General features: G+C 41.1%; 4 protein-coding genes and 1 long non-coding RNA gene across 11 annotated transcripts; 3 read left to right on the top strand and 2 right to left on the bottom strand.

Moving 5' to 3' along the window:
- Positions 1–10,837: 10,837 nt before the first annotated feature.
- TMEM63A (transmembrane protein 63A) lies at positions 10,838–41,597 on the bottom strand. Of its 5 annotated transcripts, none has more exons than XM_030448018.1 (23): positions 41,469–41,597; positions 39,235–39,432; positions 37,794–37,873; positions 36,076–36,139; positions 34,651–34,688; positions 32,969–33,111; positions 30,384–30,435; positions 29,145–29,253; positions 28,690–28,760; positions 28,118–28,198; positions 27,418–27,541; positions 26,923–27,056; positions 24,539–24,676; positions 23,334–23,487; positions 22,455–22,561; positions 20,709–20,795; positions 19,704–19,766; positions 18,731–18,893; positions 17,632–17,737; positions 16,140–16,307; positions 12,986–13,101; positions 12,583–12,652; positions 10,838–12,007 (listed from the first exon to the last, which is right to left on the bottom strand). In XM_030448018.1, the coding sequence occupies exons 2-23, from the start codon at positions 39,418–39,420 to the stop codon at positions 11,862–11,864; spliced, it is 2,400 nt and encodes a 799-aa protein (XP_030303878.1). In that variant the 5' UTR covers positions 39,421–39,432; positions 41,469–41,597; the 3' UTR covers positions 10,838–11,861. The 5 variants fall into 5 exon arrangements, with proteins under 5 accessions (XP_030303878.1, XP_008499355.1, XP_030303877.1 ...); XM_008501133.2 differs by having other exon boundaries at positions 12,590–12,652; positions 41,469–41,595; XM_030448017.1 differs by lacking the exon at positions 41,469–41,597 and adding an exon at positions 40,902–40,971 and having other exon boundaries at positions 12,590–12,652.
- Positions 41,598–56,819: 15,222 nt separating this feature from the next.
- Positions 56,820–59,951, top strand: LEFTY1 (left-right determination factor 1). The gene is made up of 4 exons (XM_030448020.1): positions 56,820–57,084; positions 57,932–58,166; positions 59,010–59,249; positions 59,564–59,951. The coding sequence occupies exons 1-4, from the start codon at positions 56,820–56,822 to the stop codon at positions 59,901–59,903; spliced, it is 1,080 nt and encodes a 359-aa protein (XP_030303880.1). The 3' UTR covers positions 59,904–59,951.
- Positions 59,952–78,848: 18,897 nt separating this feature from the next.
- SDE2 (SDE2 telomere maintenance homolog) lies at positions 78,849–87,666 on the bottom strand. The gene is made up of 7 exons (XM_008501135.2): positions 87,504–87,666; positions 86,757–86,874; positions 84,644–84,755; positions 83,968–84,137; positions 83,154–83,265; positions 82,187–82,595; positions 78,849–79,506 (listed from the first exon to the last, which is right to left on the bottom strand). Exons 1-7 carry the CDS (start codon positions 87,648–87,650, stop codon positions 79,291–79,293), a joined length of 1,284 nt encoding a protein of 427 aa, XP_008499357.2. The 5' UTR covers positions 87,651–87,666; the 3' UTR covers positions 78,849–79,290.
- A 181-nt stretch (positions 87,667–87,847) lies between these two features.
- On the top strand, positions 87,848–99,811 carry LOC115598117. The gene is made up of 3 exons (XR_003987395.1): positions 87,848–87,928; positions 98,516–98,654; positions 99,718–99,811. It is a non-coding gene; the product is annotated as an uncharacterized LOC115598117 (long non-coding RNA).
- Positions 99,812–108,275: 8,464 nt separating this feature from the next.
- LOC103535124 (histone H3.3) lies at positions 108,276–114,388 on the top strand. 3 transcript variants are annotated; one of them, XM_030448198.1, is made up of 5 exons: positions 108,277–108,398; positions 109,613–109,695; positions 109,807–109,961; positions 111,394–111,547; positions 113,745–114,388. In XM_030448198.1, exons 3-5 carry the CDS (start codon positions 109,834–109,836, stop codon positions 113,871–113,873), a joined length of 411 nt encoding a protein of 136 aa, XP_030304058.1. In that variant the 5' UTR covers positions 108,277–108,398; positions 109,613–109,695; positions 109,807–109,833; the 3' UTR covers positions 113,874–114,388. The 3 variants fall into 3 exon arrangements, with proteins under 3 accessions (XP_030304057.1, XP_030304058.1, XP_030304059.1); XM_030448197.1 differs by lacking the exon at positions 109,613–109,695 and having other exon boundaries at positions 108,276–108,398; XM_030448199.1 differs by lacking the exons at positions 108,277–108,398; positions 109,613–109,695 and adding an exon at positions 108,647–108,733.
- The last annotated feature ends 7,508 nt before the right edge of the window (positions 114,389–121,896 follow it).

Genomic DNA, 121,896 nt, shown 5'->3' with positions numbered 1-121,896 from the left:
TATGCTGGCTAACGCTATATTGCTGGCTGCTTCAGATCTAGCTTTTTATCAAACTGGCTTTCATGGACTTGATTTAATATTGATTCTCTGGGAAAACCGCATGGAATCTGGGTTCACTTTCATCTAACTGAAGAAGGCAATGCCTGTATTTAAAGTACTGTTATGACTTGTGATGTTAACAACCACAGCTCACTGCTGAGGTATTTATTTATCTGTGAAATGATGCTCCTAGGAAGTCATGGAGAAGGATGGTGCCCACAGGAGCAGGAGGTGAGAGGAAAAAGAGGGAGGAGCTGCTGGATTTCTGATCTTTATTATAGAGCATGACAGGAAATGGGAGGGAATTGATCCTTCTCTTTGTGTTCTGCCCCTCTCCAAGTCTGAAAAGCTCTCCTTTAGTTCCTACTGTTCAACTGGTGACACTGTTGTAGATGGTGATCTTGTTTGTTAAGCAATATTTGGCCCTGATAAATCCATGTTGGCTTTTCCCAGTCACATGCTTCAGTTGACTTGTGACAGTCACCAGGAGGAGTCACTCCAGGACTTCCCCAGGGACTGAAGTGAGGCTAATGGGTCTGTAATTAACCAGGTCCTCCTTGGAACCCTTCTTTTACATGGGGGTGACATTAGCCTTCTACCAGTCTTTGAGGGATGTCTCCTGCTCTCCTGCACTTGTCAGATTATGTAGAGCAGCCCTGAAATGACATCAGCCCATCCATAGGTGGGTGGTGTCAGGGCCCATCGATTATATGGGTCAAGGTCCTGAAATAGTTGACACACCAACTCTTGCTTCACTGATGGTGGTCTGTGGGTCTGTGTCTCAATCACCCTGGATTTCTGTTCCCATGGGCTGGGGCCCAACAACACTGTTTAATACAGAAATGAAGCTGTTAAGGATTTCTGCCTTTTCAGTGTTGGTGATGAGTTCACCTCTTTTGCTTAATAGTGGGCCAATATTCTCCTTCTGTTTCTGCTTGTTGTTAACATATCTGAAGAAGCCTTTCTTGAAGTTTTTGACAGATCTGGACAATTTCAGTTTAAGCTGAGCTGAGCTTTTACTTCCCTCACGTCATGTCTGTATACTCTGGTAAGGCCCTTGAAATTTTCAACAGGTAATGTTCCACTTTTCCACCTCTGGTACATTTCCCTTTTGGTTCTGAACTCATGGTTCAGCCGAGGGGGTCTCTTGCTTTGCCTACCTCCCTTGCTTTTAAAGGGGATGGGTTGGTTCTGCATGTCTAGGAGAGTGTGCTTGAAAAACTCCCAGCACTCCCTGGCTCATTTATCCTCCATAGAAGCTTCCCTGGTGCCAGGCTTCTGGGACAGCAGCATCTGAGGAGTAGCTGAAACAGCTCAGACCAGAATGAGGTGTTTCATCAGAGTAATTACAGCCCAAGCTACCTCTACACTAAATTTTTATTCTCAACTAAAAGCATAGCCCTAGATAGGCTCAAGATATTGTGGCTTTCCACTGCTTCAGCACGGTATTGTATCAACCAATACATACCTCTTAATAAAGAATAAAATTCTGATTAAATAAAAAAGAAACTTGCATTAAAATTTTGAATAATACATATTTCCTTTAAGGTTTTTATTAACTGGGATTTTGCTTGGTGACAGCAAAGAAATATCAGTTCAGAACTTACCCGTTCTGTACTGCATCTATTACAAAAGGTCAGACTGAAAGCAAACTGCTCAAAGAAAATTGAATTTGAAGGGCTGCATGATTGTGCCAGCAACAGTCCCTAGTGTGTGCAGTTCTGCTCCAAACACTCATAAATGTATCCAGATGACTGATTTCAGTATGTTTTTGTTCTCCAGCCACTTCTGATATATACTTCTCTACTTCTGCAAGCACATGGAAATATAATCCCATATTAATATGATCACAATATTAATTGAAGTAGAAGATGTTAAGAAACAGTCACTCCAGGAGAGCCCTGCTTCACCCCACAGGGCTTTGGGCTCAGGAATACCAAATAGTTTGTCTCTCAGAAGGCAAGTCAACACTTCTGCTGGGCACATTTGAATTGTAGTGCTCAAAGCCACCTGATATGACATGAAAGCAAATCATTCAGTCAGACTGGTTGTGAACCAGCTTGGATCAGTTTTCTGCACAGAGACTTCTCACTTGCCTCTCCTCTGCTTTCTGTGCTTCTGTACCTGGATGCCACTAGAGGAAGGCATAGCTGCTCTCAGGTCTTCCTGTAAGATTTGCCTGTAAGGCTGGTGTAGACCTTCAAGCTATACTTGAATTCTTTAAGACAGCTGACTGCTTCCAAATCAGAAGCGAGCACTAATTTTACACTTATTTGTAAATGCTTTCATTAGTCAAAATCTGTGTTCTCATTTGCACGGCAGCATGTGTTTCAGCCCCATCTGTTTTGAATAGACAGGAAGAAAAGAATCATTCACATTGTCTAGACTCTCACAGAAGACCATCCCCAAACTTGTTTCAGGTGCAGTGTATTGAAAAAAGGTTACTTACTCAGAAGGAATCAGCTCACCTCTTCATCAACAGCATACAGACACTGCTATGTTCCCTTTTGCACAGGTCTTGATCTCTGGCTATGTATTGCTGCCTTACTTCTGTCCCTTGTCTGGCCTTAGATTTCAGAGCTGGAGCCCTTCCTCTCTCATTGTTAATGCACATGCAGATATCTGCTGTGGGGCTAGGAAACACTGCCATATACCAAGATAACTGAGTACTTCCCCAGGGGCTGCTCAATCACAATGCAGATAAAGCAAGTGGAAGGGATTTTGCTGTACAATACCTGCCAAACCCATGTTCAGATGCCAGTAGAAGGCCTGAAGCATTTTATTTCTCCCCCCTGGAGTAAATCTGCTTGAAGGGGCTCAGCCTTGGTGAAAGGAGGCAGGCAACATCAGGACTTTGCTTTGTGATCTGTTACAGGAATTCATCCAGGCTCCATCACCAACAGGAGCTGGACAAAAAAACAACCTATAGAACTTTTCTATTTTTAGATATGCCTCACAGCACTCAGCAATCTGAGACAATTATAATGAACAGAGGCAGTGAGCAGCATGTTCTTTGCCCTGCTCTACAAGCCAGGCTAAGTGCACTTCAGCCTACTTCACTAGCTATCAGAAGTGCCAGTTTTACTTAGTACAGAAGATAGGCACTGAGACACCAAATCCTGTACAAAAACAGGTTTGTTAAGCTACTGTCTGAAACAGGAAAAAATCTGGACCTAAGTGTTGACTGTAAAAGCTTAAAAATTAATTAAACACCTGGTATATAGTGAAAGTTGTTCTGACTTCTCTGGTCATACTTCTTAAGCCTTAAGTCCCCAGCTATCAGCAGCAGCTGTTGTTCATCACCTACTTACCTACATGGATAAGTACCTATGTGGATCATGTATCTACGTGCATACAGAGATACAGTGAAACACTACAGCAGTGGTAAAGAGTATAAAATTCCACTCTATGCCAGCTGTAAAGCCTGCCATCAATTCCTTTCCCCTTTTTCAAAATAACTTTTTTTTGCAAACCACAGCCCATCCCACTGCCTGTAGTGCATAGTTTAATACTGATGAAGTGTTTGTGGTCTAGTAAAGGCATTTGTATCTCTTGCATTTAGGAGCAACTCTCTTATGAGCCTGAGATGTACTTGCAAGTGAATCCAGGCTCATTTCTGACATGCTCTGGTACTGGCTAATGGGCAGTTACTTGGTACAGCACTAGAGTGAGCTGTGCAAAAGTCAGATACAGAAATAGTTAAAACATTTCTGTTTGCAAGTAACTACATACAAAATAATTTCAATAGTAACAAGCAGTAAGAAAAGACTCCCTGCTTTTTTTTTCTCATTATTTTAGCGAGCCAGATGAGTACCAGCCATTCAGACAGTAAGCTTCCTCTATGAAGGCCAAAATGTGCTGCTGTTGGGCTGGCTGTGCTGTTTCTTGGAAATAAGGCTCTTTGAAGTACAAGCTATGGCCTTCATAAGAACCCAGAATCTGGTGCCACTCTGATGCTCAAAAGACACTTTGTTTTGTTCCAGAGTAATTTCTTGATGCTTCCATTTCTGGACTGAAGTTGCCCCAAAGTCTTTGCTCAAAGAAGGCAGTGTCCTAAAAACCATACCTCCTTAAGTTGCTCCAAAACCTGCATTCATCCCACATACCAAAGCCAGTAATAGCTGACCTAAGCCCTGCTTTTTAATTAGCCAATTACAGCTCAAGAAGACATAAGAGGTTCAGAACCACAGAGATGCCACTGAAAATAAACAGAACTTACACTCTGTCCCCCAGCTGAAGTGCTTTGGAAAGTTTCTGGTATGGAAAAACACAAGAAAGGTCATAATCTCATATAGCTCCAGCTAAACTAACTCCCACTACAACCAAATTTTACTTGATTTTTAAATTACACGCCATGAAGTCCTGAAAAATCCAAGTGACTACATGCAGCCATTGGACATCTTGCACAAATAAACAAGACAAGAAAAAGGTGTTACTCAGATTATGAATGAAAAAAATATGAACAGAAATCACATTTTCATGTGAAAAAGGAATTTGATCCGTCACTTAGTGAAAAATAGAATGTATTAAATATAGCCTCATAGTTCAGTCTAGATCTCTAAGGTGCACTCTTCATCACCACTGAGTCAGCTAGAATTGCTTGGGAGCAGGGTGTGATCGATTTAAGACAGTCAATCAAATGAACATTCTGTTTTACAGCTGGTGGAATACATCATGTGCATTAAATGAAAATACATTTTTATCTGAAAGACGAATGGAAAGATCCTTCTGAACACTGTGAGAAGAGAGAAAAGGAATAAATCCATATCGATTTCATGGTAGCTTATTTTAAATCACTGAGAAACAATGCTGCTTGTTTTACTTCCTGTAATAACACTTTAAGGAACATAACTCACACTAAGACCATCTTGCATAGGATTAGTTTTCTGTCATGGAAGAAATATTCTGAGCAGTACCAGACAGCCATGATAGTGTTATGCAAATACTGCTAGAATTAGGCCCATTATGATTGTCAATTGTCTTCCTGAGAGCAGTATTTATGAACAGATCCATGCTGAGTAACAGCTCTATCCACTTGCTGTATGTAGTCCAATCATATGTTTGCAAGGGGCCTGGTTTCCCTCTTGCAAAGCCTCCTGTCACTGAGATTGAGTAAGGGGCTCTGGCTGTGGCCACAACCCATCTGTCTGCCCCTTATAGCAGCTGCAGCCTGCTTAGAGCCCTGGGAGAGCCAGGCCTTGGAGGCAGGTGAAGATAGAAACTGCACCCTCAGCTATTAATTCCTCCCAGCCTCTGCCTTGCTCCCCACTGGTATCCACACCCACATCCAATGCCAAACTAGCTTTTCCCTGCCCTGCTGATACTGCCTTCCTGGTAAATACCCCATCCTTCTTTCTTTACACGATCTGCCTACTGTTGCTTCATTCCTCATTGTTCACTGGTAAATGTATCCCACCTTGAAGTGTTCAGATTATGTACATCCCTGCAGCAGGGAAAAGCCCAGCCCAGCTGATGTTTTTCCCATTGTTTGTTTGTTTGACATCCCTTGCTCTGTGCAATTTCACGAGATTGGGTTGCAGCTCTGCTGAGCCTAAGTAGCCCCACTCCTGGCCTGTGGCCATCACTGCCTTGTAGGGTCTCACCTCTGCTCAGAGTGCAACTACTACTAACATTGCAGCTTCCCCAGATGGAGGAATTCTAAGAAGAGCTTTATTTTCCAGCAGTTCTTAAGCTCTTTTGCAACCAGGCCTCCATTGCTGGGGTGGTTCTGTATGTACGTTTGTACCTCTTTGAGTTCTAGAAATTCTTGTACAGCCTCAAGGAAACTAAGGTCTACCCCTGCATTTTTGTCTCAGTAGAATGTTTTTTTTTTCATCACCCCTAGTCCCTTGTGGCTGATGAATCTTTTTTCACTTATCAGAAGGAATTTTTAATGTTACAGAGAAACCTCAGACCACGAGGGATTAAGTAGTGCCTCACATGAGCAGAACTCACTGCAGAACACAGTAATCACAGTTCTCCTAACTTCACCAATATGCCTTTCCCCTTTTGAAGCTAAATAACAAAAATAATTGCTTAAATTATTCTGCTTAAAGTTGCATAATTTCTTTGTAAATTTTTGCCCTGCCTAGCAGATTTCCAATTTCTGGTTCTCAAAATTTAATTAATTTCTTCCTATTTACAGACATCAAATATAAAAGAATAAGAAAAGGCTACTCCATTCCTGTCATAAAAAAAAATTCAATGCCTACAACAAAATTATAGTGCTAAGCAATTCTTTACATCATTTCCATTTGCATTTTTTCTCTGTGGAAATTGCTGCTGGTTTTATTTCTCCATGTCTATAGATGTAGGAAAAAAATACCGATAATTTGTCTTAGGAAAAAATACTTCAGAATTCAAAATAAGTTTTGATATGGAACATCTTCACTTGACAAAAGCAACTTAGTGCTTCACATTATAGGAGAGTGATAAAGTGGTAAGGCTTATCAAACTTAAAAGCCAAGACTAAAGCACCAGTAGATGCATGAAAGATTTTCATACAGAAGGTGAGCTGTATACAAAAACAACTTCTTACATTCCCTCTGGCCTCATTCTTCCTCCTGTACTGCAGCCTTTTTTAATAAACGTCTGAGAAGCACATAGATACCTTTGAAAACCAGTTGTTAACATCCATCACAAACATTTACCCGTTTGCATCACTGCATAAAAATTGGAGGTTCACAAACACACAGCAGTAATGATATGAGATAGTAACAAATACTGACTCCTATTTAGGAGTACCTTATTAAATACCATTGATTACATTTCAAGAATTCTATTTTAAACATCACTTCTGCAAATATTGTCTTTGTTAATCATTAACCAGCACTTAATCAACCACTAAGTATAGGAACAGATGTGAAAATTGCCCACTCTTCTTATTGGTTTTTTACAGTCTCGCTCATTCCCACATGAGTATCATGGACAGATCTAGTAGAGCATTTGAGGATATCAGACCTTGCACCCACTGTCTCATGACTTCTCAGGAGAAGTTATATTATTCCAAGATCTAAACATAATCATCTTTTCACACTCTGAAAGATAAAAGTGTTTGAAGGTCCTGAAACGATTCTATCGTATCTCTATTGTATCGTATGTACCACATATCCATCACATCTTTGGGAAATTATAAGATGGGGTGAAGCTCTGGACTGCTGAGAACCACAAATTTTGTATCACTAGACATTTCCAGGCCAGAACTTAAGTGGAAAGAGATCTCCATCCAGAATTGAAGCTGGAAATACATTTAGCTCATTATTTAAATTCTTACTTGACACCACATAATATTGCAACTAGCCATAAAAGTTGGTCTCAAGATGGGACCTTCCATCCTTTAAAAAATGAGAAGATCAGATACACTTTACACCAGAACTCACTGAGAAAGGCAGGAAATAAGCTGGCAGAGAAGGGAACAAATCCAGGAATCCAGTCACCCAGTAATGTGGGTGGAAGAGATGTTTAAAGTAATGGAGGCAGATTTAGCAGGGAGAAGTAGCTCTGTATACACCACCACATTAATGGCGGCACAATCATTGTATCACCAATATCATTAGAAGCTAATTAGGGCACATAAAATAGAAAGACAGATGATCTTGATGCACATTCTCTCCAAGCAACAAATGCTTAGACTGCTGACTACGAACAAGTGAAGATAACCCAATGCAATATACATTGTGAGCAATGTGTTGGGAGTACAAAAAACTGGGGAAGTGGCACTTAATACAGCCTAAGATGTAAAACACTCAGCAACAGACAGGAGTTAACCCAAGACCTAAAAAATTAGAGGTAAGGATATTCCATTATAAAGACCTACTTTTTTTGTATCTCTGCTTTTGGTCATTTTCTTTCTGCTTTGGTCTGTTAGACAGCTGTCCTCAGGAAGAAAGAACAACTTCTGGATCTCTGAAATACCCCAAACAAGCATTTGCAGCTGTTACAAACAGGTGACGAGCAGAATCATTCGAGAAGTTTTCATATTAGACAGAGAAGGAATTTGCAAGGCCAGTTTAAGGAGGTAAAACACCTGTCCTCTTTGAAAGTTATGACCCTGGCCATCAATTGGAATTAAAAATGTGTCTTACTTTGTACTGTTGCAGTTTAGAGACATTAAAGTGTATCTTTGTACTCAAAGGACTTTCTATTCCATTAGTGAGAAAAGAGACTCTTCCTCTGCCTCTTACCTCACTTCTGCTTAGAGCCAATGCTAAAAAATGAACTATAGCTTTCAGTTGTGCTGCTAAGATCTGTGGGTAAGCAGAGCAGGATTTCTGTAAAGATACAGGAATAAATCTAGTGCTACATGGAAGCATTTTAAAACTTAGCCAGGACAAAGGTCTACTTTTAGCTGAGGATGTGGGAAAATCCCAATGGAAAGCAAGGCATGAATGTGTGCATCTAATGCAAATGAGAAATTGTAATCACTTGCGTGTGATTGAAAATGTGTTGTAATTGGGCTGGAGGCCAACCACATGGGGCATACACATAGAATAAGCTCTAACTGGCACACAGCTATGTACATCTAAGCAAGCCAAGGTTTTTTTGGAGTCTCATCATACCATAAAGCATATTCTTCACTACAGAAGAAAACCACCTATAATGAAGTCTTTGCAGAAGTGCACTAAAACATACAAATATCAAATGGGCTCTTTTCTTCAACTTTTCAGAGACGGTCCCCTCAGTTGTGTCAGAGAATTCCACCACAGACCACAATGAAAGGCTTACTCATGTTTGGGTGGTAGATTTGTCCAAGATTCATGTTTCACTGGAGTGCTGTTTGTGATGGCTGCTGCAATGCAAATAAGGATATTGCAAAGAGCAAGGTGGGGGTAGGAGCTGTTCCAATTGAGTAATGCAAGGCCAAGAACAGGCACTAGATCTCAGCACATATGACTTCTAGGAGCTACAGTAACTCCAGCTGGGCCATTCCCTTAGGCTTCCAGCCAAGAGGTTTATAAAAAGAACAGTAAAGAATGTGCAATGGCTTTAAGTATTCATTTCAAATACAGCACAGCTAATATCCACATTTGTTGAAGCTTCCATCCCCCAGCTTTTCTCTAAGGCTGAGCAAGGAATGCAAGGAGTTTCTCCTGCTCATGTAACTTTATCCTCTCAGAGATATCCACCAGCATGAAGGAATGAATTAGAGCCAGTGCAGTTTCCTAATTACTTTCAGCTCACAAAGAGAGACCCAAAAGATACTACAGGAAGGAAGTACAACACTGCAATACAGATAAACCAGCCTTTAATTTGTGTGCTGCATGGAGATCTTGTGATAATTTACTAATAGGTGATCCCAGCCTTTACACAAACTAGTGCATGTCCCAAGATCTTAGATATTTCTATGAGTTTAACTGCAACAGAGCACAGCAGCAAATAAGAATGGTTTCTACATGGTGAGATATGCAGGTGGTTTCCCCATCAGACACATGAACTGGTTCCTCAAATACTAGCAATGACTGTGAAGCAGGAAGTAACTTAAGATGACCTAGAAGGTTTTCCATTCTCTATCTGAAGCACTCTAGCATGACTGGGGGGAGGTTTATTGAAGTTCACAGTAGAGCTGGTCCTGAATCTGTGCCAGCCACAAGGACATTCATTACCAGTTCAGCAGCCTTCCAAGCACAAAAAGGAAATCCAATCACCACAAATTTATCCTTAATACGACACAAAGAACCTTGGAATGAATATTAGAAGTCACTTGCTTGAAAAATTAAGTTATACCATGGAGCATAAGAATCCCACAGTGCCAAAACTGTAAACAGGTCAAGTGTGGTAGCTGAATCATTTGATTCCTCTGTAAGTATACACACAATTATTCACTGCTTCTTCAGACACCTGTGTGAGATGGGATGCTGCAGCTACAAAAGGGTTAGAACAATCACAGACTAATTATTTTATTATCTAATTAATACAACAGGTTCTGTCTCCTCCTTTTGCCCCCACATCTGTATGAGAGATTCAGAGACACACAAAAAACATGAAGTCTGTTGGTTTTCATTTTTCTTTGTTTCAATCCCAGTCCTAAGTGACAGCTGGTATCCCCATCTCTAGTAACACCATGATCACCATAAAACCCACACAATGTTCAGTGTCCACAAACCCTCAAGTAATACCACCACTGCTGAAATCAAAACACACACATATACCGCTTCCCCCCTCCCCCAGCCCCGAACACACACAGCCTCATGACTGAACCAAAAGAATAAAGAAGCGTAACACAAATCCATGCTCCTACTAGACACAGCTTCTCACTTGCCTTTCAAGAACCAGGAACCATGTGTACCTTCAACTAATAAGACAGGCACATCAGGGTTATCATCATGGTCCTTTTGCAGCAGGGCAGATTTCTTGCTCAACATGAGTCCAGCAGTGCTGGTCTGCAAGGCTGGAGGCAGTCCTGCAAGGCACTGAACATCTGCATACAATAATTTATGGCAAAAATCCTACTCAAATTTCAAAATGTTGCTGCTTCACAGATATGCTAGGAAAGGTCAAGTTCAGGAACTAACAATTTAAAAATGAGCATGCAAACAGAGGATTTGGGATGGCCCAAAACCTTCTCCTACCTAAAGGTCACCAAGATACTTCCCCCAGAGAAATTTAGAAGTATTCAAATCTCTCATGGGACATATACTGTTATTTTCTGTCTTATGACAGTGCTCTTATGAAATGTTAATGACATTGATCATTCTGTGAAGCATCCAGCACAGCTAGCAAAAAACCTGTTACAATACAGAAAAAAAGGGAAAAATTTTTAAAAAGAGGGAAATCAATCAATCAATCAAGGCAGCCTGAATTTCCCTGAAGTCAGTGTTTTTATTGCTTCATGATTATTAGTTACACTTTGACACAATGGATTTTGGAATAAATTGGCACCTATTACATTATTAAAAAACTTAGTATCTTACAGCTCCTATAATTGGCACTATATAGAAAACCCTGAGATCTATCATTTTGACCCAAGATTAAGATTAAATGTTTACATATTTTATTGTTGACAGGTGAACTTTCATTGTGGAAGTCCCTAAAGAATAGTGAACAGAAACTAACCACCTAAATGCCTCAAAAAAATTAAAAAATAAACACAGTATCAAATAAATCACTCCCTTCTTTACACCAGTATTTTTGCTTTGGTACCTTTAGTACTCAAGTGCATAGTAACTCCCTCATCTCTTTTAAATTAAAAAAAAAAAAAAAAAAGTAACAGCCATGGTCAAGTCTACACTATGTCTACTTTGGGTGACAGAGAAGAGACTTCCACACACCCTCATGCACTTCCTCAACCCTCATGCAAAACAGCATTTTAACCAAAAGTGACACTGCCTTAGGATTTAACACATCCCAAGATATTTATAAATACGAAAGTTTTGTGGGTTTTTTTTGTTTTGTTTTTTTTTTAGTTGTTCTGTTTTTTTTAAAAAGGAAGCATTATTTTGAGTAAATAGGTGACAGCTGTAACAGATGCATTTCCCTTGGTGACCAGTTACCTTTATACAATGTATGTTATCTTCATAATTCAAGTGATGAGATGGCATAAATGAAGTCCCTGAGGATCAGCATCTCTGCGTTCAACATGTTTGTTCCACAATATGTGTGGAGAGTCTGGAAAATTATCAGTGCCAAGGCATCTCTCTTTTTAATCTCTAAGCACAGCTGCAGACCACACTATTAATTATTTCTGTACCTCTTGTGTAGACAGGGATATGTAAATAAAACAACAGCTAGCAGGTTGTGGTGGGGAATTTGTTCTCCTAAACCTGGACCAAGTGCTCCACCTTGCGTTCGTCCTTGGCATTCAAAGCAAACCTCTTTATGACTGCTCAGCAATTGCAGGTCGAGCAGAATAGTTGATGGCATCTTCTGCCTGTGAAGCAGTGTTGTCCATGGAGCCATAAGACTGCTGCTCCTTGCAAGCAAATACCGTCCTTTCTGTAGAAGGAGGATGCAAAACGTGGGGGACGTACATCTGAAATCACAAGCATTAAGGATTTTACTCATCTCTCAAAGTATTGGGATAATTCACCCAGGGTTGTTTTTCCCTTTGCCACTCTTCATCCATTTCCCATTCTTCCCTCTATCACCTAAGGCCTTCCACTCCCTAATAGAGGCTTCCTAGTGCAACACTCACCTGTACTTTGTACAACTGTGGCACAAAGAGCTCTATTTCTACCTCAGTCCTATATCTTTCTTTTTAATATGGCAGGTAAGACCTAATGCGTGTCACAACTTTTGAAGTCCCAAAGCAGTGGCAACTGGCAGCTGTCCAGATGTGCAGATCTGTCTGGTATAAGGCTCGGAACACAGGGTACAGAGCCGTTGAATGTAACATGTCTCAACTGCTCCCAAAATGTCAGCCAAGATACCTCTGGAACATCATCTGTGAACAGTCAAGGAGCCCATTTGCAGAACTCTCTAATTCCACATATACAAGAAGTCCCACAGTCCATTCAGACTAGTATGTCCTATACCAAGTTCTTTGGTAAGCATGGTGAGAAATTAAGTTTTTCTACGAAACATAAGATTATATTAGTAACTCTTAACTTCTTACAGAAGATGTTGGGATGGTTGGTACATCTGTGTCATTTCCTTTTTCACCTTGTGCATCTTCTATCTGTAACCAGTCACAGGTGGGGAAAGGAAGAAAGACAACATCAGATTGGTAAGTCAAAAAAAACAAACACTGTTACTTTCTCCTACAATCTTCTTGCACACTTCTTTCATACCGCTCTTCCCTCTCAAATGCAGTTCCTGCCAACACAGACAGACTGTTCACTATGCCAAACAGCCTACCTCTGCTACCAGCCCTCTTTAGCCATTTTACCATAATAAAGCTTCATGGACAGACACGGCCAGCAAGGCGGGACAAACAACCCATTAGAAAGAGCTGATGCTACATCAAGCACATTGGTTAAGTGCTGAAAGGTGTTAGGTATCCGTCACTTACCTTATAATTCAGTGGACTCAGGTACTTGAAACAGCCAAAACAGGTATAAGCCAAGCAAATAACAATTGTGATGTTGACAACCAGGAAGGTAAACATGGTTGTAGGTGCTTTAAAGCCTAGAAAAATATCCAGAAAATACCATATAAAAATACATAACAAGCTTCCTGTTGTGGTGGTGGTCTTGTTTGTTAGTTTTTGGTTTGTTCCCCTTAGAGGACTGGTCATGCCACTTCCAGCCATAAACAAGAGAACCTCAGTAAGCACAAAGCTTGTTGAGTGGTAAAAACTGCTGAGCAAGATGTTTTCTCAGCTTCCCTAAGTGCCAAGAAAGGCACTGTGATACTTGAATGACAAACAAGACTTTGAGCAATTCTTCTCATCCTCCTTCAGTCATCTGTTCTGGGCCCACTTCTAAAATACCTTCATTAATGATCTGTAAAATTTAATAGCTGCAGTACAATTTTTAAATATGATGATGCCACCAATCTAGATGACTTGCAAATGACCCAAAGGAAAAATAAAAATAATCAAAACAACCTTGAAAGATCAGATAACCCCACCCTCTTTCAAGGAACATTAAAAAAAAACAAACCCAAACAAACAAACAAAAATTGTAGAGATGAAACCGCATGTAGAAAATGGTGAATAACTACAATTTGGAGAGAAAAATGAAACGTAGATATGAGGAACTACAAGTCTGTAGACTGCAGAACACAATTGATTATTACAAAGCAGTCAAAAGTGTGATGCTATCACAAAACAGGAAAAAAAAAAAGGCAAGTCTGATACCTATACAAAATAAGTTGGTTTTACTCATACTACTCAGCTTTGAACTTGAGCAGCCTTGTCTGTGTAGGACACTCCAATAAAATACAGGCAGAACTGCGAACAATCCAAAGAAAAAGAACAAGAGAAGAAAGACAGTAAACATGAACTAGGCTTAAAAGTAAGCTCTTCCTCAAAGATGGAGAGATGGAGATAAATAAACAGGAAAGGACATGACAGCACCCTCTGGTATAGAAATGTTGTAATGATTACAGTAACTTATTCTTCAGGTCCACTGGAGAAATACTCTGAAGAAATACTCAAGAAATTAAACTCATTTTATAGCAAAGATGACTTGAAGAAGATATTAGGGGGGAAAACAAAATTAAAAGAAACCACATCCCTAAATGTTTTCAAGCTTCTTTAGTCATAACAGGCAATATCAAACCTCAGATAGTCTTGTAGTAAACCCAGCATATGCAGCTGCACAGAACACAAGTTCTTCTTTTCAGTAGGTTCTATAATCCCTGTACAGATCTGTCCATAAGGGGAAAGAAAAACCGCACACACACCCCACAGAGAAAAACCCACGACAAAGTATAACACACACAAAACAAATCAAACCTCCCACAAAGATATCACTGTTCAAAAAAGGAGGTGAAAAAGACTCCCTGTGGGTATTCTGGAATGTCCTTTAGAAGAGGTTGGTTTTATAAGCATAGGCTACATCAGTATTTACCAGATGGCGTGGCATGTCTAAAAGCCAGGGTATGGTGTGAACCACAAGGCAAACATTGTCATTGTGCTCTGCAACCAGGCCAAAATATCCATGCCAGGCAAACTATATAAATCTATATAAAAACTATATAAAAGTACCTAGGCAATCAAGCTTTACACACCATAAACTGATTTATTTTACAAATAAGGAATCAGAGCACTGCTCCTGCTCCATCTTTCTCTTTGGCATAAGAAGCAGCAATGAAATAAATGGCAATGAGATAAAAATCTCAAGTTCTTAGCTCTCAGATCACTTGCCTAGATTGCCCTGGCCACTGACAAATCACTGAACAACATCCTGTAAAAGGGAGCCTCTATACCAACCAAGCCAAAGACGGTGATCTGGCCTGTATTTTCCATTACTGTGTTCCATGACAAATGATGTCTTTACCATAGATGCAGAACCAGAAAACATTATTTTAAAGATTTCATTTTAACCACACCAGGAATTCCCTCATAGCAGTTAAAAGACATGCATCAGTAACTGCAGGTTTGGAGTCAATTTGCCTGAAGTATGCTATAGAAACTCTATTGTGATTTTAGAGGATATAGATTTGTTTGGTTTTCTGGTTGCAAAGACAGGTCTCAAAACAAGGGAAAAAATTTGCTCTCAACATAAGTAATGCAGGGACATCTGCTCAAATCCAAAGACAGCCTGAAGCCATGTTTCTGAGCACCACTTACACCCAGAGGCAGCTCTCTCTAATGTCAGGTGACCATCTGCCAACAGTATCTTTTATACAACTGGTGTCCTAGAAAAATTAGTAAGATACCAAGGGTCTCCTTCCCAAGAAGGGAAGCTCAACTCCTACCAGGATCACTGGCATCCTTGTTCCCTGTAAAGTGCTTCCTCCTATAGCATGGATAAGCCATAAGCTTTAGCCTACCTTTTCTGATGTCAAAGATGTTAGTACATCACAGCCAATACTACCAATGCCAAGTGTTTGCAAAATCTCTGATTTAAAAATAAATTACACACAAAACATAAATTTCTAAATTTCAGTATGGGGAAGATAGTCATCATCTCACTGCAGTATTTTATTTTGTAAAGTAAAAGTTTTTTTGAAGTAAAGTTTGGCAAGATGATTAAAAACACAGGTCTTCATAGCATTAGCCAACATTTTAAGTTTTTTTCTAAATGACAGTTGTACAATGGAGGCAGTAGACAATTCACCTAGAAAAATTAAGCTTCTTCACAGTCTACACAAATGCAGGCAGTAACTAGAGGTATAGCTGGAGACCATCTTCCTATAGGAAGAGCTATTCTGAATAGATTTTTTTTAATTTAATGACTTTTACCATCTGTCACTCTGCAGCCCAACTAGCCAATTCAAACTCTACATATTTAGGGAACACATGATCTCCCATAAAATGAAGAAATATAAAGCTCCACGCTAACAGTTTTAAATTAACATTATCAGCCGTAAGACCTTATGCAAAGTTGTGTAAGCTGCTAACATGTAATTCAGCGCCACAGGTAATCATCATGGCTTCCCATTTATGGAAGCTAAGAGAAAACCCCCCACAAAGCCTATGAAAGTGTATGTGTAATCTAGGTATATTGTAAAGAGAGATAAGGAGCAGCTTCTAGGTGGAAAAATGTAATACTTACCTAGCCGCAAAAATGAGTAAAAATAGAGCCAGAAAAGGCAAAGAATTGGAGCTGCAAGGGCCTGATTCACAGCTGCAATGTGCATCTTTTTCTCCAGCTTGGCAGGGAGATAGGCATAGTAAAGGTTATAGCGGTCAACCATGTGCTTCAGGAGTATGTATATTAAACCTGGAAGGAAAGAAGGGAAAGCCAAGGAGAGGTTGTTAAAGACTTGGCAAATCCCCTCCCATCTCCTCACACATCCCAATGGCTCTAGTCATGCTCCCAGAGAGAACCCAGAGATCCTTCCTAGTGCTGGCACGAGGCCAAGCTGGAAGGGAAAGCTTGGTAACTCCTCCACTGCCATACTGCTAATGAAGAAAAGTCTAGTGGTGGCTTACCACCTCCCTCTAAGCCTTCAGCAGATTCATGACTGACTCTCAAGTCAGCTACTGCTTCTCTCAAAAAAAGCCAGTGACAGCTGTGCATTGCAACAGCTCTGGTATGCAGTAGAACATTTAAATATTTACAACTGCACATAAAATGAAATATCAAGTACATTGTTACAAAAAAGAATTGGCCACATTCTCTGAAATAATAAGGTTATAGATTAAAATCAGCTCTGAATAATATCTAATTTAGCTAGTTATGTTGCATCTAGCTTTTTAAATTTTGGATTAGAAGAGGAAAATACTAACTATATAAAATTATTAGGTATTAACTTCTTATGCTCTGATAAACAGATTTCCAGAGTAAAAATATCTGTATCTACTCAAATGATTCTTTATACATAATTCTCATAACAGTCCAAAATCTCTATGGATTAAAAATGCAATAAAGTAAAACACAGATCGTGTCACAGTTACTGAAGATGGGCAACTGTCCATGAGTTTTAGACAGATTGCTGTCTTGCACACCCATCCAGAAGAAGAAAGCCAGATACACAGATAACTTAAGGCAGAAATACTAAGTTTTGTTCACAAGACAGAGACAAACCAACTGAATATGAGGAACATCCTTGGAAAAGGAGATCTGTGACAAACCTGGAGACCTCAGGGTGAGGACTGCAGCTCCATCTGTACCACATGGCAGCTGTGCTGCACCCACATGCTCTGAACAGAGTTAAGTGGTTTTCTGAGCCAGAAAAATCTACCAGAATATACAGCATTTCCTTTCCCATCTAAGGGCACCTGTTGTTTTCACCAAGACCATGTCCCAACAAAGCAGTCAGCACATCATTAGGTCACATCCCTGGGGTCAGGACCATGGAGCACACAGCTGCCTATTAATGGACATTAACTATACTTTCAACTTCAACTTGTACTTCAAGGCAGTACAAGAACTAAGTGATTCATCATCCTCTGCCTTGTTTTTCCACAAGAAGAGAAAGAAACTAGGACCCAAGTGCTACAGATTATCAGCATCTGAACTGGAATGCAGAACTGGGCCTTCCAAACCTCCCACATGTCCCCGTCTCACTCACACAGTGCCCACAACTCAGCAGAAAACTTACCGAACGGGACAATGATGGGACATGTAATGCTATAAGCCATGATGACAGTGAACACACACAACATCCAGGCATACATTGCTCCAAATTCATATTCAAATGCTTGTTGCTAGGATAAAAATACCACAAACACAAAACTCATGTAATCTATCAGTGTATCAAGAACTAAAAATAGATTCACTAAAGTAACAAATCACCTTTGCCTATTTTCTCCCTAAGAGAGATCATTTATTTCCCTAAATAGCATAAATAACATAATTAGAGAGATGAATTATGATGTGTTTTAAGCATCTGTACTTACAGAAAATATGCTGTTTCTTTCATAGTCTTAAAGTAATTTCTTAGGGAAGGTGTTTTCATCTACAGGAAGCAACTACTTAAAACCACAAGGCAGAAAATAATTGTGCTAAACTCAGAACCCTCAACTTACTGCAGCTTCCACTGAATTTGTACTATTCTTTGTGTTGGCTTTCCCAGTAGGGAAAGCTCAAGATATCAAAGGTGTGGTCAGTATTCCCACTTTTTCCTTCTGGGACAAGGAAATGAATGTAAATAATTTCAATTAAAGCACGGGTATTATGCAACCGTTAACAGAAGTGAATGTTTAGAAGAACCTTTTAAAAATGAAACACACCCAGCCTTGAGAAATAAAATAAAAAAAAAAAAAAAAAAAAGAAAGAAGAAAAAGAACAGGGGCAGCTATATATAGGCTGAAGTTCTCACTAAAACACCTGAATTTTCAAGCTGCAAGACAACACATCATCTAGATGCAAAAATCCATGGCTTAAAATGGATTTTGGAAAATCCTGAAGTTTAGATTGTAAGATAAAAACAGAATTATCTTATAAAACCAGAATCATAGATCTCTAACTTGGAGCTATGAAGAGAATAATGCCTGAAGTTCAGAACTTGGATTTTAATTTTTTACCATCTCTGACTTGAATAAACAGCTCCCCATTATCTTTGCAACAAATTAAGAGAATATGAACCTCTCATGGAAAAAGGGGAAAAAAAACCCTAAAAGGAGATGATAGTATAAAGGGTGGGGACCTCCCTCCTTTCCTGATATTGTAATGGGCTCATTAAGGATGGGCTCTAATACCTGTTTAATATTTTTCCTTTCTGCTGTGGACTTGGCCATTATCATGCGTATGGTGTAAAGGATGAGGCCAGGCAGGCGCAGCAGCTCCATCCCATTGCCAATGAACGCAGAAGCAATCACATAGTTCACAAAGAAAGCTCCCTGGTCAGGCAAGAAGACACATCTGCAAGGAAAGACATCAGACACTGACTGGAAAGCAAACAAGCAAATACAGCATATATATAGTGGATCCTATCACCTTTGGAAATTTCTTACCATCAGGATAAGCATTAGACACCGTAAGAAGATGCTAGAAGACTTCTGATCTTGCTGAAAAAGAGTAGTACTATGTGGCTATAAATGCCCTCACTGTACTATACTCAGTCTGATGGGTGGCTGATAGTAGGCAAGAGCATCATTTGATGTCTGCAACAGCAACCCGAGACAAGACAAGGCTGCAGCAGTATAATTGCCTCTTCTAACTTAGGAAGACTTCTAATCATAATCTTGTTACTGACTTTGGAACAGCATTTGGAGACCTAAATATGTCCTAATAATTGCATTTTATTCTTTCTCTCCAATCACAGTCACAAGAGCTTATAATCTGCAAATTAGCAATGCTGGTGTAGAAACATCCCAAGAGCCATTGGATTTCAGAAAGAAAGCTCCTGCAGCTATTTGGTCTCACTGTAATATTTGGGAAGAACCACTGTTCATGATATGCAACAATCCTCAGTCCATTTTGTGGTCCACTGTCACCTGCATGACATCATCTTGTCCTTTATTTTATTCTATAAAATTTGTAAGGTTTTGGAAAATAACAGTCTCTTTATTGAGAGCCATACACTAAGAACATATGGATTTCTCCACAGCAAAATCACTTGAATTCTTCTCAGCTTATTCAGAAGTTTGACATCATCCCACAGGGTACTATGCCCGAGCAAATTTTAACACTAACAAGGTTAGTCTACAGCATGAAGTTGTTGATACTTACTCCAGCCTGACTGCAGAATCAGAGGATTCTCTGTCAAACAGCCAACGGAAAAAAAAATCAAGGCTGAAAGAAAGATGGTTAATGTAATTAATTCTCCAAAAGTTTAGTACTGTATACAATTGCTTCTCTAAGTAGTTCAGATCAGCATAGAGAAAATTTAATGAAATAATATGAACACCTTCCAGTTCCTGAAGTTGGCTCACAAGAAAGCTTGGAGAGGTACTTTTTACAAGGGCATGTAGTGATAGGATGAGGGTAGATTTAGATTAGATATTAGGAAGGAATTCTTTATTGTGAGGGTGGTGAGGTGCTGGAACAGGTTTTGCACAAAGAAGCTGTGGCTGCCCCTTCCCTGGAAGTGTTAAAGGCCAGGCTGGATAGGGCTTGGAGCAACCTGGTCTAGTGGCAGGTGCCCCAGCCCATGCTATGGGATTGTAACTAGATGATTTTAAGATCCCTTCCAACCCAAACCACTCTGTAAACACTGCTTTATCTGCATCGCAGCTACTGATAGTCAGAAGTAGGAAAAAAGGAAGCAGAATGGAACATAACAGAAACATCTACTTCATACTGAAGTCCTAATTATCCATTTTAATTATGCATTTTCAGTAGTCAGTATGTAGATAGGACACACACATGACCCTGTTAACAAAGGAAACAGTCAAATAACAAAAAAGTGGAAGGAAGGCACAGAAATAACAACTATAACACAAGTACAACGCAGTTAGAAAAATGGGTTCTCGGCTATGATCATGAGTATGGGCAACTCTCAAGTAGTTACTGACCTTACAAGATCTTAAATTCCATTGCTAAAAGAAAAGACAGACTTTGGAAAGTTTAAGGGCTATGAGGTCCTCAAATGAAAGATAAACACTGAAATATTGTAGCATTGAAATCTAATGTGTAATGACAATATACACTGGAGGGAGTGAGGGTACACCAACTACACCTCAACTTGCAATTAAAAAACAGAAACATTATTTCATTAAAAGTATGATTCTTTACCTGGTGAGACCAAGGGAGGGCAGAATCAATACCATGAAGATCAAAAATATGTAGATTTTATGCATCATTATTCTGTTCTCTGCAGACCTACCAACATAAAAAGTCACTGGGTGACCTACAAACATAAAAAGTCACTTCATACAAAAGACTGACACATGAAGGATCTTGCCTACACAGTCAGCACCTGTCAGACTCCCAGCTTTGTTTACCATATCACATTGCTACAAGATACTCATAAAACAAACATCTTTGAGATATTCACTAATTAGAACCAAACAGGTTCTCAGTGCCTTCTTGGGCAAAGAAAACATTTCTGAGCATTAATCCAGACTCAAGATAGCATCACTACAGGTCTGCACTGCAAACCTGGGGATGTGCAACAAATCACACCTGGTCTTTTATCTTGCAATAACTTGTAAACAAACAGCTCTTCAAGTATTATGCCAAGAAGAATGAGGCAGTTTGTAAAAGGGCACCACTGCCAAGAAACCAGACACTTTGGCAAGCTACTTGACTGTCTTTGCCAAGTGTCAAGTCTTTGAGAACAACATGACACCTATTAGAGTAACAGGAACATCTATGTAGTGATACACCGCTGCCAGCAAAGTGCAGCAATTCCTATAAACAATTCAGACTGTCAGAGGTTGTATCTGATAGGTCATTAAAACCACAGAGGTTTTATTACAGGATCACATAGCCCTTGTACACTGTGGAACATATCAGTACAACTATACTGCAGCTTGGAATCAGATCTGTGATCTCTAGTGACTTGAGAAAACTGCTTTGAGAAGGGCTAAATGTGCCTAGTGCAACTACCAAAAAACAAAAAAAAAACCCAAAACAAACAAACAAAAAAACCCCAAAGTTGAAGAAAAGCATACAAATCTGATTAATAAAGAACAGATTCTGGACATGGTATCTTAAAAGGTAGTGGTACAAAAAAATTTAAAAGTCCAAAGAATTACCTTAGAATCTAAGAACAAACAAAAAATGGCAACAGGTATTATGGGAAAAGATTGAGTGAAGCCATATCATGCTTTCATCTGACTGTGGGCAAACCGGGGATGAAATCTGGTATCAAGCAGTGCAGAGTTCTCCAAGTCAGCAGCACATCACTATGTTTTACAACTCCAGAGTGCACCGGTCATATCTGAAAACCTTGCATCAATGCATCTGCTGGGCCTTAGTCCCATATGTCTTCCCACATCACCACCACCAATATCCTACAGTAACTGAGTTGTGTCCCAATAGTTACAGCCAGACCATTTTTTAATGCAATACAAGGTGATGGATATCCTTTTTGTAAGTAACATGCCAGCAGCTGGAACACTTTCTGTTGAAATGAGATTCTTGGGTTGCATGATGCTCACAGCCTGGAAGGGATCCAAAGTCACAAATCTTCCCAGAGGGCAAGCTAGTTACAGCATTTACCACACCTCCATGCTCACGGGTGAACTGAGTCAGCATGTATGTGCCTTTTTTTTTTTTTTTTTTTCTGATTAAACACAAAGCATAGAGGGGAGATGGGGGGTTGAAGCATAAGCCAATCATGTGATCAGACTGCACTTGCTATGTTGATTACAAATAACTTAAACTCCAAAGTGTTGGTTATACCATCAGAAAATGCTGAGAGGATGATATTCCCTGCTACAAGAGGTCCGCAGATTTAAGAGCTCCACATGCACTCTCTCAATTTTTTTCAATAATTGACCTGGTAAAGCCAAAACAGAGAAAAAACTTGCTTACTTTGTCCAGTGGGACTCCAGCAAAGTTGAGTAATAGACAATTGTTGGTAGCAAAGCTGAAAAGGACCACAGTAAGAGTGTGGGGAAAAACTGACTGATGACGGGATTCTAGTGGGAGAAAATAAAGTAAGAATAAGCATTAAAAACACTGTACTGTAACTGTGGTAGCATAGAGGCTGCAATATTTTGCTTCTTGTAAATTATAGCAGGTTGGATTGTAGAAATTATATTCAGATACAGTCTTTAAATGAGTGAGTACTCAGCACTGGTGAGCAAGATAAAAATCAAAAGTAGAATTTGGAATTAAATTCCATGAGAGTGAAAGTAGTTCTTACATAGTTTATACTAGCATGCAGAAGTATTTACAATAAACTGTTTCCAAGAGACTTAGCTGCATTCACACTAGGACCAGATATATATGTCATCCTGTTCCTAATCCAATAAGCAAAATAAAACCATGGCATTTTACTTCAGAGCTTAAATCTGAATTCCTACCATTTCATCATACAAATCAAAATATAAGTTGGGTTTAAAATTACATTTTTGGCAAGGATTTTTTTTTCATTACAAAATTTACAATTCTGCAAATTTGAAACAAATTTTTACTTCAAACAAGTAAGACTCATAATAATATTAATTTCAGATTAAATTACTTCAGCAGATGATCAAGGAACAAAAGAGGACTAGACCTGATTCTGGATATATGCTTTTTAATTGTCAGTTACGTAATAAAACCCTGAGAATTTCAACTGAATTTAGCTTTATAGACATTGTTTCCTTGTCTTACCATACACTTACCAGTTTATCAACATTTTGGCCTGCAGTTTATCAACATTTTTATCTGGTACACAGCTATGTCCAAACATACGATAATACTCACATTAAGGTAGTGAATAGGTTTTGTGACATTGAACTTATCCATGGTTGAGATGATTATGGAAGGAGTAGTAAGAAAAAACAGCACAATAAAAAGTAGTAAGTTAATGCAAGCCCATCTAAACCACCATTTCAGTCCACGCACGGAAAGATTTTTCCTGAAAAAATAAAAAGGACATAAAAGCAAGTAGTAAGCATTTACTGTTAAAAATACATATACTATGTGTCAAGTGGCACTGCTTTTTCTAAATTGAGCTTTCATAGTCTTAAAGCTATATATAAAAGCACCACAAAAGTTCCAGTTGCTATTAGAGATGAAGAAAACTGCAACATTTCTTCATTTGCTGAAGAACATATTTAGTCCTTCATAACACAAACACAATGTCTAATAAAGGTGTGGGATAAAACATTTCCACAGGAGTACTAAATAAAGTTAACACAAGAAGAGTCAGAGATAGAAGATAAGAGTTTCTGCAAGGAGAACACCTACCCTAGCCAGAATCTACCAGGAAATTGATTTGAAAAAAATAATTTAAAAAAACCTGAATCCCGTCTTAAAATATTTAAACAGCAACCATATGTCTTAATTGGGTAAAGTTCTTAAATATTATATGAAATGATGACAAGAACTGGAATGATCTGAACCCTAGACAAAGCCAAGTATTTAGAACAGACAAAACTGGGATACAGAGGCTCAGTAATATCCTGAATAATGACAACTTTTTGTAAACCTAGGTAGCAAGTAAGTTGACAGTCCCTGTGCCTCCTCTTCAAATGAGAGAAAAAAACAAACAAACAAACAAAAAACCCCTAAACTGAACAACAAAACCCCACCATCTTTGCCCTCTCAGAGTTGTTAACTTTAATATCAAGTTGCTTTCCTTGTTGTTGAGGTTGCAAAACTCAACAAACCTCAACAACAGATATGAATTAGCTTCAATAAACAGAAACACTGGGGCACAGACATTAATAAGCTGCATTTTTTTTTTCTTTTTTCTTTTTTTTTTTTTCTTTTCACTAACAGAAAATGCAAGCACCAGTACTCTGGGGTGACAAAACTTTAGTCAGCCTCCAAGGCCTCTCCAAGGTCAGTGAAGAACACCAGTAATGAAAACAGAGATGTGCATCTTCCAGATGCTAAATAAAGCCTTTACCTGTCCCTATTCTAAGCCTACGTTATCATAAATCAATATAAGACAGGGATCTTACCAACAAATATTCTCAGGATAAGGAGCATATGTAACCTCCCAGTTTGATACACACAGCTCCCTGCTGTAGGATGATGGTTGGGGTTCTCCTTTACATTTAATACTCTGACATTTGCAGGCATTGAAATCCTTAAGGATACTGTAAGGAAGAAAAAGAAGAGGAGGACTTTTCCAAATTTTGACACCTGAAAGTGCTGCATGTTCAATGAAAAAGATTTTTTTGCTTTCAATAACAAGAGGATAATACTTAGACAACAATGTAGCATTATATTATCAATGTAATGACCATAACATAAACAGTTACTACCACAAGTCTTTGAGATATGACAAAGTTGGAATCAAAAGGCAGTCCTGGTTTGAATCATTTAGTGCAGCAGCACAGAACAACAGAAGTGATTCATATTAAAAAAATAAATCGAAGCCTGAGAGCATTGGAAAAAATAAAAATACAGCCAGTTCCCCAAACTCCTCATTAGGTAATTACAGCTGTTTCAAATCAAAGCAGACTAAAGGATTAGTCTGCACTCTCATTTCATTACATTAGTATCAAAACTAGCCCATTTTGCCTTCAGTATCAGGTCTCAGAAAAATGTTTACCATGCTGGTACTCTCAGAACTAAAAATATTACGCTCTTTCACCCACTTCTAAAATAATCGCAGTGGTTAATTTTATTTTTTGATTTGCAATCAATGTATTTAAATAAAATTTACATGTGCCCATAGTGAATGTTTTAAAAGATTTCTCAAAACACAGGAATAGATGTGTTAGGCATATAAACACAGACAGTACAATGATGTGTGCATTACCATGCAAAAGGAGTTCCATTCCATATAAGCTCTATTACACTAACATGGGAACAGTATATATTGTATTTGAATGGGTGAAGCAAAATTCCTGAACACACTTGTTTCTCAGTGTGTTCCAAAAATAAAAGAAAACAAAGACATACACATGAACAACAAACAAAAATAACACCCTAACCCCAGATCTTTACCTTACCAGAATTCAGATAGTGATGTTGAATTGCCAGGATCGTGCAGCAGTAGGAAGTTAATTCTACTTTGACAGTTTATTTTTAAAAATACAAACAGAGCAAACTTTAGCACCAGACATATTATTGAGAACCATCATTAACCAAGCTTCTACAACCACCCAACTCATGAACCTCACTCAGTCCTGGCTTCCTGTTTCTCCCATTCTACTTCAGAGCTCTGTGGAACAGAGCCTACGAAGGGTACCAAATAACTTCTAATTTGATACCAGCATCAGCTTCACCATGTAATCTGATCTAATTTTCCAGAGAACACATTTTATTGCATCAATTCTAAGCTAAACAAACTAAAATCTTTTCAAGTTCTTGGTAATTCAGCTCAGAGATGCCTGCAGTGCAACTCAGAGGACATGTCCAGTCAGAAACTTTGCCATGAAAACTGTGTAAGACAAAGCAGCAGCTAGAGAAGGAACTTATTTCTTCTTGCAAATTTATCTTAAAATGCTATTTCAAGCTCCAGATTCTCTCAAGATGGTGTGCAACATTACAAAATCAGTAGAGGGGCAGATTTCACCACATAATCATTACTCAGTTAAAGAGCTGCAAGCGTTGTCCATCATCTCAGATTCTTGCAATGAATTCTATACCCTGTACTTCCTTGAAAAAAGGGCTCCACTCGCTAACACAAGTTCAAAGGAATGCAGACAACTTAAATCGCAGAGGCCAAGAAGAATTTTAAAAAATGTGTTATTTTTGTAATATAAATATATTCCATTGCCCCTTACTGACCTGGGGTTAGTAAGAGATGCTCAAAAAGTGCCAGGGGAAAATGAGAGGCTACATTAATTTTCCCTACAAATGACTGAGTAAGAAGTGCTGAAAAACTTATGTTGAGCCTACTCAATACATAATATACTATAATAACAGGTATGAGATACACATAATGTATATCTATCACCTATGGCCCAGTCAGTCACTGACTCAACTTTGCTGAGATGACTTGTCCAATGTAATCTGCATTCACTGTGATAGTTTGGTAAGTGGACAATTTGCACAGTAGAAAATTGAGAAATTAGGAACTCGCATTTAAAAGCAAATTAGTCTGGCCCACCATTAACTTACACTGATAGAGTGGGTCCCACATGAAGAAAAAGGCTCCTTATCCCAGTAAATGTCTAGAGCCATTTAGTCCCTCACATATTTTCTTTGCTCAAAGCACAGGGGCTAAATGCACACTTAGAGGAAAACTTACCAGAAAGCAAAGCCAACCAAATCCACAGCATGGTGAAGAAAAGAAAGAAGAATCAACATAAACATAAGAGCCACACAAACAAAAAATTAGTTGTACTATTATAGTTAAGAGAGAACAAACAAAACAGCAGACAAAACTTACTAGGTTGCCATGGATTTCTCTTGAAATGTTACGAAAGCCATTCCCAGTGGGTTATTATGAACAGCTTGCTCCTCTTTTGAATATTCTTCCATCAGTTCATTTCTAACCTTGGTATAATAATCTACAGCATCTTCCTGTCAGGAAATTGATGACTGTTACATCCAAGTACTCGATGGCTAATATCATCATTTAAATGCAGCTTACACCAACTATAGTCTCTCTTCCTCATACTACTTCCACAAATTACAAGTCATATCACAATGCAAATACAAACAAATATTGTTTTGCTTGTACTTTAAGTTTTGCACTAATAATTACTTTTCTAAAGTTTTGAGGAATTCCTTTTCTGTACAGTACACCAACATGAAAGACAAGATACTTGCAACTAAATGGACATAGAATTTTCTAAAGTTCAACAAGATGTCACATATGAACTGTTCTCTACTTTTCTAACAATTTAGCTAGCCATAACTACAAATGGACATGAGGTTTTACCTTTTCACATCCTCTCATTTCACAACAGCAGAACTGACCACATGGCTTAGGGTTGACTTGAACCCGCTTGCCATACTTCTGATGCAGGTGCTCATAGTAAGTTAGGCTTTTTTCTGCCTGTTTTCTGGATGAAAAAATACAGCCATAACATTTTGCAAGAAAATAGTATCAACATCAAACTTAAGAAGAATATAATCCCCAAGAGAAAAGATTACATCAAGGATGGATAACAAATTATTCAGTCACCAAAGATATTAAGATATCTGATTTTGGCTACTTAGTATAATTTATTTTCATGTCTGTAATAACATTATACAGCCTACACTTGTAGTAAAGAAAAAACACACAGCCCAGAAGACAACATTTTTCTCCTGTGACCAGCACCTCCAGCCAAAGAAACAGGGCCCCACCGTCTTACAATAATTAAATACATATATACATACACAATCAACTAGTGAAAGCTATATTATACAACACAAAATGTATAGCACATACAAGAAACAGATTGAACCTCACAACTCACCCTAAAACACAGCTGAATCTATCTGAATTCCAGACCAGAACTTTAAATTTATTTATTTGTTTATTTAAATTTATTTTCTGTGTGTGCTAGCTTAGTATTACTGATATAAGTTGATTAACTGTTGGCAAAACATTCAACAAATTATGTTAAACTTGCATAGATTACAAAAACAAGTACCTTTTTTTTGAGAGATAAATAAGCTTGGCTACATCATAGCATAGCTGGACCTCCAGTACAGTGCAGGTGGGGTAGGCAGAACTGAAAAGGATGCGGTACACAAAAATAAACAGAGAATACAGCATGCAAAAATAACAGAGAATACAGTTAGGAAACTGTTTCAGAGAGTATCACTGATGTCTTTCATCTCAATTGCTCATTTAATTTCTGAATGAGGTATCACAGAGTGGAGACATACCAAGAAGCAGTTACTGAAAGCTACTTTGATACAAGATAAGCAGCATTATTCCCAATTAAAATCCAGGTGAGGAATGGAAAGTGGGGATACACAGCCCCACTTTCTTTGATTCTAATTTTACAATTAGCTAATGAACTTTATTGAAATACAGGCTTTTCTCAACTCTGTCTAAGGTATAAGATATGCTTATAAGATATGCTTTTAGAAGACAGACACCACAAAATGAATCATAAACAGAGCAGAAATCAAAAAACATTCCTGATAGGGCAGGCAAAACTTTTAGGACAATTTTAAATCTCATGTTCCTAAGATACTACTCAAAGATAGAACTTGCCTGAAATGGCCTTGTATTGTCTCTTCTTTTGCATTTTTTGGAAGACCACTTACAAACAATGTGCATTTAACCTGCAAGAGAAAATGCAACTCCAGTTTTGAGAAACCATATCACAAGAGAAAATAAGAATACAAAGAAGGCAGTGATGCAGCACAAGAAGCTGTGTTGTAGAGGGGGAAAAAAGTAAGAAGAATTTATTTTGATGGGAGCTGCATCTAGTTAAAGATAGCACCACGTTCACATTCTACGTTGGTAACAGATTACACCACAATATCATAAAACCCCTCCCCAATTCTTGTCTGGATACATTTTTGCAATTCACTCAGTGGAGCTTTGCTTTCTGTGAATTCCTCCACACTTATGACACCCTAGAAAGAAGGAGGCATCTTAGCAATTTGCTTTTTTAGCATTAACCTCCTGCACACATGCTCTTTTTTCACCCCAAAGGATCTTACCAAGTTTTCTTCTTTATATGTCACATACTTCATGTGATGTCTCATGAAGACAACAGTCAGAATCAGGTAAAAAACAGCAAAAACTGTGTGCAGCCAAAGAAGATTATTACTGTTGGACAAAATGTTATGAATGTGAGAAACATGAAGTACTAATTTTCCAACTGATACAAAGAACTATAAAAATGGTAAGCAAATCAGAACCTCTAATTGAAAATAAAACAAGAAAAAAGGTAGCTACTGACAGTCAGCCATGTCTATGCAGATGCCTTGGAGAGCCATTAGTGTTACTTGCTCATCATAAAATTCTATGGTTAACAGACCTACAAAGAAAACACATATCCCACAACACATACATTTTTAGCCAGCAATTGGCTTGAGCCTTCTCATTCAGATGACCAATCTGAATTTGTCATCCATTTGCCAAAATGCTTTTTATTGGCTCTACTGGTTTCTGTACTGAGTGCATAACTGAACTCTACTTGGACACAGCCGAAAACAAGGAGTTAATTAACTGCTTTTCTAATAGCCCCTTTCTCAAAGCTTACAGAAGTTTGTTCTCTGAAGTTTTGTTTTGTGAAGAGCTTTAATAATCACAACTAACCTAAAATAACCTATTTTATAGATTTTTTTAAAAATTTTAAAATTCTCACTTGTTACTAGGATTCATGTGGGTAAAAAAACCAAAGTGCATTGTCAGAAACTCTATTGGACATGATAGCATGGACAGACGTGGACTGATAAGTAATAAAACAAAAATTTTACATCTTTGTAGCTCTACTATTTACAGACAGTTTCAAAAACACAGAAGTAATTTTAACTGTGATAATGGATGGGAGAGATTCGCATGCTCATAGATATAATGGAAGAGAATTTAAATCATCCAAGCTACACATTCTAGTAAAGCTGTCAGCTTTCCAAGTTTCATTCTGAAGTATTGCTTCTTTTAATGTGGAAATTTCTGAAAATAATATCACTAGATATGTAGTCATTAGCCAAGACAAACATTCTGTATAAGAAGTAAGAGATTAGAATAGAAACCCAGTCTACAGATTTCTTAGCAGCATTCTAACTGCATAGCCTGAAGCAGAATGTATCTCAGGTTCAGCTAATGAATAAATACTTAAGGATGAATACTTAATTCCTACCCCATGAGCCACGCTGAAAGTACCAATTCATGCATTTAGATACTATGGCAGGAAACTGACATAAGCATAAAAGTACTCTGCAAGTTTTACTCACCCAATTTGTAAGTTTACTATAGTTGTTCTTCCAAAACTATAGGGATCTTTATCTAAACAGAACAAAACCAAGTAGCATAATTAACAGTGGCAATATTCACATGCAAACTATCAGAAAGTCAGCTTTTATTATATTTTTTTAATGTTGATATACTTTTTAAATTATGAGCATCCTCATTGTTACAAATATTTAGAAACATAACATCATACTGAATTTTAAAGTTGAAAAAGAACTCAAAGAAAACCAGGATTATACTACATTCAACACAACATGAGAAATAATAGATTAATTTAAAAACTTGAATACTAGATCTTTGCAGCACTTCCTTTTCTCCCTCTAATCTCCCTTTACATCCATTAATGATGTTGTTTAGGGATTTGAACATACTTTCACATTTTTCTTCTATCCTCACCAATTTATCTATTTTTTTTTTCCTCTTTTTAAAATTGCATTAATTCAGTGTTGACAAAACAGTACTGGTAAGCTCACTGAGATAAAAAATGAGAGACTTGCTATGACATTGCTTCTCTAGACTGTCAAGATCTAATTTTTTAAGATTTTTAATCTAAACAATAATGCAAGTAACTGAAAATTGACACATTCACAAAGAAAAAAGAGCTTGGTATCTGGAAACCCAAACAATCTTCTAGCATAAACAGTTGAATCACACTGCAAGTTAAGTCAACGCAACAGGAAGAACTACAAATGTGCAAGATTAGTGTATGGTGGAAGCGGAGGAAGAAGGAGAGAGACACTAAAACTTCACATTTATTTTTCAACTGTATTTCCTAGCATCACAAAAAATAATGCAGGAAAACAAAGGTTTCTTGCTCTCTCCTTCTTGCTTTAAACAGCCAGGCAGCCACAGTCTGCCATTTGAATTAACAAAGAGCATCTATCAATATGCAAGATACAACAACTTTTATCACACTGTAGTTAGAGGACAGTGCACACAAGTTGATGCATATTACAAAAACTATTTTGCTACAAATATACAAGCAGTAACGAGACCCGAAGATGAATCTACATTCTACAAGTTCTTTAAAGGAACTGGAATCACTCTCATTACGAAAGAGGCAAAAACAGCAACTAGGGCAATGAACCCATTAGTTGTGTTCATTTGATTCTGTAAAATCAAGGATGCTGTCTGAGAATGCAGAGGGAAAGCAAGGAAAGAGAAGTGACTGTGAAGTAATAAAGCATATTTTGAGAGAGGTAAAAAAGAAAGAAATGCAAAGACCAGTAATGGTCCTTAAGAAAGCAAATATTTAATATAAACGGAAAATTGCTTAGAAACTTCTCATAAAAGCAAAGTCAGAGATGGCAGTTACACAAAGAAACAATACTAAAGGTGTAGGTACAACATATCCCATTGAAGATGAGGGCTAAATAACAACGATCTCTAAAACATAGGCAGGAGTAAACAGAAGACAAAAACTACGCCACGTTATTAAGGAAAATAGAAAAGAATAAATTATAGGGACAAAGATGAGGAAGGTAAGTACACAAAATAAGATGCAACTGCTGTGCTATAAGAACAACAACAACAAGAACAAAAACCCCCAAACAAACAACAGAGAGTTCTGGGAAAACCAATTACTGCTTTTTTTGCATCACTGTTCAAGATGATCAAAAGTGAACAACTTTTAAACATAATCTTGACTAGACTGATACAAAGCCAGGCATAAAACGGGCTTGTAAGTGCTCAGTATCCTATTTAAACATAGGATTTAAAAGAGTTCTGTCCACCAGCCTTCTCATTAGCAAACTGAACTGCAGACTAGGGGACGCACTTAGTGTATGTGTTGCATGTGAGTTAATAATGGAAAGAGGTAGCTATCACGCTGCCAGACATGATCAGGACCAGACTGCAAAAAGATGAAATAATTCTTTGTCTAGTCAACTCTGACAAAGTCTGAGTGAGAAGATTTGCCCAGTTTTGGGCCACAAGCCAGTTTTGAGACAGAAGGGAATAATGGGAGAGTCTAGCTAGATTTAAAAAAAAACCTGAAAGGATGGCTTGAATTTATGATCAGCCAAATGGAAAACATTTCTCACTAATCACTGAATTAGCTGGTTTGGTTTATCAAAAAGAAGAAAAAGCACAGATGAATGACAGTCCTCAAGCAGCTAAAAGGATATTGCAAGGGTGAAAGAATAAACTGTTCTACCCAGTGATCTTAAATTGCAGCAAAAGAGATTCAGACCAGGAACCAGTAAGAGATTTCTCAATTCTGAAGACAGTTTTCCTATGGCAATCAACACTAATAAAAATCATACTGAGTGCCTAGGTAAAGACCAATTAAGAAGGCATGGGTCACATTAATCCTGCCTTAAGATTTCTAGGTCTAGCCATCTATGGCATGTGATCTGCCATATTGTTTCTGACAACAGCTATGCCAGACACTTAAACTACCCTCTACTTCCCTACAAATTTCACACAAAATGGCACACACATCAACAGCAGAAGCAGTAAACTTTGTAAGCCTTACAAAGTTTACCAAAACTAAAAAAAACAAATACTACAAGCTTTTGCAGAGATATAAACCATAAAATTCTTCTCTTGACTACAAAAAAGTTCTTACCAAGTAGATCACCAGATAGGTTCACAGGCAATATGATACACACAGACAAAATGCTGATAGCAATCAACAAACAGATGATGTGACGCTGGAAGGCAAGGTAATGTATTGCATCTTCACCACATCTCTCATGAATCTCATCATCACTGTGTCAGAGAGACAAAAGTACACAGTCAGTCTACTTAATAACCTTGTGGGTTAGGAAAGTGACTTTTGAACACACACTCATTTCTCAGCCCACCCAGTGACATCTCCATCAATGCCCATCCATTTTTAATATGATTATGTTCTTTTATGCATAAATTTAAGTTCCAAAAGTGTATTTTATTCTTCTGCAGTCTCAACATACAAAAATTAACATGAGGGAATTTAAGATGGAAACAATTAATCTGTAAAGCAAATATAAATCCAAGTTCTTTTTTATCAGCCTAAAAAAGGACAAAGTCATCTGCTGTAACCTCCTGCTATATAGCAGTCAGAAGGGTGAGGCTCACCTCACTCTAAAACTTCATACTTCATTCATCTCCATAAGGGCTCTCCAAGAGGAAAATAACAACAGAATAGCCTTACTCTTATGACACCCAAATAATAAGCATTGAAATTAACTCTCATCATCTATCCATTATCAGCAGGACAGATCATTAAAACAGGACTTTTTGCATGTCACCGTTTGAACAGGAGGAACTAAAGCAGGGCTTTTCAGAGGCGGAACACAAAGCTAGGGCCCAATTCCCTCCCATTTCCTGCCCATACTCTAAGAGGTCAGGAATGCCATCAGTTCCTGTTTTCATTCTGCTTGCTGCTTTCTGCCTTGCTGTTCCCCTGAGCTTCTTTACCACCACCTCACTGCGTGCTCCTGAGTGCCCGTATATATGTTTTTTGTAGATATTTGTATTCTTTGTTACTTTATCCCTTATGTTATTACCTTTCCCCTATGTTAGTAAATCTGTACCCAACTGTTTTCAGTTTCCAACTTAAAGTGTCTGTCCTGTCTTTATTCCCCTTTTATCTTCCCTTTGTGTGTGTGTGGGGGGAATAGAGAGGAATTTTGTCCTTAGGCTTGTGGTCCGCCCAAACTGCTAAACCATGACATTGGAAAGAAAGGAACTGCACTAGCAAAAAACAAGGAAGACAGGGTCAATCTCCATCCCTTTTTTATTTCAATATACCCAGTGTAGAATCTGATTTTAAAAAAACATTATTTACTAAGCTCCAAGAGACAGAAAGAACAAACATCTCATGTCTAATGATCAGTTTCTGGGGAACACAGGGATGGGCTTTTCCTATTTAGTCAGGTCCAGCCCCAACTAAACCACCAGTTCTGCACATAAATCCCTGCAGGGAAACCCTGTTCCAAACAGGGGAACACCCACACAGTACTCTTTGAAGAGTAAAAGCCTAGGACCTAGTTAGTAGCCCAGAATCCATACAAATGCCATAGATTCACTTAGGTTCACACACTGTTCTGAGGCAACAAAGTCCCCTGGACACCAGCAGAAGGACAACTGTATCCTGAAATACTATTCCCAGAAGCTGAACTTGTTTTCATATTCTTTTTCCACTCCACAAGATGCATCTTTAGCACTGTTTGTATTAAATTCTATTTAAGGAAAAAAAATTGAATGTAAATCCCTTTTAATTAAAAAAGAGCAAAGCAAACCATTATTTCTGTTTCACAAACTTACTGCATCCGAAAAGCAGCTGTCACCCAAGAGCAAAACCCCTATAAATAAAGAACAGAGGTTTTAGGAGCCAACAGATAAATAACTGAAGTCTCTAATCTTTACAATAAAGATTACAATATTTCTTTAAGCCAATCTCTTAGCTATAAAGTCAGCAGATCTTTACTTTGAAGTAGTTTAGAAACATACAGAAAACACCTCATATTTTACATACTGTTTACAAGGTACTTCATATGTCTGTCTTCAGAGGTGTCTTAAGGGGGGGGTGTTTATTATTATTTGCATGTTTGTTGCTTGGCCTTATTAAATTTATACAACTGTGTCCAGATCTCGTCTCCAATGAACAGAAGACAAGATGGAGGCTTCTAGGGAATTATTTTAAAAATTGTTTTAGCGCAGAAAAGGTGATTATTTTTTCTAAATCCACTTCCAATTTGAAGGATAAGTTCTGTGAAAGCCCATACAAATTAATCAATTAAACAATAGTTAGAAGCAATGATGTGATTAGGTTAACAGAAAAGCTTCTACTGTTTTACAAATCCTATAAAAATGTACAGCAGAGACCATAATGTTTCAGTATGGCTCAAAAAAAGTTGTCTACCTAGAGGCCTCTTCTTTTAACTGAACAGTATCAAGCTAAAGAGACATGCTTTTATTCAACAGTTGCTTTAGGATTTTAAAAAAGATTAAGAAAACAACAGAAACAGCTGAGCAATCAGGATCAAACACCAGTATGCTTTTTGATGCTTAAACAATTATTTAGCTGGAAGGCTAGATATTAAGTTTATATATATAAAAATGTTAAAATGGTGGCTGCGACCACTGGACAACTCTCAGGTGGTTCATTTATTTAAGCCGCAACATAAACTGATCTAGATGTGTGAATTCAAAGACTACAGAGAGACCATATATGGAACCAATTAGAAGTCTGGCCAGAAAATTATCTTCTGCTCTGAACCAATTTCAATATTAAGAGTACATGGCATTATCACTAGCCTCATATTTGCATCCAATTTTTTTATGTTTGCAAGGAAGACAATGTACTATAAAGACCAAGTGTAATTTGCAACATGAACACTGTAATGTAACTTTTTGAACTGTCATTGACACACAAATTGCTTAGTAGTAATTTCTTTCCTGCCTCCTCTTTGAAACTCTTAACATATACCCTCCTAATTAAACAACAGAAAAAGCCACTTAAAAACAACAAAACAAAATAGTGGTTTGTGATATGGCAATACTTTGTCAGGACACTGAAGGAAATCATGTATGGCTCTATAAAAACACAATGCATTACTAATTTTTGCACATAGATGGTCTTCCAGCTTAATGACTGCTTCATTGGACCACTTGGAATGGCACATTACAAACAACTGAATAGTTTACACTAAAAACAGAAAACCCACACCAGAACTCTGGAATACTTACCCTATCATACTCAAGATCTTCAGGTACTGATGAAGATGTTGACAACCGGCTGTATCTTGATTCGCTAAAATACATTAAACAGTACTGTTAAGTAACTTCAATAACAGATGCTGGAATTTCACAGAATTTTCATCTTCAATTTTGAACTAAGGGAAGCAGTAGAAACACATGAAAGCCGTGCTTTTCATTTTGTAGCATATGCTTAATTACTGTAACTTTTGATGTGTTTTATGTTGAAAAGGAAGAGTAGGTGAGCTCCTGAATGAGAGTGCTTAACTGAGTTAGAAAGAAAATTGTTTTACTAGGGTATTAAACCACAGTAACAATAAGATAATACAACACTGATTTGGAGGCCTAGCAAGGATCAGATTTGTAAGGTAGCTTCCTGTTCAGATATTCCTCATAACACGGCATCACCTTTTTTCCACCTCACTTCCTTCATCTTACAGCCACTATTCAGAATTTCTCTGCACAATCTGGGGATTACCCTTACCTGCAGAGCCACCTTCTCACACATATGCAGTCCTGTAACAAATCTAGAACCAGAGACTCTCTAGCCCTCAAATACAGCAAAGTGCCTGTTTTAAGTGTGTTGCTAAAAAGAAATGTTGCAATGGTGATGCGCTCATAATTACATGTTAAAATGGAGTACATTTATAGGTGTATCTATGATAATTTTTACCTAGCTGTCTCTGGTCACAGTCCAGGAGGGACACTAACATAGGCTCCTTAGTGTCTGACTGCTAAAGGACTTGCTTGTCACATGCAGGCCACCACAGCCCACACAGAAGTCTAAATTAGAGAGAGCATTGTCATTCTAGCTGCCCCAGCTATCTGCCTCACTCAGTTGTTGTCCATTTTTCTTTCTACCATCCACTTTTCACAATTTTACATGGATAACCCTTAAAAACAAACTTTGAGTCCTTTTCTGTTGCTTAGTTGTGAATTTACTACAACTTAGTTACATCCCTAATATCAGGAAGAGGCTCACTGCTAAAGATTACCCACTTCATAACTAGACAAATAGTGTTCAAACAGCCCAACACATCTTCCTGTAGAAATAACATTAAAAAACAAAACCAAAAAAACCCCAAAAGCTCATTTGCAATATTACTGAAAATCAGTGAAGAGTTTAAAAAAACTGCAATGATTTTATTTATAAACCCTTCAGAAATACTATGGCTTAGGCTGCAAAGAAAGTTTTGGGAAGACAGTGGGCCTGATAAACAAAATTATAATATCCTTCTATCACAGAAAATCAATTTGTAGGTATGTGATATGTGAGCAGACAAGGAGCATACATTCTTCCCTCCACTTCCTTAACCCAGAACTGTAACAAAATTCTTGACAGTGGCAAATGACAATTTTATTACTGAAACCTGTAAGTGGGACACATTTCACACAAAGTTGACATTTTTAATAAATAAGGTCACAGATCTAATTGATACAAACAGACTTAGTTTAAGCTCTATTTATTGTACCTACTTTGACATCCCCTAAATCACAGAATGGTTAGGATTGGAAGGGACTTTAAAGATCATCTAATTCCAACACCCTTGCATGGGCAGGGACACCTTCCACTAGACCAGGTTGCTCAAGGCCCAATCCAACCTGGCCTTGAACACTTCCAGGGAAGGGGCAGCCACAAATTCCTTGGGCAACCCATTCCACTGTCTAAATATTCTCAACAAATCAGTCTTACTGTGTATCTTTTTTACCTTTCAACTTCTGATACCAGAGCAACACGACCGTAGTCCCAGAATCTCTTTCTTATAATGGAAAACAGTAATATCAATATCTAGAAAATAAAAATATTTGATTATTTATCTTTGAATATTTATTTTTCCACTTCATGATAATTATTCCTAATAGCACAGGAACTGTCAAAAAATGCTGTTCTAGCTCCTAATGGCCATGCTACTAACCTGTTTGAGATCACAGGACTAGAACATCTGCCTCCCTGTTCCAGCTTACAAGGGGATAGAGCTGCATCCAAAAATACTTCTGAATTCTTAAGTGTATGAAGGTTTGTGACAGGAAAACTAGCAAGCAGTACTTCAGTGGAAGTGAAAACTTTCATAAACATGCCTTTACTATTATTCATTACTTAATGAGCAGGACCGTGATGGAAGACTTGAAATATTTTTTTTGTTTTAAACAGTAATGTAAACAGGCTGTACCGGGCTCAACCATATTCTCAAAGACAAGAATTATTTATATCCTCATTAAAACTCATAAAACTCCTATTTGATCTCTGCAATATATTTTTTATCCCCCCCCCTTTCCACTTTTTGAAAGAGGATACAAACACAAGAAAAAAACCCAAACCACTGTGTAATTCATAGATATAATTCTTTAATAAATAAGTTAGTCTGTATGAAGCAATGAATTAGAAGAAACAAGGCTCATTTTTCTAGGCTTTTGTAGCATACACCCTCACCTCCTAGCCCCTCCCCTACATCCTATACCTGTTTGGCTACAAAATGGCGTTAGTGATGTAAATTACTTCCTATTATGCAAATACTGACTGCCCAGCCAAGACATGTAATACCTGTTAAGTTTACACCACTAATTTCTACATTTCACTAAATTCTACATTTTCACATGAATAAAATCTTCTGATAATAGCCTTCCTTCCAGCAGGGCATATCAACTTAGATTTTCCTCCTTCATCTGGCCATTAAACTCCATACAAGCAGGAAAATTCTCCAGACTCTTTTAAAAATACCTGTTTCCATATTGTATTTCCTTTTGAAAAAACAATCATGTTAGTGATGGTCTTCTCTTCCTGAAAAGTTACCAAGTACTTAAATCCAGAGTACGGAAAAAAAACATTCTTGCAGTTAAAGTAAAACATGGAAATGTGAGCTACCACTGCAAAGCCAACCATAAATTCACATACAAGCCCTATGATATTGCACTCTTTCTACACCAAACATACTCTGTCACTCAACAGAGTGCACACTGTCACTCTACATGTATGCAAACCTTTATCATTACTTAAAGTATCCTGATGCTCCCAGGATGTCCTTCGCACTTTTCTGATCCTGAAGATTCTCAGAAAAAAATCTCTACCTGATAAATAAGAGAATTCTGAACAATCTAACTTTTGAGAAGGCCACATTGATTTTCAAAACAAGCAATAGAAACTGGGCTTACAAAAAAGAAGGCTACATCAAGCAGGAGGACAGTTGGGATTCCACCAAAAGTTATTCCTTGGAGCACCGTACTGCCCCGGGCAGTGCTGTAGCAGTATGTATCATTTGTTGAGTTGAAAGGTACGCTTATATTCCAGAAGTAGACTAGATGAGAATGTCCAAAACCCAGAAAAAAGAAAGGGTTCATTTTTTCTTTCCCCTAAAAGAAAAAAAGAAAAAGAAAAAAGTGAAACTACCATGTGAAAAGCCTGTGTTGCATTTGTGAGATGTACTAAAAGTACAAAAAGTACAGGAAAATTCAACCAGAAAGCTACTTCACTTCGTAAGCAAAGTTATATTTTACAGTTGTCCTGTGTAAAACACGTGGCAATAACAAGCAGGCTCATTTCATAATGCCCAAGAAAAAGTTCCAGACATCTAACCAATCATGTCTTCTACAGACACCTGAGGAAGACTACAGAAGACCCTCACAAAACAAACTTCGCTGCCTCACAACCAGTAACATTAAAGTGCTTACTCCAGCCTGAATTCTGATTCTAGGAGTAACACAGGGTATTAGGTATTCCAGCACGAGCAGTTTGAAGATTTTGCTCCAAGCTGATAGGAGTGTCTGAAAGTACCAGCTTGTGAATTTTAATTCAAATGTCAAGACTTGGAGATTATTAAAAAAATTGCCACTAATTTCACAGAAAAGAACCGTGTTCCTCTCTGTTCTTGGAATATCATGTGATTTTCCCTTTTCAATAGGAAAACTCAACTGAAAGAACAGGACAGTAATTACAGTGTATCGTGAACAAGCAAGAATAAAGAGTATTTGTAATTTTCTAAGGGAACAGCCATCTACCTCATTTTAGTCAACTGACCTGCTCAGATAATGCAGTAACATACAAGAATGCACAAGATTTGGCTATTGGTATAAAGGTCTTTTTGTCAATGCAGGCAATTTCTCACTTATTTTGGGGCTTTTAACTTCAAACATTTACTCTCTTGGACCTTATTAACTTGATGGTTCCCATATCCTTGAGACAAAAGCATACTTCATGTAAAACACACTTCTGACTTATAAACTAATAAAGAAAGCGTATCCCAAAACCCTCTATCCTTTGAAAACAAATACTGTAGATCCTCAACACAGGTCCAGGGACACTACTTTTGGGACATCGTGCCTCTGTAATAAGAATGCACGTGTCTCTGATGACAGCACTATTCTGGATGCTGAAACAAAACAAAACCAAAGCAAAGCACATGAGTAACTACAAGCTCTCCTTTTAAGCGGAAGAAAAACAGTATGGAGAAAACTCTTAATAAAACAGCATTTACTAAAAGTTGGACCGTGTGACATGGTGGGGAAGACATTTTTTCCCAACTGACACAATTCATCTCAGGGGAAAAAAAAACCCAAACAAGAACAAAAAGAAAACACCCAACACCACACAAAATTTGTGCCATGACTGTACCATGACTGTACCCTTGCTTTCTATGAACTGAAATTTAGTAATAGCAGAGAACGTACTTCTAAGCATACTTTGGAAACCCGCACCACAACGGCTGCAGAGGCATCTTGATAAATTTTAAGTAACACCATGACCTTATCAGAGACAGCTTCCAGTTCCTGAAAGCGATCATTATCCAACACAACCGTCATGGAGAAAAAGGAAAGGGTCAGACCTCCCAGGGGCGGATCTGCGCTGCAGCAACGAGCGGCACGTCGCGACCTTTACAATGATGCCGAGCCCGAGTACGGGCTCTGAAGCAGAGAAATCGGTCCCCTCGTTTTGACTGGGCCCCAGATGGTGTCCCAGGCACCAGGAGAGGCGTGAAATCCGGTCAGTACACCAGGAAGAGGCAGTGCAGTGAGCTAAACGCTGGAATGTGCGCGGGGATCAGCCCCTGCACCGCAGCGCCCCTTCGAAGGGCTCTCCCGGCCGACCGCTCCCTTCCCCGAGCCCGCCATGGCTGCGATCTCACTGCGGCCGCTGACGGGAGAGCAGGAGGGAAGACCAGAGGGAACGGCCTCTAGAGGGCTGGGTGAAAGGGAGCGGCAGGCGACCACCGCTGCTTACCCGGCGGCCAGCACTGCTCACCCGGCGGCACAGCCCGCGCCCTGGCGGCCGCTCCTCAGGGCTCCCCGCGGCCAGACCTGCCTAGCGGCCGCCTCAAACAACCCTGTCCCCTTCCCAGACGGCGCCGCCGACCAGGGCTGCCGCCACGTACGCCGCTCCTGCCCTTTCTTACCTGCACCGAAGCGGCCGCAGCCTCCGCCGTCCCCTCGTCCCCTCGCCCCCTCACCACAAGGGGCGCAACCAAAGCACCCTTCCAGCCCCGAAGTTACGAGGAGAGCAACAAGTCCCGGGAAGCTGCGCATGCGTCGCCGCACTTCCTGCTCCTAGGGGCAGGAGAGGCTTGAGGGCTCCTCTGTCTCTTTTCGGGGGGATGAGGCTGTCCCCCTTGCCCCTCTGGCCGCCTTTCTCTCAGGGGAAAGAGAGCCCGCAGTAAAATCACTAGAGGAAAAGTTGCTGTATTTCTTCTTGCACTGATGTTCCTTCTCTTCTGCCTCCAGTGGTGGTTGGGCAACGCAGCTGCCAATTTCCTGAACACTTCGTGATATATGTTACAATGTTCGTGTGTACTACTGAGATCTTGTTCTAAGGAAACCCTTTTGTGCCTCCGTGACTCACATTAGCCGTTTACCTCCTAAAAAATATGATACAAAAAAAGCTTCAAAGGGCAGAAAAGGAAGGGCAGTGTTGAGATTTCAAGAAAAATTTAACAATTTCCAAACCGATGAAGTGGGCGGGCATGCAGATACAAGTGGAGCAGACCATATGCTAAGATAAGTAACTGAAATAAGTAATGGTAGTAGTGCAAATGTTCCATAAAATGTTCAAAGCCCCTTGTCTCCACTCACCTATAAAGAGAGAAATCGAATTCAAAACTTGGAAACGAAAAAGTGAGACCTGGGGAGCTTACCTTAATGCGTTGATGAGACTAATTCTCAGCCATCTTGCAGGGTTGTTCTGTCCTTTACAGGGATTAATGGCTTCCAGGCAACGTGTTGGCTAGAAAGCTGGTACAGCAAGGCCCTGCCATCCATCTCTGCCCTACCCTTTATTTTAGTGTTCTCTCTACATTCATTTGATACCCAGCATTGCCAGCCACCATCCTCCTCCTGTGTCTTCATCCTTTGTTGCTGATTGATGTGATTCACCTCAATGGGCAGCACACATCTGAGGAAGAAGTAGGTTATAATAACAATTAAAATACAGCAGTTCAGAGGGAGTCAGGGAGACGACTTTCTTTCAAAGATTTGCACTCTACCTCCACTCTCATTGCCAAAGCATCAGGGATGTTTCAGAACAGTGACCCACTCAAAATCATCTGGGCACTGCAAGGTTAAATCTGATGTTAACACTAATCAAAATCTCAATCACCCGTTACCTTTATTTTTCAAAGTTGCCAAGAATTCAGCATCTCCTCTGGTTAACAGTCCTGCTCCTGCCTCTCCATCTTCAAGTCCTTATTTCCCTGTATATTCAAACTATGTGTATTACTTAAGGCCCTGCATTGGTACCTTCTGTCCTGCTCCCTGCCACTTTATTAAGCCAAAATCTCTTTGCACTGTCAAATCCATCATCTGGGTGTGCATGTGCTATGTGCCTTTCCCCACTCCATGCCACAAAAAGGGAAAGGTCACAGAATCATCACTGTTGGAAAAGACCTCTAAGATCACCGTCAAAGTTCCAGTCATCTACATTAAATGAGAGACATTTCAAAATAGAATTTAATCATTTATCTAGCAGCTGCATTGTACAAAATTGGTGATTTTAAATTTGCCATGACAATTATTGTTGTTAGGAATTGACATAAAAGTTCTCTGCTTAGAATGGAGATGTGCAGAATCACTCCTGGAATAAAGAAATTCCACTGTTAGTGAATGATGCTAATTATTTTAGCTTTAAAATGAACTGACTTTTCTTAAAGCTATGTTGGTGGGAAAATTGTTTCACATGTGTAATAGAGTAACTATTCCATCCTTGCTCTTCTGGAATAACTGTTCCTATGGTGGACAGTTTGTTTCAAACCAGGAACTCAGAGTGTAAGATTTTTAATCACTTTCTTTGAAATTAAATTTTACTGATGCAGCTGTAACAGAGTAGACATACCACGTACCTGAAGCCTCGTGGTATGCTTGCGTCTCTTACCCATCTAGGACCAAAATCTGTTTGCCTTATTTTTTTTCAGTGATTTTCTAAACAGTTTATATTTTGATTGTTGCCTTACTTTTCAAAATTAAGAAGACCTTGTTCTGGCTTACTCTGTAGCATAAAATAGGTGATACTCAAAGAATTTGACATTGTAATCTTGACATTCTTTGTTCTGAAGACTACTGCTCAGCTAACACAATCATTTTCCCCTCTTGTACTCGCAAGAGAAATATCAAGCTTTAGTAATGTAGTTTTGCTTTGTTTTTTTCTCTCTTCCTCTGTCTAGACAGGCTCTTTAGCTAAGTGGTGTGACTTTGTTTATCTCTAATTATAACAGCAAAGTCACATTTCCCTCCTCCCTACCCCTTCTAAATAGGGTTTTGTTTACCGCTGTCTGTTCTTTTGGTGACAAAAGCCACATACTGTCATTAGTTAGCCAGCATTAAATTATGTTGCTAGAGCAGATGGAAATTCAGCCTTAGGACCTAGCAGGTCAACAGAAATGAAGTCTTCCATCTTGTATTTTTCATGCTCCATATCCACTTCAACAGCTCTTTAACACCAAGCTGAACAAGTGGCAGGGTATTTATACTTACTTGTGTAAGTAAAGATTCTGCCCTTATTTTATTAAATGGCATTATGGCTGAAGAACTCCACTGTCATTTTAGTTTGATTTATCACAGCAGGACTCGTCTTGATGGGTGAACTCCCAACAGGATGCTGGGGCAGCCAACAGCCTCTGGGTATGAGTAGAAGGTTGGTTTATCATGTGTGGCAAGTCTCGCCCTGTTTTCTCCTCTCTGAAGAAATCTATCAGCCCAGCTTGCTGTTACTTACTTATTACCTATTTTAATATATCTTAATGGTTTTAATCCAAGAATCTAGCCTGACAGCCCTTTGCTACCTTTTAATCTTTGACTTCATCTAGCAATCTGTTTGCAAGCCTCAGTATATCAAAGGACTTAGTGTGGGCATTATGGAGTCTTCCTGTGAAAGGCCTGAGCATTAATATGTGTATAATAAATCAAATAGAAAAATCAAGACAGATAGATTTAATGTAATTGTAATACAGATAAGCAAGGAGCAAGTGCTGATTTAAAATAAAAATTTACTCTTTGTTTCTGTATATACTTTTTTTTGTAGTGGCCCTTTTTATTCATGCATAATATGTTGATTTTCAGGGTAGAAATAGCTTTGCATTAAAATTGGAATGTATTTCTCTTAATTGATAGAATGTACTATTATACAAAATAGTTATATGATAGAAATAGCTACAATCTAAAATAGCAAAACTGAAAGGTTATGCAGAGATGTCCAGCAGAAAAAAAGGTTTATTACAATATATTTTGCATTTCAACTAGATTTATGATGTGGTGAATTATTGTCCCTACCTTGCACACTAAGTTTGTTGGTTTTGATTATCCTGGTTATAGCTAAAGGGGCATACCTGTAAGTGCTCTTAGGCTTCCATACTGATTCTGCAGCTATAAACACTGCTTAGCCCAGCCATAACAACTGCAAAGCCTTGTTGTAGGCCTTCCTGGGCTATGCCTTGACAAGCATCGATATCCTCATTACTGATCTGAGAGCAGTGTGAGGTTTTGGGTGTTAAACCTCTGTTTTGTGGACAGTTGCAGCTGTGGAGTATCTTTTCCTGACATAAAGGACTTTGGGGTCTATTATTAGCTTGTGAAATGCAACTGCTGTTGATGTGACACACTTTGGTACAAAACTAGGACATGACCTGAAACTTGCATGCCTTCATTTTTTCTAAATGTGTATGTTATCATAATGCCCATCCATGTATTAACCCTGTATGTATAGAAGCTGGAGGGAGTTAATGCATAATTGTCATAGCACTAACTATAATTAAGGCAGCTTCCTGAGAGACAGGGACATGGAGAAACCATCCATCATAATTTGATCTCTCCCACTGAAAAGGACCATGTGACCCATTGGATTTAGGTGAGTCAGTGAGCAGGTAAATTTGTCACCAATGTAAAATATCAATCTAATTACAGCTTGTAATGCTTTCCTCTCCTTGAGTATAATACATCAATTTTGGAGAAGAACTGTAGTGTCCTCAAGAGTCTTTGTGCTCCACAGCTGTCCTGACCATACATAGTAACTTGTGTTTCAAAAGTACTGGGGTGAGATCTGCACAGACATTAGCATCCTCGCCTTAGGTTCTGCTTTCCCTGGAGCAGAACCAGGGTGTGTGACTGCTTTTGCAGGAGCCACAAAATGCTTTGGGAGGTGTTGCAGTCTAAACCACTGGAGAGTCAAGTTGGTGGGGTTTGCTTGAACTTTGGACTGAAAATAAGTTTTTGTTAACCATCCTCCAAAAATCCTGTTTTACACTTTTTGTTTGCAGTATTTTTAAAGAGTCAATACATTAAACCTTTGATTTTATTTTAATGTCAGGTTAAATCAAAGCAAACCTGAAGCAGCAAAATGAGGTTACACTTTGTTAGCTTCTGTGTTCTGCCTGGAAACTTGCACCAATAATTATCTCTGTAGATTTGTGTGTCTAAACCCTTAGAATTAGGCCCAATCTGTTAAATTCAGATTTTGACCTTGCAACGAGAATAGCTTTCTGTTACATTTTGCACCACAGGACTGAATTGGATCCTTTGCAGATACAAGCACAGCAGGTGAGCACAGAGTGCCACTAATGGCAGCAGGATAATCCTGGAAGTGTTTGGGATGAACTGATGATGGGATGCAAAGTGCTTAGGCAGGAAGCTGTTAAGAGTTGTTACAATGGGAAACAGCTATGATCAAGGGCAGTGTGGCTTCCCCCATCAAGGAATATCCTTTACCTAATACTTGGCTTTACAAGAGCATGACTGTAAATGGTGGGATGCATCAGCATCCAGACAGTTTCAAGCTCTTGACTGCAGCTCAGTGCACACTGTAGGAATCTGGCTCCTCATGGGGCAGAAGAGTTACCTAAATACTGTCCGTTCCATAGCATGTTATCACCTATTGGGCATATCAAGATACTTTCTGACTTTCCTATCTCATTCCTCCCTACCCACTTTTATTCCTCTTTCTGTAGGAATTTATTTCCTCCTCTCACTCATCCTTACTCATATTTCCTTTTTTTTTTTGTGTGATTATTTTATTTTTCTCTTTTACTGTCTCTGGATCAGTTCCTGGGATGATACAAACACAGGTGAAAAAGCAGATGTGAGCTGACACTGTTGGTCCTGGAGCCCTGAGAGGAGCAGACCTGAAGTTTACCACCACAAATTGCCAACTGCGCTGGGGGAGGGGGAACCACGTTGATCACCATAGTGATCTGTAAGGTCCAGTTCAACCAAAGCCATGCCATGATTCTGTGATTCCTGTAAGACCTTGAACTTACTATTCAAATTATCACAGTGAGTGCATTTCTCAGAGGACATAAAATGGTAGTAGGATACCAGTTACTATCCACTTTCCTTAGAGAACAACATAACTGTTCTGTTGCTGCTGTGGTTTCTGGATCGGTATCAAGGCAATCCCAGGCAATATTATATGTATCTGAGCATTTTATCATTTAGGAAAGCATGTGTTTAAGAGTTTACCAGCCTGGGAACAGTGAAACACTGTTAAGCTTTCCTGCTACAAGGGACTGTGAACAAATCAAGTGATGCAGGCTCTAAAGAGTTTTAAGCACCAGTCTTCCAAGCCTGCTCCACATCATAATTTTTAAATCCCTTCCATTGGATTTGCAGAACCTGGACTTCATTGAAAACATCATTTTCTTAAAGTCTGCCTTTGAGGTTTCTAACAGATCTGGTCAAATTAAGTACCTCAAATTAATTCCTAGGCCATCTATGTCTCTGCTCTGATTGTAGTAATTTTTTTCTAGTTTTGCTGTCAATATTCCTTGTTCTGTTTTAGAATCAAAGCAGAGAAGAGGGACTAAGCAGCCAATTTTTGCTCAGATCTATGAAAAATAGACTCCAAATTCCTTTTTATATCTTTGAAAATCTTCTCCATGTGTATGATTTGTCAAAAGACCCTGGATTCCTTACTGACAACTGTTGAAGTTAATAGCCATGCTGCAAAAATAAAACAAATTTTAGTCACTATGTCTTTACCATAGCTATTCAGCCTGGAAAGCTGACAAGATACCAGCTTCAAATGCATGGCATTTCCTTCAGAATCTCAGGTTGAATCCCACATTAAGGTTCAGAAATGTATTTGGTTGCCATGTGAAAATGTTCCTAGGTTGCCATTCCTAGATTAATGCTTTCAAATAATCAAATGTCTAGGTAAGAAAATAAAATTAAAAAAAAACAGAACCACAACTAACTGAAGCTTGTGTTTTGCACTTTGAGTTACCTTGCCAAGTGAGGCAAGATTCCCTTTTAAAATCAAATGACCATGATGCATCTCCCAGGGTCCTATAGTATGAATGCTAAAAGGATTAAAACTAGTTGGGTCACACAGCTTTATTTTACTCTTTACAAGGACCATGTTAAATCTTGAGTCTTATTTACATAGATATGGGTACATGGCAAGAAACTACATAATTTAACCTTTGCCATGAAGTAAAATACCCCTTTGTGTTCTGGAGTCAGTAAACAAGGAACCAGTTTTTTTCCAGTTCTTTCCAACTGAAGTCTTTTTCATTAAGAAGTAATGAAAGTAAAAGCTACAAAAACAATACTATGATGATATAAATAACTGAAAACATTTTTGTAGCAACTTCTTGAGTACAAACAGTTTGTCCACACACCCTCCTTTCTGAACATTGCAGCATTGTTTGCAGGCAAAAGAAAATTAGAGGGCTGTATTTGTTGTTACGCAATTCTCAAAGGTAGAGTAAGTTAACCAATCCAGACAGAAGGGGAATAGAACGAAATAATAAATCAGCATAAATAAGAAACAGCTCACAAGGCTTTAAAAGATTAGTAATTGTTTGGAATGTTATTAACAGATTTTAAATCTTTAAAAATTAATTTCGGATACCCTGTAGCCCTATAAGACCATTCTCTAAAGACATAGCAGAATGTTGAAGGCAGAGAAAAGATGCCCACAAAGTTTGATGCAAAATTTAAAGCCAATTACGTGTGATTCTTTTTCTTTAAAAAGAATGAACATTAAGCATTGGGATTATAATTGATACAGATCATAATTTCTGAGATTGTTTTGTACCTCTTGGATCTCCTGTCCCCCCTTGAAGTCTCTTAGACATCCTCCTCCAGTATCAGCCCAGCACACCCAGTACTCATGCAAGTCTGATGTTGCTGGTTCTGTTCAGAAATCCAGTACTTCATCCTTTTGATCCATCGAGGAAAAAAATTGTGTGCAAGTAAATATTTTGAAATTGAATACATTTAGATTCCATGGTGTAAAACCTACTGACATGCAAGAGCACCAACATCACATCAGCAGCAGATGTTAAAGATGGAAAACAGCTATGTAAGTAGTTTAGTTCAATTTCCTGCTGCTGTAGTTATCTTTTTTCCAGTCAATGTGTTTGCTAAGGTCTTGCCCAAGATAATTTTAAATACCTCTAGTCAAGGCTGATGGAAGCAGTTACTCTGCAGTCTTATCAGATCTACCAAATTAGAGAAGTCTAAAGTATGGGCCAGATTTTTTTCAATGATGCCTGGCAACAGGATGAGGTGCAACAGGCACAACCTAGAACATAGGAAGTTCCATCTGAAGATGAGGAGAAACTTCTTTGAAAGTGACAGAGTGCTGGAACAGGCTGCTCAGAGAGGTTGTAGAGTCTCTTTCTCTTAAGATATTTAAAACTCATCTATATGCAGTCCTGTGCAATTTGCTTAGGGTGAGCCTGCTTTAGTGGGTAATTTCCAGAGCAAGAAACAGCCTTTTGGTTTTTTTGCACTAAACTAACAAATTGCTGTTTTGCACAACCTCTCACAATGCTTAGCAGAAGTTCATTTCCTGTCTTACTTACCTTGTCCATTTATCTTTATTTTTAGACTGCAGAAAAAATGTATCTTCCAGCAAAGACAGTAAATAAAGATATTTGACTTTTGTTAACATGTAGACTATATTCTTTCTGCCTTTTCAGCTTATTGCAGTAGTGGAAATTAATTACAGCTGCTAGAATATAGTGTAATTCTTTCTCTGCCTGTCAGAGTTTGGAAAAAGAGATTAATTTTCTCTTTTTCTTAACAAAAGCAGGAAGTCTGTTTAGTGAAGCAAAAGTTATTAGAGTTAAAATTAACTACAGAAAATACAATCCATAATTAAGCCAGTTTATTCACAATCACAGATGCAGTATGAATAGTATTCCAAGTGTACTGGCATGATGGGAAAACAGGAGCATTTCTAAATTATTGGAAGGCCAGTAACTACACAAACTTGGCGTAGAACCTGTAAGGAGTCCATAGAGCTGTTTGGCCCAAAAGCTGTGTCAACATGGATGGCTGATAGCACCATGTGCATTCAAACCTTCAGCTGACAAATTTTGCTACGGCATGCCTGATGCCTCCCTGACACACGTCACAATGACATTTATTGGAGAGCATTGAGGAATGCCCAACTTGGCAAATATTGCCAAGAGCAGGGAGAGTGTCTCAGGACCTCACAAGCCCTGCCTGGCCTGGAGGTGGGCTCTCACTTGCATCACTAAGGCAGAAAAAACATACTTTTAAAGAAAGCTGATAAACTTTTACAGTGTAAACATACAACTGCAAAGAGGGAGAAAAAACAAATCAAACAACAAACATTTTTACTAGGAAGACATATGGGCTCTGATTAGAAAATTAAGTGATGCCCCTACCAAACACAGTTATTTCTAATTCATGGAGACATTTCCTCAATAAAGTGGACTGTGGTGTGAAGCAAGCAATTTAGAGATATATGCTTATTTATCTGATTCAAGAGCATTTGCTAGATGTCAGTAGTTTTGCTAGTGGTCTTTTCTGTAGCCATCAGAGCAGTATCATATCCTTCTTCCTCAGCAACAAACCAAGCACTGTCAAGGGTAGTGGGGAGGAGACTACAGAAAAAGATATATTTACACAGTTATGACTGCTTGTCCATTAAAACAAACAAACAACAAAACCAACAACAAACAAATGAAAAAATCTTGCAGATCTTTTTTTCTGACAGAACACTGGCATTTTGCAAATGCTGCCAACACGAACCCTGCGAGCAAGCCAGATGACATCAGCTTATCTAGTACATGGTGGGACTTTGGGCATTTTATCCATTCCTCTTCCAACAGGCAATCTTTTAATCTTTTGTCTGGGCTGTTTGACCAAAAGGAGCCTGTGAGTAGAAGGCTGCCTGTGGAAGGCATGCTTGAGTTGGTGCAGCCTAAGATACACAGCACTGGAAATTACATGAACTGAGCTCAAGATCAAACCCAGTTTGCAGTATCTCTTTCAAATAAAATGGAGTTTTTACTATACTGGATATGTTGTGGGATAAATGCATAAGGGAACATTATTCCCACTCTTGTCTTGGGCTTCACTACCAGCAGCTGTGAGAGGATCTCAACAGGACATGTGGTCTGTAAGATGTTTTGTTGGAGATGGACAGTTCCGTCTGGCCTAGACTAGCAATCTTTGCCTAGATTAAATGAATTGGATAATTTTTGTAGAGCCCAAGCAGGTGATTCTTTGCAACCCAAAACTTGCTCCTGACACTGTCTCTCTAGCTGGTAGGCACAGTAAATGGTGGGGACTGAGAGTATGGTTCTAGTGGTTTTGGTATGAGATCTGTTCACTATGACATCAAAATGAATGTGGCTGGGCTCTGACATGGTTATATTTCCTAGAGTTCACAATATGGATGTAAAGTCTGTTTTATGATTTTATGCTCACTGTGGAGGAATGCATGTGTAAGGACAGGTAAGTCAGGGCCATACCTGATTGCGCTCAGAACCAGCAGAAGAGATGGAGTATAGATCAGCACTCTCCATTGAGTGGCTCTGCTGTTTTCAGTCTGGCCCTGGGAGCCAGGTAAAAGCTGGATGTCTTGTCTTGTCTTGTCAGGCCATATCTTATGAAATTTCTCCATGTTGGATTCTCACTGAGGAGGCTGAGGCTGTGGGAAGCACAAATGCAAATGCCAATGAGCTGGACTGGCCCCAGGGGAGCCCTCAGTGCTGTTCCTCTGTCTCTGTATACTGAACAGGCTATTCACACCCTGCTAACAGCATAGCTGCTTCTGGAGGCAGAAGAACCACTGGCTGTTGGCTGTTGGGGTATGTTGGTCAGGCAGCATTAGAAGGCAATGCCTTTATGCTCATCCTGCAGTTCCACTTCTGAAACCTCTAACCCAGCACTTCACATGACCAGCTGATTTTGTGGGAGCTTTTTTGTTAGCTCTGTAAAACTCAATATGCATAAGACTGAAAAAGAGTAAGAAACAGAACTTCTGCTTGGATTGTCCTTTCTCTTGTAACTGCATCTTCATAAATACTCTTTCTATCTCCACATTCCTAGATTCATAAGACCCCGACGTTGGGGAAAAGTGTACCAAAATCAACATAGAGGTGTGCTCCCATCTCCATATAGTAAGCCTGTTGTGCAAATCAGTGCATTCCTTGCAGCACATGAAAATTGTTGCCTTTCACATCACCTAAGCAAGGATTCAATCACAGAATTGCCATGGTAGGAAAAGACCTATAAGATCACCATGTCCAACCCCCCAAAAACCCCAAAATAACAACAAAAGCCCAAAACAAAACAAAACCCAAACCTCAACAAGCATAAAATAACCAATCAACCAAATAAACAAAAAAAATCACTATGCCCACTACAGCATGTCCTGAAGTACCTCATCTACATGGTTTTTAAATACCTCCAGGGATGGTGACTCTACCACATCCCTGGGCAACCTGTTCCATCACTTTACCACTCTTTCAATAAAGAAGTTCTTCCTAATATCTTTGGCCATTTCCTCTACTCCTATCATTAATTACTTTAGAGAAGAGTCCAGTACCCACCTCCCTTCAAGCTCCTCTCAAGTAGTTGCAGAGTGCAATGAGATCTCCCCTCAGCCTCCTCCAAACTAAACAATCCCAGTTCCCTCAGCCTCTCCAGACCCTTCACCAACTTGGTTGGCCTTCTCTGAACTTGCTCTAGCATCTCAATGTCTTTCTTGTAGTAAGGGGCCCAGAAGTGAATACAGTACTCAAGGTGCAGCCTCACCAGGGGCACAATCACTTCCCTTCCGCTGGCCACACTATTCCTGATAAAACCCAGTATGCTGCTGGCCTTCTTGGCCACCTGGGCACACTGCTGGCTCATATTAAGCCAGGTGTTGACCAACAGCCCTACCCTCAAGCAGATCAGCATTCCCAACCAACTTGATCTAACCTGCAAACTTGCTGAGGAAACACTCAGTCCAGTCTTCTAGATCATTGATAAAGATACTGAAAAATACTGGTACCAAAACTGAGCCCAGGGGAACACCCACTGGTGACCAGCCACCAGTTGGATTTAATTCCATTGACTACAACTCTCTGGGCCTGGCCATACTGCCAGCTTTTTACCCATCAAAGAGTGCACCTGCCTTTGCCATGAGCCACCAGTTTCTCTTGGAGAATGCTGTGGGAGATGTTGTCAACTTTACTAAAATCCACGTAGACATTGTCCACAGCCTATCCTTCATCCATTGGGTGGGTCACCTGGTCATAAAAGGAGATGAGGTTGATCAAGCAGGACTTGCCTTTCCTGAGCCCATGCTGGCTGGGCCTGATCCCCTGTCCTGCATTTGCCATGTAAACACACTCAAGATGAACCCCTCTGCAATTTTTCTGGGCACTGTGGTCAGGCTGACAGATGTGGATCCTCCTTTAGGCCCTACTTTTATGTGGGCATCACACTGGCAAGCCTCCAGTCAACTGGGACCCTACTTGTTAACCAAGACTGTTGATAATGATGGAGAGAGGCTTGGTGAGCTCCTCTGCAGCTCCCTCAATACTCTCAGGTGGATTCCATCTGGCCCCATAGACTTTAGAGTGTCCAGGTACCCTAGCAGGTTGTTAATTGCTTCCACCTGGGTAATGGTGGGGTTGTGCTGCTCTCTGTCTTTATCTTCCAGCTCAAGCGGCTGAATACCCTGAGGGTAGCTGGTATGACTAATGAAGACAGAGTCAAAGAACTCATTAAGTATCTCAGCCTTTTCCTCATCCTTGGCTGTAATGTTCCACACCCCTCCCCCCCAGCTGCATCCAGCAAAGAATGGAGATTCTCCCTGGCTCTCTTTTTATTGTTAATGTATTTGTAAAAACTTTTTTTGTTGTCCCATATGACAGTGCCCAGATTGAACCTTTCTAATTTGCTTTTGCCTTTCTAATTTTTTCTCTGTATGATCTAACTAGATCCCTGTACTCATCCTTAGATGCTTGCTTCTTCTTCCAAAGGAGGTAAACTTTCCTTTTTTTCCTGAGTCCCAGCAAAATCTCCCTGTTCAGCCAGCCAGGTTGTCTTCCCTGCCATTTCATCTCACTGAGCATGGGGACAGCCCACTCCTGTGCTTTTAAGATTTCTTTCTTGAAGAGCTTCCAGCCTTCCTGGACCCCTTTGTCCTTCAGGACTGGCTCCCAAGGCATTCTCTCAATGTTCTGACAGGCCAAAGTCTGCCTTCTGGAAGTCCATGGTGGAAGTTTTGCCACCCTCTCGTTACTTCACTAAATATCGAGAACTTAATGATTTTGTGGTGGCTAAGACCAAGATACCTCCAATCACCACATCTCCCACTCTTTTAATATGGCCTAACTGCAATACAACACATGTCCATGGAAATTCAAATTTGAGATAATTTTGTTTCCCAGGACAATAGTTACATAAGTAGTTAAACTTTTCACACTTTCTCTTTAAACTCATTTGATGTATTTACCAAAAATCATTGCATAGATATAGCCAGCAAATTGCTTTGAGAACTGGTTCTAACTAGATTAAAAGTTTAAATGTAGACATTTTCTCTTCATGAAGTGCTCTTTTATTAAAACTGCAAACTGCTCATCCCTTGAAGTCTCTCTAAATCCCTTGACATTTTGAAGGTGCCACACTGCTTCTAATACACATTACACAAAAAGAGCTACTTGAATTCCTGACTCTTTCTTGTTTGTATGACAAAAGAGAGGAATGGCAAATCCTCCAATTGGACCAGATAGTCACTCTCCTGTTAAAAGCCTACAGTCCACTTCTTCTGTTTTGTTCTTAGCTAAGCTTAAACTGTTTGGTCAATAATACTATTTTATGTGTGAAGTCCATAAATCATCTTCCAATACACGTTGGACAGTGCAGAGTCCTGGTAGGTTAGCCATCATCCATAGAAGTTGCATCTGGATCCAGGAAAGTCAGGTGTTGGTGAAGCAGCAGGCATTTTCCTTTCATGCATTCATGTTATTCTGAAGAGCCCTTACTAACATAGCAGGACCACTCTCCAGAACAAAGACAAATTGAATGGATAAAGGTTTACAGGACCAGGTCTTCTAAGATGTTAAAACAGAGACCATTACAAATGTGTGAACAGCAGTTTTATCCAGGTGACTCTGATTTTATAAATAAAACAAATTCACTGCTGGAATTGTATTAGCCAACACTTACAGATTGTATCTATAGGAAACTTTGGGTGCCTTTTGTGACCAAAGCCTCCAATGCTGCTCATCCTGTGACTGTATTTGCCCCATCCCATACAAATCAGTAACATACTATTTAGATGAGGGGGCAGCCCAGAGAGAGCAGTGGGGTTTACAGCAGCTTCTTAAGGGGCTGAAAGGATCACAGAGAATTCAGCAAAAAATATCCCTTAAGACATGAGTTTAAAGTTCAGGCAGTCAAATGAAGTGTATATTTTTAACTGCTATTTGTGTCTTGGAAATGAATATAACAAAAGATTGATTTGTTCAGAGAAAGATGCTACTTAAAGAGAAAGATTAAAGAATGTACTGCCCTAAGCCATGCACAAACTTTTAGTTTATAGTCCATGTTTCCATTTTAGGCTTAAAACTCAATTCAACCTCTAGCATCTAGAGAATTTATCATGCTTAAGGAGAAGAGGTTCTTAAAAAGTTATAAAGACAAAATGAGTAGTAATAGAAGCGCTAAGTTAGGTTCTTTCAGATGGCTTTGTTGCCCCCCTCTCAGTATTAGAGATTACCTCAGCTGGCACTTGGTTTAAGGAGCACAACCTGGTGCTTTTGTACAAGGTCATTTCATTGGGTCCTTAGGACAGACTCTTGTCAGGGCACACCATTCAGTCTGGACATTAGATGAAACTGGTCCAATCTTAAATCATTTATGGAGACACATAAAATCCAAAGAACTTCTGATGTTAAAGACATTTATGTGTATGCTCAGGCCCTTCTATACTTGTTACTACTGGAGAGGGTGAAAACCTGCCCCAAATTCTGTGCTTCTTCACAGTTTTGCTGATAAAATTTATTTTTCCAATTCACTTCTGAGACTGATTTAAAAAATAGGCTTCCATATCTTATGCCAGCAAAGGCCAGGGAAGCAAAGGATATGAGCTTCATATTCAAAGGTTGTCCTCAAGACAAACAACCAACCCTCCCCCAACCCCAGCCTTCAGGCTGCCTTCACTCTCCAGAGACTTCTCTCTATCATGGCTTTTAATAGCATTCAAAGTACCACACTGTGGAAAAGCAGAGGCAGAAAGGTGATCTGCCTTTATATAAAGCCTTCTTTTAATCACAAGTATTATTAAATCCAAAAGAATCCATAAAGAGTGATGGGGCTTTTTTCTAAAATATCAGGCCTGTACATCTTCTACTTTGTATGATTGAGAAGCAGTGTAAAAGGCCATAAACTATTCAGCTGCTGTGATTCACTGCCTTGATTCATGATCTTGATACAGATACACAGAGTTCAAAGTGGTACCTATCCCTGCCACAAAGTATTTAATTATTCTTTAATGCTTGGCATAAAGATGGACTTCCAGCAAAAGACGTATTTTCCTGATTGACATTGTCTGTTTTAGGTAGCAAGTCCCCTGTGATAAAGATTGTTGCTTCCTGTAAGAATTGTATGGTGTGGTACAGAAAGCAATAGACTCTGAAGATGCATTTTCTTGCTGACCTAGTCTGAACATAAGACACTGATCACTTAGGGGGTTTCTGGGTAAAACTTCACAGGGAATTAAAAAATTAGGGAAACTTCTTCTCTGTGAAGGAATTTGGAGGCTCCCCCTAAGCCTTCTTGTATTAACTTTAAATTAAAGGTGTTAAACTGGCATGTGTCTACTGACAGGCAAGTGATCCTTTTAAGTCCTCTGCTTCATCCCCACTTGTGGAATTTGTTGTGCCAGTGGGACAAGGCTGGCTATAAAAACGTGTTGCAGGAGACCTCCATCTCATGCAGGCAGCCTGCCACTGCATCTCTGTGCTAGGGAGATTGCCCCTTCATCTCTGCTTCCCTGACAGAGGAGGATGGACACAAGCTTCACCTGGATGCTCTGTGTCCTCTGCATGGCTGTCATGGTCCAAGCGTTTAGCCAGGAAGGGTTCAAGGAGGTGTTGCTGAAGCAGCTGGGGCTCTCTGAGGTCCCTAAATTCCATAAGAGAGACTTGATGGATTTGGTTATCCCAGACCATGTAAAGAACAAATACTTCTCCATGCTGAAGCACCAGAGGGTGAAGCGCCGAGCTTTGCCGAGCCTGGCTGGCATCCTCAGGGGGATCCCTGGCAATGCAGGTAACCTTTCTGCTGTCACTGTTGGGAGCTCACAGGGCACTGTGCTGCTGCCAGGGGAAGCCCACTTTCCCTTGGGATGGGCAGAGGCAAACCCGCAAGGGGAATGAGGTTTGGGTCTGCCTCCAAACCTCTATAGAAGAGGTGCATGTAACTGCATCTTAAAGAGGAACATGTTATAGTAACTCCTTGCACCTGGAGAGGGGGTCCTACAGTCCTTGCAAAGGGCAGGCTGCTGCTGGAGCTGGATAGAAGAGAAAAGCCTTGGTACCCAAGGTAGAAAAATTACGTAAAAAATAAATGTCAGGAGAAAGAGTAGACATTCATTGCAGTTTTCTGGCCGAAACACCAGAAAGTCCTCTAATAGGAATCACACCTCTTTGAGGATGTTTCACTCTCCTCTGTCCCCTGTATTTCTTATTTTTTTTTAATTACCTAGAGAAATACTAAGGAGGAGATCAGGTGTACAGATAAAATGACAAAAAGACAAGGACCCCTAGAACTTGTTTCTGTTTCAAAAGATGTATATAAAACCCTGGGTAGCAAACAAAAACGTCTTTTCATTGCAAGTGGTATTTTTCTGCTCTGATGCACTGGCACAGGGAGAGGGGTACCTTTCTGTATTTGTTCAATTTGGGGGCAACTTATATAGATTTCTTTCCATTGCCTCCAGCTTGAAGAGACTCAGACATAGAAGAGAAATTAGGGTATTTGCAGGACCTCCTACAAGGGCATGTGAAAGGGGTGTGTTTTGATGATAATCGTGGAAGAGATGTGGTGGCCTTGCTCACCAAGATGGCAGTGACAAGGTGTGGTTTTTTTCCCCCAACATGCACAGGCATGGCAGGAGAAGTCCTCTACTCTGACACCACCACACGCCAGAACCTGATCTTTGATATGGAGGGCAGAATACCTAAAAACAGTGAAGTGACAATGGCTGAACTGAAACTTTTCAAAAAACCTGTGGACAGAGCCAACCTGCCTGCCAAGCAGTCTCACAGGCCTGTTTCCAGTGCCAGAGTCAGCGTGTACTGGGTCCACCAGCAGCAGGATGGTACCAACAGGACCTCCCTGATAGACTCCAGGTAAAAAAGTGACCTCTTCTGAAGACAGGACTCTAGCTATGGGGTATAGATCCTCTGGGATGGGTGTCTTGTGTTTATGCCTCTCATCCATCTGATGGGATTACATCTGTAGAATCAGGGTCTATAGATTCTAAACCCAGAATTAATTTGTAAGAGCATATTAAAATTAAGATTGCAATATTATTAAGGTTAAGATTGCAATATACTATGATTTGTTGATAAAATGTATTTCTGTATTGAATGATGCCATGTACTGCTAGATCTTCCCCTCTAAAAACCTCCACCTGATTCACTTCTCTCATCCTCTAACTCACATGGGTTCTGGCTGTTCGTATTTTTTGGCCTGTTCTTTAGCTGTTCTAAATAAGTAAATAATGCAAAAAGCATCTGATTCTGTAGCCTTCAGCTACAGAAGTTTAACAACACTTGAATGCAGAGTTGGACAATAAACCTATTTTCTGGGTGGGTAGAAACTTATGGTGCTAACACAGCTAGGACAGAAGAAGGTGGGAGTAGTAGTGTTTACCAGGCTGTGGTCATGAATATTGAGGCTGCTTATAATATTCCACTGCCATATTTCTGCATGAGCATGGATGAATACCTTGACATGAACATGCACAAGGGGTTCTATTTAGCCATTCAGTGTCTGCTAGATCTGCTTGCTTCTTTTTGAGGTGTGAGTTACTTGCTGTGGGTGCTTGCCCAGAGCACTCAGCAAAAATTATCGTGTAGTCAAGACACACGACAATCTATGGTAAGAAAATTATCCTGCTGCAATAACAGTGCTGTAAGCTCTGGCTTTATCTGACAGCCTTTCTCTAATGCTGAGCCCTCATTGTGCAGGCTGGTTCGTATACATGAGTCAGGCTGGAAGAACTTTGATGTGACACAGGCTGTGCGTTACTGGCTGCAAAACAAGAGGCGGGAGCCAATGTTCCTGGAAGTCTGGATTGAAGGAGAAAGGGTAGGCAGCCATGCATCAGAAATGGCTAAAGCTGTGCATTTCATCTCTCAGGACCCGAAGGATAAAGCCCTAGCCAAGCCTGAACTCGTACTTTACACCCTAAACTTGGAAGACTATGGGTATGTATGAAACCTGAATCTGTACTGTCTCCGGTGTAACTTTGTCCCTGAATTATAGTACTGTGTGTGCCAACCCAGGGTGTGCAGCTCTTGCCTTCAGAAGTAAACTGCTGCAAATGGAGGACATAGAAAGTTGCTGCTGAGTCACAACTCTCTCTTCTCATATTTGTCATCTGAATATTCAAATAAAACCTAAGCATGGCCCAGGTTTCACAGCTCAGGGCCTGACTGTACTATTAACAGGAAAGATTATTTCTCCCACCTTCCCAGTGTCCAGTTCTGGCATCAGTTCTTGTTTCTCCCGTGGTACACAGGGGTCCTGGGGACTGCACAGAAGACATGGTGACAGGGAAGTCCTCCTGCTGCCGACAGAAACACTACATCAACTTCCGTGAGCTTGCCTGGATGCAGTACTGGATCATTGAGCCAGCAGGCTACCAGGCTTACCAGTGCTCAGGGGGCTGCCTGCATCCCCCCAGCCCCCTGCAGCCCTTTAGCTATGGGGAGCACACCTGCAGTGTGGCAGAGAGCTCCCCACTCCCCATCATGTACCTGGTCAAGAGGGGTAACTACACTGAGATAGAGGCAGCTGAGTTTCCCAACATGATCGTTGAGAAGTGCAGCTGCATCACGGATGGCATGGCACTCATGTGAAGTGCAAGCAGCCAGACAGGGATATCACCCAGTCCTCCCAGCCCCCAACTCCAGTCCCCACCCCTGGGGCCAACGATAAAGGTCCTGGGGAACCCCCAGATACCTGCCTGCAAGGGGCTGCAGCCTTCTCATGTGTCTTGCTACCCTGCAGAGGGGATGTACTTAAAGGCACTGTCCATATAGATGGGCTCAGAGGGGCATCCATCTTCACATGTACCTATGTGAGGTGTACATATGGAGACTAATGCAACTCAGGGCTTCCTTGATACTAGCTAGATTTCACTGGATTAAATGAAGCTGCATCCAATTTATTTCAGTCCCCACCCCACAGTATTACCCACTGGCAAAGGGGATCACCAGGTGAAGTAGCAATCACCATCACCAGGTGAAGTAGCAATGTGTGGGTTCAGCTTTTCATTCTTAGACTCCTGGTTTTGGTCCTTGTCTGTACAAGTCATGTTCCTGGTGAACTGGAGAGCAGAAGCACTTTCATGTATATATTGTATACATGCACACATATGCACACATATTGTACATGAATATATGTATTATTATCTACATGCATCTTGGATATATACATATTGTCTACATACATACCTACACATATGTACATACTTCCTAGACCTAAAAAGAACATATATATGTGTGCATGTATCATATGCATATATACATATATAGATATACAAAAGAGATTATCTGGAAATCAAAGGATTATATTTTTGGCCACTGCACCAGGGGCTTAACACAGTTTTGGATAAAATGTAGAGTCCTGAAGTTAGCATGAATATTAGGACTTAGGCTTGCTTGCATGAGTAACAGTTTGTGGAATCAGACCGTTATTTTTCTTCTTGTGTATTAGAGTTATTTCAATTTAGGAATATTTTCCAAGTTCTGTGTTCCTTCAAAGTCATGGAAACAATAAAATACCACTATTAAAGCAGCCATTTGTTTGCTTGTATTTATTCTTAGGTCTAAAAGTGAAGGGAAAAAATGTCTTATTTCTGAATGTACTCCAGTGCCGAGCTTGTATAAACATACACACAGTAACAGCTCTTCTCAGTTACCTATGTGGTCCTACCTGCTACTGGTAGAGCTTATCTGTTTAGGCAGGGACTGGGAGTAGGCTCAGTCTGCAGGGGGAGCAGAGCCCACAGCACCAGCTCTTCTCCCTGAGCTGCTGTAGAATTTAAGTCAACACTTTCTTAAAGAGAAAACCTAGAAACACATCTGACAGGAAAGAGGTGATGCTTTCCCCGTGGACTTCAGCAGTGCAGTACCAGAACCTGCAGGCCATCAGCTGGAGCTGTAGTACTGAAAGAGATGAGCTGTCTTCCACTTCCTCCCTTCCCATGTGAAGCATTTTAAAAACCTGACCCTTCCTTATGGACATCTGACCAACACATTTCCCTGAGGAAATGCAATAACAATGTGGTTAATTCCTTTCTGAACTGAACTGTTGGCCCTGGTGTCATCTATGATAATGATTTCTACACTTTGTGTCAGACTTTTCAATTCATAACCTACCGAGATACCAGTGGCTCTGGAGATGAAGTGGTCACTTCTGTCCATCTCTGTAGGACACGGTCCCCCCGAGGCCCTGGCTGAACCTACTCCTGGTGGAAGGGCTCTGAAATGAGTTTGTCTGGCCAGACAGGGTGGCCATGAGCCAAGGGCTAGATGAAAAGGGTAACCTGCTGAACTCTGCAAGGACTTTAGATTATTCATCCGGACAGCTGAGTTGTTAAATGTCTCTGCTGTTCTGTAGAACCTCATGTCTAAGATCACCCAGACATCTCTGCCTCATCTTGACATGGCACCCTGCACTTGTGTAAATGCCTGTGGCAAAGGAAGAGCTTTAAGGGGAGAAAAAAAAGGCAGAAGCACAGACTCATGAGCCATCAGTGCTGGGCTATAGCACAATGGGTTACTGCAGTCTGAACTGGATGAGAAATACCAGTCCCTGGCCATTTCTTTCTATGACTATGTAGCATCTCTCTGCATTCAGCCCCAGTTCCTTTCCAGCAGGTCAAGGCAGAGCATAGCCTGAAGGCCATGAGCTCAGCTATCAAAACCAAAGATTTATCCACAAAGCTCCCCAGGAAGAAAGTGTTTGAGCTGGTTTCTGCCTGAGAATGAACAGCATTAATCCCTCAGCCTCCAGCACTTGGACTCCAGACATCCTCCCCCAGGCCTGGCAGAAGTCTTACCCAGTGTGATCTGGGGGCCAGGCTGCCGCTGTGGTAAGCAGGGAGCAGAGCATCATAGCAAGGATGCAGGGTTGAGACCAGTGGGATGGACAAAGGCTTGAGCCCTCTTCCGTTCCCCTCCACCAGGATCCTGCACCATGTCCAGCTTCCCTCACTTTGCATCAGTCTCCCTTTGCTCTGGTATCCTTGTGGACTCAAGGTACAGAAAAGCATGTGGCAGGTTGCTGTGGATGTGTGTGACAGCTGGAGATGACAAGAGGGATGCAGTGGCCAAAGACACCCCATATTACTGCAGTGGTCAAAGATACCCCATATTACTGGGGGGAGAACTGAATTCTCCCTCAGTCCCACCCAGTGCGTGGTCTGGTCCAGTGCCAGTGTTAAGCACGGAGTAGAGGAAGAGGTGAGGAGAAGCTGATTGATAGAAAGTTATAAGCATAAGTAGCCTGGGCGGCTGCAGGCCACGGTGGGCATCGCTAGCACCCATGCCTGGCATCTTGCATCCCCATCTCTCTGTCCCTGTGGTCTGTACTCCCTTTACTTCCCAGCAGCCACATGTGGGGCCTACTAGGGACTCCCAGCATTGCCCAGGCCTTCCCTACTCGACTGTGCACAGCATCACCATCTTCTGTTAAAGTGGGTGAAAAATTAAACTCCTTAATTTAAAGTTAACTAATTTTGCTACAGCCTCATTTGGCTGGATGACATGCTGTGTATGATGGATGCTGCGGGTAGCTTTTAACACATGTTCAGCTTTGCACGTTGGGGGGGACAGGACACTATTCAGACTCCAGATGTCTTTGCAGTGAAAATTCAGCAAGCTTGAAAGTCAAGCTGCTGTGGAGAAGGCCAGATTTCTACAGTGTGAACTCCTATGCAGAAGGCTGTGGTTGAAATACTACCACACGTGGTGCTCCTCCAGACACCAGCATATGCTGCTGGGAAAGTATCTCCCAGCCTGTCAGTCATCTTCAAACCAGGCTGCATTTTCTGTGATACCTTCTGCATGCTACCTCATTGCTTTTATATCACTAAAATGTGTAAGGTGTACAAAGGCTGTCAAGCTGTCATGTTATCCTTTCCGTCTGAATGACATCACAGTCTCTGAGGAAAGGCAGAACATCTTAGGTACCTGTCAGCAGTGTGGTTCAGCATTAACATTTATGTTGTGCTGTAAAAAAAATAAATAAAAAGGAAGATCAGAGGAAGAGCAATGCAGCAGTGTAATGAACCACGTATAAGCAGAAACTACTTAAAAAAATGTAAAGGAGTTGTAAGGCAAAACTGATGTAACTTATTAATTGAAATAAGTAAAATTTTAGGAAAAAATCACATTTGAGGAAAAATCACATAAAAGCAAACAAAAGAGATATGCAGAATAGGGTTCACATAACAGTGAAACAGTAAGAATTAGACCAAACCAGATTCCAGTTAGATAAAAACACATCCCAAGTAGTCAACAGCCCAGACTTGAGACAGGGCTGAAAGGCATCTGCCAGACAGATGAAAGAGATGGGAAGGAATACTTCCATAGCTTATCTTCATACAGCCTTGAGCACTGGCTAGAAAAACATTGGGAAATTGGATTCACTGTATTAGTATGACAATAGAATAATGAGCTATTAGCATACTAAAATGCTCACTCATAGGGTAGAGGGACCCCTACTAACAGTGAGCCCCATACTCTATGAATACACATACATAAACTTTTGAGCATTGCCACTTCAAATGGAAGTGAGGAATTAGCAAACCAGTCATGGGTGTGAGTGATAGAGTAACATTAGAGGTACAGTTCTTTGTCGCAATTTTGGGACAACAGTTTTGGCAACCCAGGCAGCACTGCCATAGAGCCTTACCTGTATTGTATTGCCTCCTGACGGCACACTGGACCACCCAGGGCTCCAGCATGCACCAATTTGTTCATCAGGGAACTCCAGTGGATCCTCTCCAGTGTTGAGCAGTGAGCAACTCAAAGGCAGTGGTATTTGGCTCTGCTGGAGCTGAGTGTTTGAAACAGTAGTAATTCTTTTACACTTGTGATACTGGTACAACTACTTCCAGTGAGGTAACTCCTGGTTCTCCTCTTGGATGCAGCTTTACAAATTGGAAAATATTTGGGAATGTTCTAATGACAGAAGAGAAACTAATAAGGTACTGTAATCACTGTCGGCCACTAAATGTAACTTTATTATATCTTAATTAATGATGTTTTGTTGTAGCATGGATAAGTGGGATGACGTGCCATATGTGGATGCTTTTGTGATTTTGTATGGAAGGCCAGAGATTCAAAAGAAGTGTGGTATTAACGAGAATTACATTTTGTATTCAGGACTGAAAACTAGTAAGAAAGATAGTTGTTAGCTGGTGAAAGGGGATGAGGATGTGGAAGATGTGCAGCTGTTTGTCCCCTAAGCTCTCCCTCCCCACCCTGAAAATGCACCACCTGTGTAGGAGGGGAGTGAAAGGAGGGAGAGCAGGCAATCAGAGGATACGAATTTCACTTCAGTGGCCAGAAGCATGAGGGGACAGTGTCCCACTGTTCAAGCCCCTTTAAGACAAGTGATTGGGGTTGAGGGGCGGTTTATTTATGTATATGTCCCTTTGAGAGTGTCAGATTTGTTAAACTGGAAACAGCCTGTGGAGTTTTATCAGGTTAATCTGGAGGGGACAGTTTAGCTGTTTGGGTGGACCACAAACCTAAGGACAGAATTCTTCTCTATTCCACCCCCGTCCACAAAGAAAAGATAAAAGGGGAATAAACACTGGAGACCAGAGTAAATGAGATCTCCGGAGACTGAAAACTGTAAACAATTGGATACAGATTTACTAACACAGGTGTCATGGTTTAACACTGGCCTGGCAATTAAGCCAAATGACAGATGCTCACTATTAATCCTCCTCCCCTACCTGATAAAGGAAGGAGAGAGAATAAGAGAGAGATTGATGGATTGGAAACTAAACTACACAACTTTAATAAAACAGTAATGATAAATAGGAAAAAATACTAAATATATACAAATATACAGGAAAATGGATATCACATTACTCCCCTCTTTCCCCCAGTAACTCTCACGTCACCACTGAGGCCGCAGGGCAGCCCTGGGAAAGTCCAGGCTGGACTCCTGGAGTCGGCAGCAGTCAGGAGCTGGAGGCAGGAACACACAAATACGGGCTGGCACGGATCAGGAGCACACGCAGATGAACAGACAGAATCCTCCCAGGAAGCTGAAGCAAACAGGGACAGGTGAAGAAGGGGAAGCAGGAAGGGGAGAGGAAGAAGGGGTTTGACCTTTCTGATCCCTCAAATTTATACTGAGTATGACATTTATGGGATGGAATACTCTGTTTGGACAATTTTGGTTATCTATCTTGTCCATTCCTCCCCAAAAGAGGGTTTCAGGTGAGACCTCTTTACTCCTCTCCTTCCGGAGGGCAAAATGTTCCACAGAACTTAGTAGTGTCCTTGGCTCTGCATACCAGTCTCTAGCTATAACTATAAACATCGAGTGTTATCAGCCCCAGAAGCAGACACTGTCTGAGAAACTTGCTGTGAATTTGCTGTGAAAGCAAAAGTACAAGACTGAAACCTACCCTGTCCCAAACCAGGACAGGGGAAAGGTAATAAGGGATAAAGTAACAAAGAATACAAATATCTACAAAAATACATAAATACAACCCTATAGATATGGGCTCTGATGAGCACGCAGCAAACTGGTGGCAAAGAAGCACAGGGGAACAGCAGCGCAGCAGGCAGAAAGAACGCAAGAGGAGCTGCTGGCATTCCCGACCCTTTAGAGTATGGACAGCAAATGGGAGGGAATTGACCCCTCCCTCCCTCCCTTTGTGTTCCGCCCCTCTCCGTCTGAAAGCCCTCCTTTAGTTCTTCATGTTCAAACGGTGACAGGTACATACAGGCTACTCAAAATGATCATGATGACACATAACCCCAGTGGGCAAGATATCCAGGCACTTTCAGAGATGCCCTCACTACTGAGGAAAAGTGAATAGTTTCGGAGAAAGTTTAAAAAAGAGGAACAGAAATGTACACAAGATGATATTAATCTGGTTATGCTCCAGAAGAACACAGGTTGGGATCCTGACTCCAGGAGGGACCTGGAATGGATTTAAGCAATATCAGCAGTTAATCTTATATGGGGATCAGCTTGTTACTGCTATAACTGAAAGTAATCTTCAGAGATGTGAATAAGAAAAAAAAAAAAAAAGCAGAGGAAGATGTGCAAGATCATTGTCTTTGGCAAACTGCCCAAATCAAGCCTTGTTAGGGTTAAATCAGTGTGCATATTTCCTGGAGGAGGGACACTGGAGGAATGAATGCCCAAACAAATGCTGAAAGATAGGCAACAGGAGAATTTGGAAACTGATGTGAATTTGATGGTGGGGGAGAAATCTCATTCAGGCAGAACGGTATAGGAGGAAATCATTAGATTTGCTTGGCTGATCATCTGCTTCCAATTAATCAGGGCTGTGTGAAACTATAAATTTTATTAGCAGAGCCACACACTCAGTAGTTACTAGCTGTGAGGGCTCTTTAAGTAAACTAACAGTACTGATTTGTTGGGGCAAGTGGAAAGCAAGTTTTAAAGCCATTCCTGAAATTGATGGTGTGCACAATTGGAAATAAGAAATGTACTCATTAATTTCTCTATGGACCTGACATTTGGCCTTGTTAAACCTCATACAATTAACCTTGGCCCATTGGTCTTACCTCTCTAGGTCCCACTGTAAGGCTTCCCTACCCTCCAGCAGATCAACACAGCCACCTAGCTTGGTGTCATCTGCAAATTTACTGAGGGTACACTCAATCCCCTCATCCAAATCGTTAATGAAGATATTAAAGAGAACAGGCCCCAGCACAGAACCCTGGGGGACACCACTCATGACCAGTCACCAGCCAGATTTAGTTCCAGTCACTACCATTTTTTCAGTGCAACCATACAGTCAGTTTTTCATCTAATGCAGAGTATATTTATCCAAGCCAAGTGCAATAAGTTTCTGGAGAAGACTGCTGTGAGAGATAGTGTCAAAACAGGAACAGCGTCGCCAGCAGGTCCAAGGAAGTGATTCTGCCCCTGTACTCAGCCCTGGTGAGGCCACACCTCGAGTACTGTGTCCAGTTCTGGGCCCCTCAGTTTAGGAAGGAGATTGAGGTCCTGGAGCAGGTCCAAAGGAGACCAACCAGGCTGGTGAAGGGACTCGAGCACAGATCCTATGAGGAGAGGCTGAGGGAGCTGGGGCTGTTCAGCCTAAAGAAGAGGCGGCTCAGGGGAGACCTCATTGCTGCCTACAACTACCTGAAAGGAGGTTGTAGCCAGGTGGGGGTTGGTCTCTTTTGCCAGAAGACTTTCAACAAGACAAGAGGGCATGGTCTTAAGTTGTGCCAGGGGAAGTTTAGGTTAGATATTAGAAAGAATTTCTTTACGGAGAGAGTGATCAGACATTGGAATGGGCTGCCCAGGGAAGTAGTGGATTCTCCGTCCCTGGAGATATTTATAAAGAGACTGGATGTGGCACTCAGTGCCATGGTCTAGCAACTGCAAGGGTGGTTCAAGGGTTGGACTTGATGATCTCTGAGGTCCCTTCCAACCCAGCCAATTCTATGATTCTATGAAAAGCTTTACTAAAGTCCAGATAGACAATATCCACAGCTCTTTCCTTATCCACTAGGCGAGTCATCTTGTTGTAGGAGATGAGGATAGTCAGACAGGAGCTGCCTTTGTAAACCCATGCTGAGTGGGCCTGATCACTTGGTTGTCTTGCATGTACCGTGTGATGATACTCAAGATGACCTGCTCCATAGCCTTCCCTGGTACTGAGGTCAAACTGACAGGTCTATGGTTTTCCCGGATCATCCTTTCGGCCCTTCTTGTAGATGGGTGCTACATTTGTCAGTTCCCGATCTACTGGGACCTCCCCAGTTTGCCAGGACTGTTGATAAATAATGGAGAGTGGCGTGGTGAGCACTTCTGCCAGCGCCTTTAGTGCCTTGGGTTGTATCCCATCTTGTCCCGTAGACTTGTATACATCTGTGTGGCACAGTAGCTCACTGATCATTTCGTCACGGATTATGGGGGCTTCATTCTGCTCCCCATCCCTGTCTTCCAGTTCAGGGAGCTGGACCCTCAGGGAGCAACTGGCAATTCTGAATAAGACTGAGGCAAGGTGGGCACTCAGCAGCTAAGCCTTGTCCTTGTCCTTGGTCACAAGTTTCCCTCCTGCATCCAGTAGAGGGTGGAGATTCTCCCCAGTCCTTCTTTTACTGTTGATGTACTTATAGAAACACTTTATAATATCTTTAATGATACTGGCAAGAATAAATTCTAGCTGAGCTTTGGCCTTTCTAATTTTCTCCCTTCATACCTTGCATCAACTTTGTACTCTTCCTGATTTCCCTGCCCTTTCTTCCATAGCCAGTAGAGTTTCCTTTTATTTGTGAGTTCTACCCAAAAATCCTTGTTCAGCCAGGGTGGTCTTCTGCCACATCAGCTCATTTTACAATTCACAAGTACAACTTGTTTCTGTGCCTTGAAGATTTCCCTCTTGAGGAACGTCCAGACTTCCTGAACTCCTTTGTCCTTGAGGACTATGTCCCAAGGGATACCATCGACCAGTCTCCTAAACTTGTCAAAGTCTGTCCTCTAGAAGTCCAAGAAGGAAGTTCTATTGACCTCCCTCTTTACTTTCCTAAGAAGTGAAAACTCAGCCATCTCATGGCTGCTTTGTCCAAGGTGGCCTCCAACTTTTGGTTGTATTAAAGTGAGTAAAGAAATGTGGTAGAAAATAAACCCCCTAGCAATCCATCTGACTCTCAGATATTAAAGGAGCTGGGGGTGGCTGGGCTTATATTCTGAGTGATAGCCAATTCAACTTTAGTAGGCTGGAAAACAAGGGTCCTGATGCACTATTAACACCATATTACTAAAGAAATTACCGCAGACATGTGCTGGAATTTGGCCTCACTGAACAAGGTTTCATATCACAAGACTAATGAATAGTGTGATTTATTAAAGCAATAGTATACAAATTCTTTTGGATTGCCAGTGATAGATTCCTGTCTGCAAAAGAAGCACATGCAAAATAGCTAGCCTATGGAGTACTCTATATCTTGGGGGACAGGGAAGGAGCCTGGCCAGAAACTGTAGATGTAGAAATTTACACTATTAAAGACTCTACAGAGGTATAGGGAAAAGGGATACACTAGTGTTCAAATCTTACCCAAAGGCATCTCAATGGGGGAGAAGAGAGGCTCAGCCTGTTGACTAGTTCCAGAGGTCAGGGGTGTCCCTGTGATGGTGTCTTCTCTGTCTTCCATTTCCCACTATTTTTACACTGTTTTACCTGACAGGTGGAGCTTGAGTGACTCTAGTCAAGCATATCTTTATTGTGATTGGTGCAAAGTTCTCTCACTTCGTGTTTAAAGGTATAGGCTACAAAAAATTAAGTGCACAGCTTCAATGAGGGGTGGTTGCACCTTGGAGGTGGGCAGCTTTAGGGACGGGGTGTGTTTTTTATCTCAAAATTAGATTATAATGAGCAAAAGTACACTGTGGGAACAGCATTTGTCAACGAGTGGTAGGTTATTGGCCCAGGGTATCAAAAGTGCAGTTAGTTGGCACTGTTGCCACAGAGTGTAGCTGCGGTGTTTCCACTCTGCTCCACCCTCCATGCAATTTCTCTTGGTGTTAGCACACTGAGTACCCCTGATAGGGCCACATTTATGGTAATCATGGTACACTGGCCACATTCCACTGGCTCCAAATACTGTACCTTTACTTACAGAGCACAAACGCAATCTAGGTAATTTCTTACAATTCTAGTGATTGTTCCACACCTTCATATCTCCCACTAGACCCTCTCTGTTCACAAACAGTAGGTCTAGTAGAGAGCCTTCCCTAGCTGGCTCAGTCACCAGCTGTGTGAGGAAGTTATCTTCCACACACACCACTTCCACACACTTCTCTGGGACTGCTTCCTGTCTGCGGTATTGTATTTCCAGGAAACATCTGATAAGTTGAAATCTCCCATAAGAACAAGGGGTGGAGATTCTGAAACCTTACCCAGCCACCTGTAGGACATTTCATCAACCTCTTCACCCTGGGGGTACCCATGATCAGTGCTCCTATTCCTTCCAATATCTCCTGGACCATCCCCTGGATAAACACGCAACCTCTAACAAAGGTAAAGGATTAGAACGAGTGACAGGCTCGAGTTTTACATAACATGCAAAAGGACGGCATCTCTCCTGGATTTATTGAAACATAGAACTGGCTTATTTCTTGGTTTTCAGGCTTAGCAGTTGGTTAAGGAAAATTGCAGGATTAGTAGTAATCTTTATATTAGCATTTGTGTGTCTATATATATACTTATCAATGCACCTTAAGATGCTACAGCCAAGCTCTGTCCTCAAGGAAAACTCTTCCCAGTCTTAATAAGGAGAAAATGCAATTTCAACCTAATAAAATATCATTGGGCAAATATGTCCAAAAGGAAAACATGGGGAGAATTAAATACTTATGAGTTTATATATATTTAAGTCTCAAACGGGGAAACTGATGTCACTTATTACTTGAAATAAGTAAAATTTTAGGAAAAAAAACACATTTGGGGAAAAATCACATAAAAAGAAACAAAAGAGACATGCAGAATAAAAATAGGGCTCATTTAACAATGAAGCACTAAGAATTAGACTGAACCAGATTCCAGTTTGTCCTGGTTTGGACCAGGATAAAGGTGGTTTTCTGTTTCTGTACTTTTGCTTTTAGCTAAGTCCCTTGTAAGTAGTCTCTCTGAAATTAACAGCAAGTTTCTCAGACAGTGTGTGCTTCTATGATTGATAACACTTGATGTTTATAGTTCCAGCCAGAGACTGGTATGCAGAGCCAAGGACACTGCTTTCCTCAGCTCTGAGGAAAATGTTTTACTGTCCAGGAGGATAAAGAGGCCCCACCTGAGCCCTCCTTTAGGGAGGAACAGACAAGATAGATGCCAGAATTGACCAAACAGAGTATTCCATCCCATATACGTCACACTCAGTATAAATTTGAGGCATCACGTGGGCCGAGCCAGATCTTTTCCTGCTTCCCTTCCTTCACCCGGCATCCTGGAAGGATCCTGTCTGTTCATCTGCCTGTGGTCCTGATCCGTGCCAGCCCATATCTGTGTGTTCCTGCCTCCAGTTCCCGACTGCTGCCGACTCCAGGAGTCCAGCCTGGACTTTCCCAGGGCTGCCCTACAGCCTCGGTGGTGACGTGAGAGTTATTGGGGGAAAGGGGGGAGGAATGTGGTTTCCATTTTCCTGTATATTTGTATATATTCAGTAATTTTACCTATTTATCACTACTGTTTCATTAAAGTTGTGTAGTTTAGTTTCCAACCCATAAGTCTCTCTCCCTTATTCTCTCTCCTTTCTCTATCAAGGAGAGACAGATTAATAGAGAGCGTCTGTTATTCGGTTTAATTGCCGGGCCAGTGTTAAACCGTGACACAGTTAGATAAAAACGCATCCCAAGTAGTCAACAGACCAGCCTTGAGACAGGGCTGAAAGGCATCTGCCAGACAGATGAAAGAGATGGGAAGGAATACTCCCTACAACTTATCTGGGTTACAGCCTTGAGCATTGAGTAGAAAATCTTTGGGAAATTGTATTCACGGTATTAACATGATCTCAATATATTAATGAGCATACTCACACATTCATATATATATACACACTCATAGGGTAGAGGGACCCTCTACTAAAAATGAGCCCCATACTCTATGAGTATGCGTACAGAAATTTTTAAGCTTTGCCACTTCAAATGGAAGTGAGGAACCGTGGGTGTGAATGATAGAGTAACACTAGAGATCAGTTCTTTCTCACTATTTTGGGCATAAAAGTAGCACTTGTGTTCTGGGAAACTGAGCTTGCTTTGTGGAATACCACTGTGCTCCCCTTTCTGTGCAGAAATAGCTATTAAAGCAAATATCTCAAATCTTTGTGTGGATTGGCTTATTGCACACCAGTTAACAGACCCTGCTTTTGAGACAACAAAAGCAGTGTTAAACCACAGGGCATTGTCCTGCAGGACTGAAGGTGCAGAGCAGCCACGTGGTGCTCAAGGAGGAGGTGTGTCCTGTTCAAAGTAAGGGCTTCATCAGCCCTGGTAGTCCCACACAACTTTAAGCTTTTGTTTAAGCATTTGCAGCAGCAGCATGTCTGAGTTAAAGCTTAATACAAGTGGGAGCTATGGCCTGCCTTCATGACCCTGCTCACAAACCTATCTATGAGGTCCATCAGTACTCAATAAGGATGGACATGGGAAAATCTATTGCCCTCATGAAAGCTTTTCTTATGAGAGAGGCTTGGGCAGGACAGTAACACTTTCTCCCTTCTCATTACACTTTAGGAGATATAACTGAAGTTTTAAGCAGTACTGAATGCCCCTGTTGGCCGAGTTACACACCCTGTCTGATCTTTCCTCAGTTTCATTTGAACAAAGGCTGTTCTCCCATTTTCTTTCAAAATCTTTGAGAAGCTGCAGCCTTACCGTGCTGGTGAGACCTTATTTTCTCTACCACTCTTCTTTTTTTTCCCTTTGCATTTCACAAACTCCTACCAAGAGTGTCTGACACTTTGCCTTTCAGGACAGCCTTCTAATTGCCAGTGTAAGTGGAAAGTCAGATGTGCAATCCACATCCCAGCAAAGGTGATGATCAGGGGAGCTCCTCCTCCAGCTTTGTATGGGAACAGCTGCAGTGTGGGAAAGGGGAATTTGGGACAAATGGAAGAAAGGAGGTGGAGATCCTGTAGGATTTTGATATTTTCAGAGGAGCCTCTTCAGGGTCTCAACATTATTTAGTTTTTGTCATCAATTTCATGTGAAATTGGTTCCCATGGAAAGTGCTGGCTTTGCAGCCAGGACCTGAACTCTTCCGTCCACTCCTGGTGCAGGAAAGCAGCCTGAACCAGCACATTTTAGAATAAAACAGAATAAAAAGCTGTTCACAACTTTTTCAGCAGTTCACAACTGCTGCCTTCTGGCCTAGGCTCCAGGGGTACACAAGTGCTCCAGAGCTGCGTGGGTGATGCATTTTCCCAGAGCTGAACCAGCAGTTACTGAACAGCCAAGAAAGTTTTTAATCATGGCAGGAAGTTACCTGGAGATACTGGGCAATGGGAAGTCATGTGAACAGTTTACAGCTCTCAGTATAATTTCTGAAAATTGCTGAAAAGAAAACAAAAACCTATTTAGTACATTTGTTTTAAAGGTACACCTACTATCTGTGGTTTTCTATTTACATTTTTCCATCTTCTAATTTTTTTGAGTGATAATAAATCTGTCCCTTTGAAAGTCCAAGTCCTGCATCGCCTTTTAATGTTTGTATTCTCTTTCCTGGAAATGAATGAAATCAGTTCATAATAGTTACTGCTCAGATGAGCTCCACCTTCCAGCCCAGTGGTAACTGTCACCTTTAAAAAGTCTCACCATAAGGAACCATCTATAATCACCAGACATCATGTTTTCACTAAGACATTTGTGTAGTATTTCCAACAGGTATTTCTCCTTACAAACACTGCTCTTCTTTCCATACAGCCCAGGTAGGTCTTTCAAGAGCTTCTTGCCTAAGTTTTGTGTAAATTCCTGATTCCCTGTGGTTGGTTAGAGACAGACAAATGAAGCAAGAAGCAGGACATAAAACATGTGAATTCGGGTACCCAAGGTGCTTCCCAAGCAGGACCAGCTCCTGAATTTGAATCCAGACTAACCAGCCCGGACTAGCTAGCCCATGGCCAGCCTCAGCAGTGCTGGAAGGCAGTCGTGTCCATCCAGCCCCTCCTGGACAGATGGAGGAGGTCAAAGCAGTTGTCACTTTCCCACCTTCAGATGCCATTAAGTATGTTAATCTGCAAACCTACCCTAATTACTCAACTATACATGAAAGTAAAGCCAATTTTGAGGCAGCTGTGTTAACTAACCAGGGTGCAGTCCTTAACATCTCTGCTTGGATGCTGCGGAGGGATCTGTAAGATATAGCACCTTCCTAAGAACAGACATCATTACAAACAAACCTTTACAATGTCAGCAATCTCAAGAAAGCAAAATCTTAATTAAGAATGAATGTCAACTGGATCAGAATTACTTTTTCTGTTTCTGGAATAGGTAGATTGAAGTAAACATGAAGTTATAACCTCATATCCTCACTATGCAGCATGTCCATGTGTTTGTGCACCACAGGGTCCCTGGTCAGGAATTTTTTTCCAAGGGCAGGGTTTCATCAGCACTGCTGTTCTGCCAATGGCTCAGTGCCACCTACAGTACCAAGAGAAGAAGCTGTCAGACTCAGAAAACGAAAGGAAGAAATTTTGATAAAGTCAAAACACTGAAGTGGCTTTTAGTAGCTCATTTACTTGTCCACATTGCAGACAACTAGATAGGCAAGGGAACTGGGAAAGGAAGAGCCCCTTGGCTGAATGCTGGTAGCTGTTGCTGTGCCTGCTGGTGGTGACTTTTCTAAACTTCCACAAGTTACTTCTCTGTAGCCCAAGTTAGAAATCAGGTCTTGCAATTCTAGTCTTGCAGTGCGCTTGTGAATACGAAGCCTTCAGTACCTCTTAAACTGCAGGGAGATCCCAAGATGGAAATGCTTAGTGGAAATCAAACCACTGTTAAGCTAAGCCAGGTGAGGTTTTGTGATATTTGATTTCTCAAGTTTTTTCTTCTGGGACAGGATGAAAATATCAGTTTTCACTTACCAGCAACAGCTTCTGGTTCTTTGTGCCACAGAATGAAGCCAGAAAAACAAAACAAAATTATTCAGGTGTAGCTATGAATACTCCTGTTTGGTGATGCTAGATGGTCCAGAGAGCTCGTCTTTGGCACTGACATACAGAGTAACCAGCAGATCACAGGCTTGTTAGAAAGCAGTAGAGAAGGAAATAGTATGCTCCAATTCTAACTTGCCAACCAATAGAAATTTCTTATAAAATCTGAATATTTTGCATACTCCCTGCTTATTTTGTATACCTTACATACTTTATACTTCTTTACAGGTTAAAGAAGGATCTGTATGAGGTGAAGAAAAACCCTCTCAGGTTTGTGCCAGTGTTTTTATAAATTAGTTTTTTCAGTCATTAAATCTGAAATGCAAGAGAAACATGAGGCAGTGCTCTAGATCAAGAGGCTTGAAATAAATGCATTCAGAATGACACCAGAAGAATTCTGAAAGTCACACCACTTATTGGGGAAGTGTTTGCATGGGAACATGAACCTTTTCTCTGGAAAGTTATTCACAGTTTTAGTGTGTTTACATTCAGAAACACCTTTGAAATCCAAAGCTGCATTAAGCCTCAGAAAAAGAAAGATACAGGCAGGTTTCTGCAAACTCTGCATTTTCCTCTTGACCCCAGACTAGAGGGATCACCTCTATTCTGAGGCCATTCTGTGCTATGGAACTGGCCCATACAATACTTGAATGGTTTATTTATTTTTTAAACTGGTATTTATTGACTTTTCTTGCACAAATTCTTAGGATAAGCTTCAAGCACTTCACCTGCATGTTTCTATTCTGTTAAAGGATTATTCTTGTTTGTTATCCACCTGTTTTCTAAAAGCTGTTTTCTTTTCATGGATTTCTATATCCATGTCAAAGTCAAGTCTTGCCAGTGAGTGCCCACAGAGCTCTCCACATAGTGCTCTAGGCTAATCCTTTCTGTGGGCATATCCCAGAGCAAGTGCCTATTTCTGTTTGGCTCAGCAGGAGCTAAAAAATTCCCAAATAACTGTGTCACAGAGTGGAGCTAGTCCAAGCTATCATCCTCTAATACAGATTCAGGGTATTTCTTTTAATTCTGGCACTACTGAAGACACAGTTGATCAATAAAGTGTTGGGTGCTACTAATGGTTTAAGATATTCCAGTTCCTCTTCACTCACCAGTGTTTTATTCCCTATCCTCTGTAATGCTACTTCAGTTGTGCTGGCAGATTTGCTACAGCCACATCATATGCCCTACCGGGGAACTCATCTAGTTTAACAAGAAACCCATAACAAAAACAGTGAATAGGTGGCACATGAGTGTCTTGGAAACAGCTACATCAGCACCACTGAGGTAAAACTGCAATTGTACTGAGGGGAAATAACTTTGGTAAGAGTAGTTGCCAAAACACATCTTTAAACCAGCCCACTCACTTTTGGCCCATGCCATCCTTTCCATACTACAGAGGAGCTTCAATGTGCTCATAAAACTAAAGGCTCTCTTGCCCCAAATCATAGAAACAGAGAATGTGAGGTTGGAAAGGATCTCAAGGATCATCTGATCAAACCCTTCTAATATTATTGTTTGTATGATATGCCTCAGCACTCTATCACACTGAGACTTAAAACTTGCCAAAGTGGGGCAATCCACCACTTCCCCTGGGAGGCCATTCCAATGTCTGACTGTGCTCATCAGGGAGAATTTTGCTCTTGTGTTCAAACAGAATCTTGCCAGGAGAAACTTGTGCCCATTCCCCCTTGCCTTGCCCATGGCACTACTTGCAAATAGGGAGTTTCCTTCTTTATAGCTACCCTTGAACTACTGGAACTTATAAGGTCTCCCCTCAGCCTTTTCTATTCTCAAGGCTGAACAAATCCAGTCTCATTAACTTCTCCTTCTATGGCAGGTGCATGAGAGTTGGCTGTACGCACACTGAAGGCTTGCCACACAAGTGGAACTGCTGCTGCCATGTAACATTGCCTACTAACACATCTACACCAGCAAAACTTCATTACCTTGAGGTGACATCCCAGGTACCCTCCATTTCAGTCTCCTAATGAAACATACTAAGTGAATAAAATAACTTTGTTTCTTCCCAGGCTGTGAAAAATAAGGGTTTAAAATTGTAGGTTATTGTTTTGTTGAGTGTATCTTTCAGTTTGGTAGTGTTTGTTTGGTCAGTTTGTTGAGACAGTTTGTTGTGTCCTGTTGTTTTGGGGTGTATTTTTAAGTGTATGTTTAAGGAACAAAAGCCAGACAAACAGGAGGAGTGGCCGACTGCAGGGGCCCGCGAAACGGACGTAACATGAAACCATTCCCCTCAGCAGCAGAGCGAAGCCCGCGAAACGTGAAACCGTTCCCATCAACAACAGAGAGAAGCCCGCGAAGCACGAACCAGTGCTGGGAGAGCCCGCGGTTTGGGAACCAATGATGAACTGATGGGAGACTGAGGGGAAGGGCTTTGTGAAAAGTATAAAGGGCCGGCTTCACCTTATTGAAGGTGCGAGCCGGTGGTGGGGCTGCAGCCCCCCCGGCCGCCCAGCGTGCTGCAGCACGCTGCTTTACTTACATCTCTCTCAATAAAAAGTTTTTTAATCATGTCAGAGTTTTTGACACAGGCTCCACTTGTCCTGTCCCCCATGAGATGTGATTTGCAGAGTCTTTATGTCTTTCTCAACCTTTTTTCTGAAATTTTTCCAAGACTCCCTTAAAGATTAAAAGGGCAGACATGCCAAGTACTTTACTACTCACCAGATCATCTGCTGCAGATAAATGACTGATGATTACACAAATCACATTATACTAATGATAAGTTGCAAACGCCAAATTCATTACTTTGGCAATACATGTAGGTAAACCAAGAACAGCATCCATGCTGTAATGCTGTAGCCATTTATCCTTTAAGTGCTGTGATTTTAGCTTTCAGAACACGGGCAAACACATATCAGGGCCGTAAAATTGCCCTCTGGAGAACGCAGCTTCCCCCGCAGCTGCAGCGCAGCCCCGCAGCGATCCCTGCCGGTAGAGCCCTCGGGGCAAGGACAGGATCGCCCTGGCGTAAAGATGTAGAGACGCCGCTGGGGGCAGGAAGCACAGACCGGCAGGTAATTAACTCCCAGGGAGACTACTCCACTGCCTTAACCTAGAAAGACAAGAAAAACCACATCCTACATCTCCTATTCAGTCGCAGATGATCACCCTTCGGCAGTCAGCAGCAGCCTACTTCACTCTGATTCCTCCTTAAATGTGTGATTCGCTCTTTCCCTCCTCACTCATGTTACTTTTCTGGAGCAAAATGAGGAAATGCTTTTATTTAATTTTGTCACTTTGAGTAGAAGGAACTAAAGGAAGGGTTTTAGACTCTGGGAGGGGCAGAACACAGAGAGGTTATTCCCTCCCATTTTCTGCCCGTACTCTATATAAAAGGTCAGGCGGACCGGCAGCCCGTTTTTTACCTTTTCTTGCTTCGCGGCTGTTCCTCTAAACTCCTTTACCACCATCTCCCCATATGCTCTTGGGAATCCGCATCCATCCGGCGCTGGGAAGAGCCGTGGACGCCTCTCCTGCGCTGGCCCTGCCGCAAGAGGCCCTCAGGCACCTATCCCTGCCAGCATCGAGATCGGGTTGCATATATATTTGTATATGCTTGTATTTTTGTTCGTTATCCCATGCGTTACTGCCTTTCCCCTGTTCACTATATCTGTTTCCTATTTTTAAATTTCCAAATGTAAGTCTCGTCTTTATTACCCTTTTATCTTCCCTTGGGAAGGTGGAGGGGGCGGGTAATGGTAGTGGATTAAGGGTTGGATTTGATGATCTCAGAAGTCCTTTCCTACCTGGATAATTCTGTGATTGTAATGAGAGAATAATTCTGTACTTTGGTTTTGGTCCAGCCAAACTGCTAAACCATAACAAATTTCTTCTAAAAGAAATACTTACACACATTAGTAACACCTATCCTACTGATACTTAACACCCCACAGGAACTTAAAGCCCACCATATTTATTTATACTAATCTCATCCATACAAAAATGTTACTTACAGAAACATCTGCTTTTAAGCCTGGATCGCAGGTTCAGTGTCATTTGGCGACTGTTAACTGCGCTAACTTGAGGAAAGGAGATTCAATATAAAGCTAAAAATGAACTACTCTTGTTTCTTGCATTAGGACGTATTATTATAGCCATTTGTAAAGCTTATAAAAAGACAGTAATTTCACTCCTTTAATATGGAATGTACTGAACACATAACTATTAACAATATACATAATAGCAATCTTACAACTTACTGTTATATTAATTGAACCTAATTAAGAAGAGAAACAAAAGCTATCCAGGGATACCAAACGACTTTATGTGGCAATATGGAATGACAGCAGAGTAAGAAAAATTTAAACGGACACGGATATATAATAATTTTGGGTTTAAATCACTTTTTTCTCCCTTTAGAGTGCTTTGCAAACAATGCAGGATCGATCTGGTCTCTAGACAGACCTCTCACAGAAAAAAGCCTTGTTGCTCGTTCCTTTAAAGTGCCTCCACATTTCAGTCCTAGAGACATCAATTCCATCTTCAGTTTATCCAAACCCAGGGCTTCCAGTTCATCAGCAGAGTTGAATGCCATTAAGTCTATTGGTTCTGCCTCCTGCAAAGAGAGAAAAATCCCATCAGACTATCATTACGTTATTCCTGACTGAGGGGATGGAACATGTATAGACAGAATGCTTTTTTTACAGAAGACCTTCAATTCGGATTATCTCAAACTACTCATTACTTAATAAAGTTGCACAATGTTTCCATATGCGATATGTTGGATATTCTCATTACTAGCTGAACTTACGCTACCCAGGCAAAGTATTACTGTATCATGTACGAGCACACTGAAGCTAGCGATCAGCCGAATTGTAAAACAAGCACATCTTAGCAGAGATAACAAAACCAATAGAGGGGTGAATGCTCAAGTGTGCTTCACACCAAGTGTGTCTCAATGTGCTACTACAGGTCTATTCACAATGCTGCTGCTCACTAGTTAAAAGCTCTAACGTATCCAGATAAGCCACAGATGTGCTTAGGTTTGCAATGTACACAGCCTCCCAGGCAGAAGCACTAGTCATTTTACATGATACAAACATGGCTGAACTTGAAAAATTATTCCACTATAATCAATGCATTCTACTTGAAATAGAAGAATGCCAAAGAAGTAAATAAAGAAGCAGAAGTATTTAATCCTCTTCCTCTGGAGACAAAATAGTCAACACTGTTTTCATCCCAAAGGAAGTAAAGTACTCCCAAGAAAACTGCATTCAAAACAACAGCCCACCATCACACACAGCAGTTCAGTAGCTTAATCTTGGCTCACAGCCACTTTTCTAACCCAGTATAACATACAATGAATATACCTCCAGCAGTAGTAGGAAGGAGGATGAATAGTTATTTTTAATGCAGCACGCTTCTTAAAACTAGGAATAACAAAATAATAAGTTCTGAAGTTCACATCTCATTTTGCCACATGAAAATGGATTAAAATTTAACCTTAAGAAGAAATCAGTATGTCTGGGGAATAACCGAGGATGAAAGTGATCTTGGCAGATTGTTTAGTCCAAGCCCAGGGCCTTGTCCACAAAAGAACATGGCAAAGACTGAACAATCTGAATGCTAGACTTTACTAACAGTAAACATTAAGACATTAAAACAGACAAAAATTTAAGCTCATTTCATTCAGTACTTAAAAGCACATATCAGTCTTACCACACACACCATGCTGGAATTATCATAGGGACTTCAGAGCAAGTAATACGAGCAGTGGGTTGAGACTGCTCCACTATGAACTCAGCAAAAACAATTACTGCTAGCACAGTTAGAACCTTTGTCCTTCTACACATACAAAAAGAGACAAAAAAATCTGTCAAGGATTACTGTAAAAGTAATTCCACCTGAAAGACCCATCTGCCATGGTATTGGTGAAGTCCCCTGTTCTAGGAATAGCAGTCTCACAAATACTGAGCAAAAGGTAAACAGTGAAGAATGGTAAACATCCTGTTTAAAGTTTGCCAGTAGATGACAAAATTCTTATTTATCAGATTACACCCTTGGTCTTTCTTCTATTTAACTGTATTAAGCTTTCACTTACCAGAATTCAGACTGCGGCAACTGATTGTAGGTTTCCTGCTCAAGCTGAAACAAAGCTTGTTTTTCTTTAGTGCTAAAATAAGCCCAGATTCATTACCCCTAACATTTTTTAATATAGTATGCAAGGACCAATGAAGCACAAATACAGGCAGCTTTTACTGCAAAATATTAATTGGGCTTTCATCAGTTCAGTCGAAAATGTTAAGATTCTCTTTTGTCTGGAAGACGGATCCAAAGCCTCTTCAGTAAGAGTCCCAGCCATTCTGCCCATCAGCAACGTCATGGTCCGTGCTGCTCCTTATCTGGCTGAGAGCTGTAACACCAACTCAGATTGCCCGCAGAGATAAAGGTACGGAAACAGCACAGACCTGCTTCCACCATGCATATACCAGATGACCAATTTTAAAACCACTCTTCCACAATCCTCTGCAGTTCAGATGAATCTCGTAATTTATACCCATCCTGTCTCCCTAGTGATGGAGCTGCTGCTTTCGGATTTTTGATACTCACTGAAGTTTGCACCAGGTTACCAGGGAACTAGATTAAGGCCTTTTATGATAACAACTAAGAAAGACTGGTCTGCTGATTGGTTAAAGGGACATCTACTTGGAACAACTTCTGATTTAAATATAGAGGTCAATTTTAATTGACTTGGTTAGTGTGTGGCAATGTGTCAAAAAGTAGGACTCTTTCATAACACAGATGTGTGTTTTCTTTTTTCTCCTCTCAATGAAGAATTCTAGATTCAAGTGTATCTGCTCATGAAAAACAAAAACAAAACCAACAAAAAAACCCAAGAGAAACATGGATCTCAGGAAAGACTACCAGACAGCCAAGATTAACTGAATCTTATATAGATAAAATTTTAACCCTATAAAGTCCTTCCTTGATCCATTCTACCAAGCATCTCTCAAGACAATGCTACCCTGTAACAACTTTCTCCATGGAGACATTGTCAACTAAGAGCCACTTTTGGATGCAGTTTTCATTAACGTGTTACATTCCATTTTCACAATTCATATGATCCATCTTCAGTTTAGCTGTGGGATTTTTTGTGCTCTCAATCAGACTTCGGAGATTCTATTAACTTCTTGGGGAGACATCTAATGCACTGAAGTAAGAGCATACAAATCCCCTCTCCATTCCTGCAATGCACAAAGGGAAAAGTGATTGAGTAAAAGCTGCTTCATACTTACTGTGCTCTGTAAATGGTTCATTCCCTGAGCCTGAGAAGAAATGTTTTCTTGCTCCTCTTCTTTCAAAGCTTGGGTTATTTTTTTCTTTTCTTGGGCCTCATCTTTCACAGGCTTTGTCACTTCACTGTTTTCTTCAGCTGGAATTTCAGTTTGCCCACCTGTGTGTTTGTCTCCGTGCAGATCTCTTCCACTACCTTCTGGCTGCTCCAGTGGTTTATCAGTAGCACTGATACCTGGACTATCCTCTACTGAATCCACAGAGCTGCCTGAACATTCATTTGAGTTATCAGCATTATCATTACATCTGCTGCCCAACTGACAACTTCCATCAGATGCATGAGGGGAATCATCTTCACTGTCATCCTCACAATCCGAACTGTTCTCATCATCCAATCCTTCCAATCCCAGCCTGCCACAAGCCATACATTAGAAATTAATGTTAACCTATTTTCACTTTAAAATAAATTGTTTCTATTGTCATTTTCTTTCTAAAACTTCAGACACATGCAGTGAACTACCCTTGTGGCTATTTAGGATGGTTTAATAAGTGGAAGAGCTGCTGCTACTACTGAACAGGTCCCAATATCCCCCCAGAAGAGGTATCTTTTCACAGCATTCCCAGTACAGAAATGTGTGCTACCTATTACTATTCTCAACACCACTGTAATCATTAATCCCTCTCATGTAGGTGAGAAATTGAAGGAATAAAATAATTTTCTTTTTACTTCATTGTAAATTTAACTTATTAATGAAAAAAAGAAAATTTGAGATATATAATAGTATTCTATTAATAAGAGAAAAAAAAAGATGCCTATTTTTGCAAATAAAGCTTGTCATCTCATCTGGGTAAGAATTATATGAATGCACCAACATTTATTACAGTTCTCCAATTTAATCAGTTCAAGTTAATTTTACTATTTAAATCTATATCTTTGGTAAGCTATTATTTAACAGAGTCAATACTTACCAAAAGCATTTTCTTTTTTTAGATTTTGTTCCATTTTTCCCAAATTCACCTGGACGCTTTTGACTACTGCCACTTGCCAGTGACACTGTTTTGCTTGAAGAGGCCTGCAATCCTTCAAGACAAAAAGTATATTTCATCTGTACAGAATTCAGAAATGCTATAAATTATATTTTTTTAACTTTGGATGCAATTTGAAACACAAGCTGAAAATAATGACTACTGGTGCACATTATGTAGACTTGAAGCTTCAAAATAAATTCAGTAGCAGCAAAAGCTTTCTTACACTGCTTTACTAAGGCACAGAGTCAATCTTAAAATTGGATTAATTAACTGAACTCTCTCAGATTCTACATCCCTTTCAGCTGCAGGTTTCACTGTCAAGATGCCAGAAAGGGAACAATCCTGGTTATGTAAAATAACTAAAAAGAACAGCAAGTGAAACAAGGTATTTTGTAGTTGGATTCCATTTCTAGTAAGACCCGTTTATCATTTCACTCAAAATTTTTATATAATTCTTAGAGATGAACTACAAAATTACCCTGGGAGAATTTTCCTTTTATTATGCTATGACAGTAAAGCAAAGTAAAATGAAGCATTGCATGTGTCTGTGTTACACTGTTCCAACATCATTTGAGAATCAGTAGCCAAAAATTATGTTCAACAAATTTTAATGGAATATAGATTCCACTGAATAGAAAGACATACTGTTAGTAAATTTATTTATTTATTTAATTTTCTTAGTGGATTGAGGCTAATGGAACTAAGTAGCTTGCTTTATTTTCTGATGACAGGAAGTGAGATTGAGCTGAAGTACCTTTAAGGACTGAATCTTCTAGTTGCTCAGCCATTTCATGACACTGCTGCTGGTACTCTGGACTTGCAAAAAAATGTTTTGGCTCTGCAAGTTTCCGCTGCAGCCTTTCCAAGTGCCTCTGCTCTTTTTCAGCTTCCCGTTCTGCCTGCTGCTTCACCCATTCAGCCATCCTGCAGGTGACAGAACCATGAAAATGAGGGCATGTCCAACACTGTATGTTGTATCAGGTTCTTGTTTTGAATGCTTACTGAATTCTTCTGCCATCTATTAGGGAGATAAAGGCAACTAACAACATCCAGAAGAATTACTGAAGAAATTCTGAAAGATTCTGCTACAGAGAAAAGAGTAGAGTTTATTTTAGAAGCCACAGACAGCAGTAAAGTCACCAGTATCGTGGTCTTGTAGCTTCAGAGAAAAACTGAAAATTCCAGATGAGAAATCTAAGAGGTAAACAGCCTCTCGGAAGCACACTGCAGTCTAATCACCTCTATTTTGCAGTAATAGAGTCAGAAGAATCTCTTTGACTTCCAGTCTATTTGGGATTTAGAATTTACTTCTGCTCTTTTTAGTTTTCAAAAATAAAATTTTATTGCTGCAATAGCCTGTTGTTTTAACTCTTTTGTTAACTATACGGTCAGTTTATTTTCTAATTCTAGCTTCTAAAAAAATGCCTCACGCTTTTTCATGATTGACATCTCGAAGTCTCCTTCCACTCAGATCTCGGCAAGCCTCTCTGTTTGTTGTCTTTTCAATCTGAGCACCAAGTGCTCGCAGCATAGATCCAAATCCTGAGAAAAAAAAAACAAGTAATTAACTAAACAAAAATTTTAAATTTCTTAAAATTAAAATTTCTTAGAAATTAGGAAACAAATTAGAATGGGCTAGTACACAACAAAATAATTAAGGAAAAAGTATACAATGAATTCAACACTTTCCCCTCCCTCAATAAGGTAAGTTGAAAGTTGCAATATGTTGGGAGAATTGTTATTGAGTGAAATGCTGAAACAGTAAGTGAAAAATTTACCACCCAAATTGGTTTTGTGCTCCTGATACCACACCAGACAGACTTCAGATTTTCTAGAAACCCCTGCATACTCTTTTAAAAAACTAAGAAAAAAAAATTCGCTTTTACAAGATACCCTTAGTTGTTTCATCAAGATAATAATCATGTACAATGTTCTGCTGGAGAGCCTTCCAAAATAGATTTCTATACCCTTCTCAGCCACTACTTACTCATAGGCAAGACTCTCTCTCACTTGGTCCCACCTGACATTGTCTCCAGATTGAGAAAAAATGCTTAGGTTTTTAACTACTGCTAAGACACAAATTTGGGTTAATATTATTATAATCCTTAAAGCAATCTGAAAGTGCCACACACTGATTTTTACCTAGAAACTAAACAAATCTATTTTTGTTACCTCAAGAATATCTTTGAAAATTGCGACAAACAGTAAGCAATCCAAACAAGCTACTGTATCATGAGGCAGAAAAAGTACTGCGCTCAGCTAATAAATCAAATTGCTGCCACAGGCAAGGAGAATTTCTGTAGCACATGAAATACACTATTGAATTTTACATTCTCAAGAATGAGGACCTAGCTGCTACACCTAGCAAGACATGCTTTCAAAATCCAACAGCACTGTATACACTAAGTTCACAGGTGTTGAATTAGGTCTGATAATAGCTTGCCGAGTTCTCTTCTAAGCCTGTATGACTTGTATTCCCTTGAGGTCACTAAGTAAATCTCAATAGTTCCAACCTGTTTCCTATTTTTATACTTTTAAGTTACAAAGCTGAAACAAAAGGAACACTTCAGAAAACTGACAAATGTTGAATAACGATTTTAAACTGACCCTAAGTGCACATCAGCAATACAGAATGCTTATTCTGTGTCATCCCTGAAAAAGTGACGCTGACAATGTACAAAGAAGCAGCATGTTGCACTATGAACTCACTACCATATGTGCCACTTTTAGCACACTTAAAAACCCACAATAGCTCATGAGCTATAGCAACAACATTCATTTGTGTAAAACTATAAACCAGCTGAGAAAACTATAAAGCTAAGCTGCAGTCTTAAGAGATGTTGCACAGTTACTCAGCAATTCAATTCAAAAGACAGAAAATTCTGAGAGAATGATTCAGAGGGCAAATATATACTGAATCTAATTACACTCAAATACTCTGCTAAACCTGCATAATGCATATTGTCCCGTTTTGAGGAATTCCCATATTGCTGGTAGCTGCATTGTTTTATATGATTAATATACACCTTTCCATGATACAGTTAAAATACTTTGGCAACATAAGGCTAGTTCTTTAGTTCTTAAGCTACCAAGATCTTAGCATTTATAGGTTGTTTTTTTTTTTTTTCAAGTAAGAGATAACAAAATAAATTAGCTCATATAACATATTAGTACCTGGCACATTTGTCCTACATGACCATGACAAGAAACTTGGAAGCCTAAGAAGCCAGGTGCTGTTAGACACAATTTTAGCTTGGAAAGCACTTTGATGCACATTACAGATTTCTACTTGTACAGATAAGCCAACCAGCAGCGCATATAGGAGCTATACCAGCAAAGTTGTTAGCTGAACTGCAGCTTCCATGGTCAATTCTGAGCTCTGCAATAGACCTTGGTTTCAGATCACTGACACTGTATCACAGTCATCCACAGTAGTAAAGATATGCTAATCGATTAAGATTTCTGCTGTCAGTATAGATTATTGTAGAACAGAAGTTTTTAAATTTAAGAATCTAAACAGTAAGAAGCAGTTAAGCAACAAACCTCCTTTTCCACCACAAAGTCTTGGCTCCAGACTGTAAACAGCTCCATTCTGGAGTACATCTTCTTCATTAACCAGTCGCCCATTACATTTCACATACAAGCTTTCTTCAGGGATATTCTGAAAAACAGCAAAGTGAAGTCATGTTATTGACTGAGAATGAAGCATTCTGAGAAAATAAAATTACTAAGAAATAAAATTTCCTTTAAGAACAGAGCTGAAGCAAAATTCAGTCTTAAAAGCATAAGCACTCCCTATGCTTCTTATATTAATTCCCGTTTACTTATGGATTAAACACAATCTGAATCCGCTTGTAAACCTTCGCGGGGAAAAGCTGTGCTACGGCAAAACTGACAGTGTTGAAACACTGTTTTAAAAAATAATTAAAAGCTCACATTTTCTGGATTGCAAATACTTTAAGACGGATTATCTCCCACCTGTATACATAAAATACGTAAGATACTGTAGGACTATCTTACAACAAACTCTCTTGCTCAGCTACGCGACAGCAACAAGTGTGCTCCCGACAGACAACCGATCCAAGCCCCCCCCCACCGCGGCGAGGCCCAAGAGGCAGGCCCGGCGGGCAAGCGGAGACGGCACAAGGGCGGGGAAGAGGCGAGGGCAGAGACACGTCCTGCTTGCCACGGCCTCCATCGTGAGAGCCCGCAATCCCTGCTCCTCAAGTCTAAGAGGAGGCCGCGCCTCTACAAACGCTACCCGTGCCCTGCTCCCCCCCTTTCACTCACCAGCACCCGGGCGCGGTCCCGGAGGAGGCCCCGCACGGAGCCGCCGCCGGAGGGAAGCGGGTAGGGCCGCGCCCGCGCAACCAGCGGATCGCGCACCAGCAGCGCCATTGCTCCGCCGCGGGGACAACGGCTGCCGCGCGTGCGCATGTGACGACTACGGAGCGGGGTCAGGTGACCCAGGGGCGGGAGGGAAGAGCGGGAGGGAGGGAGATAAGTAGATAGATAGATAGATAGATAGATAGATAGATAGATAGATAGATAGATAGATAGATAGATAGATAGATAGATAGATAGATAGATAGATAGATAGATAGATAGATAGATAGATAGATAGATCACCGGGCCGGGGTTTCCGCTTGGCCTGCTTGCCTATCAGACCCGCTCTCGCCGGGCGGTTCTCGCCCCCTTCCCTGGCGATCCCTGAGGTTTGGTTTCCTTAATTGCATTTTTTAAAATTTTTCTCGTTGCTCGGTTTCGGGGGGGTTTTGGGGTTATATTTGGGTTTTTCTGTTGTTTTTTAAGTACGGGAGGCTCAAACTGGACTTAACCTGAATTTCTGATGTTTCGTAGTCAATCTTAGGTTTCTGTCCTTTTAGGGACTCAGTTTATTGTTTTTAGGCATGTAAGGTTAAATGAGAATTCCGATGTTTTTAGCAGTTTGTCTTTGGGAATGAAAGGGAGCATAGCTTTCTTGCCTAGTAAGGTATAGATCTGATTGTCTCCTACAGAGTCGTGGACACGGTGTTTTGGAGTCTTGTTTTGGGAAATGGCCCTGAGGATTGTTCCTCTGGAGCCTCCTGCTTGGACAGTCATAGAATCATAGAATTGCTCAGGCTGCAAAAAACCTTAAAGATCATCGACAAATGTCTGTGTCTCCTAGTGTATGTGATATCTGAAGCCATCCTGGAAAGTAGTTCCTTTTTCTGTATGAGAGTGCCCTGTTATTCTAATTTGGACTGCTGTGTGCAGATTACCAGATTGTAGAGGTTTTCACAGCCTATCACATCCACTCTGTGAGGATGTAGCAACAGGCAAAATGGACTATGGCTCTAGAGGTGAGGTGTTGTTTTAGTAGTGGTGACAACAACAGCATGAGAATGGAAGTACAACACCTCGGGCAGGAGCAGTGCTGCCATTGCGAAGCACTGCACATGTAAGAAGTGTAATGGAAATGTGCAGCTGTTAGCTGTTCAGTTAAATATGGTGCAAACTTCATGTTGCGGGATGATGGCCTGTGTCCCTATGGCACCAGCAGCACTCATTGATGGTGTGACTTCATTTAGACCATGGCAGTCCACAGTTAATCTCCATTCTCCATCAGGCTTCTGTACTGGCCATACAGGACTGTTGAAAAGTGAGGGAGTCTTGCTAATCACCCCTTGGATCTCCAATTAGCAAATGAGATTTTGTATGGGGAGCAGAGAGTCTCTGTTGGTATGGTGCTGCCACTGATGTACTGTGATAGCTGCAGTTGGTACCTAATGTTCCTCTACCCTCATCAGGCCCACCACACAAGGGTCATCTGAAAGGCCAGACAAGGCAGACGTTGGTCAGTGCCATCCGTTTCCACAGCTGCTACATCAAAGGCCCACTTACACCCTTTTGGGTCCTTGAAATGCCCTTGAAAAACCTGTGTTTCTCCTACAGTGGGCAGATATTCCTTCTCCCAGTCCCTGCTTTTGCCCACTGCAACTGGAGTGGTGGCGCCTGACCCCTGTTGATGAAGGCTGAGGCTAAAATGTCGTTGAGCTCCTCATCTTTCTTCATATCCCACATGAACAGGTCTCCTTCTTCTAGAGAGGGCCCACATTTTTCCTAGTCTTCCTCTTTTCACTGTTGGACCAGTAGAAATTCTTGTTACCCTTGCTGTCCCTGGCCAGGCTTAATTGAATATTGACCAGCCCTCTTGGGCTACTCTTCCATCCAGGATTTTATTCCATGATGCCATAACAAGCAGATCCCTGAAGAGATCAAAGTCTGCTCTCCTGATGTCCAGGGTAGCAACCTTGCTGCATGCCCTCCTTCGTGCCCTAAGGGTCCTGAATGGTGGACATTTTGTGGTCACTATAGCCAGGGCTGCCCGTAAGTTTCACGTTGTCCACCAGCCTGTCCTTGTTGCTAAGAACAAGGTCCAGCATAGCACCTTTTCTAGTTGGCTCCTCTATCACTTGGAGAAGGAAGTCATCATCAGTGCACTCCAGGAACTTCCTGGATTGCTGGTGCCCTGCTGTGTTGTCCTTCCAGCAGGTGTTGGGGTGGTTGAAATCCCCCATGAAGACCATGGCCTGTGAACATGAAGCTGATCCTATCTGCCTGTAGAGGGCCTCATCCACTCTGTCATCACAGTCAGGTGGCCTATAGCAGATCCCCATTGTCTCCTCCCCTGTCTTCCCTTTAAGCCTGGCTCGTAATCTATCAGTTCATCAGCCATCCCCAGGCAGAGTTCCGTGGGTACCAGCTGGTCATTGATAAGCTCTTCCTAAAGAGCTTATACCAATCCCTTCCCAAGCTCCAGGCATAGGAGTCATCCCACCAGCCTCAGTTATGCCAGTAACATCATAGCCCTGCAAGCATGTACACGTTTGTAACTCCTGCTTATTTCTTATGCTGTGTGCATTTGTGTAGAGGCATTTAAGTTGGGCCACCACTGAAGCTGCCTCACTTTAATTAAGGGGATTTCTCCATGGGCTTTTCTTGGCCAACTCAAATCAAACTTGACCCACTCTTCCTTATACTGTATTAATTTTAGCTAAAATATTTTTGAAAAGCATTTTGACCCAGTTTAGACAGTCCCTTACTGCCCCTACTTTCTATAACATGTTGGTATTTCTGAATTACATGTCATGTTGCCATACTATGACCATTCATACCTGAAGTAGCCTGGAAAAGCTGTGGTTATTTTATACTGGGTTAGGCTCAGATTCAGTAAAGCTTGTTTAATTTATGATCACATATGTACCTTTTGAATGGCACCTAATATTAAATTCCACTTGATTTTGGTTATTTTTGTGCATATGCAGTATCTGATTGAAATTTAATTGGCAGCATATGAGGTATGCACTTATACGTATGCAGATGAATAGTTTCTTATTTCTTTGGGATTTCAGTTGCATTCTAAGGGCATGGTTAATTTCCTCCCCTAAAATTCCACCTACTGGCATTAAGAGTGTGGAGCTTGGCAGTACAGGCCAAATAGGTGGAATTGTCCAGGGAGGAGTTGGGCCACAGGACTGTCCGGTGTATATACTGAAACATCGTAATTCACAGGGCATTTGATCCAAGTTTTTTCTGAATGTTTTGAGTTCTACATCTGTGCTGATGAAATACAGTAAGCACTGACTGAAATACAAAATTCCAGTGAAGAGTACCTTAGCTAACACAGCTGTCATCATAGGGATAAGAGGACCCAAAAAAGAGGATTCATTGCACACTGAGAAGAGGCCTGCTGTCCTTCATAGCTGACAGGTGGATTCTGCCTGCAGATACTGGCTATAGCTTTGATACACCTGTGAGCAGGAGAGTTGACAGCAGTGGAGCCATACTGAAAGAAATCTGGACTTTTGTTTTTCACATGTTGCCACTTTGCAGGTGGTTTTGGGCTACAAATTTGGTTCTGGGTGGTTCTGTGTAGATGACTGGCGTGGGTACTTGTGAATAGCCAGACTACAAGTGAGTGACATTCCATAAGGAGAGGAGTAGTCTTCTCTCAGCTTGGTCCTACAGCTGGGATATATATGTGGTCCCCATTCCCATGACTTATGCAATGCTGTTTAGCTGATGCCACGTTAATGTCAGTGGACAAGTGTACGTATATCTCTTGTTCTTGATTACACTTCTGTTCCTCAAACTCATCAAAAGTCTATTGCCTTGCTCCTCACAAAAATATCTTAAGTCAAAAAGGCTATTACTGTAGTTTCACATTTGAAATGCAATTTATTGGAAATGTTTTTTTCTTAATAAATCAATGATCAGTCTGATTCTGCGTTGGTGTTTTAGACTTAACTAATAAATGATGCTTGCCACTTCTAATTTAGAAAGGATTTTACAGACATAATTAAACCAGATAGTATCCATGTGGGATAAGTAAATACTCTGACTTCTTAAATAGTGTCACTAAGGTTATGCTACCTCAGAAGTATATATACTCAGAAGATCCTTCTGAGGTAGAAGCGCCTCCCAATGCTAAACCAACTGCAGCCTGCATTGTGACCTCCTCTGCCAAGAGGCAAGGATAGGTCGTTGTAATAGGAGACTCCTTTCTGAAGGTAACAGAGGGCCCGATATGCAGGCCAGACCCAACACACAGGGAAGTCTCTTGTCTCCAAGGGGCTTGAGTAAAGGACATTACTAGTAAACTCCCTAGTCTAGTAAGGCCCTCAGATTACTACTGGTACTTGTTTAATTTGGCAATGATGAAATAACCAAGAGAAGTCTGAGGGCAATTAAAAGAAATTTTAGGGCCTTGGGACATTTGGTTGAGGGTTTGAAAGCTCAGACTGTGATCTCCTTAATCCTCCCATTAACAAGGGATGATGATAATAATAAGATTAGACAAATCTATCTGGTCAATACATGGCTCTGAGAATGGTGTAAGCAGAAAAATTCTGGATTCTTTGATCATGGGATTATCTACTCAACACCTGGGTTGCTAATACAAGACAGTAAGCTGTAGCAGGATGAACCTCTTTTAGGTCATGGCGCTTCAAGGTCCAACCAGGTGTTCCAGCAGAGACTCACGAATAGTGCTCTGAGCCTATAGCCCTCAGGGTTGACTAGCCTGGATCGGTGCTATTGCTCCAAGCGTGACTGACCTCTCTGCTAGCTAGCTCAGGACTGAGCTTAGCCTGAGTCTCAGGCCTCACCTTTTATTGGCCCCCGATCCTGCTCATGCGCAGTTAGGGCCCGCCTTAATCAGGCACAGACAAACCTGACCACTCCCTGGCAATTAGTGGCACCTGGCTGCCTCATTTCACTACAGCAAGCACCTTTCTAAGAAAGGAAAAATAATTCTAGCACAAAAGTTACGGGGACTTGTTGATAGAGCTTTAAACTAGCTTGGAAGGAGGTAGGAGACAAAAGTAGGGTTGCCAATGGTGAACAGTGATGGATGGTGTGACAAAACTTGAGGAAAAAACCACTAATGGGATCCCTCATTCTGCTTTGCAAGGTGTTGACCACAATGTACCACAGCTGAAGTGTTTCTACAGTAACACAAGCAGCATGAGGAATAAACAGGTTGAGCTTGAAGCCCTGTCTCAGTCCTGGAGATTTGACATTATTGGCATAAGTGGAACCTGGTGGGATGAGTCCTGTGATTGGAGCACCCTGCTGGATAGGTACAGAATCTTCAGGAGACGCAGGACAGAAGAGGTGGAGGAGTGGCTTTGTATGTCGTGGAAGGGCTGGAGTGTATGGAGCTCACAGTTTGCATTGGCACAGTCCAGCGTCTCTGAGTAAGAGTCAAGGGAAAAAAAATGTTGCAGATGTCATTGTGGGAATACACTGTAGACCTCCTGGCTAGAATGAAGATGCCAATGACCTGTTCTTTCAGGAAATAAGGGACACTTCTAAGTCAACTGCCCTTGCCGTCATGGGGGACTTCAGCTTGCTGAAAATCAACTGGGGACAATATAGAGCAAGCACAACCTAGGCCAAAAGATTTCGAAGCCATTTGGATGACAGCTTTATGGAAAAGTCATAAGGCAGCCAACTCAGAGGAAAGCCCTCCTTGATCTGCTGCTCATCATCAACAGTGAGGATCTTGTGAATGGAGATCAGAAGTCATCTCAGCAACAGTGACCATGAGGCAGTTTTGTTCAAAATCTCTGTTGACGAGGAAAACCGCAAGCAAAACTTCAACACTGGACATGAGGAGAGCAGATTTCAGGCTGCTCAGGGAGCTTCTGAGTCAAGTCCCCTGTGAAAATATTTTTGCAGATGCTGGGGTTTATGAGTGCTCTTTAAACATCACCTAATAAGGGCAAAGGAACTGGCAATCCCAAAATGTCAGAAGTCAAGCAAATGAGGCAGAAGGCCAGCTTGGCTGAACAGGGGTCTGCTCCTACAAATCGGGCAAAAAGGGAAGGTATATGCCCAGTGGAAGCCAGGTCAGGTGACATGCGAAGAATACAGAGACACTGCTAACTATTGTAGGGAGAAAATTCAAGTGGCTAAAGCTAAACTGGAACTGAAACTTGCCAGAACTGTGGGGGACAATAAAAAGAGCTTTTTTTTTTCAAATACATTAATGGCAAAAGGCAGCGTAGAAACAATATCAGTCCTTTACAGGATAAGGATGGTCACCTCACCAACAGGGATACAAAGCAGAGATATTTAATGGGTTTTTTGCCACAGTGTCCAACACTGATGATGGATCAACTGGAGGACCATAACTGCAACAAGGATCAACCCTTAGCTGACTCTGAACTTTTACAGGGTATGCTGCTATAGTTAGATCCCTACAAGTCCATGAGGCCTGATGGGATTCATCCAAGGGTCCTCGGCGAACTGGCTGATGTCATCACCAGGCCTATCTCCATTATTTTTGGAAGGTCCTGGCAATCTGGAGAGATCCTAGTTGATTGGAAGCTGGCTAATGTTCCAATATTGAGGAAGGGCAAGAAGAAGGACCCTGGAAACTATGGACCAGTCAGTCTTAACTTCAGTGCCTGGTAAAATTATGGAAAAGATTATTCTGAGAGCTATTGGAAAAATACCTGGAGGACAACACAGTCATTGGTCACAGCCAGCACGGCTTCATGAGGGGAAAGTCCTTGTCAAACTTAATTTCCTTTTATGACAAGGTAACCCACCTAGCTAATCAAGGGAAGCCACTAGATGTAATATTTCTGGACTTCAGGAAATCTTTTGATACTGACTCTTGTAGGATCATCCTGGATAAAATGTCCAGCATACAGCTGGACAACCATTTTGTATGATGGGTGAGCAACTGGCTCACAGGTCGAGCACAAAAAGTGACAGTGAATTGGGTAACATCAGGCTGGTGACTGGTCACTGGTGGGGTCCTGCAGGGTTCCATCCCTGGCCCAGTCCTCTTTAGCATCTCCATCAATGGCTTGGATGCAGGACTAGAAGGAATTTTATGCAAGTTTGTGGATGACAAAAGGAGGAGCAGTTGACTCCCTTGAGGGCAGGCAGACTCTACAGGGAAACCTCAACAGATTAGAGAGGTGGGCAATCACTAATCACATGAAGTTTAACAAGGGGCAGGTACTGTATTCTGCACCTAGGATGGGCCAACCCTGGTGGCAGGTACAAACTGGGGAATGAGTGGCTGGAGAGCAGCATGGCAGAGAGGGACCTGGGGGTCCTCGTTAATGGCAAATGGAGTAACAGCCAACAGTGTGCCCTGGCTGCCAGGAGGGCAATCCGTGTCCTGGGGTGCATCAAGCACAGCATGGCAGCCGGGCAAGGGAGGTGATTGTCCCACTCTGCTCTGCACTGGTACAGCCTAACCTTGAGTCCTGTGTGCAGTTTTGGGCACTGCAGGATAAAAAAGACATTGAGCTGTTGGAGAGCATCCAAAGGAGAGCAACAAGGATGGTGAAGGGTCAGGAGGGGATGAATTATGAGGAGTGTCTGAGGTCACTTGGATTGTTCAGTTTGGAGAAGAGGAGGCTGAGGGGTGACCTCATCACAGTATAGGGCTTCCTCACAAGGGGAAGAGATGGGACTGGTGCTGATTTCTTCACTCCTGTGACCAAAGGCAGGAGTCAGAGAAATGGTAGGAAGCTGAATCAAGGGAGATTTAGGTTAGAAACTAGGAAAAGTTTTTTCATCCAGAGGGCAGTTGAGCAATGGAACAAGCTCCTCAGGGAAGTGGTCACAGCACCAAGCCTGCCTGAGTTCAAGAAGTGTTTGGGTGACGCTCTCAGGCACATGGTGTGATTCTGGGGGTGCCCTGCACAGGGACAGGAGTTGGACTTGAAGATCCTTATGGTCAGGTTGCCCAGAGTGCCATCCAGTCTGACCTTCAATGTTTCCAGGGATGGTCTTCAACCACCTCTTTGGGCAACCTATTGCAGCAGTTCAACAGTCTTATTGTAAAAAATTTCTTCCTTATATCTAGCTTAAATCTACCCTCTTTTAGTTTAAAACCAGTACCTCTTGTCCTGTCACAGGACGCCCTGATAAAGTGTGTTCCTATCTTTCATTAAAGGCCCCCTTTCAGTATTGAAAGGCTGCAGTAAGGTCTCCATGGAGCCTTGTCCAGGCTGAATGGCCCCAGCTCTTTCAGCCTTTCCTCATAGAAGAGGTGTTCCAGTCCTCTGGTTATTTTTGTGACCCCCATCTGGACTGAGGCTTGCCCTGACCCATGTATTGGATCTTGTATTTTGCCTTGTTGAACCTCAAGAGGTTTACATGGGCTCTCATCTGAATTTGTCTAGGTCTCTCTGGATGGCATCCTATCTCACAGGCATGCCAACTATACCATACCACTTTAGATTGGTATCGTCTTCAAAATTTCTGAGGGTGCACTTGATACCACAAGTGTATGCCATTGATAAAAATATTAAAAGTAATGGGTCTGGCATTGACCCCTGAGGGATACCACTTGTCACCCTTCTCCATCTGAACATTGACCACTACCATCTGGTGGGACCATCCAATCAGTTGCTTGTCCACTGAACAGTCCACCCATCAAATTTTTATCTTCCCCAATTTGGAGAGAAGAATATTAAGGGGAACAGTGTCAAAGGCCTTACAGAGGTCGTGATAAAATCTCTATCTCTTCAGTCGTTCATTCATCCTTCTCACAAAATCATTGCAGTTGGAAAAGGCCTCTAAGATTACCACATCCAACTGTCAACATTCCCCCTGAATTAAAAGATATGTATCAATACCTGTATCACACACTAGAGCATGTCCTGAAAGTGTCTCATCTACATAGTTTTTAAATACCTACAGGGACGGTGACTCCACCACCTCCCTAGGCAGCCTGTTTCAATGCCTAACTAAAGAAATTCTTCCTCAGATCCAGTTTAAACCTTCCCTGCTGCAAGTTCAGGCCATGCCCTCTAGTCCTATCATTATTTACTTGAGGGGCCAGCACCCACCTACCCACAGCCTCCTTTTAGGTAGTTTTGTACTGGTTTCCTCCAGTATATTTAATTTCAGTAGTAGTAGCAGTGCTTTGCAATGCTTAATAATGGTCTGTCAAGACCAAGTTCACTTTATATGAGTTGCTGTACTGAGAGGTGTAAGGTACTCATTGGTACTTGGCTTCTAATATGCACATGAAAATTCCAGTGGGTGAGAAGAACACAAAACCAGTTCTTCACAAAGTACTCAGGTTAACAAAGAATGGGTCAAAAGTTGTTCCGATGGGAATTCAGTGTTCCTCACTTCTAAAAAGGCTCCTAGATACAGGGGAGAGAAAGGATGAAACATGTCACTTAAAATACAAAACAGATGTGTATGTTCCCTTTAGAATATTCTACGCATACAGAGGTATTAACAAAGGTTAATTTTGTCCATCAAAGCCACTTCAATATTTGAAAAAATTTAATTTAATAGTGGGTTTTCTATCTGCTAGGGTCATTACTCTGCCCTGTGAGGCCATATCTAGACTGGGCCAGTTCTGGGCCCCTCAGTTGAAGAAGGACTGGGAACTGCTTGAAAGAGTCCAGCACAGAGCCACAAAGATGATGAAGGAAGCGGAAAATTTTCCTTATGCAGAGAGGCTGAGGGAGCTGGATCTCTACAGCTTGGAGGAGAATGAGGGGTGACATAATTAATATTTATAAATGTGTAAAGGATGAGTGCCAGGAGGATGGAGCCAGGTTCTTTTCAGTTATTTCCAATGATGGGACAAGGGGCAATGGGTACAAGCTTGAGTATAGGAGGTTCCACATAAATTTAATGAAAAACTTTCTCACTGTGAGGGCACTGGAAGAGGCTGCCCGGAGAGATTGTGGAGTCTCCTTCTCTGGAGACATTCAAAGCCCACCTGGATGTGTTCCTGTGTGACCTGTTGTAGGTGAACATGCTCTGGCAGGGGAGTTGGACTTGATGATCTTTTGAGGTCCCTTCCAACCTCCAACTTCCTGTGATTTCTGTGCTTCATGTGCAACCGTACATAGGGAGACTTGCTCATTTGGATATATTTTCATTTACATATTAATGGCATCCCAAAATGTATGTTACAGCTAATGTATCTGCAAGACATAAATGTGTTCTATGTTTTCCTATTAATTTTGCACAGAGGATCAGAACACGGTGAGAAGAAACCTTTTTTGTGTGTTCCTAGAATAATAATAAAGATGCTGCAGGATATGAAGGAACATTTTTTACTTCAGATGGTATGACATCATACTGTTTGACAAAAACGTAATTAACCATAGTGAATCTATGTTGATATTTGCAAGCACTGTTTCCAGCCCAATGTCAACAGTCATCTGCTTCAGTTTTTGTGTCTTCAGTGCAATGGCTAGAGGCATTTTGTTAGGACACCTGATACTGGATTTAGAGCAGGTGGGGAAGAAATACAAATGTGACATTGTATTTTACAGGAAAACAATACCAAAATAGTTCTTTTTACTTTTCCTCTGCCTGTAATGAAGCTATCAATTTATAATTATAGCTTGCCAAGACACTGTGCTGAATTACTTAATCTCTGTGTAAGGACTGGATTCTAGTTTATTAATTGGTGTTTCAGTTTGGCAGCTTCACAAAAATCCAAAGCTAAGAGTTAGCGTGTGGTACAAGATGCATACTACGTCTGTGGTAGATGTCTATTATTTGTCAGACCCTTAATGCCTTAAAGTTTTTAAGAAATAGGAGAGAGTGAAGTTTGCATGCCCTTGCAATGTGAGCTTTTCATCCAGTTAAAAAAAAAAAAAAAAAAAAAAAAAGGACGGATTAGGTATCCTTTGTTTTTCAACTGAGATGAAAGTTGATTTGGAATTGTTCCCTCGTGTGACGCAGTTGCATTTCCAGTAGTTGGGAGGAGCTCCCAAATTACATTACCCCACCCATGTCTACTTGCTTAGTTTACCAGGTGAGATTCTACAAGGAAACTGAAGGAGAAAAGGAGGCCAGCAACAAAAGGTGGAGCACAGAGGAGCACCAAAAAGAAGAGCACAGAAGACAGCTCTAAAGAGACAGAAATGTGAAAGCAAAGTGCCTCAAGTGGGTAAACCCTCATTTTGAGTTATGTTCAAGAGAGATAATATGTGATTATCAATCTGTGGCATACTGTGGGTGTTTAAATAAATCCTCTTTAAAGCAGATGATGTCATAGATTAGTTTGTTCCTTGGTAAAATACTATGAGTCAGATCCTCAGATAGTGTAAATTTGCAAAACTCCATTGGCTTGAGGGAGAAATATCTTAAGGATCCAACCTGTTGTGTAGAGAGGCCTCATTCTTTGGGTGCAGAGTTTCACATGGGTTCCTTTTGACTGCATCATAATAAGATGCACTTAAACTCAAATATTAAATCCTTTTAATAGTAATGCTTATGCTTTTGTGTAGGGAACATTCTGCTAGTTTAAAGAGAACCTACAAATGAATCATGGATGCAGTTTTTTGTTTGTTTCTCTTGAAAATAAATAATACAAATAATTTTTAAGGAATATGTTGGGTTTTTTTTTTGTCTTACACTGTAAGTTGGAGAATACTGACATTATAACATTACATACATGTGCAGCTTCTTATTGGCTTGATATTGGAATAGTTTGCCATTTTGCTTATGCAACTTCTGTTCTCTGGTGCAACTGAATTTGAATTGTTAGTATAGTGTTTCTAGAATGTCACTGTTATATTTTGCATTCCTTTCCAGTGCTTCTTCTAGGCCTTTCCAAAACAGAGGTAATTATGTGTAATCTATGAGGAATATGTAATACAGAATATTATGCCCCTTGAAGATCCTTCATAAAGTCATATGTATGTGAGGCCTGGAAAAATCATGTCCTCACATGGTTATATTTGTATATTAGGAACATAATGATACAGCTGTGCATTTGTTGTTAGTTTGTGTTCCTATCTGACCTGGTCTCTGGCCTGGAAGCGATGTTGGAGTCAGAGTATGTCAGGTTGCTTTTTGTTTCTCAAAGCAGGGCTGTGAAGCAGTTTTGCTCATGTGTGAAAGTCACAGTTGAAAAAATCTTGTTGATAGTAGATGTGTTGTTTGTTTTTTGGTTGGTTGGTTGGTTTCTTTGTTAGTTTTTCACCTCCCTGTTGTTCTCTTGTAGCCAGAAGTTACAGGAAGTTTGTCAAGATAACCACTTGAACTACATCTCAAGTCTACAGGACTGACACAGCACTGAAGTGTGTGCACTTGGAGGCCCTTTACTTCTAAAAGCTTTACAGTTGATTGTGCTTTTCTAATAACCAAGAATCTTAAATATTGGAGATGTAGTATGGCCAATCTTACATGCCCTCTGAGCCACATACCAGAATTTAGGACAGCCAGACAGACAGCATTTTGTGCTATTTGCAGGTGGGAGATAACAGTGGCTCCCAGGAATGGGAGCTGGCAATCCATTGTGGGTTAGGGGTAGGCTGAAGAGTATAACTTCAACATGTAATGAAGTGTGTAGTGTCAACTTCAGTAGCATCTGATAAATTATTCTCTCTCACAGTGGAGATTTATCTTATGTAAGCACAGCCCCTCTGTTGGATGTGGGACAAAGTGCCAGCATGAGAGCTGTGCTTGAAAACCTTGTAGCCCAGGGGAGACAGACTGGCAACCTCTCCTGTAGTTCTTTATTTTAAGGTGTCAAGCTGAGGTTTCAAGTGTTGCTGCTTTTGTATGTGGTCCATATTAAATCCATCTGATGTTCTCCACTTCTGTTGCCTAGATTGCATCATGATTTTTAAAATATCAGGTGGATGCTCTAAGTAATAGTGCCAGGACTTAGCGCAGAAAAATTGTAGTGAGTCCCCACAGAACTTGCCAGAATCACGCATAGTTAGCACATGCTAAATTTGTGAATTCTGATTTACCTTCTGCTGCTTGTTTTGATGAGCTTTTGAGCTGCTAGGGGATCACGCTTGTCTCTGCAAGCACAACTGCCTGACACTTTCCTTAGCATTCAAAAACAAAAGATTAAATTCTGATGATATCACTTGTCTGCAGGGATTTGGGGCTTTCACTAACACTCCCCAAATCCAACGAAAAAAAGAGAATTTTGCCATCATCTGGCAAAGACATACAAATCATATATTAAGAACTTGTGCTGCCTGACAAATTATTCTTGTACACCAAGGATCACTAGACTCCTTTTGAGCAGCTGAGGCCTGTCAAAGCAGCTTTTTAGTACTCTCACAGAAAATGAGGCTTAGCTGGCATAGTTTCATCAAAAAGAGCTACCTATTGCCACACTGCTCCTTCACACCTTTGCTTCTGGCTCCCTTGCCTCTTACCAGAGATGTGTGGTTAGAGCATGTTTGGAAGCTAGGAACTTCTAATTCTGACTCTTAATACTGTCTCCCTTGTGACAGGAGAGTAGTTATATGGGTCTAGTTAAAGGATTTTTTAAAAAACAGCTTCTAATAGGGTTGTCTACATTTGGGTATATATTCAAAAGCATACTAGGCCTGAATTTCAAAAGTGATAAATAACCTGTGAATACTACTCAGTGGGGATTGTAGATTCTCAACAATAAGTAGTCAGGGCAAATTATTCTTTGAAGGCTTGAACATTAATTGTGTTACATAAGTTTCTGAATATTAGAACACTAATGAGGAACATTAATAATAAGCTCTACAACAGCAACTGCATTTTTCATATTGAGTTGCCTTATGAAATGCAGATTTGAGGAGGAGAAATGAAGAAAAATCATCTAAAAATGTGGTGTAGTGTAGTCTACAGAGTATATGTGACTTGTGAAGAATTTTGGGAAAATAGGATGCTTTCAGTTCTTTAGAAAATCCTGAAACTTTGTAGTCTTGTAAGACTGAAAACAAGTTAATTAATGAAAATAAATTAGTTTAAATGCTGTCACTTTAAAATATACTGTCTGTCACTACTATCTTCTTCACTTACATCTTTCTCTTTTCTACTGTCTCAGGAGACTAGTTTGTCAGAAAGTGGGTTTTGAGATTTGAGCATACTTGTTAATAAATATGGGATATGGCAGAATGCTTCACAACTGTGTTAGGGTCATGCCTCAGTAATGTTTTCATTTCTGAGACCCTTCCTCAAGCTATTTTCACAAATGAGGCTTGTGAAGATAAATGCCATTTCAAGACTGCTTTTACAAGAAAGAAGCAAATCTATTTTGAAAATAATGAATATAGAGATTATTGTTCCAAATTAATTACACTATCAGGCATCATACCTCATATTTTGGTCTGCTTTTTGCTGTTGGAGCCTGAGTACTGTGTTCTGTGCTGTTCGCATTGTACTATAGTATGACTGAGTTTCACTCTTCTGTCTCCAGGGTCCTCATGAAGAAGAGATTCATATCTCATGAGATTATCCCACAGAGCAAAGAAATGAAATAAATTATATTACTCTCTTAGCTCTGTCAAATACAGCAGCCCATAGAGGCTTTCAAGGCAGTGTCAGCATGAGCTAGGTATTTCCATCAGTGCATCAAAGATGTTCTTTACAAGAACAGTAACAAGAACTGCAAAATGAGGCAAATGTGAATCTAATGGGTGGTGTAAAACAGGGAGCCTTTTTTCCCCCTAATGCAGGCCTGCAGAGGTTTATTTTTACAGTGTCCATGAGTCTGGGGGCAAATAAGCTTGCTGCAATTCTTCTACAATAGGTGCTCCAAGTAAATCACTGTAGTAGTGGGAATCTTATTTGGGAACCAAGAGTTTGTGCTGGTTGTTCATCCATGGCAGCTTTAATGAAGCTGTCAACACAGAAGTATTAGGAAATAAAAGATTTTACAGTAATCTCCATTTGGATGAAGCCCCTGGGCTATCCAGTTCTTTTCACAGCACAACACAATGCTTCAAAAGGATGGAAAATGCTGTTATGGTAACTTAGTCATGTGAAGAACTAGAGGAGGTAAACAGAATTTGATTATTTTATTGTACTGTAAATTCAGGAAGAACACTATCTCTTCCCTATACTGCAGAAAATCTTGCAAAACCCCTTTTGAAAATGTGTCTGTCTGTGCAAAGTAACTCAAACAGGGACAGTAAATGTCACAATCTTGTGTTATTATTACAAAGAATAAACTCCTTTTTCATTTTACTTATCCACGACTCCTTCCACCCAGTGTCCTAGGCATGTCCATAGGCAGTACATACTGTATTACAGTAACAGAATCCTGGATGGTACAGTGGGAATTAAAGTGAAACTAAATGCTTGGCAAGTCTTTGCAGGAGGGGAACAAAAAAGGTAGAGACTGTGTCAAATTCATAAAACCTTCTAAAAATCAGTGGTAATTCAAACAGAGAAGGAAAAACCAAGAGTTCTGAATCTTATTTCTGAGCTATTGCAGGCTTATTTCCACTCTCTTAGAATGTTTTCCTTGAAATTCTTTTTGGAAGTTTTCACTGAAATGTATTTTTATTTTTTCTTTTAAAAATATTAGAGACAAAACCAACCCCAAACAAAACAAACAAAAACCCAAAACCAAACAGGACAGAATTACGGGGTTATGAGACATTTGAGAAAGGCAGTTTGTCTCCAGAAGAGATTGTTGGGAATCCCCTGCACACTTCATACTCAAAGTGTGAAGAAAAGTACCTTTGACAGGACTGATAATTTTGCTTTTTAAAGTAGCAGTCTCTTTAAGCTTTCCTGAAGAACCCAGGAATTCCAAGAATTTTTTCAAGTGGCACATGTATTCTTTCCCTAACGGGGATTTTCCTCAGGGATCAGTCTTCACAAAGAGGCTCTTTAGCATGCCTGCAAATTTAAGAATATTTATCTCCCATTGAAGTCAGTGAAAGTTCAGTAGGTACTTAAAAGTGTGTTTAAGAGCTTTCTCTAAGCATCAGAGCCATGTGTTGGATATATGTGAAGTATTTTAAAGAACAGCAAAAGGCAAAATACATGATTTAAAAATGCAATGAAAACAGATGAAAGGGAGGATAAAGCTGTGCCTACTACTATTACATAACTTCTTATCTGTACTTCCTGTACGGCACTATACAACTGCTAATTTTGGGTAGTGTATTTTTGGTGTATGTTTTCATTAGAGTGTAAAGAAAACAAATAGATTTGTGCACAATGTGATAAAATAGGCAATCCAGCATATCAAAGCATTAAGCATTACAGTGGCTGCTATTACAATGCTATAACGTCTGTGGTATTCAAATTTATGACATAGAAAACTTCAGAATAAATAATAAAATTATTTAGACAGAGACAAATTAATTGTAAATAAATTTGAACTTCTAAATGACTTGCACTTCCCTTCCTAACTGCCTATTACTCCTACTCTTAGTAAGTCCTAGTAAAAACACTTTTGTGTAGATTATTACATAAGAATACATTTAAATCTGCACCGAAATGTACCATTAATACAAAGTTAGGGTTACAAATGTCTTTATTTTGCTGAAGTACAGCTTAAAAGGAAGATAGTTTAAAAATTTGCTATCATTTTGTAATGACACTTTACTTTCCAGAAGTAGTTGTAACTGTGTAGCATCTGTAAGTCAGAGACTGGATAGCAGGCTAGCCAGGACTGGAGTGAGGATGAAGCAACACTGGACTGTTGAGGGTGGAAGGTTGGAATGGACTAGCAAAGGCTGTCCAGTGTGGGAGGTGCTGAAGGAAATACAGCACATATGGAACTGGGACTGGCTGATTAGGGGAAGGTGAGAACAGTTTGGCATGAAAATCAACAGGTTGAAAGACAGGGTTAGGTACAAGGAGAAAGATGGTGAAAAATGAAGCTGCTTGAGTGAATATATAGAATCAAGGAGGTTGTGTGGGGAATATGAAATCATAAAATGGTTAGCAGGATATGAGGTGGGATAAGGAGCAGAAGTGAGGATGCAGAGCTTGAATGCAAAGGGTGGTTGGAGATTCAATGAGAGGAGATGGATTTCAACAGGAAGAGAGAATTGCCTCTCGGAGAAAATATGTTGAAGTAGGAGTCAAGTGAGTGTAGTAGGTAAGTGAAGCTAGTAATTTACACTCCCTTCCTCACTAAAATGTCTGACTAGCTTTTTGTAACAACCTCAGCTTCCCTTGAGTAATACAGGGGATCTTTCTCTATTCGTTGTGTTGCAGACTTAAGTTGGAGTTTTAGTTCGTACTTTTGGAGAGGACAGGAAAGAATTATTTCTTCTTTGTTTAGAGACATTTGGAGTTTGGTGATAAACTGTGAATGTCTCTTGTAGTGGAAAATATTTTTCAAATGTTTCTGAAAGATACCTGCAATGTTGCTTAAAAACAGTGCCACTCTAGGCTAGTTTATTCTTCCTTGTCCTGATAACCTAAAGAAAAGGAAAGACACACTACCTGCTCTGCTGTGTTTTGTTCTCGGGCTATTGCAAAGGGAAGCAGCTGCTGCAGTTGCCTGCACATCTTCATGCAGTCTGTGGTGTTACTGGGGTTGGTCTGGTAGCTCCTTGGCCCACAAGGCTAGTTCCTTACATGGGCATTTGAAGCTGAATAGGAGCTATTTGGAGCACTTGACCTTTTGAAGCTTTTTTTTTTTTTTCCCCAGTAACAATTTGGAAACAGTCTTTTCAGCTTAATACACTGAATTGCAACTAATCCATCCTGATGTCAAAAAGCCTGCCTTACTTTGGACAAGATGAGAGAAAGGGAGGGAGGTTTTCTCAACACAGTGAAATTCGAGGAATATTTTTGAATGTGTATGCTACTTAGCCAGAATGAGCGTGGGCTGTGGAAGTTTGACTCTTTGCTGGATGAGAGCTGTGTGCTTTCTGTGAAAGGTGATGAATCTTTTTAACAACTTCTGATTTGAACATTTCTCTTTTCTATTTGATATAATTTGGCTCCAATCTGGACCAGCTGTTTTCCATCCTAATCTTATTTCCTATAGCAATCTGGATGTGTTTGCAGCAGTGGTGGCTCTGCTGGGTGAGGATGAGGTGCTGTAGTCATCCTTGGTGTGTTATTGTCAGTTAAACCAGTGGAATCTTATTAAATTTGTGGCCACATACAGACGCTGAAGGGTGAAGATCTGTGGTCTATAAAGGCCTTCAGAACAGAGAAACAAATGCTTATCAGTGCTGAAAGAAGAACGTCTGGAGTGGCGTTAGCCTTGGCCAGCTCTTCCTGTGTGTCCTGTTGGCATACGAATAATCGTGTGTGGTAAAGCCTAAAGGGCTGCTCCCATGGCCCTGGAAAAGCAGGGTTTTAATGGCATTAATCAGCAAGGATGAAATGAGAGGCAGAAGTTGGTAATATGGGGATACTTTTTCCCCGTTTTCCCCTTTTTCCTTTCCTTGTCAGTGTAGGTGGTTAACACCCTAGTCCTGCCTGAAGTGTTTCTTTAGCACGTTAAATCGACACTAATAGCGGTAGGGCCAGCAGGAGCGGCAGAGGCCTAGAGGAGAGGCGCAGGCTGGCTCGATCCCCTCCGACCCGCACGAAATACATTCCACCGCTGCGGGCCCTGTGGCCGGGTCGGGTCAGGTCGGGCCGGGCCGGGCTACTCGTGGGGGAAGGCGCCCAGCAGCGGTACCGGGTCCGGGACAGCCCTCGCGCGAGCTCCGCCCCGCGTCCCGTCCCGTCCCACCTGCGTCATGGAATTCCAGGGGGCTGCCGCCAATGGCGGCGGCGGAAGCTGAGCCAGCGGCACGGGGCGCGGAGGCAGAGCGCTGGACGCTCCAGCGGGGCACGTTCGGTGGCCGCTCCAGCGGGGCGGCGTCAGCCCTGAAGGCGCTGGAGAGGCGGGAGGGCGGGCAGGGCGCAGCGCTCTTCCTGATAGGCACCCGTGAGCTTGGAGCTCGTCCCGTCAGGCCCCGATCGCGGTGGGGAGGTCAGGGAGGGGCGCAGTTGGCGAGAGCGGCGGGGATGCTCCTTGGGAGGAGGGGAGTGATACGGAGGCAGTGAAAGCGCGGCTTCTTCCGTTTCACCTGCGAGGGTGCTCGGAGTTATTAATTATTAATGAATTATTAATCTCTGGGCAGCTTCTTGCAACTGGGAACTAGCGCTGCCGGCTTTTAACTTTTTCATCTGCTCATTATACGATGCGTGTGTGATGTTGGGAACTGATGCCAATTTTGGTACCCGGCTTATAGAGTTTACAGAAGAATTGCACATATTTCATTGTATAACACTGTACACCTTCGAATTCTCTTTCTGGCTGTCCAGTAAGATGCTGCTGTTCTCTCATTAAATGGTATCACTAGATAAATTAGTCCACTAGTTCTTCCTTTACTATAACTAAAATCCTTTGTGGCTTCTTTCTGGTGACAGTCTCCTCTCATAAACTCACCACAGGGTCAGAGGTATATGTCTACACCAGTTTGTGTAGTGCAGCCTGTTAAGAGTGCCAAAGCAGCCCATATCTATTTTAGCAGAGCATTCTGCCCATGATAAGACTCCTTTCCTTGTCAGGTTTGATTAGCCCCATGCAAAATGCTCTGCTATGCTCACATGGCTAAGATAAAATACCTCTGCTGCTGGAGGTAGCTTGGATGTCTCTGTGCAGAACTGCATTGCAACCATCATGATCCATAATAAAGATTTTGCAAATCAAGTCCTTGGTATACCTCAGTGACAGACAAGATGTTTGTGTGAGTACAAAATTTGTCTCTAGTTGAAATGTATTTAAGAAAATTGCAAGTATCTGTTTAATCATATTAGTGTTCATTTTCCAATAGGGCATTTCATTTCTGACATTAACAGTGAATTTTCTCATTAAACAACATGGCAGCTGACACAACTGTATGGGATCAATGATGGTGACAGTGCTAAACTTACAGTCACTTTTCTAATAGTTGAATTTCTATCTTGAAATAGTTTGGCAGCACTGATACAGGGGAAGAGGCTCTTCTATATCCCCAGATCTCCGCTTCCCCTCTGACTCTTATCTCTGCACATTGTTTCCCAGCCAGTGATGAACCTGGCAGTCCTCTCCCGCCACTCCGTTCTTATTTTGCAGAAGGAAGAATATGGCACTTCCACGCAGGCCCCTGCTGAGTTAGCACTGACAGGCCTGATTACAGTGAGAAATTTGGAATTGCTTCAGCATAAAAGAAAAGACAAATCTCAAAACCAAAAAACCCACCCAAAACCGGTAGGATGGATTCTGAGGATAACGAGGTGCCCTTGTGGTGGGGGCAAGAGCTAGGCCCTGCTCTCCGTCTATCTGATCCCTCTTCCCACCGGCTGCCGCCAGCCCCGTGCCCTGCTCCCGTGGGGCTCGTTATCCCTGTTGTGCCTGCCCTCCGCCCAGCGGGCACCGGACGTGACAGCCGCGGGGGACTGCGAAGAGGGAGGGCGAGGGCTAACGGCTCCGGGTGCCGGGCTCTGGGGAGGCCGCTTGACTCGCCCTGCTTCCCAGCTGCGGACGGTCGCCGTGAGCTGCCGTTGTCGCTACCATGGCCTGTCGCGCCCCAGGGCTGCTGATGGGGGAGGCGGGGGCCTGGGGAGGGAATCCCCTTCGCTTTTGTGTTTGTACACACGAAGAGGGAGGGAGAGAGGGAGGGAGGGAGGGAGGGAGAAAGAGAGAGAGAGAGGGAGGGAGGGAGGGAGGGAGGGAGGGAGGGAGGGAGGGAGGGAGGGAGGGAGGGAGGGAGGGAGGGAGGGAGGGAGGGGTGAGCCTTCCTTCCATTGTGCTCTATTGGCGGGCGGGCGGGGTAGGGGCGGGGCCGAGTGGCGGCTGGCCCTCCCCTGTCAGCCATCTTTCAATTGTGCTCTGAGCAGCCGCCAGCAGCAGCCGCAGCTCCGGCTCCTCCTTACTCGTGCTTGCCCGCCCTCCTTCCTTCCTTCCTTCCTTCCCTCCCGCACGGCAGCCGCGCTACCTCAGCGAACCGGGTAAGTCTGGCACCAGGCCCGCCGCCCCCCCCACGCCCCGAGAGACCCCGGCGACGCCTCGTCGCCCTCCCCAACCCTCCCCACAAACTTTTGGGGGTCTCGGGAGGCGGTTGCAGCCCTCCGTCCTCTTTCCCGTCCCGCCTTCCTGTCGCAGCTGGTGCTGCTCCCTCCGCCCGCACCCGCGGCGCCACTTCGCGCGGTCGTTGCCCCTCTCTTCCCCGATCTAGACCCCCACTTACAACCTCCCCATCCTCTCTGCTGTCTCCCCAGTCCGACATTCCTCCGGATCGGGGCTGCGAAGTGGTCGCAAAAGAGCGGTCGCTCGCCAGCCCTGGGTAACTCTTGCCTATCATTCCTTGTTCCCCACAGTTGTTGCTCAGCTTCACCATCTTGTCTCTTTTCTCTGTTCACCGACCATATTTTTTCCTATTGCACATAAAGCAATAAAAAGGGAAAGAAATTCGCCGAAGGAACGACCCAAAGCTAGCGCGTTTTTTTGTTTTCGAGTGCAAAGTTTGCCGCTGCTTCCCCCTTTATCTGATCTCTCATGGTTTGGAGTTCCTTGCGAATTATTTGACGCTATTTTTTGCAACTAATGTTTTTCCTTCTTTGCAGAAGGACTAGGGCTGCCTTTCGTGATTGTTTCCATTTTGTTACGGGTCTGGAAGATGAGTTTGCCTGTGAGAGGCGCTTGGGAGCGAGGCAGCTTTGGCGAAGCAGTTGCACTGAAAGGCGGCACCCCAAAACCACTCACTATCCACCCGCCCCCCCCAAGAAAACCCCCCAAAACAACCGTTTGTTGCTTTCTCGTACTTTATCAGGACTCCTTTATTTTTTGCACGATAAATACCGATTTACCCGCTGTTGCGCGCGGGTCGGGGAGCGCAGGCGGGTGACCGGAGAGGACCGGGCAGCCCAGGGGAGGACTAGCGGGGGCTGCTGCTCCGCTGTCCTCCGCTCTGCGTTTCGGGAAGTTTTTGGCGGCTGGGAGCGACGGGTCGGTTGCCGATCTCGGGATTTGTAGGGCACTGTTTGCAAACACTCGGAGGGGGACGGGCGGGGGAGGCGGCAGTCGCCTCTCCGCGCCTACTGCCGGGTGTCTGCTCGGCCTCAGCCGTCGCAGCCTGGCTAAAAATCTGGATTTTAATATTCCGCGATCTGAAGATGCTTAATTAAGATTTTTTAAATTTTTTTTTTCTTTTTGTCGATCGGAGGTGTTAGGCGGCCGCATGCTCTAGGGCTGGCCCCACTGTTCAGTGATCGCGGTCCCACGGAGGCTCCTTGCGCGGGGCGATAGGTACCAGGGGGGGCCACTCGGCCGTTTTGGGGGGAAACGGGGGGCAGAAGTGCCGGCGGGGTTCGCTGACCGGGGTGATTCTCTCCCCTTCTTTCCCCCCCCCTCCCTCAGGTGTAAGGCAGCGACGTTGGCAGGAGCATGGCCCGTACCAAGCAGACCGCCCGCAAGTCCACCGGGGGCAAGGCGCCCCGCAAGCAGTTGGCCACAAAAGCCGCCCGCAAGAGCGCGCCCTCCACTGGCGGGGTCAAGAAGCCTCATCGCTACCGGTAACGCAGCGCCGCGCACCGGGCCCGCACTGGGAGTACACCTCCCTCCTTACCCCCTCCTCCCCCCCTCGCCTCACACCTCCCCCTCATATCCCCATTCTCCTCCCCGGCGAGGCTCCGAGGGCAGGCGGAGGGCGTTCTCGCCGCTGCCGTGATCCCTCCGCACCCACCCTCTCCCTACTGCCGCACACCGGGGAGCGGGCCGCTCCCGCAGCAAAAAATCCCCGTAAAGAGTCGGCGTGGACATCAAGCTGGGAGTTATGGTCACCCTCTTTCTTGGTTTTTCGGTACTAGCGCCTAAAGAAAAAAATCAACACCTCGCGGGGGGCGAAGGACGCTCTACATTTTTTTTTTTTTTTTTTTTTTTTCTTTTTTTTTTTTTTTCTCCCACTTCCGGTCATTTAAATGCTGCGGCAATGTCGTGCCGCCGCGAATTTTATTGTTACCGGCTTAATTTACTTGGGTTCGATCTGTACGCGACGCGGTTCGGGTTCCGGCGGCTGTTCAGGATAGGCGATCTGCCGGGTGAGGGCGCAGCGTGTCCGCTGGTGCTCAGGACGAGCGCTCCGTCTCTCTGCCTCCCGTAGCACAGGCATTTTTTGTACGGGAGGCTATGGGCTAGAATGGGGGGCAGAGCTTTTTGACAGTTGTCTGATAATTAAATTTTCCAGCCCTTGTTCGGTGCAGAACGGTAACAATCGTGTTTCAGCGTGGAGGATAGTTTTAGGCTAGGTGTATGTAGTCCCTGGGGGAAAAAATGGGTTGGGAAGGAAAAGTGGGTCAGAAATTTCACCTTACACCTACAGCAACCAGCTTTTAGACTAAGTTGGCTATTAACAGTCCAGGAGAAAGGCTATAAAGCTGGAGTTGAAAAATGCAGTTTCCCCATAAATAAATTTGTTAATTTTACAGATGGACTTGGTGTCTGCAAAAGTAACATGGAAATACATGAGATGTTACACAGAATGTTAACTGTGAATGTTGGTAGTGTCATATGTCAGTACAGAGGAAGATTAAAATGCCTATTCAAGTTGAGTTTGCTCTTCAGAACAAATTGCTAGAAGGGTACTTGCGGTACAGCTGAAATAGTTAACTCATGGCTGTCTTGGGTTTTGCCACATCTGCACTGAGACATGCTAGTGTAGTTAAGCTAACATGTGCTGTCTACCTCTTAATGAAGTCAGGGCCTTGAGGACATGAAATGTGTACCTGAGGGATCCCTGTTGAGACCAGTGGAAGTTGTTGCAGGTCGATGGCAAGAAAACAGTGCCTTGTTGATAGTGAAACTTTTTTTTTTTTTTATTGTAAGCACCGGGACTTCAAGTGAAAACAGCACATGTTATGGTGCTTTGGTTTAGATGATGAACCCATATTTTTCGGGTGATGTAGAAATATATTTTGAATAATAATTCTTATTCTTTAATTTTAAAAGGCCCGGTACAGTGGCTCTCCGTGAAATCAGGCGCTATCAAAAGTCTACTGAGCTTTTGATCCGCAAGCTTCCCTTCCAGCGTTTGGTGCGTGAAATTGCTCAGGACTTCAAAACAGATCTGCGCTTCCAGAGTGCTGCCATTGGTGCTTTGCAGGTGAGTGTGAGGGAGAGTAGCACCCTGTCCCAGCAGCATCTAGGGGAGAGGGGAGAAGGTGCTGTCCTGGAGGAAGGCTGTACCTGTCAGTGGGCAGAGGCCAGTGCTGCAAATGTCGCTGCAAAACCTGGAGACTAAAGTTACAGGAGGGCTCTGTCTCCTGCCCCCACTGACCTAGCTGTTCTGTGGTTAGCCCCAGCTTTGCCTGGGTAGAGTGGTGGGGGTGGGAGGGGAGGTGGTGTCACATGAACAGATGCCCCCCTCAGCCTTCTGTTGCTCAGGGCAGACCTGGTGGTGCCCTGTTGTTACCACAGGATAAAATAACACAGTGGTGGCTCAGCAGCACCTTTCAAAGGCTGTAAATGTGGAGTTTGCACTTTATGTTGGGGGGTTTTTGGGTTTTTTTGGTTTGGTTTTTAATAGCCCCCACCCCTCAAGTATGTCTTGACAGAACATGTATGACAGAACATGTATGTCATGTATGTCATACTTGACAGACAAGTATGTCTTAACATAAACATGTTCCCTCAGTCCTTGATCTGTGTCAGAGGTTTTACTTTTGAAAGCTGTGCAGTCTGAGAGGGAAATGTATAAAGCTTGTTCTGATGTGTCCAAATGGAGGTTTGATTTCCTCAAATGCTTTTAAAAGAAAAACAGCTTGATAAGCCCCATCTAAACACAGTTAGGCAACTAAGTGCTTTTGTATGATGTGATACTGAACACATAATTTAAAAAATATATCAAAATAACATAGTGTACTAAAGATAAAATACTGATTGCTCTTTTTGCCCCAAATTCCTGCATCTAAGTTAGATCCTCTCCAAAACTGTTTTTGTCACAGCAGTGTTTTCATCTTCAGTTAGAAATAGAGTCCTGGTTAAAGATAGATCTTTAATGTTCTCCTAGCTGTGAGCAGAATGTTCCACAACCTATGTGCAATTGTAGAATCTGATGTCCAGGCAAAATTGTCTTGTGTTAGTTAGTGACTTCCACTTGATAAGATGTATGCCATGGGATTCTATAAACTTGGACACCCTTGGCTTAAAAAGGTGGCAGCTTACATTTGCGAAGTTGCTGTTTTTGCTTTTAGTTGTTCTGTTTTTACTGTGAATGTAATGGTTCTTAAATTCTGAGGTTTACCTATGTGTCTTCTTACTGGGAACTGCTTACTGAAAGTTAGTTAACATTTTCAGAAGGCTGGTTTGAATGTTCTTGATTTTGCATTAGGGAGTTATTGGTATGGAACCTACTTCCTGCTTGCATATTAGGAAAAAAAAACCTAGCCTTTTAATCCCTTTAGTACCACCTTCTTCATGCCTACCTGGCTTACTTGGTTAAGTCTTCATGTGAAGCTAAATTCACATGAGCCAGCAGAATAATTGAAATAACGAAGCATCCGTCTAACCCTGAGTCCTGTATGCAGTGGTCAGGGTCATGGTTTTCCAAAGATGGGGCTTGTCTTTTGTGCTCCTAAGTGCTGACCCTGTGATTCTCACAGGTGTGAGGTGAGAACCTCCTGTGATAGCAGGTGTCTCTGTGTGCCCCAAATAGATAGAGGGTGCTGAGGCAAGAAGAAAGTACAGAGATAGGACAAGTGTCTGCTGGTAATTCCCTGACTGCTCTCCCATCTTCAGTGAGTCAAGGAGTTTCTGAGTCAAAGGTGGTGTCATCTTGCATCTAATATTTTTCAGTACAGTTTTTACTGATAATTTTTGACTTTTTAATTAATCCACCAATTCAATATCTGATGGCAAGGATCTGTGTGCCCCAAACTGTATGTCATAAAGGAACCATCTGCTCTTCTACTTGATGCTCGATAGTTTGAACAGTGGAAGAGGCAGCAGACAAGTAACTCAAACAGTGTAACCCATCCTTTAAAAAAAGAAGTTCGTAAACCAATAAACCTTTTAATAAGATAATGCCTTATCTTGTGAGAGTCCCATCAGGGTATTAGTTAGCTTGTGTTCTGGAGGGTATCTTCATCAAATGGCAGTCGCACAACTTTGACATAGAATCTTATTTGGTGCTTTATCAGAAAATGGAGGGGTTTTTTTGAGAATCTAAAACTTCTGATGTTTGCAAGTAATAAAGACAGAAGTCTAAACTTAGCACAATGTTACATTGTACTTCTCATTATTGTTGTTTTTTACCTAGCCCAAAAGCTGGAAGTGCTCTTAACTCTTTTCTTCTTCACTAGGAGGCAAGTGAAGCCTATTTGGTTGGCCTGTTTGAAGATACCAACCTGTGTGCTATCCATGCCAAACGTGTCACAATCATGCCAAAAGATATTCAACTAGCACGCCGCATACGTGGAGAGCGTGCCTAAACTTCGCTATGATGGGTTTGTCATTCTTGAAGCAAAATCTTATTCCTGTTATTGGTAGTAATGAACATTAGATATTTTTTTCCATGGGGTTAAAAGGTACCTAAGTATATGGTTTCAGATGCAAAAACAGGGGACAGAACTGGGTATTGGCAAGTTCTTTCCATTTTCATTTGTGTGTGGATTTTTAATATAAATGAGGGGATGTAAAACAATGTTGTGGTCAAAAAATGTTTCCATGAGCAAATTTCAACAATTCAACTTTATAAAAAAAAAAGAAATTATAAATAAACCTGTAAAATTTTTCTGGACAATGCCAGCATTTGGATTTTTTTAAACAAGTAAATTTCTTAACAATGGCAACTAAATGGTGTTTGTAGCATTTTTATCATACAGTAAATTCCATCCATTCACTATACTTTTCTAACTAAGTTGTCCTACATACAAATACATGTTTTTAATGTTGTCTGTCTTCCGTGCTGTTCCTGTAAGTTTGCTATTAAAATACATTAAATGATGCCTGCTCTTAGTCTTGATTTTTAAATATTACATGTGGATTATATTTGATTAAAAAATAATCATCCTTCTCTTCCTTTTTTCCCTTATGTGACCTAAGTGTTTGTAACAGATATAGGGAACACCGAGGATGTTACCTTGGATGAAGTACTGTATATATGTTGGTATTTTTAAGACTGTAAAACTTCTATCCCTTCTACATGAAAGTAAGTTCCAGTATGTTACCAAGTAGAGTCTCTAAGCTATAGTTAGTGTTAAGAAAAAGCAGTTTTGTTGCTCTTTAGGTTCCTTTCTTACTGAGCTTGATGCTGAATTTGGAAGGGTTTCTTATTTCTGATTTTTATGGTTTGATAGTACAGTGGGATGCAGTAGTTTGGTGTATTTTGGGGCTTGATTTTTGTGTGGGTATTTTGGTGGTTGGGGTTTTTTCCCTGTGCTTTTAAAATTTTTATTTAAATCCTTTTTGTTCTCTGTTACCTGATTTCTTGGTTCATAGGTTGTCACTTCTGGGTTGACTACAGTTTTGTTTCAGTCACACCCTCTAGCATATTTGAGAGGTTAGCCCATGTGCAATTAGTTTCAGTTCATATACTCCTGTCAAGAAGACACTTTTGTACCATTTTTGTTTCTTAAATACTTTATAGAAGCAGTACTACACATACATTTGAGACTTCTTTTTTATATTCCACACCCAATTACTAAAGAAAGTTCATGTGAAGAAATTTACTTATGTTCTGTAAATACTTAATTTTGATTTTCCCCCTGAAACATGGATAACTATTCTGATGGACCAGTCTGCAAATGAGTTATGTAGTGTACTTCTTGATAGCTCTTGCAGATGAGCAATGAAATGAATTACAGAGAATACATAGGCAGTGAACATGTTTCGCCTTCATGCTAAGACCCTTATAGAGCTTACTTGCTGCTAAAATCTTTTGAGAGGCAGAGTGCGCTCTAAATAAGTGAGTGAATTTGAAGATTTCCAAGGAGGATTAATAGAGATGTATTATTACCTGCTTTGGTGTCTTGAACAGGGAGCTAAAAATGCTGTCTGCCAGGGTTGTTCAGGGTAAAGTATTGAAATGGAGTGGCTTGTTACAGAAAAATAGTGCTAGACAAAATGTTACCACATCTTTTTGGTGCCAAGTTTTTAGTTATCAACTAAAAATCAAGGAAGACTTGTCTCAGAGCATCCAGAATATCAGAAATAGAAAAGGTGAGCAACTGTGACTTTGCTGATTTGAGATGCCACTTCTGCATACTTGATAAAAACCCTGTAACCTGCAATAAATGCATTTCAGTATAATAACTACTTGGTTTGCCCTGTAGTTAAGATTTCTGTTTCATGCATCAGCCAACAAGGCTACATCCACCTACATGAAAAGGCAGTTAGGTTGATTTTTAAATAAGCTGGCAGTGAGGTATTCAAAAAGGGACTTAGTATTTTCTTTCTCAGGTACGCTAGAAAACCAAACCTGGAGATTTTGGTTCTCAAATGACAGACCATGTTCTTTCTCTTAAAAGAAAATAAGGGTGAAATACCATGACAATGCAGTTAAACTGTTCAAGGCAATTTGGAATGGAAGATGAAGGAATCAGGTATCTGCAGTTGACAACATTCAAGTGTGCAGTGCTACACCAACAGCTTAAGGATAAACGTCTGCCTGTTTTGAGGGTATTGGTTATGACGTTTGTAGAGATTCTATGTGAATCCTGTTAGCAATTAGCTGCCTATGTCTGTAGCAATACAGAGTGCTGTCCTGTTTTCATTCTGGAGGAATCTTAAGGCACCATTGCTGCTCTTCATTTGTTTTTTCAAGTATGATGTTTTTTCATTGACAGGTATTTCCACTGTGTTGCTAAACAAATTGTTTATCCCTAGCTTTCTTAACCCCCTCGCCTGAGTACACTGTGTTTTTGTCTTTAATGTATGGCAGCATGAAAATAAAAGCAATTAAATTTGCTTTCAACCACCACTGTTTTTTTTTTATATTACTATTTTGCCAGAATGGTCAGGTGTACATCCAGTTTTGTATGGATCTTGTAGTTGATGCTGTTTAATGTTAATGGAGGACTACAAAAGGAGACATTGATGTTTTGTTTTGGTTTTATGCTGAGAGTTTAGTTATTGGGAGTTACATTTTTCCAGCAGATTTTAGAAGCTATCTGTTGAAGCACTGTTGGCATAATTCATCCAGTGTTGACAGTTCACATGTACCGTGGAATCTCTCAAAGACCTGCTCTGCACTACAGGAAGAGCAAAACAAAAACATGATTACTGGTGTTAATGCAAAAGCTGTGGAGAAAGAAGAACAAGATGGGCTACAGTTCCTGTTAAATCAACTTTTATGTAGTAGCATTCCTACAAAAAACCCATTTTTGCTAAGTGCTGGAGAGTTGGGAGTACTATGAAGCACTGGATACGTGCAGTTATGTATCATTAGAGAAGGTAGGCTACAGCGTGATATTCAGTGAAGTTATAAGCTGATGATGTGCTGCTGGTGCTCTTTTCCTTTGGTCATTTCAGAATTATGTGCTCCTGCTCTCTGAGGTGAAGAGCAAGGATGGATAAAATTGTTCTGATCCAGTTACATGCAGTAGTGTGGTTTAAAAATATCTGAAGAGCTGTGTTTTCATAAAAACAGTTTCCCTGTTGTGCAGGTTGCCCCATGTCCATCATGCTGTTTGGAGGGAGCAGTAGCTCCTGGCGGCCCTCTTGGCTGTCTGCATATGCAGGTTTGGGCATCAGATAAAATCAGTTTGTAGGGCTAAGTCTGCAGGTTTTTACCAAGAAAAGTATTGCAGCTTACTTTCTTACTCTCCTGGGCTGTTTCCTCTGGATCTAACAGCTGGGAAATGAGTCTTGGGAGGTGTTAACTGACCTGCAGTTCATGAAAACATTCTGTTGCTCCTGGTTTTCCTAAATGTTCTTTTGATAAAGCAAGGGGCGATCTTCTTGGAACTGTGTTGTCACCCTGCTTGTTTGGTGAGATTTTAGAGGAAACTTGACATAGGAGTATTAATTTGTTTAAAATAATGTAAGGGTTTGGTGTTATTTTTTTTACTTTTTTTCCAGAGAAATACACTTCTCAGCCAGTTTTGCAGGCACAGTTTGAAGTCTTACAAGATTCTTAGTATCTACAGTTGTCTTGAGTCAAATAAATTGTAATATTAAAAAAATATAAATTGCTATTAACTTGTGGTTTTTGGGGAGTTGTGAGGAAAAAGGGATACCACCGAACTTGAATGTAAGCTCATTTAACACTGACAGAAAAACAAATCTGCTGAAGTCACACATGCTGCATTCTCTGAAAAGAGAAATTACAGCTTACATGCTAGAGACATGTAATACTGATTTGAAAACATTCTCACTGTGTGAAAGAGGTGGGTTCAGGTTTCTCTTTCACATGTGAAAAACAGGCTGATCTTCAGTCCTAAAATAGTTTACCTCTTCTTTTTTTTTTTTTTTTCTCCATAACATTTCTCTTATGTCCTGGGCAGTTCAGTTGCACCGAGACTTTGAATACTTGAAATAAGTTTTGGTCATATGGACATCCTCATTGGGAGGAGCTTGCAGAGGGACGGATGTGAAGTGGTTCCTTGCTTGATAGCTACAGAATCAAAGGTTGAACCTCTATTTAAGGAATATTGTTGCATGTGTGTCTGCATTTCAGTTTCTGAATTATTTTATTAAGTGCTTTATAATGTGTACATGGTGAGCTGCTTATCTATCTAGGGTGGCCATATTTAATTCTTATTTCTTGAGAACTTGACTATCATGGACCTTAAACCCAGCATTTCATATTTTGTTTAGAAAAAAAAATCTGCTGAATAGGATGTAATATTTGCGTGCCTATGTTTAAGTGATGCATCACTGAGCAGGGTTCATCTAGTCCTTTATACAATCTGGCAGTAGCTGTTAGGTGATGCCACTGTCCAGGCCCCAGATTTATTAATGGCTTTTCTGTGACAGGTTGTAGCACCTACTTGGAGTTAGTAATGGCATCTTGTTCAGGAAGGAGAGTAAGTTCAAGTGTTGCTGTTGAAATAGTTGCTCACTAACAGTCTCTTACACTGGTGAATTTTTGGGATGCATTTTGTAATTGTGATTACTTTTCCAGGACGTACTCTTGCCCTCTTGCCCTGTAGAGTTTTGTGACCACTTAGTGATATAAATCAAATTTATGTTGTGCCTGAAACCAGGGTCTCACACGTGCCCTTCCTGTGCCACCATTTTTCATCAGTAAGCCAAATAATCTGTCTTGGATTGTCAGTTTGATCTGAAGCCCTAGACCAGGCAGGAGAGTGGGACTATCCATTTCCCTAGCAGTGTACAGTTTAGGTTCAGTTTCACAATAATCCACACGTAATCCAAACTTAAACCTTTGCTGCCATTCTAGTACCAGCCTTTCATGCAGCTCTTGCTACTCTTGAGAATCTGTGACAGATATCATGATTTAGCAGTTTGGGTGGGCCACAAACCTAATGACAGAATTCCTCTCTTTATCCCCCCCTGAACAGGGAAGATAAAAGGGGAATAAAGACTGGAGACCTTAAGTTGGAAACTGAAAACAATTGGATACAGATTTTACTAACACAAGGGAAAGGTAATAACATAAAGGGTAAGTTAACAAAGAATACAAATATATATATACACAGACACACAACCCAATAGCATGTAGCAAGCTAGTGGGAACGAACAGCAGCATGGGCTGCAGGAGGTGAGAGGAAGAGAAGGAAAAAGGGAGGAGCTGCTGGATTTCTGATGTTCTATAGAGTATGGCAGGAAATAGGAGGGAATAGATCCCTCCCTCTGAGTCCTGCCCCTCTCAGAGTCCAAAAAGCCCTCCTTTAATTCCTCCTGTTCAAATGGTGACAACAGGTTACTTCAGTTTATTTTCTGGATCTTAATTTTAATTTTGAGGTTTCAGAAGTACGTGCAGTGCTCAACCATAGCAAACAGACACATGCAGCTTTTCTTGTGGTCTTTGTAATGATTAAGGAGTTAAAAGCACTTTTCATATAATTTGGCTTCTAACACTTTAATTCAGAGGAGGAATTCTAGAAAGTTTTTTCCTTGATCCAGATCACCCGGGGGGTGGGTGGGGGGGCGGGGCTGTTTGCTCACTTTTAACTTCTGTATTATTCCCATCACAAAGTCTAATGAGTCATTCTCATTAGATTATTTTTATGAGATTTTTTTTTTCTCACTAATTGGATGCTGCAGACTTATTTATGCTAGGTTTTGCCTACAAAGAGACAAGTGTTTTGGTGAACAAAAGTTAGCAGTTCATGTGTTTTTTTTAAATCTGAGGAGGCTTTGTTATCCTTTGACCTGAACAATACAATGTAAAAACCAAACCAAAACAAAAAACAAACCACACCAAAAACCAAACAAAAATCCACAAACCAAACTAGATCAGTGTGTGAAAAACACTATCAATAGTAGAATTAAAAAGGAACCTTTAAGACTGTATAGGGTGATGTGGTTAATGCAAGGCTGCTAATTTAATCAGGTGGTATCTAATCCAGTTAGTATTTCCTTTTTTAATTTTAAAGATTAATCTTTAGCCTCTGCTACATGCACTGTGAAGATTTGTTGTAAAAGACTGTGTGCATCAAAAACATCTTCAGGGAATGTGAAGGGTTTCTGGCTTCTGTTGAGGAGAGCTAATGTCACATAGTTGATTGAGGCAAGAAATCTTTCAAAAAACACCCCACAAACTATAGGAATTTATTACTTTTTATGTATGTTTTGGAAGAGTGCCTCAGCATAACATGAGCCCTCTTTTGAGGGTTATATTTCAAAGAGTGATTGCCTGTTGTGGGGAACTGACCCCCCCCTAATTGCCTGGTCTCATTGTTGGACTATTGCTACTCAAAATGTATCCCTATCCAAAATGCATGCTACTGGGATGAGAATAAGTAAGTTGGGGCTAGAAGAGTTTTGGTGTATGGCCAAGAATCTACAGCAGATGAGCCAAGTTGCTGACATTCTGGGGGCTCCAAATGGAGAACTAGGATTAAGGAGGGACATACAGGTAAAGATATGTCTCTTATGTTTGTAGCTGACATCCTCTTTTCTCCCAGGGACAAAAGTCTTGACCTATTTTGGAGGACTTTCTGCATAGAAACTTTGCTTCTGTGTATTGTCCCAGAGGCAGCTGTAATTCCTGTTGGGGTTTTTTTGTTTTTATTTTGATGTGGTTTGTTTTGATTTTCTGATTTAGACCATCCCCTTCCATCTTCCTGGCCCTGTGGCTGATAATAAAGTTTAAAATAGTATTTTTTAAAATTACAAGAAAAGCCTCAGCAACAGCAAATCTGTTCCTTGTGGGAGATAGATGCCACATTTATCCAAGAACTTTCTGTGTGTCTGGCAGTGATGGAATAGTTCTGAATAAATGTAAATAAAAAAATTACTGAATATTTTTATCAACAGTATAGACAGTGGGATTGAGTGCACCATCAGCAAATTTGCAGATGACACCAAGATGTGTGGTGCTCTTGATAAACCAGAGGGATATCATCCAGAAGGACCTGGGCAAACTGGAGAGATAGGTGAACCTCATGAGATTCAACAAGAGCAAGTGCAGGGTCCTGCATCTGGCCAGAACAATCCATAGTATCAGTACAGGGGGATGAGGTTTTAGGAAGCAGCCCTGCAGAAAAGGACTTGGGGGTGCTGGTAGATGAAAAGCTGAACATGAGCCAACAGTGCACACTTGCAGCCCAGAAGGCAAATCACATCCTGGCCTTCATGGCAAGCAGTGTGTCCACCAGGTTGAGAGCTGTTTCTACCACTTTGCTCTGGTAAGACCTTATCTGGAGTACTGTGTCCAGCTCTGGAGCCCTCAATACAGGAAGGACATGGACCTGGTTGAGTGAGTCTAGAAGAGAGCCATTAAAGTTACCAGGGGGCTGGCACGCCTTTCCTACAAAGACAGTCTGAGGCAGCTGGGGTTGTTCAGCCTAGAGAAGGCTCCAGGTGACGTAATAACAACCTGCCAGTACCTGAAGGGGGCCTACAGGAAGGCTGGAGAGGGAATGTTTGCAAGGGCTTGTAGCCATAGGACAAGGGGCAATAGTTTTAAATGAGAGAAGAGTAGATTTAGATTTAGATTTAGATTGGATGTTAGGAATAGGTTCTTTACCATGAGGGTAGTGGAAAAATGGAGCAGGTTGCCCAGGGAGGTAGTTAAGGCCTCATCCCTGGAGATACTCAAGGTGAAGCTTTACAAGGCTCTGAGCAGCCCTCAGATTATTACCCACTGCTGGTAGTCCAGGCTGGCAGTAATGACATCAATGGAAGAAGTACCAGGGTGATTAAAAAGAACTTCAAGGCCCGGGGTCGATTAGTTGATGGGACAGGAGCACAGGTGGTGTTCACCTCAGTTCCTGCAGTGGAGGAGATGAATGAGGAGAGGAAAAAAACCTGTCTCACCAATAGGTGGCTAAGGGATTGGTGCCACCAGGGGAATTTTGGGGTTTTTGACTATGGGCCAAATTT

The sequence above is a fragment of the Calypte anna genome, chromosome 3, assembly GCF_003957555.1.
Source record: "Calypte anna isolate BGI_N300 chromosome 3, bCalAnn1_v1.p, whole genome shotgun sequence".
Lineage (NCBI taxonomy): Eukaryota > Metazoa > Chordata > Aves > Apodiformes > Trochilidae > Calypte > Calypte anna.
This window is presented reverse-complemented; position numbering and strand designations above follow the sequence as displayed.

Excerpts from the sequence above, each read along its gene's own strand:
- LEFTY1 (XM_030448020.1), top strand. The coding sequence starts at position 56,820 with ATGGACACAAGCTTCACCTGGATGCTCTGTGTCCTCTGCATGGCTGTC. Across the intron at positions 57,085-57,931 it reads GGGGATCCCTGGCAATGCAG|AAGTCCTCTACTCTGACACC; the intron begins GTAACCTTTCTG and ends GCATGGCAGGAG. Across the intron at positions 58,167-59,009 it reads ACCTCCCTGATAGACTCCAG|GCTGGTTCGTATACATGAGT; the intron begins GTAAAAAAGTGA and ends CTCATTGTGCAG.
- TMEM63A (XM_008501133.2), bottom strand. The coding sequence starts at position 39,420 with ATGAACCCTTTCTTTTTTCTGGGTTTTGGACATTCTCATCTAGTCTAC. Across the intron at positions 29,254-30,383 it reads ATAGTAAACTTACAAATTGG|TAATAATCTTCTTTGGCTGC; the intron begins GTGAGTAAAACT and ends TTTGTCCAACAG. Across the intron at positions 28,761-29,144 it reads CATATAAAGAAGAAAACTTG|GTTAAATGCACATTGTTTGT; the intron begins GTAAGATCCTTT and ends TTTCTCTTGCAG.
- LOC103535124 (XM_030448197.1), top strand. The coding sequence starts at position 109,834 with ATGGCCCGTACCAAGCAGACCGCCCGCAAGTCCACCGGGGGCAAGGCG. Across the intron at positions 109,962-111,393 it reads AAGAAGCCTCATCGCTACCG|GCCCGGTACAGTGGCTCTCC; the intron begins GTAACGCAGCGC and ends TAATTTTAAAAG. Across the intron at positions 111,548-113,744 it reads CTGCCATTGGTGCTTTGCAG|GAGGCAAGTGAAGCCTATTT; the intron begins GTGAGTGTGAGG and ends CTTCTTCACTAG.
- SDE2 (XM_008501135.2), bottom strand. The coding sequence starts at position 87,650 with ATGCGCACGCGCGGCAGCCGTTGTCCCCGCGGCGGAGCAATGGCGCTG. Across the intron at positions 84,756-86,756 it reads ACTTTGTGGTGGAAAAGGAG|GATTTGGATCTATGCTGCGA; the intron begins GTTTGTTGCTTA and ends TTTTTTTCTCAG. Across the intron at positions 83,266-83,967 it reads AGAAGATTCAGTCCTTAAAG|GATTGCAGGCCTCTTCAAGC; the intron begins GTACTTCAGCTC and ends TTTGTCTTGAAG.